This window comes from Coregonus lavaretus (assembly GCF_964263955.1).
Source record: "Coregonus lavaretus genome assembly, chromosome: 20".
Taxonomy (NCBI): domain Eukaryota; kingdom Metazoa; phylum Chordata; class Actinopteri; order Salmoniformes; family Salmonidae; genus Coregonus; species Coregonus lavaretus.
In genome coordinates this window covers 20,867,015-21,010,494 of record NC_140007.1, presented here as the reverse complement: position 1 = coordinate 21,010,494, position 143,480 = coordinate 20,867,015, and the positions used below count along the sequence as shown (strand labels likewise).

Below are 143,480 nucleotides of genomic sequence, written 5' to 3'. Positions count from 1 at the left end.
TCATGCTCCCTTGCTGTGTTACATGATCCATGAGCAAAGTACATGATCTATGAGCAAAAACAAGACCAATGTGGTCTTAATTCCTCAGATTACCAGTACAAATCACTACCTTGCACAATAGGTATCTTTCCCCAGCCCCTTCCCCTCCTCGCCAGTACAGACCCACAGGCACCTAACAAAGCTATGAGGTACAATGTATAGCAGAAAAGGAAATACAACAAGGAGAAACACATTCACTATTGACATGCATAAAATCAGATGTTGAGTGGACCTAGGCCCTGACATTAGGGGTTGTGTAGAGGTAGTTGGAAAGATTTGAGTGCTCTTTCCTTACTGATTTTCAGTGTTACTGAGAGCCAAGACTGACAAAGAGAATGAGTAAGAATGATTACTAGAGGAACACACTATGATGAGGGACGGGAGTAAAGATGGATTATGATGACCCATGTACAATGTGGGACATCTACAGTGCCTTGCAAATGTATTCATCCCCCTTGGCGTTTTTTCCTATTTTGTTGCATTACAACCTGTAATTTAAATGGATTTTTATTTGGATTTCATGTAATGGACATAAACAAAATAGTCCAAATTGGTGAAGTGAAATTAAAGAAATAACTTGTTTCAAAAAAGTCTAAAAAATAAATAATGGAAAAATGGTGCGTGCATATGTATTCACCCCCTTTGCTATGAAGACCCTAAATAAGATCTGGTGTAACTAATTACCTTCAGAAGTCACATAATTAGGTAAATAAAGTCCACCCGTGTTCAATCTAAGTGTCACATGATCTGTCACATGATCTCAGTATATATACACCTGTTCTGAAAGGCCCCAGAGTCTGAAACACCACTAAGCAAGGGGCACCACCAAGCAAGCGGCATCATGAAGACCAAGGAGCTCTCCAAACAGGTCAGGGACAAAGTTGCGGAGAAGTACAGATCAGGGTTGGGTTATAAAGAAATATCAGAAACTTTGAACATCCCACGGAGCATCAGTAAATCCATTATAAAAAAATGGAAAGAATATGGCACCACAACAAACCTGCCAAGAGAGGGCCGCCCACCAAAACTCACGGACCAGGCAAGGAGGGCATTAATCAGAGAGGCAACAAAGAGACCAAAGATAACCCTGAAGGAGCTGCAAAGCTCCACAGCGGAGATTGGAGAATCTGTCCATAGGACCACTTTAAGCCGTACATTCCACAGAGCTGGGCTTTACGGAAGAGTGCCAGAAAAAAGCCATTGCTTAAAGAAAAAAATAAGCAAACACGTTTGGTGTTCGCCAAAAGGCATGTGGGAGACTCCCCAAACATATGGAAGAAGGTACTCTGGTCAGATGACACTAAAATTGAGCTTTTTGGCCATCAAGGAAAACGCTATGTCTGGCGCAAACCCAGCACCTCTCATTACCCCGAGAACACCATCCCCACAGTGAAGCATGGTGGTGGCAGCATCATGCTGTGTGGATGTTTTTCATCGGCAGGGACTGGGAAACTGGTCAGAATTGAAGGAATGATGTATGGCGCTAAATACAGGGAAATTCTTGAGGGAAACCTGTTTCAGTCTTCCAGAGATTTGAGACTGGGACAGTCTGACCCTACGCATACTGCTAAAGCAACACTCAAGTGGTTAAAGGGGAAACATTTAAATGTCTTGGAATGGCCTAGTCAAAGCCCAGACCCTCAATCCAATTGAGAATCTGTGGTATGACTTGAAGATTGCTGTACACCAGCGGAACCCATCCAACTTGAAGGAGCAGGAGCAGTTTTGCCTTGAAGAATGGGCAAAAATCCCAGTGACTAGATGTGCCAAGCTTATAGAGACATACCCCAAGAGACTTGCAGCTGTAATTGCTTCAAAAGGTGGCTCTACAAAGTATTGACTTTGGGGGAGTGAATAGTTATGCACGCTCAAGTTTTTTGTTTTTTTGTCTTATTTGTTGTTTTTTTCACACAACAAATTTTTTTTGCATCTTCAAAGTGGTAGGCATGTTGTGTAAATCGAAATTATACAAACCCCAAAAAATTCAAATTTAATTCCAGGTTGTAAGGCAACAAAATAGGAAAAATGCCAGGGGTGGGGGTGAATACTTTCTCAAGCCACTCAGCTTCCTCTTTGCATTCTCAATTATGCTTCTCTTCTATCACTTTCCTCCCCTCTTCATACTTATAATGTCTCTCTCTCTCTCTCTCTCTCTCTCTCTCTCTCTCTCTCTCTCTCTCTCTCTCTCTCTCTCTCTCTCTCTCTCTCTCTCTCTCTCTCTCTCTCTCTCTCATCCTTAGTTTCTGTTTTGGCTATGGTCAAATGAAACGGAAGCCTCTGGCCTCTCTTTGGCTAATCCCCTTGACTAAGAGGACACATTTTGGTAAACAGAATTGGGTCACAAGACATAAAGAAGTGAATGTGCACCAATTACATCATAGCATTTCCTGTAAGAGAGTGAAAGAGAAAGAGTGGGTGGGGTGTGTGCTTGACAGTTGGGGTGCAGGGGAGAAGGAGTTGTTGTGCCCCTGCTCCCGTTTCTGTGGGGATTTCTTTGACGTTTCCATGAGAAAAAGAGGCATGTTGGAACTTCAGAATTAAGTATTTCACGTGTTTGGTTCTCTGTTCACCCCTCTCTCCCTTTCCCTTCCTCTTTCCCAATACCCCCTCCACTATCTATTCCCCTCTCCCTTTCTTCACCCTGCGTCTTCCCCCCTCCCTCTGCCTCTCTCCAGTTGACGGATTAACAGGGAAACGTGTGTCCTCGCTCTCTCCTGGATGGAGGAGATTCCACAGGAAGCCATGATGTGACCCAGCCTGGCCTGGTCTGGTTGGACCTCCTCAGGCTGCATGGCAGAACACTCTGTGAACCATTACAACCAACGGAACCAACTCATCACACAGACAGGAGATTAGTGTCCAGGCCTGAGTCTGGTCTGATCTGCTCTAAGGCAGGAGACAGCATTAGGCCAGGTCTGGGAGGATGTCAACTGACTCAAGACCCCTGTGTCTGTATCTGTCAATGTTGTTTAGCCACCAGTCCTGAAGTGTCTAACGTGACGTGGTGCTGTCTAGAGCCCTCAAACTCAACTCTGAACCCCGAAGCCAGTTCCATTGCATTTTTTCATTGTTCCCCTCTAATCAGGGACTGATGTAGACCTGGGAAACCAGGTGTGTGCAATTAATTATTAGGTAGAGTCGAAAACCAGCAGGCACTGGACCTCGTAGGATAACAGTTGAGTACCCCTGGTCTAGAGGATCTTGACACTATCCCCGTTTATACCTGGCTCTAACATGTGTCCTTTGTCCTGATCTTGTCCACATTCTGATTGTGTCACATTTTTAGACAGGTGTAGACGATTAAAAGACAGATCTGGAAAGTGAAACCATTTAAATCCTGATTATCCCGCCCTTAATTGACAGGTGACGCCATTGACTTATGGCATCAATATGTGTCTTAAAATAAATAAATACATATTTCTTTGAAGAATATCTGTCAAATAATTTGGATACAGGGAGGCACCACGATATCTGGTCACAATGCTGACACAGTGGACGGATAAGAGACATTTTCCTACCGTGTGTAGCTCCAACGGCTATAGTGTGGGTACAATCAGAATGCAGATAAGATCAGGACAATTGATGCATGTTAGTACCAGGTATAAACAAGGCTTCAAATGCACTGTCTGCCACATACACGTTTCAGTAGCAGCTGTTTTTGATAAAGTGAATAAAGTGGTTTTGGAGACAGAAATCTTAAAGATGATGTGCTAATGCAATGTCAGGCTGCTCTGATACATAAGTCATCACAGTGAGGTAAATTTGACATTCTGTTTTTCTCCTCTATCATACCAGGCTCACTCCAGTCAACAGCTGTAAAAACTAAGCACAAACTGTTCAAAAGCATTGTATGAGTTTGTTATTTTTTCTTACTGAACGCACCAGATGTCCGACTATAAATTAGAGATAAAAAATACATATGATTATCTTTCGGGACAACTGCAAAGGATGAATGTTGAACATAGCCAGTAACTATAAATTAAAATGTTTAAAAAAAAGAACAACCCAGTGCTGCATACATATTGACTATAGCTTTAACACTTGAGGGGGTAACAGACCTCCCCTATGTGCCCTATGACTCCACCAGTCTCAGTGGTCAGCTAGGGGCAGAGGGGTAGAGGGTGGGGGGGTGGGGGTGGGGGTGGGGGGCGGGATCAGAACAGATCAAAATGAGGTTGTCAAGAGAGGGAGAAACCAAGTCACTAGGCAACACCCTGACAACGGGCTGGGGCTAAAACAGGGGCTTGTTTTAGGGGGCATGACACGGCCAGAGGGTTTGGTTCCTCTCCCTCCCAGTGGGCCCCCCCAGAAGCACACCTGCATGGGGACGGGGATGGGGGCAGCAAAGACTGCATGGAAACAGCTCCACTACAGAGCCCCTAAGAGGAGAAGATACAGCAAGACAGGAAGAAAGAAAAAAGAAAGAAAGAGAAAGAGATCTGCAGATGTTCCAGCTTTGAAACCCAACCCCCCTCCATTAATATCCAGCCCTCTGTCCTGCCTGCACTATTCTACCATTCAACTATTCCCCACACACTGAAGTCACACACACACACACACACACACACACTCACACACCAGGTATAGTGCATTGTTGCCAGTGGTGTAAAGTACTTAAGCAAAAATACTTGAAAGTACTACTTAAGTCGTTTCTTGAGGTATCTATACTTTACTTTACTATTTATATTTTTGACTACTTTTACTTTTACTTCACTGCATTCCTAAAGAAAATAATGTACATTTTACTCCATACATTTTCCCTGACACCCAAAAGTATTTGTTACATTTTGAATGCTTAGCAGGACAGGAAAATGGTCCAACTCACAGACTTATCAAGAGAACATCCCTGGTTATCCCTACTGCCTCTGATCTGGCGGACTCATGCTTCATTTATAAATTATGTCTGAGTGTTGGAGCGTGCCCCTGCCGTCTGGTTTGCTTAATATAAGGAATTTGAAACTATTTATACTTTTACTTTGACTTTTGATACTTAAGTATATTTTAGCAATTACATTTACTTTTGATACTTAAGTATATTTAAAAGAAAATACTTTTAGACTTTTACTCAAGTAGTATTTTACTGGATGACTTTCACTTTTACTTGAGTCATTTTCTATTAAGGTATCTTTACTTTTACTCAAGTATGACAATTGGGTACTTTTTCCACCACTGATTGTTGCTAAGGGCCTACCTCAAGACCACAGCTAGCTAGTGTTATATGTCTATCTAGCTAAGTGTGTATGTGTATCTGTAGGTTTTTGTTCTTAAATCATGTTCCCTGGCCACAACGTTCAGGCCTGTTTGCTCTTATTTACCTCTCTGTAGTGGCTTCAGTCTCACCGCAGCACCACCGGCCCAAGGGACATGGTTTGCCTGTTGTCATGACACTGTGAACTGGTGCAGAGTGAATGCTGGGAACTGGGTTGCATCCCGGGACTCAGCAAACACAGCAGGGCAGAGACCCATGAACACCAGAGGAAGTCTCCCCCCAGACCAGTCAGATATTAACTGAAGGAACCCTCAAGGCTAATCTAACTGGCTATATAACGTGGCCTAAAAGAGGTCAACCTGACCAAAGGGTCAAAACCATTTTATTTTCATGGGCAAGTATGATAAGACATTCTAACTCATCTTCTATCAATGAGAGTATATTGTATGTCTTCAGTATCCAGTATCCTGCCTGAGGTGGGAGAAACAGGATGTGTTATAAAGTGTTTATTATATCCACATTTCCTATCTACAGGTAATATCCTAATTCCAGTTGTCCTGTCTGTCCATAGAGGTCATTGTGATTCATAAAGTACTTCCCCCCTCACAGACACCTAGGTGATGAATGTCAGATGTAGTTGTCATGTTTTAGTAGCAAACGGATGGATGTGTGAAAGAGGAGACAATAGGTATTTTCCTCAGAATCTTCATCGCTCTCTGTAGCAGTATCACCTGGCTGCCAGACTGTCTCCACTCAAGTAGCCAGTCTGCCACCAAGTTTAAAGTTGTGTTAGTCGTAGGCATAGCCACAGGGGTGCAACAGGGGTGCCACAGGGGTGCTGAGGGTGCTGCAACACCCCCTGATAAATCACAATCAAAAAATATTTATCTAATACATTATTATATTTTTACCAAATTAGTGCACTAGGCCTTTATTACTTCTGTATGAGCGGAGAAAAATACTTGTCAGCAGAGCCCCCCCCCCCCCCCCCCCACCTCGACAGCACCCCCACCCCAATCATTGCCATCATCACCCTTAGCATCAGCAGAACTAGCAGCAGTGTCACCTGTTTTTAGATGAGTCACAAAGACACATACACAACAACTTCATATTTGTTTTCTGCACATCTTAACCAATAGCAGCCCTGGGCAACATTCCTAACGTGTAAAGGATCTTCAGGATAGGGGTGTAACACATTGAAACAGAGGGATGAATCCGGGGTCTTGCTGAGACATTTCCTCCTCTGCTTCCTCCCCTGAATTCTATCTCTCCCAAACCTATCTCCTGTGTTCCCCAACAATGCTCAGTGAGATCACGGTTCAGTTAAAGTGAACTACTCCACCCCCTTGTGGCATCTTTGCAATCTACAACCACTCACACAATAGTACACCCCTTGAGACCACCTCCTCTAACACTATGCTATAGGAGGGACATCATGGTAATTTCTTTACACCTCCTCACTATCCAAGTCACCAGATACACTTATTAATACCTCTCAGCTTGTTTGTCTGTCTGCATATATCTTTATCAGTCTGCCAGTCTGTCCATCTGCCTGCTATCCCCTGAACTATGGATGGCCATGAGGATGAGTTGGAACAGGTGCTGCAGCAGTTTTACCACCCAAACAGCACTGTCATGTGGTAACAAAAAACTAATCTGTGTATAGGTCACATTCAAGTTCAGTGAAAGCACAATGTCTGAACTCTAGATTGTTACCTTGATCAAATGTGGTTTGTTTAACGTCTGATCATTCTTATAGTGTTGACGGTCTGTTCCAGTCATTCTCAGGGTAACAGGTTTGGCAGACAGACTGCAGGTAGTTCCTCTCAGCTTAGAGTGACAGTTGAGTGGCTTGTTCCCCAGCTAGTCAGCCAGTCGTCCTTCACCTCTCACTCAGCAGCTGTGTACTGTGGACGGAACAGACCTCAAAGACGCAGACAGAGCTTCAGGTGCTGGAGTTTTACAAGCAAATCCGGAACCTGTATAACTTATCATCCTAATCTCCTTCCGCTTGCTTTTTCCATCGGATGAGGTGTACTCCGCTCTGGCCCTCCTACAGCTGAGAATGCAGTACACTGGTTTGTTTCACTGATAGCCTCTACAACGTATTAGCTCCTGATTATAGTATTTATTATAATCACCAGTTAAATAACCACAAAAAGCCAGGCGTGGGTGTGTCAACATCAGTACAACTAGGTTTAAGAAATAGACCCACACATTTTTTATGCTTCTCTACAGTGATATACAGCCACATTTATTGCAAATAAAATAGATATTGGCTCCCGAACAGAGGCTCATAAACTTTGACTTGCACAAGTACATTAGGAGAAAAAAGAGAAAGATACATTTGTTTTAAATGATAGGGTTACTGAACTTCACCAGGCAGAACGTGGACATGATCTTTACCAAAACACATTTCTACAAAACCGCTCAATCTTAAAGCCCTAACATGAAAAAGCTTCTCCCCGGTCTTTCTGAACTTGAAACACACTGCTCCAAACTGCAAAAAGGCCAGAAAGAAAATACGTTATTAAAGCAAAGAAGTTACAACCTAAAGCAAGAAGAGTAATCATTTGGTCCTTTGGTCTCCTCTCTGAGGAGACATGGTTCTTTTGACACTGTCTCCACCTGCAGGTACATTTCAGTCACTGCATGGGACTTCGCTAACTACAATCCTTAATATAGTTTCCATATAACAGACTTCTCTGATATGACAGAGTATGATTCACATAAATAGTAGTGTCATAGCAAATGTCCATAAAAATTTCAAAATGTGATCGATTGCCCAAGTTCAGTTACTTCCTTAATGCTATGATCTGAATTCTGAGCTATTATTACCACTATACTGAACAGCATGTCAGGTACCATGTAATTACATGCACTACTAAATTGGCACAATTATACATTGAGACTAGTGCAGTAGTACATAGTTAGGTGTCTTTGTTGAAGCCAAAGACTTCCAGACCAGAGAACCATGGGGAAGCCAGGTGCCATTCATATGGATACCAACGGTCGAGTTCCATGTCAAAGGTGAATTTCCATGTAAAGCATGTGTATGACACAATCGTAGACTCATCTCCTGCATCCCTTACACCACCATATTATACTTCACATTATCTATGAGAAAGGCATTTTTATATAAAACCAAGAACGGACTTGGTGCAGAGATCAAACTAGACAATCATTATAAATAAATCAGGCTGGGAGAGCAAAATGTTTTCTGACAACGTACAACTTTTCAGCTTCCTGTGATATCTCATATTCCCCCCAAAACAGAACAAAAACAATAACACTTTTTCCATTTAAAATTATGGCAATTCAAATGAAATAAAATATCTCATGAGAATGCCAAAAGGCATACTGGATGAACACAAAACAAAAACATAGGCACCGGATAAGCTGTTGTACAATGTGTGTAACAAACCACTTTTGAACTACAAAATATCCCAATGTCAAAACAGCTATTTAATAAATCAGCCATTTCCACTGCACGTCACATGGGAAACATGAACACCCTCCCAGGATGTGTATAGAGGTGGGCTGATGTGTGGGGGCAGCTAGTGTTGGACGAGCTTGAGGAAACTGTCATCATTGATCTTTTTTCTCAGCCTCTGTGCTCTCTGTCGTCTCTTCTTTCACTGCAGCATCTTCCGGAGAGACTTCCTCGTACCTGTCAGAGTGGTAGACAAGAATAGAAAGGTAATGTTTTAAATGGAAAAGGAGGAGACAAAGAAAGAGAGAAAGGATGATTATCAATGTGGAGACTTCACAATGCACTGCACACAATTGTATGGTTTCTCAAAATTCTAAATAAACATGAAAGTGTTTTATGTTGATACCAATAAAACACCAATGGGAGTGATGAATCCAATGCTGGCCCGGGACTCCAACAAACACAACAAAATGATGTGGGTGAGCTGCAGCCCTGGAGAATGACTGGACATGACTAGTGGGGTATCTGAATCATACTCAGCCAAAGCAACTTATGAACAATGCTTCAGAACCAAAAAAGGTTGGGTTTAAAGGTCTGGGCCAGATATGCCCTGGTTAACTAAAATGAGTTGAACCATTACCTGGAAATGGGACACCTATCAGGAAAATACTAATATTTACATTTCTTTCAAAGGAGAGAGATTGCATCTGCCAGTGCCAGGGGTCCACAGAGCTCTGGTGTTGAGGGTCAGAGCAGTAGAGAGAAACAGAGGGAAGGACAATGAACGCCAGGCAAGCCAGGGTTAATGACAGAGTCATGTCAGGGCAGGGTGGTGGCAGGACAGGGTGGTGGAGACATGGGGCATACCTGCCCAGGTGAGAGGTGGTCTGGTCACTACATGGGTGGGTTGTTGCGTCGCCGGCGTGGCGAGGAGGAGCTCTGCATTGAGTTAGCCAGGCTGGCAGGAGAGCCTGACACAGTGGGGTAGTGTGTGAGCCGGGGTGTGTGTGGCAACACCTCCTCTGAGGACTCATAGCTGAGCAGGAAGAAGAGGAGGAGCAGGACGGCCAGTGAGTTGTTACAGCAGAGAAACACACAGTAGAGAGAGAGAGAGAGAGAAGAGAGAGAAGAGAAAAGACTAGTATGACAAACTGAATTCATAGCTCTACAAAGAAAGGTGCTAAAAATGAAGAGATGAAGAGCTTTGGAAGACTGAACACAGAGAAGTGAACAAAGAATGAGTGAATATAAAGTGTGTCTAGTCAGAAACGCCAGCAGTGTGACAGATGGGAATCAGTCAAAGTATGATGAATAGGAAGGTTAGCAGTTGGCACCAAGCCTTGGCATGGCCAGCTTTGACCCCCAGGTCTCTTACCCTCTCTCCACATATTTCGTGCCACCCCAAGGTCATGGCTTTTTTCTTACCAATGGCGAATATCAAGCGAGGCGGAGGCGACATTTCTGGCAGGAGAGTTTTGGGGAATGATTCCTCTCCCTCCCCTCCCCTGCCCAGGCCAGCCTCTGTGCAGGTGCTTGCCCCAGCTGGGTATCTAACATCTGCAGTTATTATGGCTAGCAGCAGTCAGACCCTCCACAGCCCCAGTCACAGGGCTGAGATTACAGTCTAGGGGGACCAAGGCCTGACCCTGACCCAGCAGTGTATGCATGGATGAGTAGGTGTATGACAGAGCCTTTCACACACAATACTCCAAGCAGCACTGGGTGGGAGAATGCTAAATCATTGTAATCATGTCAATGATATTTGAGTCTGGAGGAGGGGAGAGCAATAGGAGGCAAAGGTTTATATGATGAGTGAAAATAGAAAGAATATATTTTTAAAAAGTGAGATGGAGTTTCCATGCTGAATAATCTTGGAAGCACAGATATGTCAAAATAGAAAGAGACACAGGCAACCAACTACTTTTTTTTTTTTTAAGACACCAATAGCACTATCTGGTAGGGTTGAGCGGTATCCAGATTCTCATTTCGTCATACTGTCTTCTCACCCCGAGATATACAGTATTACCGGCTTAGTACACAAGGGAGAGGCCCAAAAAATAATATAAGCCACATTGGGCGTCTATTACCAGAATGCTACCAAAAATAGCGAATTTCCATGGAGACTGCTAGCTAAATGGGCTAACGAGCGCAAAAATAAATAAATGAATTGCAAAGACAGGCAATCCTGATCATAAAGTTATACATTATTGGTAGGTTGGTGAGTTTGGACATTTACAAGCGGATGTGAACGAGAGACATTGTACAAAGTTGACGCATGTTTGTCTGAAGGAAGAACGGTACTGGCTCTCCAGCAGCATGTCTACACACTGCGTCTGTGTGGAGTCTGGAGTTGCTAGGGCAACGGGCTTGCCTGCTCTGCTCGGAGAAGAGGGGGGAGGAGCAGACGGGCCCAGAACGGAGAAAAAGAACGCAAGGAAATCAAGATAGCAGTGGCAGATATAAAAAATAAAAATGCATAAGAAATATCTTGCTGCGTTTTGTAAACACAGATCTAAAATGCTTCGTATTGTTATTTCTGCTCGGCATCAGACAAGTTTTGTGCTTCAGTTGCACTTCTGAACTCCGATGACAATTCAAAAACAGGCATTCTATCAGCATACAGCGCTTGGACTGATTTTCTCCAGTACTTTTCGCTGTGTAGCCAGCCTATTCTTGGTCTTTAAGCAAAATATTAGGAAATGTAGCTGGCTACATTCTTTATGATAGGCCTAAACATTAGAAATATGATGGCCATGCATAGTTTTTGCAAAAAAGACTGATTTGATTTTTCATTGTAAGCTTATTTACTTGTGTGGCTGCCAGCCAAATAGCATTGCACTTCTGTTGTCATGTGATGAAAATGAAGCCATTTTCTGCCAAATGTGTTGCACCAATGTATTTTCTATGAAGGAAAACTATAGTTGCACGTCCCTGTTCGCTCTATTGAAGCAAAAAAACACTTGACTTTCAATATAAAACACGACCCCTGCTCCCGCATTCTCCCGTTGTACTATTTACAAACAAATTCGTGACTGGCTCAACTGTTCTGGGGAACTACATAAGCTTCATAATGTAAATAATGTGAGAGGTGAACTGAAGAATGCGATCTGCTTTATCTCCTAACTCACTGCACAATTTAACTGCAGGTATTTACTTAACAAATAGCTACAAATATTCAAATGTATTGAAAAACTTCAAATAAATAGTTTCAATGGTATGGGAAAACCATCCCGTGGCTATTTCCAAATACCCCGGTATAGGTATAATATGGTATACCACCCAAGCCTACTATCTGGTGCTGCATGGTGGAACAGGCTAAATATTCAATACCACTGGTGATGAGCTCAGCGCTGATTAAGAAATGCCATGCTGGAAACAGGGAAGGTATTATATTATTACCTGAACATCTCTGTCAGTTCTCCTTTCAACAAAGCTACAACCACTGGGAATCCAATACAGGCTGGGACCAGGTACAGCAAGGCAGGCTGGGAAGGAAGAGAGAGTGAGACAAGACAACCAGTCAGTACCAGCCAAGTCTCTACATAAAGGTGACACTTTCAACTGCATGTCATGAGTGTGACCTGGGAGTCTGTGCCTCTCTCACCTGGGCGTGTTTGAAGGTGTGCATGACCCAGATGGTCAGGCCCAGGCCAAAGATGTAGGCCAGGAAGCTGGTGTAGAAGTAGGTCCTGGTGTTCTTCTTCAGACTGGGGGGGGGGTACAGAGAGAACATTAAACAGCTAGAAACAACAAGACAGGGCAAGGAGAGCGAGGATATGGGCAATGATATAGAAGGAGAAGAGTTAGTGCTCACCTGACATCAAAGCGGAGGAGTAAAGCAATGAAGATACCTGAAAAATAAATGCAATATTCACATTAACAGTTGGGCCAGTGCTCTTAAGGCGTCAGCATGCTTCAGTTCGGCTAGGTGAAATGAACGCGTGTGCTCGCATACATACAAGATAATTCAAGAAATCTGTCATTAATTTTGACATTTTTCTGTACACGAACAACCGGGAAAAAAAAACTTGCCGAAAACGTCACAAAAGGTAAACATAATATATGCACAGACTGTTCCAAACTGTTTCGGATGGGAAGCATGCGGACGCCTTTAGAAGAAAATAAGCTTCAGCATGTGGTGTTAGAGTGGAGGCGGATCTAATGCTGGAGTATTTCTCTCAAGTTGATGTCACAAGCCAATTTGTATATAAAATTAGACGCTACTGCTGAGTGAGGGGAATGTTGACTCGCCTGGAATGACAATATCTCCAAGACCCAGCATGGCAAATTGATTGGCAGCCAGACCCTTCTCCAACAGGTCCTGGGGAAACACCACTGAGAATGGGGAGAAAGAGGAAGAAATAACTGTCACCATGTGTCATCAGACGTTAGATGTGATCTGATTACAGAGACCAAAAGCAGAGCACACACGATGACAGGAGTTGCTCCACAGTGACTGGGGTGATAGTTGCAGCTTTTCTCAGACAGTTAAGTATATGGCTAACAAAATACATTTACATAGTACCCATTAAAGTAAGGTTACACAGTACATACTGTCTATAAATATTGACTGTATTGACATTTTACAATAAAAAAGGTCCCTTCACTCACACTTTATGGGTGCCTCGAACGACTTGGCCACAGTAACCATGACATTGGTGCCAAACACCTACAGGGATAATGGTTGTGTTTATTCAAGTGAGTCAATCCTCCCAGCATAACATTCTGGCAGGGCCTAAGGGATATACTAGTTTTGAGAATGACACAAGTACTGGTCTTCAAAGTTTGCTGCTTCAGTGTTTTTAGATATTTTTGTCAGATGTTACGCTGAAGTATAATTACAAGCATTCCATAAGTGTCAAAGGCTTTTATTTACATTTACGTCATTTAGCAGACGCTCTTATCCAGAGCGACTTACAGTTAGTGAGTGCATACATTATTTTTTATTTATTTTTTCATACTGGCCCCCCGTGGGAATCGAACCCACAACCCTGGCGTTGCAAACGCCATGCTCTACCAACTGAGCTACATCCCTGCCGGCCATTCCCTCCCCTTCCCTGGACGACTCTGGGCCAATTGTGCGCCGCCCCATGGGTCTCCCGGTCGCGGCCGGTTACGACAGAGCCTTTATTGACAATTACATTAAGTTTATGCAAAGAGTCAATATTTGCAGTGTTGACCCTTCTTTTTCAAGACCTCTGCAATCCGCCCTGGCATGCTGTCAATTAACTTCTGGGCCACATCCTGACTGATGGCAGCCCATTCTTGCATAATCAATGCTTGGAGTTTGTCAGAATTTGTTGGTTTTTGTTTGTCCACCCGCCTCTTGAGGATCGACCACAAGTCCTCAATGGGATTAAGGTCTGGGGTGTTTCCTGGCCATGGACCCAAAATGTCGATGTTTTGTTCCCGAGCCACTTAGTTATCACTTTTGCCTTATGGCAAGGTGCTCCATCATGCTGGAAAAGGCATTGTTCGTCACCAAACTGTTCTTGGATGGTTGGGAGAAGTTGCTCTCAGAGGATGTGCTGGTACCATTCTTTATTCATGGCTGTGTTCTTAGGCAAAATTGTGCGTGAGCACACTCCCTTGGCTGAGAAGCAACCCCACACATGAATGGTCTCAGGATGCTTTACTGTTGGCATGACACAGGACTGATGGTAGCGCTCAACTTGTCTTCTCCGGACAAGGTGTTTTCCGGATGCCCCAAACAATCGGAAAGGGGATTCATCAGAGAAAATGACTTTACCCCAGTCCTCAGCAGTCCAATCCCTGTACCTTTTGCAGAATATCAGTCTGTCCCTGATGTTTTTCCTGGAGAGAAGTGGCTTCCTCGCTGCCCTTCTTGACACCAGGCCATCCTCCAAAAGTATTTGCCTCACTGTGCGTGCAGATGCAATCACACCTGCCTGCTGCCATTCCTGAGCAAGCTCTGCACTGGTGGTGCCCCGATCCCGCAGCTGAATCAACTTTGGGAGACAGTCCTGGCGCTTGCTGGAGTTTCTTGGGCGCCCTGAAGCCTTCTTCACAACAATTGAACCTCTCTCCTTGAAGTTCTTGATGATCCGATAAAATGGTTGATTTAGGTGCAATCTTACTAGCAGCAATATCCTTGCCTGTGAAGCCCTTTTTGTGCAAAGCAATGATGACGGCACGTGTTTCCTTGCAGGGAACCATGGTTAACAGAGGAAGAACAATGATTTCAAGCACCACCCTCCTTTTAAAGCTTCCAGTCTGTTATTCTAACTCAATCAGCATGACAGAGTGATCTCCAGCCTTGTCCTCGTCAACACTCTCACCTGTGTTAACGAGAGAATCACTGACATGATGTCTGCTGGTCCTTTTGTGGCAGTGCTGAAATGCAGTGGAAATGTTTTTTTTGGGATTAAGTTCATTTTCATGGCAAAGAGGGACTTTGCAATTAATTGCAATTCATCTGATCACTCTTCAAATTGCCATCATAAAAACTGAGGCAGCAGACTTTGTGAAAATTAATGTGTCATTCTCAAAACCTTTGACCACGACTGTACAAAGCAGCATCAATGAGTTAGCCAGCTATCTTGCCAAAATATTCAGAAATAACTATATTTTTTAGAAAGATAAGCTTGAAATGTGAATGGTCTAATTGACTCAACAACCAAAAACAGTAGTTATTTTTGGTTGTTTATCAAAGTTAGCTAGGCTACACCCAATAGTGCAGTGTTGGGGTTATTTGGCAGACTTACCCAGAAGACGTCATACACAAACAGCCCCCCCAGCAGGATGCAGCCAGTACTGACATTGTTTAGGTGCAGAAGCTCCACCCCATTCAGGGCAAACGCCAAGCCAAAGAGGTTGTTGGCAATCCAGTGCTGGAAGAACCAAAGTGCACATGATCAAACAAAAACATCCACAACTCCCAAACAGAAGACAAACACAGATGAACCCACCCATAGAGAGTATTGAAAGAAACACTGAGGGAACTTTCTGCAGCGAATTACAGCTCTGTTAGTGCGCCTGACCACTTGGTGTCTTCAACATTTTATCTTCAGTTGGTTTTATCTAGGACCAACTGTGTAACATTGGGTTTTGACTAGAGGCGGCGCCTCCTCTTGACAACACGTCGCTCCAACACTTCAAATTTGCATAAAGTACAGCTCTACTTTTTCTACCACTCCTCTAGCAGGGTTCAAATTTCTCTGCGTGCCCTCGTTGAAAATGAATGGGGGCGGAACTTCTCCTGCAGAATTCATTGTTGGTGAAAACCCACTGTAACACCATCGTCCTCTACACTCCAAACTAAATCGCCATGCCATAAAAAAACACACTATATTACCATGCTGTAGTGTAGCTTTAACTGACCTTCTTGAGGACGTACCAGACCCCAACCACAGTGCTGATGACCAGGCAGATCATGTCCTTGGTGTCAAACTCATAGTTGACAATTTCTGTGGGAGGGATGGTCAACAGTGACAAACATCCAGCTATTCATAAACCATACATGTGCTTTTACAGGGTATTTTACCATATTACTGTTTCTAGCTCTTTCAATCCATTTCATCCCTACCTTCTTTGGTCTCTCCTGAGCCCTGAGTGAAGAGCAGCTGGTACTGCTTGATGGGAATGTTAGCAGGGAAGATCCTGTTCATGAAGGGACTAATTGAGATAGAGAGGCAGAAATTATGTTGAGACAGGCTATATAATCCAAGTAATCTAAAGTGGAAGGAGATCTTAATAAAGTGATATGAAACAATCAAGCCTCTCACCTCATTGTATGAGACAATGCTAAAATCCCCAGGACAAAGAAATACATTGACAGCAGCAAGTTGATGTACTCTTGTGAGAAAATCTATGATTGAAACAAGGAAAAAAATTTTTAGTATTACTAATTACACCCCTCTCCGCCTTTGCAACACACCGTGTCCCACCACTAGTCTCTCTCTCTTGATCAGAGCTGAAAAAAGTGAATCAATAATGACAGCACGCATGATGTGAGCACAGGGTGCAAGCAATGAGTAACACAGATACAGCAGACAGTACAGTAAACAGAGGTACAGCGATATGTGGGAGATTGTTGGAGGGGAAAGCAGTAGCTTATTAAAATGTAATAATGCAGAAAATTCTTCAGTACAAAGCATAAGAAGTGTTTGCGGGGTGATAATGCTCACTTTGAAGAAGAGGTAGAGGCCGAAGAGGGTGCAGCTGGCGATTATGGGGAACCGTGCAGCATCTCTGCCTGTGATGGTCTCTGGCATGTCTGAGGAGTTCTGGGAAGAGACAGAAACAAGGGTTGAGTGGACAAGTATGCAATACACACACTTCCTAAGTACCTTAAAAACATACAAAAGCATGAACATTCTCAATGCACATTGCCAAAGTTCCTCTTCAGAGAGAAAGCACTAGAAGTACTAGCTCTAGACTGTATCAATATCAACCTGCCTCTTTTACTAAAACACAGTCATAACCTTTAGTGGATCAACGCATCGCAGACTAATTCTAGTTCTTCACAAAATAAGTAGTTAGGTCACATGTTCGTGTCCCACTAGAGATAAACCCATCTGAATCAAATGAGCTAATCTGCACAGGGAATATAATTAAAATGGGTCAATGTGGTGCAATGAGCAGCAAGTAACAAGACAGGACTGCAACGAACGAGCGATTCATTCCATCTAATTCTAAAGACCACATCTCCAGTTGATACTAGATAGAGCCCTTTAACATATCACCTTCAGTATCAATTTGGCCTGTACACGACAGGACCCACATCTTCATTGATTGTGCGCAAAGCAGGACTAAGCCGAGGCCCACACCTTGACACTTGGTGCCTAATAACCAAAATGATTTTACACACAAATGGGAGACATACACACATAGTGACACACTGTCATGAAGCATCTTCAAGATTGCCACGAACAATGAGGTGTCAGTATGAGAGAAAAATAAGTTAAAATAAAAATACTGTCGACTGACAGTGTGTGTTCTGAGTATCAGTTCTAATACTCACTCTGTACTCATAATCGCAACCATTTTCTCCAGCAACCTAAGGATGAAATAAGTGTACAGAAAGTAATAAGCTGGGTATACAGTAAACGTATAGTAGGTAATCTATAGTAAGCACCAGGAAAGATTCCAGATGAGGCAGCAACCAACCACACTTCAACACCACACAGGAAGCACTGCAGAAGAGTGCCAGTTAGTTCACAACCACCAGAAAAGTTAATTAATTTCATGCCACTCAAAAAGCCTGTTATCAGTCATGTCAACAGACAACCAAGTCATGCATCATCATCCCTTTCCCTCCACCCACTGACTAAAATACCAGAAGTGATGGCTGTATGACATGTGTAGTTATGAAAATGAAACTATGATTTGCATATTTCTATTATACATTTAGCAAGTGTCAGAAGAGCTTCAGAGAAAAGATTAGGCTAGGGCGTCGATAGAATTTAACTGAGAAGCAATGGAAATGGATTTACCTAAACGTATCCACTCACGTCAAAACAAATAAAAATCGCCTAACCCTTGCACACGTCTCTCCATCACCTGCTAAACAATTGGCAGTGGCACCCTTGTTGAAATGAATGAATAACATCATGCCAACTAGCTAAATGTCATGATTAAAAATAACATTGACCACCCTCAAGAAAAAACAAACTAATCTAACTAGCAAACTAAGCAAGCAAACGCTCATGGAAATCGGGTTAACATATGGTTAATGACAGCCCCAGTCAAGGCCTGCCAGTCATTCATTACCGCTGTTAACTAACTAGCCATGCCTAGCTAAATGGCTAGCTACATCAGACTTGTCTGGATATGGAACAGAAACACTGACTGTGTAATGTGAGTGACATCTGGCTAGTGCTGCACGAGACTTGTATGCGAGACACTGGACAGGTGAATGAGGATCGTTGCATCCTTTGTTTATGGCCCAACAACAGGAACCAACAGTTACTTAGAGCTTCCCACTGTTAGCTGCGTAAACTACATAGTTAGCTAGGTACTTGTAAATTGCAATAATGTTAACGTTACCTTGCTTTTGCCGCAGCTGACTGAACGCAGTGCACCGAAGAAGATGGGCAACAGAGCCATGAATACAAGGCTGCCATATGCTAGAGCCGTTCCCTCCGGTGTCGCCACAAACTTGGCCACAGTCGCGTTGACAGCGTCGGTACCATTTGAGTCGGTTGTATTCAGGCCGTCCAGAACGAGAGGTGAAGTTTCGCTGGGTAAGACCGATCCTTGATCAACATCCGCCATGTTTACAAGTTGTCCAACCCAAAGGACACGTGTACACTGTTTTCGGTCTATAAAGACTGCTCGTTTCTCATTTAAGAACGCTCTCTTTTTGCTAAGGCCACGTTTCCTATGTCTTTGCCAATTGAAACACCACTTCCTTGTTGGTTCACTTGCTGTCAATATATTGTTTCAAACCAGTACTTAACGCCGCCTAGTGGTATGGAAGGTTTGTTTTGGAGCGGAGACATCCTTAATTCATTTTATTTTTTATTTGTTTATGAACAAATATACAATATTTTCCAGACAACAACAAGACTTTGTTCCAGTTCACTTGTCCTAGGGCTGCATTCCAGTATATTCTAGCAGAGGGAATAGTAACATCTTGACAGAGTTATCTTCAGTGGTGGAAAAAGTACCCAATTGTCATACTTGAGTAAAAGTTAAGATACATTAATAGAAAATGACTCAAGTAAAAGTGAAAGTCACAGAGTAAAATATTACTTGAGTAAAAGTCTAAAAGTATTTGGTTTTAAATATACTTAAGTATCAAAAGTAAATGTAATTGCTAAAATATACTTAAGTATCAAAAGTAAAAGTATAAATAATTTCAAATTCCTTATATTAAGTAAACCAGGCGGCACCATTTTCTTGTTTTTTTATTTCCGGGTAGCCAGGGGCACGCTCCAACATTCAGACATCATTTGCAAACGAAGCATGTGTTTAGTGAGTACGCCAGATCAGAGCCAGTAGAGATGACCAGGGATGTACTCTTGATAAATGTGTGAATTAGACAATTTTCCTGTCCTGATAAGCATTCAAAATGTAACGAGTACTTTGGGTGTCAGGGAAAATGTATGGAGTAAAAAGTACATTATTTTATTTAGGAATGTAGTGAAGTAAAAGTAAAAGTTGTCAAAAATATAAATAGTAAAGTACAGATACCCCAAAAAACTACTTAAGTAGTACTTTCAAGTGTTTTTACTTAAGTACTTTGCACCACTGGTTGTCTTATATATATATGTAATTACATTTATAGTTTAAAATGTCAACTCCTTCTAGCTGAATTGAGGCTACAAAATCCTCAACAGTCGCACTTGGGAGTATTGTTATATTCTCCTAAAAGAAGAATAGCACATTTAGGGACAGCTCTAACAACAATTTGAAACTCCTCAGGAGTGAATGTAGAATCATGTGTTCTCATGAATTCTGGATAATCATATAGTTGTCCATCATTATTCAATAACTGTGTAACCCAGATAATGCTGTTGTCAAACCAGTTCTAGAAAAAACAGAATTGTTTTTGTATCTAATGTCTTTATTATTCCAGATTCTATATCTATGTGGGGAAAAGTTATGTTTGTTCCAAGTTAGAAGTACTTGTTTATATTAGCAAGCTTAATAGGGATCTTACCCACATCAAAGTTGCATTTGAGTAAGAACTCTAGACCACCAATCTGTTGGAATATTAAATTAGGGATTATATTCCAAATGCAATCCTTACTTCTTTAATAGTTTTGTATCCATTTGATCTTAAAGATTATATTAGAGGTTTTAAAATCCAGAGCATTCAACCCTCCCTCACTTTGGGTGCTACATATTACCGCTTTTCTTAAATAATGAGGTTTATTCCTCCATATGAAGTGAAATAATTTAGTATCAACCATTTTAGTTACTGACAGAGGAACATCCAAGGCAAGGGAGGTATAAAATAATCTGGACAGACCTTCATATTTTGACAAAAGTACACGTCCAGATAAAGAAAGATCTCTTAATAACCAGGAGTTAAATCTCTTTCCAATTTTCTCTACAATAGGAGATAAATTTAAATTGGCCCTTACTTTCTGATCTTTGCTAACCTTAATACCAAGATATGTGATAACATATTTTACAGGGATATTACATATTGAGTTTAAGTCACATCTTTTCAACACAAATAATTCACATTTCCTAATATTCAGAGATAAACCAGATACATATGAGAAGGCATTGATACACTCAATAGCTTTCCTGACTTCATTATGATCTTTTTTTTTAAATGGTGGCGTCGTCAGCCAAATGTGAATATTTTCTCTTTATCTTGTATCTGAATAGCCCTAAAACTATCCTTGTAGATATGAAGTGCCATAACTGGTGACCAATAAAAATAAGGAGAAATTGGGCATCCTTGTTTAATTCCGCATCTAATATCAAATCTCTGAGGTTCCATGGGATAATTTAACAGAGCTGTTACTATTATTAATTGTCTTAATTACACTTTGAAAATATTGACCAAAACCAAAAAATTGAAGTCTCAAAAAGAAAATAGAACTGTATCAAAAGCCTTGTAAAAGTCTACAAATAAAATAAAGCGATCTTCCATAATGTGCTCATTGTAGTCTATCAAGTCCAATTCTAGTTGGATATTATTAAATACGTCTGCCCTTCATAAAAACCAGACTGGGTATCATCAATGATTGTCAAGACCTTTAAGTCTTTCTGCAAAAATGGATGCAAGTATCTTTCCATCATTGTTCATTAATGTGATTAGTCTCCAATTTTCTATCATAGGATCTTTGTTTGGTTATCATAGAAACAGGCAGGACCCCTAAATCAATTGCCTCCTTAAAGACATTAAATATAAATTCAACAATATCCTCCTGAAAATATCTATAAAAAGGCCATCATTCTCTGGAGATCTCTTTTAACTTGCTGATACATTTTTTTATTTCATTGATAGAGATCAATTCAGAGGCATCCTAATCCCATTTCAAAAAGTGTCCTAGCTAGGTAAATTATAGTCTACAGTTTTCAATTAATATTTTATTCAAATAATATGTACAGTACAGGCATTGAACATTTTAAACACATTTAGTGACAATGTTGAAACCACATTATCATAGAATGTCTTAACCTATAAAATGTAACTTGAAATATTTACAACCATTCATTTACAAAGTATAACATTTAATGTTATTAAAAACAAAGATTATTGACAGAAGTGGGGGCTTCAGAAAGCTGTAGCCTTCCATTCAAGATATTAAGAGCCAAATACCTGAAACCAGATGTCAGAGCAAATTGGGATCAGCAACCCAACACCAGAGCAAATTCATAGATATGTTGGGAAAGAGGAGATGAGGGACATTATGCCGTCAACTAACTTGTGTAGTGATAATGTTGCTGCCTCTAAATGTCTTCAATCTTCATGCAATCTCAAGGGGACCAGCCAAAGATGGAATCATCACTGTGCATTAGAGCAGTGGTTCTCAAACCTCTTCTCGGAGACCCCCAGCAGTTCCCTATATTTGATATATTCCAGAGCTAGCACACCTGATTAAACTTGTCAGCTAATTTACATTTACATTTTAGTCATTTAGCAGACGCTCTTATCCAGAGCAACTTACAGTTAGTGAGTGCATACATTTTTCATACTCATCAAGACCTTGATTAGATTGATCAGGTTAGCTAGTTCAGGGCTAGAACAAAATTGTAAAGCATCTAGGTGTCCCCAAAGAGAGGTTTGTGAACCCCTGCATGAGAGGACCAGCTGCTCGTGGAAGTTTTAGATGTCAATACCATAGAATTAGAATGAATTCTATTTCTATGGTCCATACTCCTGAGAAGGCCCTCAGTCCTCCTCACACCACACTGGTCGAAGGTAAGATGTGCAGGACGTAGGTGATGACAGAGACGGCGATTAGGAGGAGAGGCTGAACCTGAGCTTGAAGCTGCCCTGACGATTTAGTCTTCAGCTCCACCTCCACAGGGAAGTGGTCACTCACTTCCAGAACCTGAAATGACGAACTGAGTTTATTCTGTGTCATGATATCTATGACAGAGGAAACAGACATAAAAAAGACAACTTTGGCATGTCTGGCATGTTACAGCTTCTCCTGGGGCTTTTTTGGAGATGGAAAAGGATTTGAAAGGCAAAAAAAAAAACATTAAATAATGTTTGTAAAGAGAAAAGAGTATTACCCTTTCCTTTGAGAGTTTATACTCCTTGGCGATGTTGAAGACCCGAGCTGAATAAGGTTTGATGGCCTTCAGGAAGGGCTGTCCGTGTACCACAATCCTAAGAAAAACAAAGTGTCAATTAAACAGAGCAATATGTTATTGGATCCATCAATGCAGATGGTCTATAATCAAAATTCCCTCATTCAAAGAATGTATAATTTCAGTGTAGCTCATTTTCTAATTTCCACCCACCTGTCATAGGCACAGCTGGTGAGGTCTCCAGCAGTGGTGTCCACCTTGTCCCCGATCAACCAGAAGAATCCAGGGTTTGAGAACAGTCTGATGTTTGCCTTGTCCTGCCTTGTGATGTGCCCACAACCAGCATTGAAGGCTCCAAGGAACATCACTTTCTATGGGACAGAGTGGCATTACATTGGTGAAAGTTAGATATGTGAATCATATAGCATAAAAGATAAAACAGTAACTGCATTCATCTTACTGGCACACTTTATTATGAAAAAGAACCAAACAACAAAAAACACCAACAGGTAGTTTAAATTGTTCTCCCAGTCTTGTCATGCCTCACCTCAGTATTCCACTTCATTTTGATTTCCTCAAAGACATCGTAGAGCTTGTCAATCTCCTTGATTGCGTCAGAGGCCGTAGTGTGCAGTGGGATCAGAGCAAAGTCTCCTATCACTGTTCAGAGGAAGATCATTAGTTATCAAAACAATACACATTGAATTTCAATTCTCATGAACTTAAAAATAACCAACCTGTTTCCTTGGCTTGAAATCTAACAACAAAGGGGTCTCTGGAGAAAGCATCCACACCCCCCTCCTTTTTGTCAGCGTACTGGTACCGATCTGTCAACTTTACAGTCTCATTCCTGTGGAGAAGCGGTTAGTTATAGCATCATTCACTTGGGCTTAAAGTCAAGCAGGGTGCCCGATATTTCAAGGGTTGGACAGGGGAGGCAGCATATTTAGGATGTTTTAAATGATTGCAAGCTTACGTCATGAGAATAGTATTTATAAATTTATGTGAAGTAAGAGCTCTGAAATACATACATATTTTTGTCATTTAGCAGACACTTATCCAGAGCGACTTACATTAGCAATTAGGGTTAAGGGCCTTACTCAAGGGCCCATTGAAAGATCTTTCACCTAGTCAGCTCGGGGATTAAAATATATCATGTAAAATAATGGTGTCCCTTACCGGTACAGATAGACATACTGCTCCTGGTCTTCAGGTGTTCGCCCCAGACCTCCACTGGCAACATATTTATAGTGATAGTTGTCATCATATCTAAGACGGAATGAACAAAGGGGTCTGAGTCCATAAATTAAGTGAAACAAAGTCAAGCATAAATAATGATTCTGTATAATCAAATAAGAATTTAAGTGCATTTAACAAAAGCCTCAACACTTTACAGGGGGCAAAAACAATCATAAAGATAATAAAACAACAATAATAAAATATATATATATATAGCATGCATGATTGAACGGTGCATCTGGTCTGCTAAATGATTAAAATGTAGAGTATTAGATACTTGTTACAGTATATAGATTCTACTGTACTTGGTACTGTATCTGTTGAGCCTCCCCAACAGAGCTTTGGTGGCTTTGCCCTGTAGGTCTTTTACCTCCTGAAGGAGACAGATGTCACAACGAGACACAATCTGTGGACAACAAGGTCAGAACAGGAATGTCAAACAATCACTGAAAGATACCTATATTATATAGTTGTGGATTAAAGGTTACTACAAGCTTCACTCCGTTGATCTACATGCATGCGGGTGAAGTGGGATTTTTGGAATAGTGGACACCTTTTTGGTAACATGATATCCTCATCGGTCCCATTCACAAGGGGGCGATAGCAAAGTTTTTATTTTTGTATTTTCATTTTGTGAAAGCAAGGAAGAGTCGCCTTCCCTTGCTAGTAGTAGCAGCTAGGTGGCAACCTGGCTTTAGCCTGGCTAAAAACACAGAAAGCTAGCTACAGAAATATTCATAATGAAAAAATAACCTGGCAAATATTTGGATACTTGCCGGTGTAACCTAAAACATTCCCATATCAGCTAAAAATAAAACTGCATGTTTTGGTCATGAGAAAAAAAGCACATGGCTAGCTAGTTGTCTACAGCAGGTAATACAACAGGTGACTCTAATCCTGAATGCTGATTGGTTAAAACCGTATTCCAGCTGGTGTCTATTCCACAAATTACCACCGGCTAAAGCTATGTCGTTAAAATGCCTATTTACTCTGTTCAATCTGACTGCGCAATCCACGGTCTCAGCCTAGCCAGGCAATTTATAAACTAGATCTCCACTATAAAAAGCATTTAGACTAACATTTAGTGTTCAACATCGGAGATTTGTATAAATAAATACAATTGCTGTCAGTCTCTCCGACATTTGCAATATTGTTTCAATATTCAAATTCGATCTCTAGCTGTTGCATTGTAATGAACGTGTCGGGAGTCGGGATAAGACAGCCAGTCGAAATCAGCATAATTGTAATGGATATACAGTGCATTCGGAAAGTATTCAGACCCCTTGACATTTCTCCACATTTTGTCACGTTACAACCTTAATCTAATCTTGTGTCGAGGTACAGATCTGGGGAAGGGTACAACATTTCTGCAGCATTGAAGGTCCCCCAAGAACACAGTGGCCTCCATCATTCTTAAATGGAAGAAGTTTGGAACCACCAAGACTCTTCCTAGAGTTGGCCGCCCGGCCAAACTGAGCAATCAGGGGAGAAGGGCCTTGGTCAGGGAGGTGACCAAGAACCCAATGGTCACAGACAGAGCTCTAGAGTTCCTCTGTGGAGATGGGAGAACCTTCCAGAAGGACAACCATCTCTGCGCACTCCACCAATCAGGACTTTATGGTAGAGTGGCCAGACGGAAGCCACTCCTCAGTAAAAGGCACATGACAGCCCGCCAAAAGGCACCTAAAGACTCTCAGACCATGACAAACAACATTCTCTGGACTGATGAAACCAAGATTGAACTCTTTGGCCTGAATGCCAAGCGTCACGTCTGGAGGAAACCTCGCACCATCCCTATGGTGAAGCATGCTGGTGGAAGCATCATGCTGTGGGGATGTTTTTCAGCGGCAGGGACTGGGAGACTAGTCAGGATCGAGGGAAAGATGAACAGAGCAAAGTACAGATATCCTTGATGAAAACCTGCTCCAGAGCACTCAGGACCTCAGACTGGAGCGAAGGTTCACCTTCCAACAGGACAACGATCTTAAGCACACACCCAAGACAACGCAGGAGTGGCTTCGGGACAAGTCTTTGAATGTCCTTGAATGGCCCAGCCAGAACCCAGACTTGAACCCGATCAAACATCTCTGGAGAGACCTGAAAATAGCTGTGCAGTGACGCTCCCCATCCAACCTGACAGAGCTTGAGAGGATCTGCAGAGAAGAATGGGAGAAACTCCAAATACAGGTGTGCCAAGCTTGTAGCGTCATACCCAATAAGACTCGAGGCTGTAATCGCTACCAAAGGTGCTTCAACAAAGTACTGAGTAAAGGGTCTGAATACTTATGTAAATGTGATAGTTTTATGTTTAATAAATGTGCAAACATTTCTAAAAACCTTTTTTTGCTTTGTCATTATGTGGTATTGTATGTAGATTGATGAGGAAAATAAAATTTTTTATCAATTTTAGAGACAAAGTAACAATGGCAATTTGGTGGCCTCTCCAAAGTTACACTGAATATATCCAACTTATACCAGCAAACTAATGTGAAATATATACAACATGTAACTACTTTGGAATGATACACAGGACACCACTATACTGTAAATACAAAACAAAAAGCAGACCACAACTATATAAAAAGTACTAAATACATATAGAAAGTTATACAAAATAATTTAAGTACAGATCGAAAACGGAATTCAGTCCTTCTAGAAAACAGTTCTCCACCCGAGTCATCTTGGTCAAGGTCGCTCACTAAGAATTTCCTACAAAACTGTGCACAATTTACGGGGGACCCGTTTTGGCGTGTGAGCACTACTTTCAAAGCTACTGGCTGAAATTATACAAAAGCGTAGTTCTTATTTTGAGCCACTCTTCCCTAAAAGCAACAGTTCCCTTCTTGTAAGCCAGTATGATTCTGAAAAGACAACAAGAGTCACCTTGGTCAGAGTGTGCATCACCCTGTAGTTGGCTGATTTGGTGGCATCGAAGTTCTGGATGTTGAAGGCACATATCTTAAATCCTGAACATTGCCCATAAATACCAATGAGAAGGAGGGAGAGGAGGAGAGGAGAGGGGCAACTCATGACTGAGCTGATCGCTGTTAACAGAAAAGACGTGAGATTACTGGGCATCCACATATTCATTTTTTACTATACATTGTGAGTCATTAAAATGGTAATCACTCAGATCACAGTTCATCACCAACTTTTCTGTTAAAAGAAAAACAAGGAAAAACAGATTCCTAATGTAATACCTGCTAGGTAACAGTTGTGGCACCCTGTGAAGGAATTAATGAGTCCATGATTTCATTCAGGACTGCGACACAGTTGTGTGTAAACAGCTCTGCAATATAAACCCTAAACTAGTTTTTCTTGAATGTCAGTTACTCATTTGGAGCTGTGTCCTGCATTATCAATGTGTTTGTCAACTCCAGGGTAGTGAGTGAATGTCAATCTGAATTAGTTGTTCACACAGGTAAATCATTCACAATCCTCAAATTAAGCTTCACTCAAGCAATGTATTAACTAGTCTTTGTTAGAGAAGCAAACCGTTTATTGCTGTGCTCCGCTATTGACAGTGATTCCATAATAGTGATACAATCAGTTTGAAATTGACCTGTTGGAAAGAGAAACTGTGTCCTTCCGTGTTCAGTCACATTTGACAGTGTTGTTGAACAATGGAGAGGAAGCACACCAATCCAACCAGCTGTCCTGCTTTCTGAATAAGCCCTAGCCCAGCCCTGACACAGTATACTGGTGGTAGAATTCCACTCCAGGCTGTTTCTGCAGTTGGGAAGTCATTGTTAAAGTTGAAAACAGAAGCTTGGATTCAACAACCTAGAGTCCCAATATGATCGTTGTGTTACAAGGTCAGGGGAAACCTCTAGAAATGACGAACATTCCAGAGGAAGTGTTTACCAAATCAAACATACCCAACATGGCCCTGATTAAATTTAGATATAAGTCTGATCAATTCAATAATTGTTTCTTTAAACAATCCCACCAGAGGAAAATTGACTAACCACAGCATACAGCTGAGACTCAAAAGCCTACAGTCAAATGCAGACTCAAAAAGAGCAATCGTCTCCATGATAGTGTTTGTACAATACACAAAGGCATTGAATCAGACGAACATTTAGAAGCTTCTGGTGAGCAAGGTGAAGATAAAATATTTTTTACAGAGAATAGCATTAGCCTACCTTCTTTGATGTGAATTTGGTAAATACCAGGCACACCCAGGTGTTATATTAGGCTAATCTTTACACACCTTGCCCAAACTCCCCAATGGCTGTCACTGTGTGTAGATTGGGTAATCCGTTTTCACCCATAGAGATAGATAGAGGCCTCATCTTTGTATCTGTGCTATTATAGTGTCCGTGACAACATGGACAGCGCCATTGAAGCAATCTCCATTTTGAAGTAGTCCACTTTCTTCTTCAAAATTGGCTAATCCCTCCTGATGACCCTGTTGGACATGACTCCAACCGGGTCACCAGGAGGGATCAGCCAATGAAGTTGGAAGTCCCACTCAGTTGACTACGTTAAAATGGTGGAAGCCCTCAATGGCGCTGCCCATGCTAACACCCTTTTGGCCACTAGAGGCCTCTATCATTCTCTATGGTTTTCACCACACTTTCAACACATCTTCCTGTCAGGTATGTCCCACCTCCTCTTTTTGTTTGTGTGAAGCTGGAATCTACCTGTATTTTTTTATTTTTTTAAAGGTCTCTCAGGGGTAACAGAAAGCAGAGAGTGAACAAACTACACAGATCTGAGTCAGTTATGACCACTTTTCAAATATGTTTAATCATGAACAATGGTCACAGTTCCGGTCTGCTTAACCTCTTAAGGATCGGACCCTTTTTTTTCAATTTCGGCCTAAAATGACATACCCAAATCTAACTGCCTGTAGCTCAGGACCTGAAGCAAGGATATGCATATTCTTGATACTATTTTAAAGGAAACACTTTGAAGTTTGTGGAAATGTGAAATTAATGTAGGAGAATATAACACATTAGATCTGGTAAAAGATAATACAAACAAAAAAAAAGTATTTTTTTTTGTTTTTTTTGTTCCATCATCTTTGAAACGCAAGAGAAAGGCCACAATAGACTAAAATGTAAATGTAAAATTGCAGTTTAGGCGCAATTTAGATTTTGCCCACTAGATGGCAGCCGTGGGTGTGCAAAGTTTCAGATTGATCCAGTGAACCATTGCAATACCCTGACTATTTTGTATGAAGTCTGCCCAAATGTGCCGAATTGGTCAATTGATACATTTTCTAGTACATAACTATAGAGAACATACAAAAATGATATGGTAATACAAAATGTAAGTTTACACACTCCCAGGAATGTCATACATGATGCATCATTAGCTTATACACTGCATGACAAGTAATTTTTCCAACAAATGTTTACAGACATATTATTTCACTTATAATTCACTGTATCACAATTCCAGTGGGTCAGAAGTTTACATACACTAAGTTGACTGTGCCTTTAAACAGCTTGGAAAATTCCAGAAAATGATGTCATGGCTTTAGAAGCTTCTGATAAGCTAATTGACATCCTTTGAGTCAATTGGAGGTGTACCTGTGGATGTATTTCAAGGCCTACCTTCAAACTCAGTGCCTCTTTGCTTGACATCATGGGAAAATCAAAAGAAATCAGCCAAGACCTCTGGAAAAAAAATGGTAGACCTCCACAAGTCTGGTTCATCCTTGGAGGCAATTTCCAAATGCCTGAAGGTACCACGTTCATCTGTACAAACAATAGTACGGAAGTATAAACACCATGGGACCACGCAGCCGTCATACCGCTCAGGAAGGAGACGCGTTCTGTCTCCTAGAGATTAACGTACTTTGGTGCGAAAAGTGCAAATCAATCCCAGAACAACAGCAAAGGACCTTGTGAAGATGCTGGAGGAAACAGGTACAAAAGTATCTATATCCACAGTAAAACGAGTTCTATATCGACATAACTTGAAAGGCCGCTCAGCAAGGAAGAAGCCACTGCTCCAAAACCGCCATAAAAAAGCCAGACTACGGTTTGCAACTGCACATGCGGACAAAGATCGTACTTTTTGGAGAAATGTCCTCTGGTCTGATGAAACAAAAATAGAACTGTTTGGCCATAATGACAATCGTTATGTTTGGAGGAAAAAGGGGAACGCTTGCAAGCCGAAGAACACCATCCCAACCGTGAAGCACGGGGGTGGCAGCGTCATGCTGTGGGGGTGCTTTGCTGCAGGAGGGACTGGTGCACTTCACAAAATAGATTGCATCACGAAGAAGGAAAATTATGTGGATATATTGAAGCAACATCTCAAGACATCAGTCAGGAAGTTAAAGCTTGGTCGCAAATGGGTCTTCCAAATGGACAATGACCCCAAGCATACTTCCAAAGTTGTGGCAAAATGGCTTAAGGACAACAAAGTCAAGGTATTGGAGTGGCCATCACAAATCCCTGACCTCAATCCTATAGAAAATGTGTGGGCAGAACTGAAAAAGCGTGTGCGAGCAAGGAGGCCTACAAACCTGACTCAGTTACACCAACTCTGTCTGGAGGAATGGGCCAAAATTCACCCAACTTATTGTGGGACGCTTGTGGAAGGCTACCTGAAACGTATGACCCAAGTTAAACAATTTAAAGGCAATGCTACCAAATACTAATTGAGTGTATGTAAACTTCTGACCCACTGGGAATGTGATGAAAGACATAAAAGCTGAAATAAATCATTCTCTCTACTATTATTCTGACATTTCACATTCTTAAAATATAGTGGTGATCCTAACTGACCTAAAACAGGGAATTCGTACTAGGATTAAAAGTCAGGAATTGTGAAAAACGGAGTTTAAATGTATTTGGCTAAGGTGTATGTACATTTCCGACTTCAACTGTAGGTGGCCGGGCGGGGTGGGTGTGGAGCCAGAGATAGCAGGGGTTCAAACTGTAGAACCCAGTTCCTACATTTGAATATAACAAATTATTTTATCAAACAAAACTATGCTACATTTTATCTTTGGGACCCTTAGGATGACAAATCAGAGCAAGATTACTGAATGTAAGTACATTATTTACCTTCAGAGGGGAATGTATCAAACCAGTTGCCGTGATAAGTGTTTTGTTGTTGTGCACTCTCCTCAAACAATAGCATGGTATTTTTCACTGTAATAGCTACTGTAAATTGGACAGTGCAGTTAGATTAACAAGAATTTAAGCTTTCTGCCCATATAAGACATGTCTATGTCCTGGAAAGTTTGCTGTTACTTACAACAGTCTTGCTAATCACATTAGCGCACGTTAGCTCAACCGTCCCGTATACGGGACACTGATCCCGTAGAGGTTAAATAAAAATGTTGATAATGTTCTAGGAACGTTCTCCAGCTGGTTTGACATTGGGAATGTTCTCAAATTGTTCAAATAATGTTAAGAAACAACGTTCTTCTTTGGGAATTTCAGTACTTCAGCGTAACATTTCCTACAGGTTTCCTCATGGTTCTATTTAAAGTCATGTTCTCAAATTGTTCCAAGGACGTTAAGACAGCTTTCCATAAAAATCACAGAAAAACTTTAGTAACGTTCAGAGAACGTTCTAAGAATGTTATTTAAAAACATACATTCCGTTCCCAGCATCAACAAAACTCTCTCTATCCTCTTTCTTGTTAAGTGTGTTCTGGTGTGTTGGCCGCGTCCACTAATTGGCCACACCTGATATTAATGAGTGTTTATTTCTTTTGAAACGGGGTCCGTGAATAGCTTTGTATGCATGAAAAAACATGGTACGCTAGCTCCATCCTTGTGGCCCAGTGGACTAATTCCATGGATAGAGAACAGAAGATTATAGGTTTGAATCTCACTGATGCTGTGCCACAATAAAAAATATATGTGTTACAGGAAATGAATTTTCATGTGTCCTATCTGTGCTTGGTTAAAAAAAGTTAACCCCAAATAAGCTAGCAGTGTTATTAAAAGTCTTAAGGAAGTCATTAAAAAACCTCCAAATAACCTATCATTTCTGTTCTCAAAGCGTTAATAAAACCTCCCACAAAAACTTTCAAGGAACCAGAGTAAAATGTTCTCAGAACCTCCCTGCAACCTAAAAAATGAATGTTCCCAACCAATGTGAAACCAAAAACATATGTTCCCACAACTTCCAAGGAAAGAAATGTGCTAGCTGGGTCGCCTATCATCCCAGTGTGCTGAGTTTTCCACTTGCACCTCTCTGACTTCATTTTTCAACAAACAAGACAGCAAGCATGGCGGCAGCAGTTGTTGTTTATGGTAAGAACTAAATACAAAATTGTTGATACAAAATTGATTCTGTTCATCTTCCTTTCGATTTAGAAAGTGAAAGCAGCTCTGGATATACTATTTATGGGCAAAAAAGAGCAAAACAATCACAAGCATTCTAATGACCTCCATGTTTGATGGTATTTCCCAGTTCAAAACATGAACACACCCAACTGGTATTTACGACTTCACAACTGGTAATTACCACCTTCCCACTTGGTTATGAATGCAGCATGATAGACGAGTTTCCTATTATAGTAGTAATTACCAGTTGGAGGGGGGTTCATGTGGATTTTTCCCAATTGTATGCTGGTATGTATGCTGCGTTCATAACCAAGTGGGAAGGTGGTATTTACATTTTAGTCATTTAGCAGACGCACTTATCCAGAGTGACTTACAGTTAGTGAGTGCATACATTATTTTTTATTTTTTCATACTGGCCCCCGTGGGAAATGAACCCACAACCCTGGCGTTGCAAACGCCATGCTCTACCAACTGAGCTACATTCCTGCCGGCCATTCCCTCCCCTACCCTGGACGATGCTGGGCCAATTGTGTGCCACCCCATGGGTCTCCCGGTCGCAGCCGGCTACGACAGAGCCTGGATTCGAACCAGGATCTCTAGTGGCACAGCTAGCACCGCAGTGCCTTAGACCACTGCGCCACTCGGGAGATTTACCACATATGTCTGGGAAAAATCCACTTGAACGCCACTCCTACTGGTAATTACTAGTGGAAATGTGTCTATCATCCCTGGGCTCCGACTTCTCCCACATGCTGACCTGGCATAAAATCAAATCAAATCAAATGTTATTTGTCACATGCGACAAACACAACAGGTGTAGACCTTACAGTTAAATGCTTACTTACAAGCCCTTAACCAACAATTCAGTTTTAAGAAAGAATACCAAAGAAATACAATATAAAATAATACGAAATAAAAGTAACAAATAATTAAAGAGCAGCAGTAAAAATAACACTAGCGAGGCTATATACAGGGGGTACCGGTACCGAGTCAATGTGCTGGAATCTTTGACAATTTATAGGGCCTTCCTCTGACACCTCCTGGTATAGAGGTCCTGGATGGCAGGAAGCTTGGCCCCAGTGATGTACTGGGCCGTACACACTACCCTCTGTAGTGCCTTGCGGTCGGAGGCCAAGCAGTTGCCATACCAGGCAGTGATGCAACCAGTCAGGATGCTCTCAATGGTTCAGCTGTAGAACCTTTTGAGGATCTGAGGACCCATGCCAAATCTTCTTTGGGGAAATAGGTTTTGTCGTGCCCTCTTCATGACTGTCTTGGTGTGCTTGGACCATGTTAGTTTGTTGGGGATGTGGACACTAAGGAATTTGAAGCGCTCAACATGCTCCACTACAGCCACGTCAATGAGAATGGGGGCGTGCTCGGTCCTCTTCTTTTTCCTGTAATCCACAATCATCAAACCTTTGTCTTGATCACGTTGAGGGAGAGGTTGTTGTCCTGGCACCACACGACCAGGTCTCTGACCTCCTCCCTATAGGCTGTCTTGTCGTTGTCGGTGATCGGGCCTACCACTGTTGTGTAATCGGCAAACTTAATGATGGTGTTGGAGTCGTGCCTGGCCATGCAGTCATGAGTGAACAGGGAGTACAGGAGGGGACTGAGCACGCACCCCTGAGGGGCCTCCGTGTTGAGGATCAGCGTGGCGGATGTGTTGTTACCTACCCTTACCACCTGGGGGCGGCCCGTCAGGAAGTCCAGGATCCAGTTGTAGAGGGAGGTGTTTAGTCCCAGGGTCCTTAGCTTAGTGATGAGCTTTGAGGGCACTATGGTGTTGAACGCTGAGCTGTAGTCAATTAATAGCATTCTCACATAGGTGTTCCTTTTGTCCAGGTGTGAAAGGGCAGTGTGGAGCGCAATAGAGATTGCATCATCTGTGGATCTGTTGGCGCGGTATGCAAATTGGAGTGGGTCTAGGGTTTCTGGGATAATGGTGTTGATGTGAGCCATGACCAGCCTTTCAAAGCACTTCATGGCTACAGATGTGAGTGCTACGGGTCGGTAGTCATTTAGGCAGGTTACCTTAGTGTTCTTGGGCACAGGGACTATGGTGGTCTGCTTGAAACATGTTGGTATTACAGACTCAGACAGGGAGAGGTTGAAAATGTCAGTGAAGACACTTGCCAGTTGGTCAGTGCATGCTCGGAGTACACGTCCTGGTAATCCGTCTGGCCTTGCGGCCTTGTGAATGTTACTCACATCGGCTACGGAGAGGGTGATCACACAGTCGTCCGGAACAGCTGATGCTCTCATGCATGTTTCAGTGTTACTTGCCTCGAAGTGAGCATAGAAGTAATTTATGTCAAAACGAACTGACGTGGATGTGGTGTAGGAGTCAGGCGCAGGACACAGAGGCTTCGTCCAACAGACTTTACTAGTCAAATGTGACAAAAATACAATACACGGCCTCGAAAACAAACAGAGGCGAGCGATTACGCAAACTGTGTGTAAAAACACCAAACAAACAAACAGAGCGAAAACTCGCAGCTCCTATCGACAGGCAGACAATAACACACAACACAAGACTAACCAAACGAGAAACTTATAGGAGATGTGGTGAAAAGACAAACTTTGCTGATAATGCCGTGATGATAAGAAGTCCGCCGACACTGTACTTTGTTTATAAAGGTTTATTATAACAAAGAGTTTCAGCGTCAGATTTACAGATACCTGCAGATATCTGAAGAACAGCAGGAGCCAATTCTGTAATTCGCTATTCTTTCTCCCCCTTGTTCAAGACATGGTATTTATATCCTATATGACATAGTATGGCGTGATTTTAATACCCAATCCCTGGCTTTCCTACATATCTTCCCATATCCTTTTTTTCCAGGAATTTAGTCATGCTTTCCAGATGTTTCAGCAAAGCAGAGTAAAGTTCATCTGTTACACCATTTGCAAATGTCAGCACAATCACAGAGCCAAGTTTCCTCTAACACACTTTTTGCAAAGGTCAGCACAATCACAGACTCTAAGACACTACAGAGACATAATTAACCAAACAGGAAACAGGTGTACACAATCAGACAAAACCAAACAGACATCGAAAACATCAAACGGGGATAGCTAATACTCCGGGGACGACGACCGCCGAAACCTGCCCGAACAAGGAGGAGGAGCAGCCTCGGCCGAAACCGTGACAATTTAGCTCGTCTGGTAGGCTAGTGTCACTGGGCAGCACCTACTAAGGAAATGGTAAGAGCATTTCCGGCAGTTCAATGCAACCACAAAACATTCTTTATAAAAAGCAATCTATTAATGATTTTTTAACACTAGAATTTGTTTACAAGCATGATAGCTGATAGTTTATGGTCGACACAGCTTGTTGACCATTAGTCAATCAATGTTTCCCAACAAGTTCAAAGCATGTGAATGCATCCAACTGGTATTTACGACCTCACAGCTGGTAATTACCGCCTTCGCACTTGGTTACGATTGCAGCATTAAATAACGAGATGTGATTATTAATGGTGCATTAATGGTACTTTCAAGAGAACTGGGATGTTGGGGAAAAAACAAGGTCAAATCGTGACATCAGTGATCTTCAGGTTGGAGAAGTCAGAGCTCTAGGATGATACCAGAGATTACGTCTTGTTGGAAGATTTTTCCCAGTCGGAGCTAGTTTTTTTCAGAGTTCCCAGTTGTCTTGAACACACTGAAGTCAGATGTCGGAGTTCCAAGTTTTCTTGAATTCGGCATACCACCCCGAACTATGACAGTGCATGGGCTTCGATCCACTCCAGACCCAACACCAATCTAGATTTGGTACCTGTAGACTTTCCATCACCATGAAGAAAAACAATGCACAATACAGTAATTGAAAACATTGAGACATCAAGTGGTTTGTGATTATGTAATATGATGATGTGTCTCAGTTGGTAGAGCATGGTGCTTGCAATGCTAGGGTTTTGGGTTTGATTCCCATGGGGGACCAGTACGAAAAAGTATGAAAATGTATGCACTTACTACTATAAGTTGCTCTGGATAAGAGCATCTACTAAAATGTAAAAGGAATAAATAGATCATTTCAGTTTACACATAGAAATAAGTTGCATTTGCTAAGTATTTCAAGAAACTGGAAAACAAGTATTTTTTTTTATTCCACAAGTATTATCAGATTAACTGTTTAATCAAAAGGGCTTTATTACAGACAGAAATACTCTCCCCTTCCCCACCCCGCCTCAGACGATCCTGCAGGTGAAGAAGCCAGATGTGGAGGTCCTGGGCTGGCGAGGTTACAAGTGGTCACATGTGGTCTGCGGTGGTGAGGCCGGTTGGACGTACTGCCAAATCCTCTAAAACAACATTGGAGACAGCTTATGGTAGAGAAATGAACATTACATTCTCTGGATACAGCTCTGGTAGACATTCCTGCAGTCAGAATGCCAAATGCATGCTCCCTCAAAACTTGAGACATCTGTGGCATTGTGTTGTGTGACAAAACTGCACATTTTAAAGTGGCCTTTTTTTGTCCCCAGCAGAAGGTGCACCTGTGTAATGATCATGCTGTTTATTCAGCTTCTTGATATGCCACACCTGTCAGGTGTAATGATAATCGAGGCAAAGGAGAAATGCTCACTAATAGGGATGCAACCAAATTTGTGCACACAATTTGAGAGAAACAAGCTTTTTGGGAATTTTTTATTTCAGTTCATGAAACATGGGACCAACAATTTACATGTTGCATTTATATTTTTTGTTCAGCGTACTTCCCGCAGTGGAAAAATCGCAGCACCCCCACCCCCAAACTACTTCCCGCAGCTATGCACAACAACCATTCTTACCATTGCACAATTCTCTTTTGACTCATCACATACCCTGCTGTTACTGTTTTTAATTTTTGTTTGTTTCTTTTTTTATTATTATTTAAAAAGACATAAAAAAATAAAAAACTTCCATCAATGTAATTGTCTGCATCACTTCCAATCCCCCATATGTTTTTTTTTTCTCGCAAATATATACATATACATACATATACATATCCTTTAAAAAAATATATTTCCCTTTATTACTTTCCAACCCCACCACCCCTTCCCTAATTGGAGTAAACTAGTGAACAACAATACTTAGGCCTCTACTTCCAGCTTATACATACTATATACATTTTATATATATTTTTACTGTATACACAGTCAATTTTACAATAATTATATTTTGTTTGTTTTTACTCCTGAACTTCCTCTACCCTCAACCTCTCCAATCATTTTCATGATGTCCATCTGGTCTGCTTCTATATGCAATATCTTTCTAACTGTGCCCTTTCACAAAAGCTCTCAACCTATAACCTATATACTTATTATGGACACAGTACGCTTTGCATTCGTTATCTTGTTGTTATTCGTTGTTGTTAGTTGTTATTAGTCCCATCCTTCAGCTCCATTCAACACCTTCCATCTATCTCTTAACACCATCCATATTGGATTTCTATTTGCCATATATTTTTCAACTGTACTGTGATGTTTCACAAAACCATTCTTACCATTGCACCAATCTCTTTTGACTCATCACATACCCTGCTGTTACTGTTTATTATCTACCCCGTTGCCTAGTTACTTTATCCCTACCTATATGTAGCCTACATATCTACCTCAATTACCTCACACCCTTGCACATCGACTCAGTACTGGTACCCCATGTATATAGCCAAGTTATCATTACTCATTGTGTATTTATTCCTTGTGTTATAATTTTTCAATGTATTCCTCCTGTTATTTTTCAAATATACACTACCGTTCAAAAGTTTAGGGTCACTTAGAAATGTCAATTTTTTTGTCCATTAAAATAACATCAAATTGATCAGAAATATAGTGTAGACATTGTTAATGTTGTAAATGGCTATTATAGCTGGAAACTGCTGATTTGTAATGGAATATCTACATAGGCGTACAGAGGCCCATTATCAGCAACCATCAGTCCTGTGTTCCAATGGCACGTTGTGTTTGCTAATCCAAGTTTATCATTTTAAAAGGCTAATTGATCATTAGAAAACCCTTTTGCAATTATGTTAGCACAGCTGAAAACTGTTGTGCTGATTAAAGAAGCAATAAAACTGGCCTTCTTGAGACTAGTTGAGTATCTGGAGCATCAGCAATTGTGGGTTCGATTACAGAATCAAGTTTATCATTTTAAAAGACTAATTGATCATTAGAAAACCCTATTGCAATTATGTTAGCACAGCTGAAAACTGTTGTGCTGATTAATGAAGCAATACAACTGGCCTTCTTGAGACTAGTTGAGTATCTAGAGCATCAGCAATTGTGGGTTCGATTACAGAATCAAAATGGCCAGAAACAAATAACTTTCTTCAGTCTATTCTTGTTCTGAGAAATGAACACTATTCCATGTGAGAAATTGCCAAGAAACTGAAGATCTCGTACAACACTGTGTACTACTCCCTTCACAGAACAGCGCAAACTGGCTCTAACCAGAATAGAAAGAGGAGTGGGAGGCCCCGGTGCACAACTGAGCAAGAGGACAAATACATTAGAGTGTCTAGTTTGAGAAACAGACTCCTCACAGCTCCACAACTGGCAGCTTCATTAAATAGTACCCGCAAAACACCAGTCTCAACATCAACAGTGAAGAGGCGACTCCGGGATGCTGACCTTCTAGGCAGAGTTGCAAAGAAAAAGCCATATCTCAGACTGGCCAAAAGAACACAGACACTGGACAGAGGAAGATTGGAAAAAAGTGTTATGGACAGACAAATCAAAGTTTGAGGTGTTCGGATCCCAAAGAAGAACATTTGTGAGACGCAGACCAAAAGAAAAGATGCTGGAGGAGTGCTTGATGCCATCTGTCAAGCATGGTGGAGGCAATGTGATGGTCTGGGGGTGCTTTGGTGGTGGTAAAGTGGGAGATATGTACAGGGTAAAAGGGATCTTGAAGAAGGAAGGCTATCACTCCATTTTGCAACGCCATGCCATACCCTGTGGACGGCGCTTGATTGGAGCCAATTTCCTCCTACAACAGGACAATGACCCAAAGCACAGCTCCAAACTATGCAATAACTATTTAGGGAAGAAGCAGTCAGCTGGTATTCTGTCTATAATGGAGTGGCCAGCACAGTCACCGGATCTCAACCCTATTGAGCTGTTGTGGGAGCAGCTTGACCGTATGGTACGTAAGAAGTGCCCATCTAGCCAATCCAACTTGTGGGAGGTGCTTCAGGAAGCATGGGGTGAAATCTCTTCAGATTACCTCAACAAATTTTTATTTTATTTTTTTACCTTTATTTAACCAGGTAAGCCAGTTGAGAACAAGTTCTCATTTACAACTGCGACCTGGCCAAGATAAAGCAAAGCAGTGCGATTAAAAACAACAACACAGAGTTACATATGGGGTAAAACAAAACATAAAGTCAAAAATACAACATAAAAATATATATACAGTGTGTGCAAATGTAGCAAGTTATGGAGGTAAGGCAATAAATAGGCTATAGTGCAAAATAATTACAATTAGTATTAACACTGGAATGATAGATGTGCAAGAGATGATGTGCAAATAGAGATACTGGGGTGCAAATGAGCAAAAATAAATAACAATATAGGGATGAGGTAGATGGGTGGGCTAATTTCAGGTGGGCTGTGTACAGGTGCAGTGATCGGTAAGGTGCTCTGACAACTGATGCTTAAAGTTAGTGAGGGAGATAAGAGTCTCCAGCTTCAGAGATTTTTGCAATTTGTTCCAGTCATTGGCAGCAGAGAACTGGAAGGAATGGCGGCCAAAGGAGGTGTTGGCTTTGGGGATGACCAGTGAGATATACCTGCTGGAGCGCATACTACGGGTGGGTGTTGCTATGGTGACCAATGAGCTAAGATAAGGCGGGGATTTGCCTAGCAGTGATTTATAGATGGCCTGGAGCCAGTGGGTTTGGCGACGAATATGTAGTGAGGACCAGCCAACAAGAGCATACAGGTCACAGTGGTGGGTAGTATATGGGGCTTTGGAGACAAAACGGATGGCACTGTGATAGACTACATCCAATTTGCTGAGTAGAGTGTTGGAGGCTATTTTGTAAATGACATCGCCGAAGTCAAGGATCGGTAGGATAATCAGTTTTACGAGGGCATGTTTGGCAGCATGAGTGAAGGAGGCTTTGTTGCGAAATAGGAAACCGATTCTAGATTTAACTTTGGATTGGAGATTCTTAATGTGAGTCTGGAAGGAGAGTTTACAGTCTAACCAGACACCTAGGTATTTGTAGTTGTCCACATACTCTAGGTCAGACCCGTCGAGAGTCGGGTGGGCGGGTGCCAGCAGCGTTCGATTGAAGAGCATGCATTTAGTTTTACTAGTGTTTAAGAGCAATTGGAGGCTACTGAAGGAGTGTTGTATGGCATTGAAGCTCGTTTGGAGGTTTGTTAACACAGTGTCCAATGAAGGGCCAGATGTATACAAAATGGTGTCGTCTGCATAGAGGTGGATCTGAGAGTCACCAGCAGCAAGAGCGACATCATTGATATACACAGAGAAAAGAGTCGGCCCAAGAATTTAACCCTGTGGCACCCCCATAGAGACTGCCATAGGTCCAGACAACAGGCCCTCCGATTTGACACATTGAACTCTATCTGAGAGGTAGTTGGTGAACCAGGCGAGGCAGTCATTTGAGAAACCAAGGCTATTTAGTCTGCCAATAAGAATGCGGTGGTTGACAAAGTCGAAAGCCTTGGCCAGGTCGATGAAGACGGCTGCACAGTACTGTCTATTATCAATCGCGGTTATAATATCGTTTAGGTACGGTGGGATTCAAAATGGTCGGTGATCTGTTTGTTAACTTGGCTTTCAAAAACTTTCGAAAGGCAGGGCAGGATGGATATAGGTCTGTAACAGTTTGGATCTAGAGCAGGGGTGTCAAACGTACGGCCCGCGGGCCGGATCAGGCCCGCAAACGGGTTTAATCCGGCCCGCGAGATGATTTTGAAAAAAAATAAAAAAAGTTTTTTATTTTTTTATTTTTTTGAAGTATAAAAATGGCTGCAATTTTTCAATAAAATAAACTGCTGTTCCAATTGCGTCCACTGGATGGCGCAATAGCAATTGTGTTAAGCAAGCAAACTGTTTATACCGGGGCAGAGCAAGTAGGTCAAGCACGTGCAGCCAATGAGCTACTTTGTTTTGCCCACGATATTTATTACGGCTTCTACTTTTAACATTATGTGCTTTGGCACCCTCATTGCCCCAATATGTCTCTGTCAAAAAAGAGAAAAGTGGACGCAGAGTGCAGAGTGTTCCAAGAAAAATGGTCATCCTATTTATTCACGGAATTGAATGGGAAAGCTGTATGTTTGGTGTGTTCAGAGCATGTTGCAGTGCTGAAAGAATATAACCTTCGTAGCCACTATGTGAGTCTTCATGCCGACAAATATGACAACTTTCAAGGACAGCGGAGATGAGAGAAGGTGAATGAACTGTTGGCGGGTCTGAAGAAACAGCAGTCTGTGTTTACTCACAGCCGAGACATCAGTGACGCTGCAGTGAAAGCTAGCTACCTCATTGCTAATGAAATCGCAGTGGCTTCAAAACCATTTAGTGAGGGTGAATTTGTAAAAACATGCATGATGAAGGCAGCGGAGATTGTGTGCCCTGAAAAGCGGCAGGCTTTTGCAAATATCAGCCTGACAAGAAACACAGTTGCAGACAGGATTTCCGATCTTTCAGTGGATTTGGACAGCCAGTTGAAGCAAAAAGTAAAGTCATTTATTGCGTTTTCGGTTGCAATTGATGAAAGCACGGACATTACAGATGTTGCACAACTGGCCATTTTCATCCGCGGAGTTGATGACACATTGACCGTCACCGAGGAGTTCGTGGAGTTGGTGCCGATGACAGATACAGCGACAGCAGCTGATATTTTTACCGCACTCGTCAGCGCGCTGGACAGGGTCGGAGTGGACTGGTCCCGCGCTGTCAGCCTGGCTACAGATGGTGCGCCCTCAATGATCGGGAAAAAAGCAGGCGTTGTGACAAAGTTCAGAGAGAAAGTGCAATCTGCAAATGGAGGACGTGATTTTTTGACTTTTCACTGTATTTTGCACCAGGAGGCTTTGTGTTGCAAGTCATTAAAGATGGATAACGTCATGAAGGTGGTCATCCAAACTGTTAATTTCATCCGATCCAGAAGCCTGAATCACCGTCAGTTTGACAGCCTTCTCAGAGAGAAAGACCACATCTATGGCCTGCCATACCACACTGAGGTAAGATGGTTAAGCCGAGGTGCTGTGCTGAGGCGTTTCTTTGATTTACGAGAAGAAATTGAACAGTTCATGGAAGAAAAGGGCAAACCAGTGTTAGAATTTCATTCCGCAGAATGGATGCAGGACCTTGCATTTATGGTGGATGTTACAGAGCACCTGGATAACTTGAACAAACAGCTGCAAGGGCGCAACAAAGTTGTCACGCAGTATTATGACAGCATACGTTCTTTCAAGTTGAAGCTGTCATTGTGGGAGACGCAACTTGCCGGTGGTGATGCAGCTCACTTCCCCTGTCTGAAAAATGTGTGCGCGACCCAACATGTGGCAGACATGAAGCGGTTCAAAGATAAAATAACGGGACTGTTACGGGAGTTTGAGCAACGCTTTCAGATTTATGTTTATGTTTTTATGTTGATGTGCTATTGTTTTTAATTGATTTTATTTGTATATTTAACCTATTCTTGACTCTGTGGTTCTTGCACTTGTTTGGGGAACAGGATTTCATTATTTTTATCTACATTTCTGCCTGAGAAATGACACCCTGATATAGTTCTGTGATCTGTGATATACTTCTGTGAATCACTGAGGCATTGTGTGTTTGTGTGTTCTTTGTCCTCAGAACTTTCAAATAACTTGAGGTGTTTTATGATAAATAGTGATGTTGTGCTTTTGGACACTGTCCTCAGGCTCCAGCTTTATGTTTATATGTTTTTATGTTGATGTGCTATTGTTTTTAATTGATTTTATTTTATTTGTATATTTAACCTATTCTTGACTCTGTGGTTCTTGCACTTGTTTGGGGAACAGGATTTCATTATTTTTATCTACATTTCTGCCTGAGAAATGACACCCTGATATAGTTATGTGATCTGTGAAACAGTTCTGTTAATCACTGAGGCATTGTGTGTTTGTGTGTTCTTTGTCCTCAGAACTTTCAAATAACTTGGTTTTTTATGATTAATAGTGATGTTGTGCTTTTGGACACTGTCCTCAGGCTCCAGCTTTATGTTTATATGTTTTTATGTTGATGTGCTATTATTTTTAATTGATTTTATTTTATTTGTATATTTAACCTATTCTTGACTCTGTGGTTCTTGCACTTGTTTGGGGAACAGGATTTCATTATTTTTATCTACATTTCTGCCTGAGAAATAACACCCTGATATAGTTCTGTGATCTGTGAAACAGTTCTGTTAATCACTGAGGCATTGTGTGTTTGTGTGTTCTTTTTCTTTAGAATTTTCAAATAAACTTGATGTGTTTTATGATTAATAGTGATGTTGTGCTTGTACTATTTTGGACACACTGTCCTCAGGCTCCAGCTTTATGTTGTATGTTGATCGTATTAAAACAAAGAAAACAATCTGAAGTTGTTGTTTTTAAGTTATATATACCATGATTTTTCCGGTCCGGCCCACTTGGGAATAGATTTTCCTCCATGTGGCCCCTGAGCTAAAATGAGTTTGACACCCCTGATCTAGAGTGTCACCCCCTTTGAAGAGGGGGATGACCGCGGCAGCTTTCCAACCTCAGGGGATCTCAGACGTTACGAAAGAGAGGCTGAACAGGCTAGTAATAGGGGTTGCGACAATTTCGGCGGCTAGTTTTAGAAAGAAAGGGTCCAGATTGTCTAGCCCAGATGATTTGTAGGGGTCCAGATTTTGCAGCTTTCAGAACATCAGCTGTCTGAATTTGTGTGAAGGAGAAGCGGGGGGGGGGGGGGGGGGGGGGGGGGGGGCATGGGCAAGTTGCAGCGGAGGGTGCAGAGCTGGTGGCCGGGGTAGTTGTAGCCAGGTGGAAAGCATGGCCAGCCGTAGCAAAATGATTGTTGAAATTCTCGATTATTGTAGATTTATCGGTGGTGATAGTGTTTCCTAGCCTCAGTGCAGTGGGCAGCTGGGAGGAAGTGCTCTTATTCTCCATGGACTTTACAGTGTCCCAAAACTTTTTGGAGTTAGTGCTACAGGATGCAAATTTCTGTTTGAAAAAGTTAGCCTTTGCTTTCCTAACTGCTTGTGTATATTGGTTCCTAACTTCCCTGAAAAGTTGCATATCGCGGGGGCTATTTGATGCTAACCTCCCGAGTGGCGCAGTGGTCTAAGGCACTGCATCGCAGTGCTAGCTGTGCCACTAGAGATCCTGGTTCGAATCCAGGCTCTGTCGTAGCCGGCCGCGACCGGGTGACCCATGGGGTGGTGCACAAGTCGTCCAGGGTAGGGGAGGAAATGGCCGGCAGGGATGTAGCTCAGTTAGTAGAGCATGGTGTTTGCAACGCCAGGGTTGTGGGTTCGATTCCCAAGGGGGGCCAGTATGAAAAAAATAATGTATGCATTCACTAACTGTAAGTCGCTCTGGATAAGAGCGTCTGCTAAATGACTAAAATGTAATGCAGTATGCCACAGTATGTTTTTGTGCTGGTCAAGGGCAGTCAAGTCTGAGGAGAACCAGACTTGACTGCCCTTGTTCTTAGTTCTGTATTTTTTGAATGGGGCATGTTTATTTAAGATTTAGAGGAAATTACTTTTAAAGAACAACCAGGCATCCTCTACTGACGAAATGAGATCTATATCCATCCAGGATACCTGGGCCAGGTCAATTAGGAAGGCCTGCTCGCTGAAGTGTTTTAGGGAGCGTTTGACAGTGATGAGGGGTGGTCGTTTGACCGCGGACCCGTTACGGACGCAGGCAATAAGGCAGTGATCGCTGAGGTCCTGGTTGAAGACAGCGGAGGTGTATTTAGAGGGTAAGTTAGTCAGGATGATATCTATGAGGGTACCCATGTTTACGGATTTAGGGTTGTACCTGGTAGGTTCGTTGATAATTTGTGTGAGATTGAGGGCATCTAGTTTGGATTGTAGGATGGCCGGGGTGTTAAGCATATCCCAATTTAGGTCACCAAGCAGTACGAACTCTGAGGATAAATGGGGGGCAATCAATTCACATATGGTGTCCAGGGCACAGCTGGGGGCTGAGGGGGGTCTGTAGCAAGCGGCAACAGTGAGAGACTTATTTCTGGAAAGGTGGATTTTTAGAAGTAGAAGCTCAAACTGTTTGGGCACAGACCTGGATAGTATGATATTGACTATTGACAACTAGAATGCCAAAGGTCTGCAAGGCTGTAATTGCTGCAAACTGAGGATTCTTTGACGAAAGCAAAGTTTGAAGGACACAATTATTATTTCTATTAACAATCATTATTTCTAACCTTGTGAATGACTACATTGCCTATGTATTTTGCTATATTTCCTATTCAAACTCACTTCATGTATGTTTTCATGGAAAACAAGGACATTTGAAAGTGACCCCAAACTTTTGAACGGTAGTGTGCATATATATATTGTTTTATCTCTGCATTGTTGAGAAGGGCCCATAAGTAAGCATTTCCTGATGCAGGAGTGCCCACATGCAGGAACGCCCCGAATTGCGGGACGCAATCACACTCTATTGGGACAGGCTGTCCTAAATAAGTTTGGGTCAGACTCTGAAGCTGCATAATGCTGATGAAATAGCTAAGGGAGTTTTACGGATCCATTATAACAGTGAGTAAGATTTGCGACTTTAGCTATACATCTTAGCTTTCCCGCTAGGTTTAGCTAAATCAATTCAAGTACGTTGTTATCCGTAGCTAGCTGATCAAGCTAATTTGACTAGCTAGCTAATGTAGCTAGCTCGTTAAGTTACCCTATTTTGTATTCGTAACTGGCTTGTCTGCTGATACTAGTTAGCTAGCTTGTTTTTTTTATTGTTCAAGTCGCTGACAATGCTTTTACACGCTGGAGCGCTTGTTTCTCAATATTGCATGCATGTCTGTTAAAAGGCAAAGGCAATATTCAAAGAACAGCCAGCTAGCTAGCTAACTATAAAACTAGCTATTTTCTTTATTTAGACCCCGCCCCCCTACTCAGTTTTGTCTGGCTTCAATATTTGCATTATTGATAAACTGCAATGTTTACATCCAAAATTTTTAGTTGGGGGTGTAACCGTAGTGACGTTAGCTTGTCAGAGTTGGCTGATTTGACACATTGCCATAAGAAATAATGATTATGTGATTATTGACTATTATAAGCTGACTCTTGTAGGTTGTACACTCTTGTACACTATATCTGACATCAAATGAACTGACTGAAACTATTTCCTAGTGGTCTGCTGGGATGGCTTCTAAGCTCATGGACAGACTGCGACGGACACTGTTCAAAGAAGGAGAAGTAGTCTCTAAGGAGCCAATTGTTGTAACAGAGGAAAGCTTCCCAGAGAGTTCTGAGTTAGAGGACGATACAGAGTGTCTATCAGAGCGGCTTGGGGGAACACTCTGCTTTGATGGGGAGAGTGCCCTGGAATCAGAAGACCCAGGTGAGGCCTCAGGACCAGACAGTGATTCAGACTACCTTGGAGAGTCCATAGAGGATGGATTCAGCAGCACAGGTATTGTAGACCTTATAATTCACTACAATGGTCTCCCATAGCAGGCAGATGGTGGGGTACACTTATCCAGTACTGTGATATGTATGCCTTTGTATAAATATTAATGTACTATACTATTAGTCAACTGAAACAGTCTGACCAGAATAACAATAGCATTCATTCCATGGTATTCTGCTTTCTTGAAACCGCAAGTTTCACTTCAAGTTTTTCAGTCTGTGCAAACGTGAGCTTTCTCAGTTTAGATGAGTGGTTTTAGGGCTGTCTTAGCTGAGCTGACGTGTATCTGTCTTTGTTCCTCAGACACCAGCCCAGAGGGCCCGTCTCCTGGAGGCTCATCCCTGCTCACACGTCAGCTGCAGGAGAGCTGGAGGAGCTTACGAAGCCGCAGTGTGCCTCAGAAGCTGGTGTTTGAAGTGACTGATGCCAGTGTGGTGCAAGAGAGTTCCTCCAAGTATGTGGTAAGTGTGAAACAGCAGAGACTAATGTCTAGTGCCTGGCTAAGCCTGTGTGTGTCATCTTGTTGACAGTGTACCTCTCCTCCTCCTCAGCTCTACACCATCCATGTGATTCAGTCTGGGATGTTTGATGAAACCCCCGCCGCCATCACCCGGCGATACACCGACTTTAAGCGCCTGCACAGCTGCCTCCGCCGTCGTCACAGGGACGACATGGAGCGAGTCGGTTTCCCCCGCAAGAAGCTGCGTAAAAACTTTGTGGCTGAGACCATTGCCAAGCGTAGCCGGGCGTTTGAGCAGTACCTGACCCACCTGCACTCGCTGGCTGAGCTGCGGCGCTCGCCCACCTTTCTGGAGTTCTTCTACCTGGGTGACCTGCAGGCTGGCCAGATGCTTATGCGTGTGGGCCGTTACCAGGAGGCCCTGGGCCCTCTACTCAATGGCCTGAGGCTCCAGGAGAAGCTAGGCTGTGAGCAGCAGGCAAAGCAGCAGCCCCATCACCAGCAGGGCACCCACTGGCTCTTCACCCTGTTGGCCCTGGTGACCTGCTTCCAGGAGCTGGAGCAGCTGGGGGAGGCCCAGGTGCACTGTGACCGAGCCCTGAGGGTCCTGGCTCCCTCACCGGAGGCCTTGCAGCAACACCACTTCCACCCACTGCTCATTCCTCTCCTCCAGACCAATGTCAGACTGTCATGGAAGATCTCTAAGGATAAGCGGCAGTGGGAGGTGCTGCTGCAGGAGATCCAGGACTCTGGGGCTGATGTAGGGAATCAGCCCAGCCTGAAGGAGTACCTGATGAAGGAGATCCTGGTGGAGAGCGAGGGAGACGCTAAGACCAAGATCAAAAGGGACGACACCACATAACACAAAGATAATGGTGCTCATAGTTATGAGGAAAGCACTTCATGTAACCTAGTAATGGGGGATTTGGTCTTTGGTCTCTTGACATGTATTTTCCACAGCACTCTAGAGGAGTCCGTGAACTGTTTCTGACATTCTAATGAATACACTCAACTGACCAAGTCATGCACAATAAGCAGAAAACAATCACACGTTATAGATTGTCTATAAGTATTTGCTTGGATTGTTTTACCTTGAAAATTGAAAACACTTAAGTAATTTTTATCCACATTATATTTGATAGTTGCTTTGAAAGAAATACAACTTTTTATTAAATGTGTATTTTTCCAAAACAGTTCTAACAGCAAATAATTGGTCACTATTTCAAAATGTTGCTGCTTTTTAAAACCTTTTTATTTCTTACCTTTTTATTTATGCCATTCAATCTTGAGATTTGAGTGGATTAATAACTTTAGGATGACAAAAGGATAGAACAATTAATTTTGAGGGAACAGTAATTTTACAGAAACTTTGTACAAGTCAAAGTAAGACAAATAATGAATAGTGTAAAATTATTTTCTACCTGTTAGGGGTGGATATTATTTTATTGTTTACACATTAAATAATTAAAGGACCACATGTCTGACAGCACTCCTACTTGTTAAATCTGTAAACTCAAGACTTTACAGCAAGGAATTTTAATCATCCTTAGGGAATTAATTAATAGCCCAGATTATTCCGATGTTTTTATTGATATAGTATTATGCTTCTTGAGTATGCAGCCTGTGTACCTAATTTGATTTGAGTCACTAATGTCAAAGACTTACATGAGGGAAAATAATTCAGATTATCAGGTTTGTTTCCCTTCATATGTGATACGAGGGAGTGAGAGGGCAGAAGAATGGAGCCAAATAAGAAAATGAATCCACTGCTGGAAGTGTGCATGTTTTAGACTAGAGGTATGACTTAACTGTATTTTTGCCATACTGCAGGCAGTAACTGAAATACTTCCTGTATCACTAATTACATTTCAAAGCAGATCTACAATCCTGTGATGGTGCAAAAAAGGTTTACCTCCCTGCTCTGTGAAAGAATAGTCTTCATACTTTTTTATTTGCTTGAGTGACACAATTTCAAACTAACCTAAGAAAATTATTTTGTCAATAGCCTAGATTAAATGCTAAACACTTGCAACAATGCATTTAAAAATGTTACGTCTTTCTCTGAAAGTGCCTGTCTTAAACCTTTATATTGTGAACTGTAGCCTTTTAACACTTCAATGTTTATACTTAGATAAATACATTATATACAGATTTCTAAAATGATTGCAATATGTATTTTGTTTAATAAATCTATCCCCCAAAAAAGGTTTGACTTAATTTTTCATTTGGAAGATATGGCATACTATGCTGGCATGTTGTAAAGAAGTGAAAACACTGAAACAGTTAAAATCAAATTAATTTTACTGAGGCCTGTCAGAGAAGATAATCTCTCAAGGCATCTATTTTTCAATGCAAGCACTTGCAGTGCAATGGAGACGCTTCTCTAACCAGGCCAATGGCCCTGTGACAAGTAAATGTGTTCCAAACCAAATCACATGCATGCTTCAGACACTCAAACATTGTGGTACTCATGGGCCTACTGTATTAATCAGTGTATATTAATATTACTATATAAATACATGACTAATAAAAGGATGGATACTTCGCAGGAATCAATTACCCATTATTTCCTCATCTGAGGTATGTCTGTCACAGCAACAGTGCAAATGCCATTAATAGATGGCTGTGAGGACAAACACCCATGGACCAAGAACATGGGGAAGCTCAATTGCATAATCCTCGCGTCCTCTCTCCTCCTCAATCCATTGGAGGAGAAGGTCAGAGGGGAGGGACCTCTGGCTTTCTCATCCAATGGGTTTTGAGAAGGAGATGAGGGGAGAGGATGTGAGGAGTATGCAATTGAGATCTTCCCAAAGATTGCTGATGTTCCTCTATTGCTTCAGACTACTGGAAGTACTGAAGGGGCCCTTAAAGAAGAAAAACATGGATTTACAAAGAACCCAACAGCAGTAACTCCGTCCTCTCAGCATCAGTCACAACTAGGAACATTGCCACTATGTTTAACACATGATTGATGATTCCAACACTGAAAGTATTGGATGGATGGATAGGCTTGGCGGTAAGATGGGACATCAGGGTTTGTTGTACATCTGGTGGTTTCCTCCAGCAGCACTGGGGGATATACTAGCTGCACCAGCTCCTCCTGACTCCACGAAGCCCATCCTCTGCCTCCTCTTCCTCTGCTCCGTCATCTACACAAGAAACACTATGTCAGCCAGGCCAGGGTCATCCTGCTGGAAACACTAGCCTATATCATGACTACATAGGTTCACCTAATTGTACACCAGACTTAGTTCGTTTTTTCTCCCAAATAGGTCGTCATCATCATTCATATCATTATACAGGTCATGTTTCTTGCCCTGGATAAGATATCCTGTGAATATATGTATTGTCTTTTGTGTGCTGTGTTATCTGGGCAACCAGAACCAAATATTGTGTATGCACTGGCAAGCTCTGTGTTTTGCCTTTACCTGCTCTTTGAGCTCTGTTAGCTGTCCTGTGAGTTGGCTGACCACGTTCATAGTGGACGTCAGTCTGTCCTGCAGGTTCCTCATTTCATTCTGCTCCCCGTCTCCATCCGTCACCACCAGGGACATGGCCTGCATGCGGGGGAACCAGTCCAGGTTCTTACTCTGAGGAGACGGAGAGGACATGTAGAGTCAGTGGCAGTGCTTCTCCTAGCAATAGATGACCCCAGAGACAAAGGTATCTAATGCTACTTTCAATAACCAGATGTTGTAAAATGGTTTCAGTGAGAAATAGTCTAGATGTGGGTGTGTTTCCAATGAAACTAGAATCAAACCTGCTTACTGTACCTTTATCATGAGTGCCACATAACTCTCTGGACCTGTGTAGTCAGTTTTGTTCTTCTCGCGAACAAGCACGATGAAATACAGGTAGTTCCAGATGTTGTGCTCCAACTTTATGTGCTCCTCAAAAGACACCGTTTTATTGTCAAACTTGTCTCTCTCCAGACCTGCAGGGAGAGTTTCAGGTTGAATGTTCAGAATGCATAAAATGAGCTAATAACAGTAAAATCTCTATCACTTACCACAGATGAAGCAGGTGGTCTTGAGGACCTCCTCTTTCTTCTGTTTCTCACTACGCAAGTCAGCGAAGGTGTCGATGATGACACCAAAGATCAAGTTGAGTACGATGATGATGACGATAAAGTAGAAGAGGAGATCGTAGATGACGCGGGCTGGGAACAGTGGCTCCTACAGGGTACGCAATGACGTTGTTAATGACATGTTCTCAAATGTTCGGTCATAATACAATGCAATTGTTCAATGTACAGTGAATATGTTGGTTTGTGGAACATTTGTGCTCTTTGACATGATGTGATACTGATTGTGTATGAGATGGATAGTAAGTCTAGTAAGAGTGTGTGTTGTGTCTTGGTTGTTACGTTTTTGGAGGGCTTGCGTAGCACGTCTCCCACCCCACCACCGTTCCTCAGCCCGTGGTTCAGCACAGTGACAATGCACATGAGCAGAGTGTCACAGGCCCGCTCCGAATTGTTCTCCTCTGCAAAAACTTGAATTGTTTATCTACGTACCTCCCACACCAGATTTCAAGTACATTATATTTGACAATTCATCATCTGACACCCATCCAAACTAAATATTTTTCTTCTTTAACCTTTATTTCCTATCCAAACCTGTCATATGATGGGGATGACTGTTAATAATCAAAGCAGCAATATATGATTTAATAAGTAGAGATTAACCATCAGGTTCAGCAGGGAGTCCTGCCTCGGCAGTGCAGCTGACTCCATCTCCACTGCAGGAGTTCAGGAAGTCCTGGGACGCCTTCTCATTGCCATGTCCTCCTGTAGAAGAGAACCCAATCACAACCCTATACCATATAGTACAACCCTATACCATACATCACAACCCTATACCATACATTACAACCCTATACCATACACCAGGGCTCTCCAACCTTGTTCCTGGAGAGCTACTGTCCTGTAGGTTTTTAGCTCCAACCCATTTCAAGCACATCTGATTCTAATAATTCGCTGGTTGATAAGCTGAATCAGGTTAGTTAAACCTGGGGTTGGAGTGAAAACCTACAGGAGGGTAGCTCTCCAAGAACAGGGTTGGAGAGCCCTGCCATACACCGACCATACATGTTTGATTGACCATGTCTTATTGTACCTTCCATACGCTGACTGCTAGTAGAGGCTATCTAGTCTCTGATGGTCCAGTACCTGAGTCTATCTGAGGCAGAGGGTCCACCTCCATGATGAAGTCGTTCTTGAGGCAGAGGAAGCCCACGATGGAGAACAGGTAGACCAGGATGAGGGCCAGCAGGGCAGTGAGCAGGATGGAGCGCCCATTACGGGTCACACTCTTTATCACATTGAACAGGGTCTCCTCTCGATAGATCAGATCAAACAGCTGCACACAGAACAAAGGTACCATGCTTTTAGAGTAGACATACAGTAGGGAAATCCTGCCAGTTATCTACTGTAAGGGTCTGTGTATGTGTAAGTGTATTTAGATGTGTGTGCATGCCAAGGAATTTATTGCCAGGTGATTGGTACTTAATACCAGTAATATTATTAACAACATATATTTGTGAGTCATGAGGGTTACCCACCAGGAAGCTGTAGAAGAGCTCGTGGACACAGAGCCCCAGGGTGCTGGTCAGAACATAGGCCAGGTGGTAAAGGAACTCCACATCCATCACCATCGCACGGTAGCCCATGATAAATGTCCCGTTGTTGCCCACGAAGCTCACCACAAACACTATCTTATTTATCAGCTGTGGAGTGGAACAGATGAACAGTCATTCGATCACCATGTTTTCATAGATGATATTGAGCTTATCATCAAGGTTCATATTTATCAATATGTTTAACAGTACCGGCTCTGGCCTAAAAGGCCAATCCTAACCACTACTTAATTTAAATGTTCACTTAGTCTCCTTCACTCATAAGTGAGGTTTACATTGAGGGTGCCCAGTAGGATGAGAGTGGGGCCGATGCCGAAGCAGTATATGGAGCGCAGTATGAGGGCCACAGTGAAGGGCCTGAGGCCGTAGCGTTTGGAGAACATGCCCATGACAGACAGACCCAGGAAGCCCCAGAACAGCATGGACAGCATCGAGTCATCTATCGCACCTGAAGGACAGCAATCACAACGGGAAGACATTAATATATAAAACATTTACGTGTCTCAGTTTCTCATAATTACTGTCTTCAATAAGTACACAGGATAATGACTCTGCGCACGTACGTACGCACGCACGCACATGCACACACACACACCTTGGCCTGAGTCGTAGGGGTAGAAGAAGGCGATGATGAGGTTGATGAAGACGGCCAGGTTAAAGGAGATGCTGCCCCATGTGCTCATCCTGCGAGAGAACCAAAACAGCACCGGCATACCTGAAACACAAACAACACTCTTCAGCCTTCTTCGATCATCACACAACATGAGATAGAGGAGAGAGAGAGGAGGAAACGTTGAGGCCAGTAGAAAATATCTAGACAGGAGGATCAGCTGAGCCTGGCTTACTGCGGAGCTTCTTCTGCCACTCCATCTCGTTGTGGAGGAAGGAGGCCTGCTGGAAGAAGTGTGTGACCTTGCTGCCCTGTTCGTCCTGCTCTGTGGTGTTGAACACACGGAACTTGGACTCCTCCGTCAGGAACTCACAGATGGGATGAATGGGAAACACGATCTGCTCCATGCTGCGGTCCTCACGTACAATCTGACCGGACGAGAAGGGACAAGTTAGGACAGGGGTCTTTTGGTCCTCTGTAGCTCAGTTGGTAAAGCATGGTGCTTGCAACACCAGGATAGTGGGTTTGATTCCCATGACCACCTGTACATAAAATGTATGCATACATGACTAAGTCGCTTCGGATAAAAGCATCTGCTAAATTATATTATTATTGTTATTATATTATTATTATTATTCAATACATTTTGCAGTGGGCACTTCAGTTGAAATGAACTTCAGACTATTTACAATTAGCAAGATCGACTACTGTAGTATGGGTGAGTTGAGGGAGAAGTGTAGAGACCTCTATCTGTGAAGTGTGCTGATCATAGAACTCCAGTGGGTCCTGCTCCTCACTCTCTACCGGCACGGTAGATTTCAACATTTGTGAGAGCGGCCGGTTGTTCAGGTTCAACTGCAGGAAGTCAACAGGACAAACATTAACAACAACAATACTAAAGAGCATCATCAGTGGATATAAACAACCTGGCTTTCTACCTCCACATGATATACTTAAGCAATAAGGCATGAGAACCCGGGGATTATCGTGTGATAACTCGGTTTGCCTCGGGCCGGGAACTGCCCTTAGGAGAGAGATATCACACGATAATCCCTGGTTTCGAGGGCCTTATTGCTTTTATAAAACGGTTGCCAACAGATTTATAAAAATATGAATGACATATTTTCATTAAAAACATTATTTTAACAAGTACATTCGTTTTTGCATTCTAAAGTTGCTACCCAAGCGGGCTGGTTAGTTACTATGTCATGTTTTGACCCAGTCGTTAATGCTAATAATTGTATTTATTCGACGTTGCTATGCTGAACAAATCATTGGAATGTAGCTAGCTAGCAGAGATTCAATGATAATGAGACACAAGAATTTCAATAAATTATGGTTTAATAAATATCCAATAGGCCTACATAGGCAACAACTATTATGGTTGGCGAGTCCGAGCTAACCAAGCTAGCTGGTGATGTTAATAGTGACGTTTCCGTTGATGGCACACGAGTGGAAGAACTGTCCGTGGTCCTGGCGCTGGTTGGTGACAGCCAGTGTTTGTTTGCCTCTTCTTTGGCTGAGAATGGGACGTCCCAATCACGTCGTTGCCGGCTAAAATGGCACTCCAGCGCTTTCTGTTCTCCATGTTAGGGGCTGCCAATAACTCTTGAGTGAGCTCTCACACCGATGGCCACTCACAGCCATTATTTCCCTTGCCTCCCGCATTGGATAACTTTCGCATTCTGAAGTTGCTAACCAAGCGGGCTGGTCGTTAGTTATTTTCTCATATTTTGACCCAGTTGTTAATTCTAATCATTCTATTCATTTGACGTTGCTATGCGAAAAGAAAATCATTGGCATGTAGTTAGCTAGCAGAGATTCAATGATGACGAGACAAATACTTCAATAAATAATGATTTAACAAATCCTTAAGAGTCTATTGACTCGGTAACATAATAAAATAATCCCCATCTAAATCCGTCAATTTAAATTGCATCTCAGTCCACACTGCATCAGCCTATTTCAGCCTTCCACTACAGCCCTGTTTGTCAGACCAGGAGACATCCCAAAAATCGGTCTTCTCATAAAAATGTCTGCAAGTCCGAACGGTTTGGCCTACTTACTAATATGACCATATTATGACAAACACGATGGTGTTCTCCGTTTTGCTCTATGACCCCCATACGTGTCAAGGGACTCCTCTGAAGGTAACCAGGTACCAGTTTTTAAAAAATGAATGGAAGTATGGAGGTAGTTTTGTGGCAAAAAAATAAAGGGCTTATATGTGTAAAAAAAAAATATATATATTTCCTGAGCTTTATTATGTCTCCTAGATATAGGACAGACACTTCAAAACCTTATTCCTTACGATTTGTTTTTGGACTGTCTGTTTTTCCATTCATGAATGTGTTATTCAATGCGTTTCTATGGGCTATAGTAGTAAAGGCCAAATTCAATATTTTATATATATTTTTTAACTACATATTTTTTTAAACCTACAGGGGTCCTAAAATTCTAAATCAAATCGCTAAATGATCCATGGTGTGACCATCTTAAAACAATTTCATATATTAGCTTAGTAGAACCCCCACCCCAAGGCTTAGACTTTTGGAGGTTAATAAATATCTAATAGGCCTACATAGGCTGGTTAATGTATGAATGGAATTCTCAGTTTTCTGTTTACGGATTCGATGGTGAATTATTTGTTTCACTATCATTCTTGGGCTAGCTAGCCTACTGGCACAGGAGAGATTGCTTTTGTAAAATGATATATTGTTACACAGGTCGTAGAGCCAGACATGTAGGTTTATACAACCCCCAACTGTTGCAAACCAAACAGTAGCATGGAAAAAAATAATGTGTAGATGCTTTTTTCCAGAGGGAGATATGGTTGATGAATTTCCTGCCTGGGCTGCGGAACAGTGGAATTATGACATTAACACGTCATGGTATTTTGCGCAAGTTGTTGTCCCACAATTCCCGCATATCAACCAATCAGCATCGAGGATCCAAACAACCAGTTTTATAATACAGATATGAAAATATCCCCATGTGACGCTAAAATCCGTTGTTAAACAAAGTTTGCAGTGAGTCACTGCTGCCATGAATGCGAGCAGCTGCAGCACAGAAGTACCGAGGTAATGTGAAATGAGGCTGTTCAGTGGACAACTTCCTCTTCTAATGAGAAGACCAGATATGCTGAAGCTTGCCTTGGACAAATACCCTGACTTCAAATAAACACACTTCAGAAAGGCTGCAAATAATTCTGCCCAGAAGGGAAGGGAAGGGAATAGAGAGAGAGAGAGAGAGAGTAGGAGAGAGAGAGAGTAGGAGAAAGAGAGAGAGAGAGAGTAGGAGAGAGAGAGAGTAGGAGAGAGAGAGAGAGTAGGAGAGAGAGAGAGAGAGAGACTCACCATAGAGGATATGCCCTCCTCTCCCTCCTTGGTCCTCTTTGCAGGTTTCAGCAGATTGAGTAAAATCTTATTGTGCCTCGCCAGCTGATGAAAACATGGCCCACAATCATAAGCATAACATGTGAAAGCATTATTCTCTAACATTACCTTATTACGTTATTATAGGAGTGCATAAATATCCTCCATTAATCTGAACGGGAGCTGTACCTGAAGTGCCAGGATGTAGATGTTGTGGCCGACCTCTTGAGGTGAAACCTCTCCACCTTCACATTCACTCTCCTGCTGGTAGGCTTTCTTTATCACCTTCACCTGGGGACAGAGTGTGATACTAATGTTGACTGGTGTATTCTGTAGTGTGCTGCACCTTGATATGTGTATACAATTGCCGTTTTAGAGGCTAGTTAGTATAAAAAATAATGAGGAGAAAAAAAGAGAGAGAAAAATAAAGAGATATTTGCTCTGACCAGTTCCCGAGGTCGGAGGTTGAACAGTATCCTCTCTGCATTCTCGCTGTCATGGCGACTCTCCATCAGAGCCAGCAGCAGCTTGGAGGCGTTGTCCTGGAAACAGGAGACAACACTGTCACCAACCATGTCATTTCAGAGGTACGACACAGACCAGTTTGGACACAGAGGAGTTTGGACACAGACCAGTTAGGACACAGACCAGTTAGGACACAGACCAGTTCGGACACAAAAATCTGTATTTATAAAAGAGAACAGTAAGTGAAGTGAACCTTGAGCTGCAGCACCATCTCCATGCGGTAACGACACAGAGGACTGATGTCATTCAGTATGAGGGCTGTGATGATGTCGATGCCATTCGACTCATGGGTCACTATACAAGTCTACAAAAACAAAGCACACCTAGAAAGTTATTATCATTATGACAAAACAACCCTGTGTTATTTGTCTGAAACCTCATGGAATTTTGAATAAACCTAATTCCTGGCGGTATTATCAAAGTTTCTGTCTAAAGTAATAATTTCCGTAGCACTCTGTGTGTGGCTATCTGACCTGGTTCTCCTGGCAGGGGCCCTGGCAGTACTCTGTGAGCGTCTCCAGGGTCTGGGTGATGAGGCCCACGTTGCTCTCGTTGATGTAGAGACCCAGCAGGCCCAGGCCTCCCGTGGTGCTGCCACACATGATGTCCAGGAACTGCAGTGTCTCACACACCAGGTTGTAGTTGGTCTTGTTGTTCTGGCAGCGAAGGAAGTTCTGGGAGAAGGATGGTCGGACAACAGTATTGTAGGGTCAATAGGGCAAACAGACCATAACAGCTTTATTACCCCTAGCTAGTAGCTACCTCACAGATGAGTTCTGTATAATGACATCTGTCTGTTTAGACCTCAGCAGAGAGCAGTATTAGCAGTATCAGCCATATACGTGGTGCTTGTTCTTCCTCTCACCTGCAGATCCTGGTTGTGGTTCTCACAGAGCAGCTGGAGGAAGCGCAGGATGGGTTTCATAATGATGATTGCAGGGCCCATCTCTGTCTCCACCTCCTTCTGCTCAGGCTCTGAGGCCAGGGCAGTGACAGGGACCTGGCCAATGGAGGGGGCCAAGAGAGGCAGAGTAGTCGCAGGTAGAACCAACCCACCAGAGCCTGTCAGGAACAAATACCAGGGAGGGAACCATGAATAGAGTGAAATGATAGTTCAAACACACCAACAATATCCTTACCATAGACTTATGTAGTTATTGACACATAATCATTGTTTTTCATAAAATACCATCATTATCTTTATAATCACTACAGTCTAAACCTGCATTTGACTATCTAAGATCAGATTAGTGTCCCTCTCACTGGTGTCCAGGTCTTTGTTGTCATTGGCTTTGTTACTCATCTCTCCCACGCTGACTGATACGTTGGCCTTGATGTCCATCTGGGCGTTTTTCATCCGGTCGTGGAGAACCTTGAAGAACTTCTCAGACTTGTTGTCCCCCATCATCAGCTTGTAGAAGGAGTTCTGAAGTAAATCCACGGAAAGGAAGAGGATCAGTGCATTATTATAAGGAAAGAATCACCATGCACCTCCATACAGTAGGCTATATGTGTTACATCTAACCTGGATCTCTGTGTTCCCCCCCTCCAGCAGACATATGGCCAGCTGGATGCTCTCCTGGAAGATCTTGTCGTTCTTGGTGCTCATGACGAGGTCAGTAAAGAGCTTTGTGCCACCCTCCCTGTCCAGGCGACACTGGACTGCAACTACAGCTGCCCAATCTCTCTCCTGTTCAGCACCTACACATTAACACACTGTAAATATATACACATAATCAGTAATGATCATGTTATAAGCCTAATATAAACAAACCTGTTGCTCCATGTTCAACCAGATCTCCCTTGTTGTTCTTCTTGTTGGTGAAGAGGTAGTTCTGTAGCAGCACTTTCCTCAGTGCAATGCCCTGATTGGAGAGGCATTCAGTCACACAGAGACATGGTTAGCATACGCAAACTGGATAGTTTCTTACCCAAATTGTACTTCAATAAGCACCTTCATAAAGTTCCAATGCAGCCTTTTAATCTCAATATCAAATCATTTCTGGGTAACAATTAAGTAAGTACCTTACAGAGACTATTTATTTTTTCCCATTTTAATTAAAAACAAATGGCTTATTAGCAAAGAGCAATTTCTCAAGCAAAATTTTTTATAGGACTGTCTGGGAGTGGTCTGAGTGGGGAGGGGAAAACTGAAAACTAGCTGTTATTGGCAGAGACGTTTTGAACTCTCTTTCTTATTGGTCTATTGATGTCACCAGGCAGGCCAAAACTTAATCTCACCAAAACAAGCAGACATTTCAGACAGTCTTTTCAAACAGCTCTTACACTAAAAGAGCAATTATCATAATTTTCACCATTTCACAGTATTATTCCAACCAGGTGTGGAAATATATATACTGAACAAAAATATAAACGCAACATGTAAAGTGTTGGTGTGATGTTTCATGAGTTGAAATAAAAGATCCCAGAATTTTTCTATATACACAAAAAGCGTATTTCTCTCAAATGTAGTGCACAAATTTGTTTACATCCCTGTTCGTGAACATTTCTCCTTTGCCAAGATAATCTATCCAGCTGACAGGTGTGGCATATCCTGGCTTCCACACATAGCCTACAAGCCATTTGAAAAAGTATAATAAATCCATGTAATATAGCCTACACCTTCACAATAAATCCATTATTTATTTTAGACAGGTCTAAAGAAGCATGATATGAAGAAAATGTAGTCCATTTCAGAAGAAAATAATAGCATACTCTGAGTTGTCCTTATGTTAGGTCCTGATATTGGCTATGCCAAATGGCTGTGGGCTACACTACTTCATGTAGCAGACAAGATTTGCTTAGAATTCCATGGCATAATTTTTATATTATTGTATAGTATGAAGAACACAAGTGAACAAAGCTGAATAAAATATAAATATTTTCTCCAAACGATTTGAGGGAGTGCGCACATGCGGCTATTCTGTGTTGAGCGGTTAACAAAGAAATAGGTACTCCTATATGCTTAATTTAGAGTTATTAATGTAACTTTAGTTGTTCTACAAACGTTGGGCTATATGTTTTGATTTTTAATACATTGTAAGGCTGCATGATGAGACTAATGATGCTCTGCTTTGTTTTTTTGCGCAGGCTGTACACACTCCAATAGTCTCTCATTCACAATATGACAAGTGTAACCGGTGTGAAATGGCTAGCTAGTTGGCGAGGAGAGGGACGGAAGCAACACTGTTACATTGATGCTGTTGACCCGGATCACTGGTTGCTGCGGAAAAGGAGGAGGTCAAAAGGGGGGTGAGTGTAACCGGTGTGAAATGGCTAGCTAGTTAGTGGTGCGCGCTAGTGTTTCAATCGGTGACGTCACTCGCTCTGAGACCTTGAAGTAGTTGTGGAGCGACGGGTAACGGTGCGTCGAGGGTGACTGTTGTCGATGTGTGCAGAGGCTCCCTGGTTTGAGCCCAGGTAGGGGCGAGGAGAGGGACGGAAGCAACACTGTTACACAAGCACTTGATAATGCCTCGAATTTCACGGTGGCATCCCCATTGTGGCCGTAATGCACCCTAACAAAAACAATTACATTTGCGGCCCGGAGTGCTGCGTTGTGCCCTTCTCCCTGAGTGTGCTGCGCAATCCGAAGCGCCTCCGTCACGTGATCAGGTCTTTCTCACAGGCTACAAGTGAAGACAGACACATCGGGTACACAACTGCGCGCGTCCTTATCCAATTCCGAGGTGCATATTGAAGATATTGGAAGAACTGTCCACATTTACTTTTCGTCAGCCAACAAGATGAGTAGGCCTAACGAACAGCAAAAGCAGTAGCCTATGTCAATCTACTATCCCCCATAGTACAAAAGTCGAGCTATTCTATTCTGTGCGAGAAATAAATATTCCAAACATAGTCTGGGACAGTTGTGGGATGCGATAGATCCCAAATTAATACAACCACTAGCATCAAAAAACCTTCAGAACGTTTAGCTTAAAATGTTGATAAACTATTAGGCTATTTCTTCACATTATAAGCGCAGCCATGCGCACATGGTAGTAGGCTATAAGCACAAATGTCCCATTAGCGGAAAACACCATTATCAAAAGTGACCGCAAATGCAAGTAATGCTTTTATTATAAAGGTGCATTTTTATGGTGAAAATGATCTTCCCTAAACTTGAAACTCACGCGCTGCTTATACAGTGGGGGAAAAAAGTATTTAGTCAGCCACCAATTGTGCAAGTTCTCCCACTTAAAAAGATGAGAGAGGCCTGTAATTTTCATCATAGGTTCACGTCAACTATGACAGACAAAATGAGAAAAAGAAATCCAGAAAATCACATTGTAGGATTTTTAAGGAATTTATTTGCAAATTATGGTGGAAAATAAGTATTTGGTCAATAACAAAAGTTTCTCAATACTTTGTTATATACCCTTTGTTGGTAATGACACAGGTCAAACATTTTCTGTAAGTCTTCACAAGGTTTTCACACACTGTTGCTGGTATTTTGGCCCATTCCTCCATGCAGATCTCCTCTAGAGCAGTGATGTTTTGGGGCTGTCGCTGGGCAACACAGACTTTCAACTCCCTCCAAAGATTTTCTATGGGGTTGAGATCTGGAGACTGGCTAGGCATGAAACAGCCCCAAAGCATGATGTTTCCACCCCCATGCTTCACAGTAGGTATGGTGTTCTTTGGATGCAACTCAGCATTCTTTGTCCTCCAAACACGACGAGTTGAGTTTTTACCAAAAAGTTATATTTTGGTTTCATCTGACCATATGACATTCTCCCAATCCTCTTCTGGATCATCCAAATGCACTCTAGCAAACTTCAGACGGGCCTGGACATGTACTGGTGTTACGAACCCCGTGGCTTTAAACGTCTAGGGTGGATGGAGAAGAGACCCGTAACATAATTCATGCAAATTATAAGCGTGACATGGAACAGTGAGAACAAAAACTACACAACAACCATAAACTACCATCAAACATAAAAGGTTTATTGCTGAACACACGGTAAAGGTTTGGGAAAAAGGTCTGAGCAGGACCCAAGAAATGAAACAATAGTGTAAAAAAAACCTAAACTGATCTTGCCTGCCTCAAGAACCGCTAAGCTACTGCTAATCATACAAAAGTACAGTGGGTGGTCCGCTCAGGTCAACTAGTGTTTTTAGACAGATTTCTTCCTACGGGTAATGTACGCCCAAGGGCAACTTGCTTAAACTCCCCTATTCCCAGAAACACACAAAGTTACCAAACAGAGTAATCAGCAAATGAGTGAGTACACAAAACACAGGACACCACAGTATCCATACTCACATACGGAAATAGTCTCTCAAAGTTACCAAACAGAGTAACCAGCAACTTAGTGAGTACACCAAAACACAGGACACCACAGTATCCATACTTAGATACGGAAATAGTCTCTAACAAAATTACCGAACAGAGTAACCAGCAACTTAGTGAGTACACAATACACAGGACACCACAGTATCCATACTCACATACGGAAATAGTCTAACAACAAACACAACTGACCGGCTTTTGAAACAATGGGATGTGTGATTGAAAAACCAGCAACAGGTGGTGCAATGCAGAGGAATGTTCACTGATTGGTCCACCTTAGCAATCAGCAGACACCCCAACGACCACCAATCAGGAACATACAGGACACCTGTGATTAGGGCAGAAGGAGAGGAAAAACACAAAAAGACACAGGATACCTGTATCCGTAACAACTGGCTTAAGCAGGGGGACACGTCTGGCACTGCAGGATTTGAGTCCCTGGTGGCGTAGTGTGTTACTGATGGTAGGCTTTGTTACTTTGGTCCCAGCTCTCTGCAGGTCATTCACTAGGTCCCCCCGTGTGGTTCTTGTGATCATTTTGACCCCACGGGGTGAGATCTTGCGTGGAGCCCCAGATCGAGGGAGATTATCAGTGGTCTTGTATGTCTTCCATTTCCTAATAATTGCTCCCACAGTTGATTTCTTCAAACCAAGCTGCTTACCTATTGCATATTCAGTCTTCCCAGCCTGGTGCAGGTCTACAATTTTGTTTCTGGTGTCCTTTGACAGCTCTTTGGTCTTGGCCATAGTGGAGTTTGGAGTGTGACTGTTTGAGGTTGTGGACAGGTGTCTTTTATACTGATAACAAGTTCAAACAGGTGCCATTAATACAGGTAACGAGTGGAGGACAGAGGAGCCTCTTAAAGAAGAAGTTACAGGTCTGTGAGAGCCAGAAATCTTGCTTGTTTGTAGGTGACCAAATACTTATTTTCCACCATAATTTGCAAATAAATTCATTAAAAATCCTACAATGTGATTTTCTTGATTTTTTTTTCTGAATTTGTCTGTCATAGTTGACGTGTACCTATGATGAAAATTACAGGCCTCTCTCATCTTTTTAAGTGGGAGAACTTGCACAATTGGTGGCTGACTAAATACTTTTTCCCCCCACTGTATATGCCAGTTAGGATCTACACCCCTTGTAAAGCAGATTAATGTGCTTAATTTTAAGAAGTTATTTGGCCATTTTAACACATATAGGCCTATGGGCTAGGCTAGGCTACATGAGGTGTGTGACTATGATTAGAAAAACGTTGCCAAAAAAGGCATTGTTTCTTATGCTGGGCATCATTCACAAGTGATAATACACTGCTCAAAAAAATAAAGGGAACACTTAAACAACACAATGTAACTCCAAGTCAATCACACTTCTGTGAAATCAAACTGTCCACTTAGGAAGCAACACTGATTGACAATAAATTGCACATGCTGTTGTGCAAATGGAATAGACAACAGGTGGAAATTATAGGCAATTAGCAAGACACCCCCAATAAAGGACTGGTTTTGCAGGTGGTGACCACAGACCACTTCTCAGTTCCTATGCTTCTGGCTGATGTTTTGGTCACTTTTGAATGCTGGCGGTGCTTTCACTCTAGTGGTAGCATGAGACGGAGTCTACAACCCACACAAGTGGCTCAGGTAGTGCAGCTCATCCAGGATGGCACATCAATGCGAGCTGTGGCAAGAAGGTTTGGTGTGTCTGTCAGCGTAGTGTCCAGAGCATGGAGGCGCTACCAGGAGACAGGCCAGTACATCAGGAGACGTGGAGGAGGCCGTAGGAGGGCAACAACCCAGCAGCAGGACTGCTACCTCCGCCTTTGTGCAAGGAGGAGCAGGAGGAGCACTGCCAGAGCCCTGCAAAATTACCTCCAGCAGGCCACAAATGTGTATGTGTCTGCTCAAACGGTCAGAAACAGACTCCATGAGGGTGGTATGAGGGCCCGACGTCCACAGGTGGGGGTTGTGCTTACAGCCCAACACCGTGCAGTACGTTTGGCATTTGCCAGAGAACACCAAGATTGGCAAATTTGCCACTGGCGCCCTGTGCTCTTCACAGATGAAAGCAGGTTCACACTGATCACATGTGACAGACGTGACAGAGTCTGGAGACGCCGTGGAGAACGTTCTGCTGCCTGCAACATCCTCCAGCATGACCGGTTTGGCGGTGGGTCAGTCATGGTGTGGGGTGGCATTTCTTTGGGGGGCCACACAGCCCTCCATGTGCTCGCCAGAGGTAGCCTGACTGCCATTAGGTACCGAGATGAGATCCTCAGACCCCTTGTGAGTCCATATGCTGGTGCAGTTGGCCCTGGGTTCCTCCTAATGCAAGACAACGCTAGACCTCATGTGGCTGGAGTGTGTCAGCAGTTCCTGCAAGAGGAAGGCATTGATGCTATGGACTGGCCCGCCCGTTCCCCAGACCTGAATCCAATTGAGCACATCTGGGACATCATGTCTCGCTCCATCCACCAACGCCACGTTGCACCACAGACTGTCCAGGAGTTGGCGGATGCTTTAGTCCAGGTCTGGGAGGAGATCCCTCAGGAGACCATCCGCCACCTCATCAGGAGCATGCCCAGGCGTTGTAGGGAGGTCATACAGGCACGTGGAGGCCACACACACTACTGAGCCTCATTTTGACTTGTTTTAAGGACATTACATCAAAGTTGGATCAGCCTGTAGTGTGGTTTTCCAATTTAATTTTGAGGGTGACTCCAAAACCAGACCTCCGTGGGTTGATACATTTGATTTCCATTGATCATTTTTGTGTGATTTTGTTGTCAGCACATTCAACTATGTAAAGAAAAAAGTATTTAATAAGATTATTTCATTCATTCAGATCTAGGATGTGTTACTTTAGTGTTCCCTTTATTTTTTTGAGCAGTGTATATAATTCACAAGTGATAGGCTAATATTGTCACCCATCAGACTATTCTTGATTTAATCTTGTCTTTACATATACTAAATAATACATGTGACATTTGTTTTGATTTAGAATTGACCATTATCATGCACCTGTATCGAAACAGGGGCAACGGGAAAAAATACATGTAATCTCTGCACTTAAATAGCGAATGGAGGACGCTTTTTCCCCATGGTTTATTTTCATGCCAGCCAGGTAGGCTATACTCCTGTTGTAAATATAAGCAATGTGCTTAATATTAGGAAAGTTGAGAAATAAATATAGTAGGCCTAGACTATAGAAAGCTGATGGGATCCTCGACTTTGTCCAATTTGTAAGTCGCTCTGGATAAGAGCGTCTGCTAAATGATGTAAATGTATAAGCTGCCAACACTCTGTTTTCTCCCGCAATTGCATAGCCTATAGAAATGTTGCGCAACATGAGCTAATGGGATCTCATGAAGTGTTTGATTAGATTTTCGAATACATTTGCATTGATGTCAGAGTGATTCGAGGGACAATAGAGTGCTGAGTACAAGGCAGTTAGCAAGTTTGGTAGGCTACTAATGACCAGCAGCAGCATCAGAGCTTGGAGAAGCCTAAGTACCGTGACTACATTATATTTTTTTGTCATTTAGCAGACGCTCTTATCCAGAGCGACTTACAGTTAGTGAGTGCATACATTTTCATACTGGCCCCCCATGGGAATCGAACCCACAACCCTGGCGTTGCAAACGCCATGCTCTTACCACTGAAAACACTCCTACTGCTCTCTCCTCGTCTGACCATGTGTTCTCGCATACCCCGAGAGCATCTGGTCAGTGGGGTGGTGGCACAGGAATCCTCATCTCTCCCAAGTGGACATTCTCTATTTTTCCCCTGACCCATCTGTCTATCTCCTCATTTGAATTCCATGCTGTCACAGTCACTAGCCCATTTAAGCTTAACATCCTTGTCATTTATCGCCTTCCAGGTTCCCTTGGAGAGTTCATCAATGAGCTTGACACCTTGATAAGTTCCTTTCATGAGGATGGCTCACCCCTCACAGTTCTGGGGGACTTCAACCTCCCTACGTCTACCTTTGACTCATTTCTCTCTGCCTCCTTCTTTCCACTCCTCTCCTCTTTTGACCTCACCCTCTCACCGTCCCCCCCTACTCACAAGGCAGGCAATACACTTGACCTCATCTTTACTAGATCCTGTTCTTCTATCTCACTGCAACTCCCCTCCATGTCTCCGACCACTACTTTGTATCCTTTTCTCTCTCGCACTCCTCCAACACTACTCACTCTGCCCCTACTCAGATGGTAATGCGCCGTCGCAACCTTCGCTCGCTCTCTCCCGCTACTCTCTCCTCTTCCATCCTATCATCTCTTCCCTCTGCTCAATCCTTCTCCCTCCAATCTCCTGATTCTGCCTCCTCAACCCTCCTCTCCTCCCTTTCTGCATCCTTTGACTCTCTATGTCCCCTATCCTCCCGGCCGGCTCGGTCCTCCCCTCCAGCTCCGTGGCTTGATGACTCATTGCGAGCTCACAGAACAGGGCTCCGGGCAGCCGAGCGGAAATGGAGGAAAACTAGACTCCCTGCGGACCTGGCATCTTTTCACTCCCTCCTCTCTACATTTTCTTCATCTGTTTCTGCTGCTAAAGCCACTTTCTACCACTCGAAATTCCAAGCATCTGCCTCTAACCCTAGGAAGCTCTTTGCCACCTTCTCCTCTTCAAGAGAGCGAGAGTTGCACCCCTTCTCAAAAAACCAACACTCGATCCCTCTGATGTCAACAACTACAGACCAGTATCCCTTCTTTCTTTTCTCTCCAAAACTCTTGAGCGTGCTGTCTTTAGCCAACTCTCTTGCTATCTCTCTCAGAATGACCTTCTTGATCCAAACCAGTCAGGTTTCAAGACTGGTCATTCAACTGAGACTGCTCTTCTCTGTGTCACGGAGGCTCTCCGCACTGCTAAAGCTAACTCTCTCTCCTCTGCTCTTGTCCTTCTAGACCTGTCTGCTGCCTTTGATACTGTGAACCATCAGATCCTCCTTTCCACCCTCTCCGAGCTGGGCATCTCCGGCGCGGCTCACTCTTGGATTGCGTCCTACCTGACCGGTCGCTCCTACCAAGTGGCGTGGCGAGAAGCTGTCTCCGCACCACGTGCTCTCACCACTGGTGTCTCCCAGGGCTCAGTTCTAGGCCCTCTCCTATTCTCGCTATACACCAAGTCACTTGGCTCTGTCATATCCTCACATGGCCTCTCCTATCATTGCTACGCAGACGACACACAACTAATCTTCTCCTTTCCCCCTTCTGATAACCAGGTGGCGAATCGCATCTCTGCATGTCTGGCAGACATATCAGTGTGGATGACGGATCACCACCTCAAGCTGAACCTTGGCAAGACGGAGCTGCTCTTCCTCCCGGGGAAGGACTGCCTGTTCCATGATCTCGCCATCACGGTTGACAACTCCATTGTGCCCTCCTCCCAGAGTGCGAAGAGCCTTGGCGTGACCCTGGACAACACCCTGTCATTCTCCGCTAACATCAAGGCGGTGACCCGATCCTGTAGGTTCATGCTCTACAACATTCGGAGAGTACGACCCTGCCTTACACAGGAAGCGGCACAGGTCCTAATCCAGGCACTTGTGATCTCCCGTCTGGATTACTGCAACTCGCTGTTGGCTGGGCTCCCTGCCTGTGCCATTAAACCCCTACAACTCATCCAGAATGCCGCAGCCGTCTGGTGTTCAACCTTCCCAAGTTCTCTCACGTCACCCCGCTCCTCCGCACACTCCACTGGCTTCCAGTTGAAGCTCGCATCTGCTACAAGACCATGGTGCTTGCCTTCGGAGCTGTGAGGGGAACGGCACCTCTGTACCTTCAGGCTCTGATCAGTCCCTACACCCAAACGAGGGCATTGCGTTCATCCACCTCTGGCCTGCTGGCCCCCCTACCTCTGCGGAAGCACAGTTCCCGCTCAGCCCAGTCAAAACTGTTCGCTGCTCTGGCACCCCAATGGTGGAACAAGCTCCCTCACGACGCCAGGACAGCGGAGTCACTCACCACCTTCCGGAGACACTTGAAACCCCACCTCTTTAAGGAATACCTGGGATAGGATAAAGTAATCCTTCTACCCCCCCCTTACCCTACCCCACCCTCCCATAAAAAAACATTGTAAAGTGGTTATCCCACTGGCTATAAGGTGAATGCACCAATTTGTAAGTCGCTCTGGATAAGAGCGTCTGCTAAATGACGTAAATGTAAAATGTAAATGTAACTGAGCTACACAGGACTAAACAGTCATGTGGAATTTGACTGCCTTCATGACTCGTGACCGCCGGTGTGGCGGTAATATGGTCACCGCAACAGCCCTACGTCCAACCGGCCTCACAACCGCAGACCAGCCACCCGGACAGCTGATGGGCCAAATCCATTTACTTAAATTGACTGATTTCCTTATATGAACTGTAACTCAGTAAAATCATTGAAATTGTTGCATGTTGCGTTTATATTTCTGTTCAGTATATAAAAACACAGGAAAATCACGTTTTTGACTGCACTGGGCCTTTAAATACACTCAGATATTCTATTGGTTGATCTCCGAGACCTACACTGACTGGTCATAAGTCTTTACCTTCTCGTCAAAGTCCAGTGTGCGTATGAGCATCTCCTGCAGGGTCCTCAGAACCTTGATACAGAGCTTCTCCTCTGAGCTCATCAGGGCTTTAGTGTGCTGAATCAGTCTGGGTTCACAAAAACCATGCCAAAAATGCTCTTTATTGTACTTTGCAGTGAGTTTGCATGAGTAAATATTTGTATCTGTAAATTCCAGTGACTGTGTTGGTAAATAAACACTATCATCCCAACACACACACAGCCCCCACACCATAGTGACGCATCATTGAGTTCAAAATAGCACCCTATTCCCTATATAGTGCACTACTTTTGACCAGGGTCCCCCTTATGGCTCTGGTCAAAAGTAGTGCACTACGTCGAGAATAGGGCGCCATTTCAGATGCAGTCCCTTACTTGGAGATGAAGCCTCCTGATTCGCAGCGTTGTCGTGCGTCCGTCCCTTCCAGGAAAAGGAGTTCAGGCTGCTGCAGGACGTCCACCAGAACAGACAGCTCAGCGTTCACCAGCGGCTTCAGACGCTCCTCCAGGGTGTTGATGATGTCCTGAACATCACAGCATAGATAGAGGAACAATGTTTACATCACAGCCAAAAGAGAAAGGGACAGGGAATATACCCACTGTGTCAAACACCAAACCCTCAAGAACAGGGAACAAACCAGAGAGAGACAGAGGCCAAGGAATGATGTCATTTGTAATTCAGTTGTGGCTTTGGCTGAATAAAGTGATGGACACAGGAGGGGGAGAAGGCAGCAGGGTAATTAATGGGTAGGTTTAAGGGTCGAACCTGCAGCTTCTCGATGATGTTCTTGTAATCCCAGGGGTTGTTGGGGGCGGAGGGGCGGCTGGAGCGGGTCGAGCTCTTGTAGTTGGGGTTGGAGCGGGACAGAGCGTTGGGAGCACTGCTGCTCAGCATGGTGGTGATCTGAGACTCCAGGTCCAGAGGCAGGGAAATGGAGCGACACTTTGCTGCAAACACACAAGATTGGGGAAAGTCATCATTGAGTTCAAAAGGTACTCGCACTCAAACCATGTAGAAAAATTTAAAAGTCATATTTACAAAAGAATGTGACCCTAGTTTGACCCTGTGTTTGCCCTGTGTGGCCCTAAATGTAGCCCACCACTGGGCCCTACAGTAGGCCTGTCTCACCTGTCATGGCCAGGGTGCGGATGCAGGTCTCCACCAGGCCTCTGTGTTGCTGCTGCAGCCAGGGACAGTCCAGCAGACGCATGCTAGACTGGAGCAGCTGTGTCACTATGGTGTGGTGGGTCTGGTTACAGGCACAGAGGAAGGAGAATCACACAATGAGAATTCATGACACATTAAATGACTACACAAATACTGTCAGACACAATACAAACAAAATACACACTCTACTAAACAGTGCATTACAGTACACTTTATATCATGACAAAGCCTCGGAGTAGGCAGCAGCATCACTGAGCTGACTGACCTGTAGAGAGGTGCTGTTTTCAGAGAAAGGGGAGCTGAAGAAGGCATTGATGGTATCAAACACCACGTTGATGATGTACTTCTCCAGGATAGGGTCAGTCAGACGCTTCTCTCTCTTGTTACACACCTAAAGATGGAAGAGAGAGCGGTTAGAGATGATGAGACTTGTGGGTGAGAGTGGTCCCACTGATTGGGGAGTGAGACTTACCCTGGCCATGTCCACAGTGAAGTCCTCAAACAGTTTCCAGATGTGATTGCTGGTGTAAATCTCCTTCATCTCTACCTCTGTATCTACGTAGCAGTGGTTCACAAAGTTCACATAGGCAACCTTCACCTGAGGACCACAAGGGACACATAAACACACACACATAGCTGTCTCAGGCCTCTGTACATTCTGTAATGATAAAGTTTTCATTACCTTTGCAGTTGTATGTCTGCATATCATTGCATGCTGCTGTGTGTTTTCTAACTGAGGACAATGTAGGCTACTAACTAATTGTATACTTGTTCCATTTCAGACATACCTCTGTGATGCAGTCCTCATGTGTGACCACTCTCACCACATCCTCTAGGGGCAGCAGTGAGGTACATTTGATCTCTGTGTAGACGTTCTTGCCCTCAGCGCAGGCAGATAGCAGCTCCACCAGAGAGATGTGGTAGCGCAGGGGGCTGTTCTCCTGAACCCCCTCCCTGGACTCTGCCATCAGCTCCAGCATGGTGGAAAATGACGCCTTGTCATTATAAAACACCACCACATCCTCCCCAGCATTGGTTAACTAGAGGGGAAAGCAAGCACACCGTATGGGATAAACAATTACATAATTGCTGATATGATTAATGTGGCTTGTGAGTGGCTGGAGGTGGTTCATCTGTTATTTTCAATTACTCATCAGGGTTTCACACAAACCTTTGATTGTAAGACAGACTAGATGTTCCACTGAGATGTTTATAAACATTTAAAAACTGCAGCATTATTTACAACTTTTAGAGGACTCCATACCAATGAAAATGGCAGAGTTAAAAGCAGGTTGCGTGGGAGGTTGTCTTACCTCAGTCATGATCATGTCCTGGCACTTCTTCACGTACTTGCCCTCGGCCTTGATGATGGTGTGCAGGAAGTTGAGGTACTGTACGTGGCGTCCGTGAGTGGCCAGGCAGTGGATGAAATGCTGCAGCACGTTCTCACTGATCTCTGTACACAGCTGGTAGTTATTGCTAAAGATGTGCTGCACTGTCTCTGCCTCCATGAGCTGGGGTGGGGGGGAGAAGAGAGAGAGAGAAAGGGAGGAAAGAGAAAGAGAGGGAGGGGATAGGGAGGGTGAGAGAGAGAGAGAGAGAGAGAGAGAGAGAGAGAGAGAGAGAGAGAAGGGAGGGAGGGAGGGAGGGAAAGGACATTATTATGTTTGATGAAAACAGGAAGTAGAAAACAAGGCAATAAAAGCTGTGTGTGAATTCACTCACTCCTGGGTTGAGAAAGAGGCTGAGGTTCTTATGAAGGAGCATCTGGTTCTCCAGGTTCCCCATGCAGAACTTCTGCAGGAACAGGTGAGTGCTCTTGATGATCCCCTGCATCTTGGTGTCATGCTGAGAACCAGGAAAGTGCGTGAGCGAGACAGCGAGGTAATGTTATTTTGAGTGACTTGAAATGACAACTCCGGGGTGTGTTAGTAGATACAGTATGTTAGTATTGGACTATTAAAAAAAAAACATTTTAGTCATTTTAGCAGACGCTCTTATCCAGAGCGACTTACAGGAGCAATTAGGGTTAAGTGCCTTGCTCAAGGGCACATCGACAGATTTTTCACTTAGTCGGCTCGGGGATTACAACCAGCGACCTTTCGGTTACTGGCACAACGCTCTTAACCACTAAGCTACCTGCCGCCCAAACTATGTGTGTATGGCACAGTTCCCGTACATCCCTCACCTGATCGTACGACACCTGCAGCAGGTCCAGCATCACTTTGTGGGCTCCCATGTTCTTCAGGAGTCTCTGCTGTTTCTTCCACACACCCGAGCTGCACATCTTATTCAGACGCTCCAAGATCTGGGGTAAAGAGAATGTCTTCAGAAATATGGCCAAACACTACTCAACAGTGCTGTATTATTGATTTTGTATTGTAGATATGTTATGGTAGAGTAGTGCCTAATAATGTGTTGTGTTATGTATCGTTTTATTGTATGTAATTGTGATTGGAGCAGCAGCTAATGGGGATCCGGAATAAAATACTATATACAGGTGCAGCTCAATAAATTAGAATATTGTGGAAAAGTTAAGTAATTTCAATAATTCAATTGACAAAGTGAAACTCATATATATCGTGGATTAATTACACAAAAAGTGAAATAGTTCAAGCCTGTATTTGTTTTAATCTTGATGATTATGGCTTACAGCTCATGAAAACCCCAAATTCAGTATTTTAGAAAATTAGAATATGACATAAGACCAGTGAAAAAAGGAACTTTAATACAGACATGTCAGCCTTCTGAAAAGTATGTTCTTGTACATGCAGTCAGTACTTGGTTGGGGCTCCTTTTGCATGAATCACTGCATCTATGCGGCATGGCATGGAGTCGATCAGCCTGTGGCACTGCTGAGGTGTTATGGAAGCCCAGGTTGCTTCGATAGCGACCTTCAGCTCGTCTGCATTGTTGGGCCTCGTGTCTCTCATCTTCCTCTTGACAATACCCCATAAATTCTCTATGGGGTTCAGATCAGGCGAGTTTTCTGGCCAATCAAGCACAGTAATCCAATGGTCACTGAACCAGGTATTGGTACCTTTGGCAGTGTGGGCAGGTGCCAAGTCCTGCTGGAAAATGAAATCAGCATCTCCATAAAGCTTGTCAGCAGAAGGAAGCATGAAGTGCTCTAACATTTCCTGGTAGACGGCTGAGTTGACTTTGGACTTGATGAAACACAGTGGACCAACACCAGAAGATGGCATGGCTCCCCAAATCATCACTGACTGTGGAAACTTCACACTGGACTTCAAGCAACTTGGATTCTGTGCCTCTCCACTCTTCCTCCAGACTCTGGGACCTTGATTGCCAAATGAAATGCAACATTTACTTTAATCTGAAAAGAGGACTTTGGACCACTGAGCGACAGACCAGTTATTTTTCTCCTTAGCCCAGGTAAGACGCTTCTGACGTTGCCTCTGGTTCAGGAGTGGCTTGACACGAGGAATGCGACAGTTGTAGCCCATTTCCTGGATACGTCTGTGCGTGGTGGCTCTTGATGCACTGACTCCTGCCTCAGTCCACTCCTTGTGAAGCTCCCCCACATTTTTGAATGGCCTTTGCTTGACAATCCTCTCAAGGCTCCGGTTATCCCTGTTGCTTGTGCACCTTTTCCTACAACACTTCTTCCTTCCACTCAACTTTCCATGAATATGCTTGGATACAGCACTCTGTGAACAGCCAGCTTCTTTAGCAATGATCTTTTGAGGTTTTCCCTCCTTGTGGAGGGTGTTGATGACTGTCTTCTGCACAACTGTCAAGTCAGCAGTCTTCCCCATGATTGTGAAGCCTACTGAACTGGACTGAGAGACCATTTAAAGGCTCAGGAAACCTTTGCAGGTGTTTTGAGTTAGTTAGCTGATTAGAGTGTGACACCTTGAGTCTACAATATTGAACTTTTTCACAATATTCTAATTTTCTGAGATACTTAATTTGGGGTTTTCATGAGCTGTAAGCCGTAATCATCAAGATTAAAACAAATACAGGCTTGAACTATTTCACTTTTTGTGTAATTAATCCACGATATATATGAGTTTCATTTTGTCAATTGAATTATTGAAGTTACTTAACTTTTCCACAATATTCTAATTTATTGAGCTGCACCTGTGTATATATATATATATATATATACACACAAAAACAGTGCCTATGGGACATGCTAACACACATCTTTGACTTTCTGGTAGTTCTCATTGCTCTTTTCAGACTTCTCTTTCTTGGGGGTCGCATCCTCTGAGGCCATCTAAAAGGAAATCAGAAGTACTGTTAGTAAGAAGTAGTTTGTAGCTACTACACGTTATTACACACTTTCTTATCATCGATGGAGAAGACGTATCTCACCCTCACCTCTACATTCTCTTTTTTGTCCTTCTTGTCTTTCTTCCCCTCCCCTCCTCCAGAGCTGCTCTTCTTGTCCACCCAGAGCTCAGACTTCTCCACCGTGGTGCGGAGATGGTCAAGGTCGCTCTTTATCAGCTTGTAGTTATCAACATCCTGGCCCGAGATCAGCAACTGGACCTAAAGCCAACATGAAGACAGAGAGAGTATTTCAGAGAGACGGTGAATGAGAGAGACCAGAAAACAAAGATATAAATAATATATATAGATACTGTATAAGAAAGGGAATAGCAGATACTGTACCAAGTTGGAGTGCAGGTCATTATTGGCCGTGCCTTTGTTTGCCATCAGTAATTGCAGATAGTTGTGTCTCCTTACCTGTTTGAATGTGTGCAACACCTCCTGTCTCTGGCTGAAGTGTTTGAAGAGCAGCTGTAGAGCTCCAGAGACCAGAGGAGGGTAGTCATGCATGGTGAGATGGATCAGCACCCTCAGGAACATACGACCTCCCTCATCATCCACCTCCAGAATACTGTTCCCCTTCCTGACAGGAAGACACAGTCACAGGTTATCATAACACATGGGGAAACACCATAACATGTGCTGGTGAGGGACTACAACCCTGTACTGAACCTACCCCACACCAAACATGGCCTCTGCCTGCTCTCCTATGTGCTGCAGGTTGATGGTGGCTGTTGAAAGAGAGTTAAGAATGTTATGTATTTAGATGGAGAGATGAATACTGTATAAGGCATGGTTAGTGGAGAGCAATGGGTCCCTTAAATGGGCACTGCACTACCTGTTTGCTCCATTGATGTTGTAGCATCGGCATCTGCCATGGGATAAACATCAACAAACTCCTTCTTGAAGACAGAAAGCAGGAAGGAGAGCCGATAGTCCAAGCGGACATTCAGGATAAACTGCATATCAACAAGAGATAAAGAACATGAATGGCTCTAATATTTCACAAGGATAAACTCAACAGTGCTATGTCACATCTCTGCCTCATTTCATGAGATGTACTGGGTTCTAGTAAGCTCTAACCTGCAGAATTTCCAGTATTTTCAGCTTGGTGTCCATGACAGTGACGTCCTGTTTGTCGATGCTGTCCTTGCTGCGGTTCTGGCCCTCTATGTTGGAAGCACTCCGGCCTGGACCTCCAAACATGGACTGTTTCCTGCTCAGTACCATGGTGGACATAATCTGGCCAACACCATGGATGGAACGCTTCATGTTCTTCCCTAACAGACAGAGTGGGAGTGGCATCATTGCTACAATGGTGAAAACCATGAGGAAATCTGAATCTGAACGTCTGTTGTGCTGGTTTGTTTTATAAAATGGTGCTGTGTGGTAGTTCTCTCATAATAATGTTAAATGCAGAGTAGAGGTGTTTCTCATTATCTTACCACTGCCATCGTCCTGGAACATGGGGTTGATGAGTGAAGGGTTGGGGATGCAGTCGATGATTCCCAGAAGGGTCCGTGTCAACCTTAGCAGCTCAAAGAAACTGTAGAAGCCAAAGTAGATGAGGTGTCTGGCCAAGCTCACTACCTGAGGGGACAAAACAATCTATCAGTTATCATTCTATCAGGGCTTCTCCGGCCAAGTGGTAGAGAGCCAGAGAGTTCTCGTCTCATTACCAAATATAGGCAGCAGCGTTCTTGAGGTATTCACAGTACTGTAAGTAGAAATAGGAATGAGAAAAGACAGAATTGATACCTCATAGGTCAGTTTGTTCTTTTCCTCGTCAGCGAAAGGCAAGTCATCATTGAGAACGTTGTTGAGGTACTCCTCCATGAACACCATGGTGTTGGCAAACTTGTTCTTCTTATTGTCCCGCGAGTCATCCATGTTGGAGTCATAACTGAGAAAGGGAAGAGATATAGAAATATAGAAATACAACCACAACCAGTTAGATCTCATTGTTACAATAAAATGACATTATGGGCAAAACAAAATCTGGGAAAACTGTTTGAAGTCATACTCTTTAATTGTGATGGAAGTGGGGATCTCTGTCCAGAGACGGGCGAACTTGACGGGCGTGACCAGCTCCTGGGGGTCTCGGTCGACGTGCGCATGCAGCATCAGTCTGCAGAAAGAGGCGCGCAGGTCAAAGGGTAGTGTCTCGTCCATCATGCACAGGAAGATGAGCTCCACATCCAGCTGCTTGGAGATCTCATCTATGGCCAGGTACTGGCGGTCCAGACACATCCGTGCATACAGCTTCAGCTGGTACCTACCATAATAAAAGGGGAAGGTTAGTGAATGAAGCATAGACAAAATGTCATCAAAGTAGGTCATCATGGTTTAAACATTTCAGATCAGTAGAATTTACTTTTTAAAAGATAACTTGTGCATGGGACCTTTAGTTACAGTACATTCCCATATCTAGGAAATGATAAGGATACTGATGTTACGTCATTGATGAGTATACACCTGTAGTACGTGAGCACGTTCTCGTCATGAGCGTTCCCCTGTCTGGCCTCCTGGGCTAGCTGTCTGATGCCCTTCTCTTGCTTCTCATTGGTCTTGTCAGTCCAGACCAGCCACACCTCATCATCGTCAGCATACTCCTCCATGCCCATGTATTCAGTGGCACTGGGAATCTCTTTGGGCACACGCCGTCTACATGGACAAACATAGGCACACACATTACATCATGCATACACACATACAGAGGCCATTGCATGTATAGTAATATGTATGTTTAGGTAAGTGTGTGTGCACGTGTTTAGTAAAAGGGAAGTACCACTCACTCAGTCTTTATGAGGATGTCTTGGTTCCTGGGATCCAGCACACACTTACAGATCAGCTCCTGAGTGACAGGAATGGCCATGTTGTTGGACACACACAGATCTGACAGGTAGTCCAGAAACCTGAGGAGATACAGGCCAATGTTTGAGTTACACCACAACAGTTTCGAATGTACATAGATATTATATAGTCAGGCGGTCTCTCTCCTCACCTGGGTTCCCTGTTCTTGCGGACCAGGCTAACGAAGGTCTCCACCTCCGTCTTGGTGATGTGCTTCTCCAGCAGCTTGCGGTTGTTGTGCAGCAGAGCAGTGATGGTGTCCTCAGCCAGGATGTCATAGCCAATCTGAGACTGCATCACCCCGAACTGCTTGGCTATGTGCTCCTGATGGGGCAAAAGAGTGAGACTAATGTGTCGTGGCAGTAAAGAAGGCCCAGGAATCAATAGTTCAGTTTGGATAATGGACAGGGGAACAGGAATATGGAAGGAAAAAAGTATGCGAGACAATGTGGTGTACCTGGTTCTTGCGGTAGTCTTCCTGTGAGTGTCGCAGCACCCGGTAACAGAGACGGAACATGTACTGGTAGGGGGAATTCTTCTGGTCTGACAGCTCCTCCAATCGCAGCAATGGGCCCTCTGTCCCTTTATCTTTGAAAGGGGCCTTCAGGATCCCAAAGATCTTTGGAGGGACAAAATAATAGAGAACTATTCAAGGGAACATGTGACAACATGGATATAATGACAAGAAATTATAAACCTATATGTCATCATCAGTCTAATGCAGGCGGCCCGTGGGGGGGGGCGACTCAGTCGGGGTCTCAACTTACTGTTGAGAGTTAGAATAATAGAATACACAAGGCGCAATTTTGAAAATGGTCTGTGCATCAGCAGTCACTCAATTAGCCCATGCCAGCTATTTATTTATTTATTGATACGTTAGTCTAGTGGCCAGCTATCTAAACTTGTAGTAAGCAAGGTCGAATTACTGACCGGGGTGGGGCCCATTAATCATCAGTTATCATATCAAAAACTGCATTTGCCTTCACCCTATGGCAAAATGTATAGAATTGCAGGAAATTTGCTGTAAAACAGCAAATTTTTATCTCCGCCCCATGGCAAAATGAGTAGAATTATTTTGGGCCCCATTCCCCATCAAAGTTGCTCATCCTTGGTCTAATGCAACCCAGATGTTTAGGGAGGCTTGTTTAAAGTGGATCTTCTGACCTGTTTGAGGATGTTTTGCTCCCTCATGAGTTTCTGTCTCTCGCGGTTGGCCTTGGTCATCGCCACATCCAGCACAACCTGGCCACTGTTGGGCGTGTCCACCACGAAGAACACCAGGTCCTCCAGCAGCTTAATGGCAAACCTGCAGGGTCAAACACAGGACACGGTCGGACACAGCTGTTACTGGTCTGGCCCATTGGGTCTGGCCCATTGGGTCTGGCCCATTGGGTCTGGCCCATTGGGTCTGGCCAGGGAACTACGCCATTGACTGGATTATAGTCTCAGCTGTAAAACAGCTGGCTTTAATCAAGTATAACATAGAGCTCACAGGGGAAAAGTGTGGCTTTTTAGTAGTAGTTTGATTTCATAGATTCATTTGGGGCCTTTTTTGCAGATACTTTACCTTCTGTCATTGGGACTGATAAAGCCCTCATTGAACCTGTCCACTATGGTGCTCAACATGAAACTGGCATCATTGGCAAAGTCCAGGTCCCGGATCTCCATCACTGGCACTGACACGATGGCAAAGGCCTCCTTATCCTCCTTGGTAGGGCAGGTGCCCAGCTGAAAAAAGGATATAACAGATATACTGAGTCTGACTGATCTCAGTGTCACAGTAAATCAAGTGACATGGTTCTTACCATGAGCCGGATTGGTCTCTCCTCATCGATATCTATGGGCACGTTGGTACTCTGGATCCATGTGTTGGTGCATAGGTGTCTGAGGCGCACATATGAATTCCTGAGAGGAAGAAAGTTTACAATAGAGAGCCAGTGAAACATACTGTAGGTCAAGACTTTACTGCTTTATAAATAGCTATATTCAGTTGTATATACGGTATTGTACAGTCTGTGCAGATGGGTTGAGGCTGATAGTGAGTTGAAATGCTACAGTACAGTACCTTGGCACAAAGGAGTCTGTTTTCTGCAGAGTGGTGGGGTCTAGCTCAAACAAGGAGGCAATGTCATTCCCATGAGGCACAGCCACCAGCTTGTACTTTATCCTCTCACCCAAAATCTTTAGTTTTCCTCTACTGTCCAGCTACAGAGGGCAGGAGTCAAGGGTTAGAGTTTAGCACATTGACTGTCATCAGAATGACAGCATTACACTGACATGAGTTAGACTAACTAGACAGAAGTACTGGGAGGTCAAAAAAAAGTATGCGTACCGTATCTTCACTCACCGAAGTCTGGATTTCAACGCTGTCACCTTTATAACCCGGATTTTCCTAAAGCAACCACAACAACACATGTGCTCTAAAATGACTCTGCATCAATGCAGACCGTGTAATAACCAGAGCACCGTGGTGACCAATATCCATGGTCCAATACTTTATAATGTTACCTCAGCTGCAAGATAGTTCCCTGTGGCAAGGTGTTTAAAGCGATACAGACTGTTCCAATGTCCAGCCCCTCCTCGACATGGATCATGATGCACCACCTTGGAACACATCACATCATCGAAACAAACCTCAATCATCATACCTTAGGCCATTTAGCTCCTGTACAACAGAGCATATTGAAACTATACTAGGATAAAGCCAATAATGTGTGTGTGCGTGCGTGTGTAGGTTTGCGTGCTTGTGTGTGTGTGTGTGTGTGTCTGTGCGTGTGTGTACCAACCTCCACTTCCCACAGGGCATTGGAGCTGGTGGCAGAGGTAGCAGACTGGCGCAGGGTGGTTCGGAGGAACACATGCAGCTTGACCTTGTACTCATCACAGGTCAGGAACTTCTCCTGCTCCGCATGGAACAACCGCACTACATCCCCCTGACCAGACACACCAGCAAAGAGATATCAAACCATCTAAAGCTTGAGGTTATAATGCTATTATTGTGATAGGGTTAGGGTGTGAAAGTGATGAAGAATCAATCACAATGATATAAATAGTGACAGATACAGTATTATACACATCAATGTTAAAGGAGACTTACTCCTTTCAAGACTTCATCCTTGTGGTCACTGAACATCATGAACAGGTTGATTTTCCAGCTAGTATTGCAGTTCACAGAGTTAACCTACAGAGGGACACACATACATCAGCTTCAGCACAGCACACCTGTTCCCACTAGATGGGCAAGCTGCTAAGTCAATATTCGCCATATCGTCAAAATGCATGAGGTTTAAGGTTAGGGTTAGGCATAAGGTTAGAAGTTTGGTTACGGTTAGGGTTAAAATCAAATTTTAAGAAGATAAATTGTAGAAATAGGTGGGGTTTATGAGATTAACAGTAAAGCTTTTTATCATTACTGGCAGTAACAACCGTTGGTTCTTTGCAATTGGGAAGTGACACAGTCAGAAGCCTCACTCTTCCAGACAGATTTTGTCATGGATTAATCAGACAGTGTGGTTATGATTCTCTTACCTCTTTGCATCCAGCGTGGTCGGAGAGCTCATAGTTACTGGCATGTAGAGGCTGGCCTGCATTCACTGGGTTCAGGATAACTTTATCTCCTACCACTACCTGCAGAAGAACATAGAAATAAGCACAACAACAATTCCACAAGAAGCACAAGAATTAAAGCGGAAATAAGCAGTTGAAACAATAATGCCGTCTCCCCACCCGTTTCGGTAAAAAGCTGAGGGATGGGGTTGGAGAAATGTAACCACTCTCAAATCCATAGACAGAGCTATGGATGCAAGGATTGGCCATCCATGTTATCAAACGTATTGTTTTAACCATGTTTTGAGGCTATATAGTGTTTGTTTATATTTACTTTGTTTACAAACCTTGGAGTTGATATAAGCTTATATTATGGGTTCTGATAGGATATGACAGTTGAACTAAGCTTATGAGGCATTTATAAGCTATATTCTTCAAGAATCAAATGGGTACATATCATTAATTCATTAGTCCAAAAATGGATGTAGCAATTGCAGATTGCCCCTTTAACAATAGATTGTCTGAGATTTGTGAGTTCGCATGCGTTAGTGAATGTGTGTATGTGATTGAATGCAACTGTGCATTAATGTCAGTTGAGTATGTGCTGTAATATGAGTTAGGTGAGTTACATTGTCTCCGTTGGCCCTTAGCTTCCAGAAGGGTTGGATGAACATCCAGGAGCCCTCATTCCCCGTCCCGTCCAGGGTGACCCGCATGGCATTCTTCTCCAGCAGGGCAGGCAGACGCTTATTCACAGTCAGGTATTTATTACTCTTCATATGCAGGAGCTGCCAGCCAGGGCACATCACACACACAGAAAAACAGGCCACTGTTAAACCTGCACTCGCTCACTTTCATATTGTGTCTGTGCTGTTATGGTGGTAGCTAGAATAGCTCACTATCCCATTCAACAATGGGAACGAGCCAGCCAGGAAGGGAACCACTTAAGAAAGCATGGCTGGAAGACCAAGATGAATAGTACTAAAACCATGCATCAACAGAGAGGATCCCCCTGCTGTTATCATTCAGAGATGATTATGTTCTACAGACATTTTTCTCATTTCAAAGAGAGAGAATGAATGGAAAATAGCACATCTTTCTTCACTAAAGCTTATGCTAAGAGGATATTAAGGAGAATAAAGGACTGGGGGAGACCTGAGGAAGCTATACAGTAGGACTTACTTCCTGGAAGATAAAGTGACTCACTAGGTTAGTTGTACTGTATTGTATGCTTGTCATTGGTGTGCTGTGTGCACATGCACAGCCATTAACAGATTACAGTTATTGATCTCCTGAGAGAGAGAGAGAGACACCCACTTTGTCTACAACCCTTCCCCTCCCTCTCCCAACTCAGCCTGTCTGAATCAGGAGGAACTCTACACTACACAGGTGAGTCACAAGGAACCACACCTATAATGTCTGCCCGGAAAAGGGAGGGCTCTTAACATTAACCCTTAACTTTATGTCCCATGGTTCTGTAAGTGCACAGCCCTTTCTGTTTGTGTTAAGATAAGGCTTCAGAGTCAATATTGACCAGGTACAGGTCCAGTGAGTGGGAATCCTGGCCCCTAGACCTCAGTCAATACATCCATTTCTCATGCCATATTGAACACGGTTCTGTACATTTTCCTGTGAATCGTTAAATCGAATTTTCTTCATTGCGCCTTCTGTGATGAAAACAGGGGTTAGAGATGTCTGATGATGACTATCAACTGTTGCCTATCTATGAAATTAACAAAACTCTTAAATATGTTATCATTCAAGTTCAGACAAATATTATTGTTCTTGGTTTGATACAGACTAGTACTATATATGCAGTAATTTAGGCTTTGCTACATATGATTTGACACACTCTTGCATTATGTTGTTTACGACATGGTAGTAAAAAAGGCATTTCATGTGGAATGCCCAGCGGCAGGGATCACTGGGAAACCTTTGCAGTCTTATCTCTCAACACTTAGAATCTCTTTAGAATATGAACACACCTAGAGGAAAATCTGACTTCACCTGGCTATGGTAATGACAACCTGACACACTGACTGTCTAGGTTTCCATACAGGGATGACATGCAGAAACATGCCGTTATGAACCAGCTATTAGCAGTCATGATCAGGAAGATTGGATTGTGAATCACCTGACTGACTATCACACCAATCCCTGTAACTCGGAAGTCAATAACTCCCATTAAGTGAGTGATGCTGCATACTTACTGCAAGTGATTAAAACACAGGTGTTCTGGGACCCATCCCTGACCGATACTGTGCAGGTGTGCTCAAACCTCAATCCCTTCCCAGACCCATTCTGTTTGGTGCTCTGCAGACTCTTCACACTAAGAATGTGCAGGTGTGCTCAAGCATCCCCTCAGGTACAAGACCAGCTATTCATTGATAGCGCCCTAATCCCATGACATCACAACAGATTTACAGTAATTCCATTCACCAGAGTAGTAAGAAGCGTAAGCTGTTGAACACCTGAGGGTCTGCTTACCTAAACAGTGCTGCTGGGAACTCAGACCTTACCTGAATGACAGTGCCATATTTTACTACATCTCCGTGGACTTTCTTGTTTTCTGTCTCATTCTGTTTCTGCTCCAGGTTAGAAGCATGCTGTGGAGAACAAGGAAAAGGTTGCATCAGTGTCAGTCCAGTGTACTGCATCTAACCTAGTGGTATGATCCTTGGTAGTATCTTTTACCTGTAGTTTCTGAAGTAGCACAACATCAGCGATCTTGTCCTTCTCGTGCTTGGCCTGCTTGGCTTTCCAGAACTGTTTCTGTGCAGAGTAGCGGTTCATGGGACACACTTTGAAGAGGCAGTCTGAGACAAAAGAGTGTGGTAAAGGGTCAAGATTGCTATTCAGGGGACTGGTGAGTATTCAGTGTAATAGATGTTTTGGTTCCGAACTTAAATACCTGTATTATGGGGGGGAGAGCTAGTGTTGCACTTATCGCAGATTGATTACTATACCAAGATGGCTGCAGTGCTGGGTCACTGTCTGAGCAAGTATATATCGCTTCCACATAAAAAGAAAAATGTCCTTGTTAAAAAGCGGTTAGTAATTTGCTCCACACCCACCACAGGGGAGAGTGGATCTGGGCGTCTGGTCAATATTAACTTCCTATCCTCAGAGGGATATCCTGTTTTTAAAGGAGCCTAATACTGGAGATGAAGGACTTTATCAGCTGGCTGTCGGTGTACCTTGTGAGTACATTAGTTGTTATCTGCCACACAGGCCTGGCAGGAAGCTTCTAGCGCCACCAAAACTACAAACATCTTTAAAATGTCTATGTCACTCACCCCTCGGCAAATATTGAAATTGCTTCTTTGATCAAGTCAATGTGTGGCAGGATAAATCTTTATATAGGGAAATCATGCAAACAACTGACAGAATACTATTCATATAAAATCATTACATGGGAAACAATTAGAGTGTAATTAGACTATGACACTGTTGCTGAGACTTTTGGGTCAACATACATTTATGTAGATTGTCAACTTTTCTGTTTAAACTAAGATCCAAGAGTAGGACATCAATTAACCTTTGATCAGAAATGCTCTGAATGTGAAGTGTGGGTTTCGGCCCCCTTCAGAGGCCAGCCAGCGGAAAATGTTCTGGGTGTTTGGCTGCTCTCTGACTTGGAGTCTGTTCTCTCTGGTGCCAATATCAGGCAGAGTGGGCAGAGAACAGTACATTCCCCATATGTCACAGTCATTGACACACAGAGGCAGAAGCAGACACACAATAACATGCATTGCATGGGCAATCACTCACAAACACACAGGGAAGTATACATGCATGCACACACATACATGACACTCCGACAAAGACACACACACACACACACAAGCACCTGCACACACTTTACGTTGTAGGCCTAAATAAATAATTTAATACTCATCTGACCTCTGAACTTCTTGGGGGGATAGTCCAGGTCCCCTGCAGCTGGTTCTACCACACATCGGTCATCCACCAACCTGGGGAGAAAAACAACACAAAGCAGATCATATCAACAGTTAGTCAAATAATTGCACTGCAGTGTTTGTATACAGCCCTCAAATTCTAATATGGACCTTGAAGCCAGTTCCATTGCTTTGTTTCATACTTCCCCTCTAATCAGGCACTGAATTAGACCTGGGACACCAGGTGGGTGCAATTAATTATCAGGTAGAACAGAAAACCGGACCTCGTAGGGTAAGATTTGAATACTCCTGGTATACATATGGCAACATATGCAGTGTTTCCCCTTGGATTTGTTTTCAGCAGTGGTGGCAAGGGTGGGACATTGCTACTACCATTAGCACAATGACATGCTAGCTGTTCCCATAGACTTCTAGTCATTGAGCCAATGACTATCCTTTTAAAAGCACATCTTGGCAGAAATATATACATTTGAAAAAAATGACATCATCCTTTTTGCAGCGGTGGCGACAATTTAGAAACCTTCTACATTGATTTCCACTTGGATTTGCTCCATGTCTCATTATGGTCCGACTTCAGCAGCTATTTATCATGAGCCACTGTGAGTGTTAGTGACATAGGGTTGCATTGTAATAAAGATAATCAGATCCTTAACATTTACATGAACAGAGTGCAGAGTGAATAGCATAAACACGTTGATTTAATATACGTAGAACTCAATTTTGTGATTTCTCTCAAAAGGTCTCGTTCTAATCTATGGAACATACAGTGCCTTCAGAAAGTGTTCACACCCCTTGACTTTTTCCACATTTTGTTGTGTTACAGCCTGAATAAAAAATTGATTAAATTGAAATGTTGTATCACTGGCTTACACACAATACCCCATAATGTCAAAGTGGAATTATGTTTTCAAAATATTTACAAAAAAATACAAAATGAAAAGCTGAAATGTCTTGAGTCAATAAGTATTGAACCCCTTTGTTATGGCAAGCCTAAATAAGTACAGGAGTAAAAATCTGACATAATAAATTGCATGGACTCACTCTGTGTGCAATAATAGTGTTTAACATGATCTGTGTACACCACATACACAATTATCTGTAAGGTCCCTCAGCCGAGCAGTGAATTTCAAACACAGATTCAACCACAAGTAGGTTTTCCAATGCCTTGCAAAGAAGGGCACCTATTGGTAGATAAAAAAAAACGGACATTGAATATCTCTTTAAGCATGGCAAAGTTATTAATTACACTTTGGATGGTGTATCAATACACCCAATTACTACAAAGACACAGGCGTCCTTCCTAACTTGTTGCCGGAGAGGAAGGAAACCGCTCAAGGATTTCACCATGAGTCCAATGGTGACTTAAACAGTTAAAGAGTTTAATGGCTGTGATAGGAGAAAACTGAGGATGGATCAACAACATTGTAGTTACTCCACAATATTAACCTTAATGACAGAGTGAAAAGAAGGAAGTCTGTACAGAATAAAACATATTGCAAAACATGCATCCTGTATGCAATAAGGCACTCAAGTAAAACTGGCAAAGAAATAAACATTATGTCCTGAATACAAAGCGTTATGTTTGGGGCAAATCCAACACAACACATCACTGAGTACCACTCTTCATATTTTCAAGCATGGTTCCTGAGTGGCCTAGTTACAGTTTTGACTTAGTCGCTTGAAAATCTGTGGCAAGACTTGAAAATGGCTGTCTAGCAATGATCAATGACCAACTTGACAGAGCTTGAAGAATTTTAAAAAGAATGTGCAAATATTGTACAATCCAGGTGTGCAAAGGTCTTAGAAACTTACCCAGAAAGACTTTAAATCGCTGGCAAAGGTGATTCTAACATGTATTGACTCAAGGAGTTGAATACTTATGTAATCTAGATATTAGTCTTAGTTTTCTTTTCTTTTTTTACAAATGTTAGTTTTTCTCCCACTATGACAGAGTATTTGTGTAAATCATTGAGAATAAAATTACAAACAAAATTTTTTTAATCCCACTTTGTTACACAACAAAATGTTGAACAAGTCGAGGGGTGTGAATACTTTCTGAAGGCAGTAATTTTTTCTTTGCTAAAAAATTGTTGACATGGTATTATGACCATGTAGCCTGAACACTAGAGTTGTTTATATTTTACCAATAGCCTGTCCACAAAGCATATGTCATTTCCTGATATGACATAAGGTATGTAGTAGTGCTGAACGATGAACCAACGTTTCTGTTATTATTCGGTTTTTAAACAACTAATTTACCTACCTTGGTCCAATTATTTGAATTCCATTTAGTTTTAGTTTTCTCTGTGAGCTCAATGCGCAAAATGAACAGTTTCTCTAGAGATAAATCAGATCCAGCCTGAACTGTGCGATGTAGTATGGAGTTGTAGTTTCCAACAGGCCAATATTCTACATAGTTTAGTGCATAAAACGTGGTTATTAACTATACTGAACAAAAATATAAACGCTAAATGTTGGTCCCATGTTTCATGAGCTGAAATAAAAGATCCCAGAATTTTTCCATACGCACAAAAAGCTTATTTCTCTCAAATGTTGTGCACAAATATGTTTACATCCATTAGTGAACATTCCTCGTTTGCCAAGATAATCCATTCACCTGACAGGTGTGGCATATCAAGAAGCTGATTAAACAGCATGATCATTTCACAGGTGCACTTTGTGATGGGGACAATAAAAGGCCACTATAAAATGTGCAGTTTTGTCAGACAACACAGTTTTGAGGGAGCGTGCAATTGGCATGCCTACTGCAGGAATGTCCACCAGAGCTGTTGCCAGAGAATTGAGTGTTCATTTCTCTACCATAAAGCTGCTTCCAATGTCGTTTTAGAGAATTTGGCAGTACAGTCGTGGTCAAAAGTTTTGAGAATGACACAAATACACATTTTCACATAGTCTGCTGCCTCAGTTTTGATGATGGCATTTTGCATATACTCCAGAATGTCATGAAGAGTGATCAGATGAATTGCAATTACTTGCAAAGTCCCTCTTTGCCATGAAAATGAACTTAATCCCCCAAAAAACATTTCCACTGCATTTCAGCCCTGCCACAAATGGACCAGCTGCCATCATGTCAGTGATTCTCTTGTTAACACAGGTGAGAGTGTTGACGAGGACAAGGCTGGAGATCACTCTGTCATGCTGATTGAGTTAGAATAACAGACTGGAAGTTTTAAAAGGAGGGTGGTGCTTGAAATCATTGTTCTTCCTCTGTTAACCATGGTTACCTGCAAGGAAACACGTGCTGTCATCATTGCTTTGCACAAAAAGGGCTTCACAGGCAAGAATATTGCTGCTAGTAAGATTGGACCTAAATCAACCATTTATCGGATCATCAAGAACTTCAAGGAGAGAGGTTAAATTGTTGTGAAGAAGGCGTCAGGGCGCCCAAGAAAGTCCAGCAAGCGCCAGGACCGTCTCCCAAAGTTGATTCAGCTGCGGGATCGGGACACCACCAGTGCAGAGCTTACTCAGGAATGGCAGCAGGCAGATGTGAGTGCATCTGCACGCACAGTGAGGCGAAAACTTTTGGAGGATGGCCTGGTGTCAAGAAGGGCAGCAAAGAAGCCACTTCTCTCCAGGAAAAACATCAGAGACAGACTGATATTCTGCAAAAGGTACAGGGATTGGACTGCTGAGGACTGGGGTAAAGTCATTTTCTCAGATGAATCCCCTTTCCGATTGTTTGGGGCATCCGGAAAACATCTTGTCCGGAGAAGACAAGGTGAGCGCTACCATCAGTCCTGTGTCATGCCAACAGTAAAGCATCCTGAGACCATTCATGTGTGGGGTTGCTTCTCAGCCAAGGGAGTGGGCTCACTCACAATTTTGCCTAAGAACACAGCCATGAATAAAGAATGTTACCAGCACATCCTCTGAGAGCAACTTCTCCCAACCATCCAAGAACAGTTTGGTGACGACCAATGCCTTTTCCAGCATGATGGAGCACCTTGCCATAAGGCAAAAGTGATAACTAAGTGGCTCGGGGAACAAAACATTGACATTTTGGGTCCATGGCCAGGAAACACCCCAGACCTTAATCCCATTGAGAACTTGTGGTCGATCCTCAAGAGGCGGGTGGACAAAAAAAAACCCACAAATTCGTACAAACTCCAAGCATTGATTATGCAAGAATGGGCTGCCATCAGTCAGGATGTGGCCCAGAAGTTAATTGACAGCATGCCAGGGCGAATTGCAGAGGTCTTGAAAAAGAAGGGTCAACACTGCAAATATTGATAAGCAGTAATGGGCAGTCACTACCATCATGGGACTTTTATTACTTTTTTCATTCTGTGTTGTTACAGCATTCAACCCAAATAATCTAAACCCAAATCGAAAACCGTGATTATTTCTTAATAATCGAACCAAAACCTAACCGACCTCAAAAAGCACTAATTGCTCAGCACTAGTATGTAGACAACAGTATTTCCAAAGTCATTGGACAGGCTGTTACATACAGTGGCTTGCGAAAGTATTCACCCCCCTTGGCATTTTTGGCATTTTTTGCTGTGGAGCTTTGCAGCTCCTTCAGGGTTATCTTTGGTCTCTTTGTTGCCTCTCTGATTAATGCCCTCCTTGCCTGGTCCGTGAGTTTTGGTGGGCGGCCCTCTCTTGGCAGGTTTGTTGTGGTGCCATATTCTTTCCATTTTTTAATAATGGATTTAATGGTGCTCCGTGGGATGTTCAAAGTTTCTGATATTTTTTTATAACCCAACCCTGATCTGTACTGCTCCACAACTTTGTTCCTGACCTGTTTGGAGAGTTCCTTGGTCTTCATGGTGCCGCTTGCTTGGTGGTGCCCCTTGCTTAGTGGTGTTGCAGACTCTGGGGCCATTCAGAACAGGTGTATATATACTGAGATCATGTGACAGATCATGTGACACTTAGATTGCACACTTAAAGTGACTATGCATAAATAATAAACAGAGTAGCAGCAGAGTAAAAAAGGGGGACGGGGTGGGGGTGGGGGGGCAGTGCAAATTGTCCAGGTAGCCATGATTAGCTGTTCAGGAGTCTTATGGCTTGGGGTAGAAGCTGTTGAGAAGCCTTTTGGACCTAGACTTGGCGCTCCGGTACCGCTTGCCGTGCTGTAGCAGAGAGAACAGTCTATGACTAGGGTGGCTGGAGTCTTTGACAATTTTAATCTGAATCTCAACCTGTTGCCATGCTCTGCTGGAGGTTTACTATTCCAGATGTCACTCTCTTACCATAGTTTACCATCTACGGTTCTCGGATACTACATCTTCATAATTTGCTTTAGTAAAAGCATGATAAAGTATTGAACAACATTTAGGCTGATGTAGCAAACACGTTACAGCCTCTGGGGTTGTGTTGATTGTTGACAACTCATATAGTGGCTGGCAAATCATGTTCTGCCTTCGGCCTGGACTTCCTGTTGCAGTCAATGCGTGATACAATTTGAGGCTGAGCCAAGTTGTTGTAAGAGACGTCTTGCTGCTTTCCTCACACAGAACAATATGTAAGCCTATTTAATCCAAATATAGCCTCTCTTTCATGGTTTTCTAGAGGGAAGCTCTAATCGGTTGACGTCTCATCTGGCCATTCAAAAGGTCAGTGTTTGAGAAAATGACATTTCTAACAATGTGCCAGTTAACTTACAGTGAGGGAAAAAAGTATTTGATCCCCTGCTGATTTTGTACATTTGCCAACTGACAAAGATATGATCAGTCTATAATTTTAATGGTAGGTTTATTTGAACAGTGAGAGACAGAATAACAACAAAACAATCCGGAAAAACGCATGTCAAAAATGTTATAAATTGATTTGCATTTTAATGAGGGAAATAAGTATTTGACCCCTCTGCAAAACATGACTTAGTACTTGGTGGCAAAACCCTTGTTAACAATCACAGAGGTCAGAGGTTTCTTGTAGTTGGCCACCAGGTTTACACACATCTCAGGAGGGATTTTGTCCCACTCCTCTTTGCAGATCTTCTCCAAGTCATTAAGGTTTCGAGCCTGACGTTTGGCAACTCGAACCTTCAGCTCCCTCCACAGATTTTCTATGGGATTAAGGTCTGGAGACTGGCTAGGCCACTCCAGGACCTTAATGTGCTTCTTCTTGAGCCACTCCTTTGTTGCCGTGTGTTTTGGGTCATTGTCATGCTGGAATACCCATCCATGACCCATTTTCAATGCCCTGGCAGAGGGAAGGAGGTTCTCACCCAAGATTTGACGGTACATGGCCCCGTCCATCGTCCCTTTGATGCGGTGAAGTTGTCCTGTCCCCTTAGCAGAAAAACACCCCCAAAGCATTATGCTTCCACCTCCATGTTTTATGGTGGGGATGGTGTTCTTGGGGTCATAGGCAGCATTCCTCCTCCTCCAAACACGGCGAGTTGAGTTGATGCCAAAGAGCTCGATTTTGGTCTCATCTGACCACAACACTTTCACCCAGTTCTCCTCTGAATCATTCAGATGTTCATTGGCAAACTTCAGACGGGCCTGTATATGTGCTTTCTTGAGCAGGGGGACCTTGCAGGCGCTGCATGATTTCAGTCCTTCACGGCGTAGTCTGTTACCAATTGTTTTCTTGGTGACTATGGTACCAGCTGCCTTGAGATCATTGACAAGATCCTCCCGTGTAGTTCTGGGCTGATTCCTCACCGTTCTCATGATCATTGCAACTCCACAAGATGAGATCTTGCATGGAGCCCCAGGCCGAGGGAGATTGACAGTTCTTTTGTGTTTCTTCCATTTGCGAATAATCGCACCAACTGTTGTCACCTTCTCACCAAGCTGCTTGGCGATGGTCTTGTAGCCCATTCCAGCCTTGTGTAGGTCTACAATCTTGTCCCTGACATCCTCGGAGAGCTCTTTGGTCTTGGCCATGGTGGAGAGTTTGGAATCTGATTGATTGATTGCTTCTGTGGACAGGTCTCTTTTATACAGGTAACAAGCTAAGATTAGGAGCACTCCCTTTAAGAGTGTGCTCCTAATCTCAGCTCGTTACCTGTATAAAAGACACCTGGGATCCAGAAATCTTTCTGATTGAGAGGGGGTCAAATACTTATTTCCCTCATTAAAATGCAAATCAATTTATAACATGTGTTTTTCTGGATTTTTGTTGTTGTTATTCTGTCTCTCACTGTTCAAATAAACCTACCATTAAAATTATAGACTGATCATTTCTTTGTCAGTGGGCAAACGTACAAAATCAGCAGGGGATCAAATACAGTGGGGAAAAAATGTATTTAGTCAGCCACAAATTTTGCATGTTCTCCCACTTAAAAAGATGAGAGAGGCCTGTAATTCTCATCATAGGTACACGTCAACTATGACAGACAAATTGAGAAAAAAAGAAATCCTGAAAATCACATTGTAGGATTTTTAATGAATTTATTTGCAAAATATGGTGGAAAATAAGTATTTGGTCACCTACAAACAAGCAATATTTCTGGCTCTCACAGACCTGTAACTTCTTCTTTAAGAGGCTCCTCTGTCCTCCACTCGTTACCTGTATTAATGGCACCTGTTTGAACTTGTTATCAGTATAAAAGACACCTGTCCACAACCTCAAACAGTCACACTCCAAACTCCACTATGGCCAAGACCAAAGAGCTGTCAAAGGACACCAGAAACAAAATTGTAGACCTGCACCAGGCTGGGAAGACTGAATCTGCAATAGGTAAGCAGCTTGGTTTGAAGAAATCAACTGTGGGAGCAATTATTAGGAAATGGAAGACATACAAGACCACTGATAATCTCCCTCGATCTGGGGCTCCACGCAAGATCTCACCCCGTGGGGTCAAAATGATCACAAGAACGGTGAGCAAAAATCCCAGAACCACACGGGGGGACCTAGTGAATGACCTGCAGAGAGCTGGGACCAAAGTAACAAAGCCTACCATCAGTAACACACTACGCCGCCAGGGACTCAAATCCTGCAGTGCCAGACGTGTCCCCCTGCTTAAGCCAGTACATGTCCAGGCCCGTCTGAAGTTTGCTAGAGTGCATTTGGATGATCCAGAAGAGGATTGGGAGAATGTCATATGGTCAGATGAAACCAAAATATAACTTTTTGGTAAAAACTCAACTCGTCGTGTTTGGAGGATAAAGAATGCCGAGTTGCATCCAAAGAACACCATACCTACTGTGAAGCATGGGGGTGGAAACATCATGCTTTGGGGCTGTTTTTCTGCAAAGGGACCAGGACGACTGATCCGTGTAAAGGAAAGAATTAATGGGGCCATGTATCGTGAGATTTTGAGTGAAAACCTCCTTCCATCAGCAAGGGCATTGAAGATGAAACGTGGCTGGGTCTTTCAGCATGACAATGATCCCAAACACACCGCCCGGGCAACGAAGGAGTGGCTTCGTAAGAAGCATTTCAAGGTCCTGGAGTGGCCTAGCCAGTCTCCAGATCTCAACCCCATAGAAAATCTTTGGAGGGAGTTGAAAGTCCGTGTTGCCCAGCGACAGCCCCAAAACATCACTGCTCTAGAGGAGATCTGCATGGAGGAATGGGCCAAAATACCAGCAACAGTGTGTGAAAACCTTGTGAAGACTTACAGAAAACGTTTGACCTGTGTCATTGCCAACAAAGGGTATACAACAAAGTATTGAGAAACTTTTGTTATTGACCAAATACTTATTTTCCACCATAATTTGCAAATAAAAATTCATTAAAAAGCCTACAATGTGATTTTCCTAATTTTTTTTTCTCATTTTGTCTGTCATAGTTGACGTGTACCTATGATGAAAATTACAGGCCTCTCTCATCTTTTTAAGTGGGAAAACTTGCACAATTGGTGGTTGACTAAATACTTTTTTCCCCTCACTGTATGCACGCACCACTTTTCCGTTATTTATTTTTTTGAATTTTTTAAAACAAGTTATTTTTAATTTCACTTCACCAATTTGGACTATTTTGTGTATGTCCATTATATGAAATCCAAATAAAAATCCATTTAAATTACAGGTTGTATTGCAACAAAATAGGAAAAACGCCAAGGGGGATGAATACTTTTGCAAGGTACTGTAGATGGTCACTGTGCATGTGAGATTTGGTTCTGGGTTCCAGGATTACAGCCAAAACAACCCAATTTAATAAACATTATTGAGTTACATTATTCCAGTTCTCTTGTTATCCATATATTGTTGAGTGCAGTGATGAAGCAGGATAAAGAGAACCGTGTCCCAAAATGACATCAATAAAGCAGATTGGATTGTATTACCATGCCATTTTATCAAATTACACATGGCCTCAAAAGGACAGTTTTGTCACTTGATTTGATTCAGAAAGAAACGGTGAAAGACATGTCTGACCCAGAGTGTATTAAAAGCCATGATCATGGTAGTCTGTATTTACTCGTCTTGGTTTCCTTATTATTTCCTTATTTAACCTCCCTCACTGCTATGGATTTCCACAAGCTGTCAGTAAACAAAATTAATCAATAGAAACTACCATCCACAGCAGCTCAGAATGCTATATACACATCTGAAATCAAATGAGCCTAATTACTGTCTCCCTGAAGACTCAGGGTATACCTTCATTAGGCTGTCACATCTGTCCACTTTAAAGTAAATTCTTAGCATCTTATCAGGCCAAAGAGAGTTTGAATTATACTACAGTGCCTTCAGAAAGTATTCACACCCCTTGACTTTTTCCATATTTTGTCAGACATTGAATATCCCTTTGAGCATGGTGAAGTTATAAATCACACTTTGTATGGTGTATCAATCCACCCAGTCACTATAAAGATACAGGCTTCCTTCTTAACTCGGTTGATCTGTGAACTGTACATGATAAAGACAACATCTTGGAGTATGTATAGATTCTGAAATACACATTTTCACATTCATTACGACCCTTTTTGATTTAGCTTATTTTTAGACATATGGCTTGAAACAATATAAAGTTACTCTTCAAACACGTCAAATTTCCAGAGTGGGCTCTCTGGTACTTTAATGATATGACCATTTTATACATAGAAATGTACATTATAGGTCATTAACCAATCAGAGCCCTCCTTAAGGATTTCACATTCAGCAAGTCACCAGCAGTTCCCTTAGAATTTTCCCATTCACTGTGATGCTGGTGCTCATAAAATGTATCATACCTTTAGTATGAATTATCAGAGAGCCCACACAGAATTAGCAGAAAGCCGACTCTGGAAATTTGATGTGCTTTTAGAGAATATTGTTCCAAACAATATGTCTTAAAATGAACTAAATCAAAAAGGGTATTTTTTTATGTTGAATAAATGAAGACATACTCCATATTTTAGAGCAAACTATAAGGAGTATAATGACACCAAGATGTTGTCTGTACGGTTCACAGATCATAGGGTCTTACGTGAAGCATACACTGAGTGTACAAAACATTAGGAACACCTGCTCTTTCCATGACCTAGACTGACCAGGTGAAAGCTAGCATCCCTTATTGATGTCAATCAGCATAGATGAAGAGGACGAGACAGGTTAAAGAAGGATTTTTAAGCCTTGTGACATGGATTGTGTATGTGTGCCATTCAGAGGGTGAATGAGCAAGACAAAAGATTTAAGTGCCTTTTTTAACGGGGTATGGTAATACGTGCCAGGCACACCGGTTTGAGTCTGTCAAGAACTGCAACGCTGCTGGGTTTTTCACGCTCAACAGTTTCCCATGTGTATCAAGAATGGTCCACCACCCAAAGGACATCCAGACAACTTGACACAGCTGTGGGCAGCATTGGAGTCAACATGGGCCAGCATCCCTGTGGAACGCTTTCGGCACTATGTAGAGTCCATGCCCCGACAGATTGAGACTGTTCTGAGGGCAAAAGGGGATGCAACGCAATAGGATGGTGTTCCTAATGTTTTGTACACTCAGTCTAAAATGGGCCTAAACTGGCCACTTTCATCATGATTTTCACAAAAATGGTTTGTAAAAATGTAAAAAGCATTTCAAACATCTTTCCTCGCAATGAAGTTTTTATGTGAGAATTGCCAGAACAATCGGAGAAACAAAAAATATTTCCGCTCCTGCTGGCGTGGAATCGCCCATTTGTGGTAATCTACTGTATAGCCTATTATAATTGGTACAGTGGGGAGAACAGGTATTTGATACACTGCCGATTTTGCAACCGTTCTTTGCAATTACAGAGATCATACGTTTCCTGTAGGTCTTGACCAGGTTTGCACACACTGCAGCAGGGATTTTGGCCCACTCCTCCATACAGACCTTCTCCAGATCCTTCAGGTTTCGGGGCTGTCGCTGGGCAATACGGACTTTCAGCTCCCTCCAAAGATTTTCTATTGGGTTCAGGTCTGGAGACTGGCTAGGCCACTCCAGGACCTTGAGATGCTTCTTACGGAGCCACTCCTTAGTTGCCCTGGCTGTGTGTTTCGGGTCGTTGTCATGCTGGAAGACCCAGCCACGACCCATCTTCAATGCTCTTACTGAGGGAAGGAGGTTGTTGGCCAAGATCTCGCGATACATGGCCCCATCCATCCTCCCCTCAATACGGTGCAGTCGTCTTGTCCCCTTTGCAGAAAAGCATCCCCAAAGAATGATTTTTCCACCTCCATGCTTCACGGTTGGGATGGTGTTCTTGGGGTTGTACTCACCCTTCTTCTTCCTCCAAACACGGCGAGTGGAGTTCAGACCAAAAAGCTCTATTTTTGTCTCATCAGACCACATGACCTTCTCCCATTCCTCCTCTGGATCATCCAGATGGTCATTGGCAAAACTTCAGACGGGCCTGGACATGCGTTGGCTTGAGCAAGGGGACCTTGCGTGCGCTGCAGGATTTTAATCCATGACGGCGTAGTGTGTTACTAATGGTTTTCTTTGAGACTGTGGTCCCAGCTCTCTTCAGGTCATTGACAAGGTCCTGCCGTGTAGTTCTGGGCTGATCCCTCACCTTCCTCATGATCATTGATGCCCCACGAGGTGAGCTCTTGCATGGAGCCCCAGACCGAGGGTGATTGACCGTCATCTTGAACTTCTTCCATTTTCTAATAATTGCGCCAACAGTTGTTGCCTTCTCACCAAGTTGCTTGCCTATTGTCCTGTAGCCCATCCCAGCCTTGTGCAGGTCTACAATTTTATCCCTGATGTCCTTACACAGCTCTCTGGTCTTGGCCATTGTGGATAGGTTGGAGTCTGTTTGATTTAGTGTGTGGACAGGTGTCTTTTATACAGGTAACGAGTTCAAACAGGTGCAGTTAATACAGGTAATGAGTGGAGAACAGGAGGGCTTCTTAAAGAAAAACTAACAGGTCTGTGAGAGCCGGAATTCTTACTGGTTGGTAGGTGATCAAATACTTATGTCATGCAATAAAATGCAAATGTATTACTTAAAAATCATACAATATAATTTTCTGGATTTTTGTTTTAGATTCCGTCTCTCACAGTTGAAGTGTACCTATGATAAAAATGACAGACCTCTACATGCTTTGTAAGTAGGAAAACCTGCAAAATCGGCAGTGTATCAAATACTTGTTCTCCCCACTGTAGTTCCATGACTGTAGATGACACACACAAGGCAGGCCAGGCTCACACAATGCTGTGGAAATATGCAAAAAGGGTTAATGCTTTAAAAAAAGCCTGTCTGAAAGGCCAAGCTAATCCTACATCTTTACCATCTGTCTGTATAATTATGTTAGCATGCAGAGGGTTGTCTACAGTTAATGTCCCTATATCCCCCTCCACATAATAAATGAGAGTTACCTAGCAGCCAGGTAGGGGTGTTTTCTACCTATTATTGACTCATTACTTTGGCTAGAGTCTGTAGTGTTCCACCTGGTACTGAATTTGTTTTTGTTCCCCTTGTCATTTGCATTGCACATGAATCACTCAGCCTCAGGAATGTATTTTTTTTTCGAGTCACTTTAGGGTCATTTAATTAATTTGCACAAAAGAAGACAAGTGAAAGACAAAACAGTGTAGATAAAATCAAGGTTAAAAAAAAGGTGTGCAGGTGAGGTTGGAAAACTAAGATACAACCACACCAAAAAAACACAACATTACAGTTGAAGTCGGAAGTTTACATACACTTAGGTTGGAGTCATTAAAACTAGTTTTTCAACCCCTCCACACAAATGTCTTGTTAACAAACTATAGTTTTGGCAAGTCGGTTAGGACATCTACTTTGTGCATGACACAAGTAATTTTTCCAACAATTGTTTACAGACAGATTATTTCAATTATAATTCACTGTATCACAATTCCAGTGGGTCAGAAGTTTACATACACTAAGTTGACTGTGCCTTTAAACAGCTTGGAAAATTCCAGAAAATGATGTCATGGCTTTAGAAGCTTCTGATAAGGCTAATTGACATAATTTGAGTCAATTGGAGGTGTACCTGTGGATGTATTTCAAGGCCTATCTTCAAACTCAGTGCCTCTTTGCTTGACATCATGGGAAAATCAAAAGAAATCAGCCAAGACCTCCACAAGTATAAACACCATGGGACCACGCAGCCGTCATACCGCTCAGGAAGGAGACGCGTTCTGTCTCCTAGAGATGAACGTACTTTGGTGCGAAAAGTGCAAATCAATCCCAGAACAACAGCAAAGGACCTTGTGAAGATGCTGGAGGAAACAGGTATAAAAGTGTCTACAGTGAGGGAAAAAAGTATTTGATCCCCTGCTGATTTTGTACGTTTGCCCACTGACAAAGACACGATCAGTCTATAATTGTTATGGTAGGTTTATTTTAACAGTGAGAGACAGAATAACAACAAAAAAATCCAGAAAAATGCATGTCAAAAATGTTATAAATTGATTTGCATTTTAATGAGGGAAATAAGTATTTGACCCCTCTGCAAAACATGACTTAGTACTTGGTGGCAAAACCCTTGTTGGCAATCACAGAGGTCAGACGTTTCTTGTAGTTGGCCACCAGGTTTGCACACATCTCAGGAGGGATTTTGTTCCACTCCTCTTTGCAGATCTTTTCCAAGTCATTAAGGTTTCGAGGCTGACGTTTGGCAACTCGAACCTTCAGCTCCCTCCACAGATTTTCTATGGGATTAAGATCTGGAGACTGGCTAGGCCACTCCAGGACCTTAATGTGCTTCTTTTGAGCCACTCCTTTGTTGCCTTGGCCGTGCGTTTTGGGTCATTGTCATGCTGGAATACCCTCCATGACCCATTTTCAATGCCCTGGCTGAGGGAAGGAGGTTCTCACCCAAGATTTGACGGTACATGGCCCCGTCCATCGTCCCTTTGATGCGGTGAAGTTGTCCTGTCCCCTTAGCAGAAAAACACCCCCAAAGCATAATGTTTCCACCTCCATGTTTGACGGTGGGGATGGTGTTCTTGGGGTCATAGGCAGCATTCCTCCTCCTCCAAACACGGCGAGTTGAGTTGATGCCAAAGAGCTCCATTTTGGTCTCATCTGACCACAACACTTTCACCTAGTTCTCCTCTGAATCATTCAGATATTCATTGGCAAACTTCAGACGGCCATGTATATGTGCTTTCTTGAGCAGGGGGACCTTGCGGGCGCTGCAGGATTTCAGTCCTTTACGGCGTAGTGTGTTACCAATTGTTTTCTTGGTGACTATGGTCCCAGCTTCCTTGAGATCATTGACAAGATCCTCCCGTGTAGTTCTGGGCTGATTCCTCACCATTCTCATGATCATTGCAACTCCACAAGGTGAGATCTTGCATGGAGCCCCAGGCCGAGGGAGATTGACAGTTATTTTGTGTTTCTTCCATTTGCGAATAATCGCACCAACTGTTGTCACCTTCTCACCAAGCTGCTTGGCGATGGTCTTGTAGCCCATTCCAGCCTTGTGTAGGTCTACAATCTTGTCCCTGACATCCTTGGAGAGCTCTTTGGTCTTGGCCATGGTGGAGAGTTTGGAATCTGATTGATTGATTGCTTCAGTGGACAGGTCTCTTTTATACAGGTAACAAACTGAGATTAGGAGCACTCCCTTTAAGAGTGTGCTCTAATCTCAGCTCGTTACCTGTATAAAACACACCTGGGAGCCAGAAATCTTTCTGATTGAGAGGGGGTCAAATACTTATTTCCCTCATTAAAATGCAAATCAATTTATAACATTTTTGACATGCGTTTTTCTGGATTTTTGTTGTTGTTATTCTGTCTCTCACTGTTCAAATAAACCTACCATTAAAATTATAGACTGATAATTTCATTGTCAGTGGGCAAACGTACAAAATCAGCAGGGGATCAAATACTTTTTTCCCTCACTGTATATCCACAGTAAAACGAGTCCTATATCGACATAACCTGAAAGGCCGCTCAGCAAGGAAGAAGCCACTGCTCCAAAACCGCCATAAAAAAGCCAGACTACGGTTTGCAGCTGCACATGGGGACAAAGATCATACTTTTTGGAGAAATGTCCTCTGGTCTGATGAAACAAAAATAGAACTGTTTGGCCATAATGACCATCGTTATGTTTGCAGGAAAAAGGGGGACGCTTGCAAGCCGAAGAACACCATCCCAACCGTGAAGCACGGGGGTGGCAGCGTCATGCTGTAGGGGTGCTTTGCTGCAGGAGGGACTGGTGCACTTCACAAAATAGATGGCATCATGAGGAAGGAAAATTATGTGGATATATTGAAGCAACATCTCAAGACATCAGTCAGGAAGTTAAAGCTTGGTCGCAAATGGGTCTTCCAAATGGACAATGACCCCAAGCATACTTCCAAAGTTGTGGCAAAATGGCTTAAGGACAACAAAGTCAAGGTATTGGAGTGGCCATCACAAAGCCCTGACCTCAATCCTATAGAAAACTTGTGGGCAGAACTGAAAAAGCATGTGCGAGCAAGGAGGCCTACAAACCTGACTCAATTCCACCAGCTCTGTCAGGAGGAATGGGCCAAAATTCACCCAGCTTATTGTGGGAAGCTTGTGGAAGACTACCTGAAACGTTTGACCCAAGTTAAACAATTTAAAGGCATTGCTACCAAATACTAATTGAGTGTATGTAAACTTCTGACCCACTGGGAATGTGATGAAATAAATAAAAGCTGAAATAAATCACTCTCTACTATTATTCTGACATTTCACATTCTTAAAATAAAGTGGTGATCCAATTTTTACTAGGATTAAATGTCAGGAATTGTGAAAAACTGAGTTTAAATGTATTTGGCTAAGATAATAATAATATGCCATTTAGCAGACGCTTTTATCCAAAGCGACTTACAGTCATGTGTGCATACATTTTTACGTATGGCTGGTCCCGGGGAACGAACCCACTACCCTGGCGTTACAAGCGCCAAGCTCTACCAATTGAGCTACCACTTCCGACTTCAACTGTATATATGTACACTACTGGTCAAAAGTTTTAGAACACCTACTCATTCAAGGGTTTTTCTATATTTGTACTATTTTCTACATTGTAGAATAATAGTGAAGACATTAAAACTATTAAATAACACATATGGAATCATGTAGTAACCAAAAAAGGTGTTAAACAAATCATAATATAATTTATATTTGAGATTCTTCAAATAGCCATCCTTTGCCTTGATGACAGCTTTGCACACTCTTGGCATTCTCTCAACCAGCTTCATGAGGTAGTCACCTGGAATGCATTTCAATTAACAGGTGTGCCTTCTTAAAAGTTAAGAAGGAAAGAAATTCCACAAATTAATGTGTTTGAGCCAATCAGTTGTGTTGTGACAAGGTAGGGGGGTATACAGAAGATAGCCCTATTTGGTAAAAGACCAAGTCCATATTATGGCAAGAACAGCTCAAATAAGCAAAGAGAAATGACAGTCCATCATTACTTTAAGACATGAAGGTCAGTCAGTACGGAAAATATCAAGAACTTTGAATGTTTCTTCAAGTGCAGTCGTAAACACTTTCAAGCGCTATGATGAAACTGGCTCTCATGAGGACCGCCACAGGAATGGAAGACCCAGAGTTACCTCTGCTGCAGAGGATAAGTTCATTAGAGTTACCAGCCTCAGAAAATGCAGCCTAAATAAATGCTTCACAGAGTTCAAGTCACAGACACATCTCAACATCAACTGTTCAGTGGAGACTGTGTGAATCAGGCCTTCATGGTCGAATTGCTGCAAAGAAAACCACTACTAAAGGACACCAATAAGAAGAAGAGACTTGCTTGGGCCAAGAAACACGAGCAATGGACATTAGACCAGTGGGACTATCATTTGTTTTTCAACAGGACAATGACCCAACACACCTTCAGGCTGTGTAAGGGCTATTGTACCAAGAAGGAGAGTGATGGAGTGCTGCATCAGATGACCTGGCCTCCACAATCCCCTGACCTCAACCAAATTGAGATGGTTTGGGATGAGTCGGACCACAGAGTGAAGGAAAAGCAGCCAACAAGTGCTCAGCAAATGTGGGAACTCCTTCAAGACTGTTGGAAAAGCATTCCAGGTGAAGCTGGTTGAGAGAATGCCAAGAGTGTGCAAAGCTGTCATCAAGGCAAAGGGTGGCTATTTGAAGAATCTCAAATATAAAATATATTTTGATTTGTTTAACACTTTTGGTTACTACATGATTCCATATGTGTTATTTCATAGTTTTGATGTCTTTCTACAATGTAGAAAATAGTAAAAGTAAAGAAAAACCCTTGAATGTGTAGGTGTTCTAAAACTTTTGACCGGTAGTGTACAAAACGGTTTGTTCAATCAATTAGGCCTAAACAAAGCATACTAATTACAATTGAACATGATAGACACAATGTACAAAAAAACATGTTTGCAAGATCTTTTTATATATTTAAATTGTAGTGTGAATACCATCAGTGGTGTATGATTTGACTAGGCTACCATCAGTGGGTGGCAGTGCTTTACCTGAGACTGAGAATGCAAAGCATCTCTTATGTGTGATTGAATGCAGCAGACCTCACAAGAAGAGAGCAGGCCTGAAGTAAAACACCACACAACAGAAAATCAAGGCTTTGTCAAGGCTGCACCAGTTGTATGTTTGAGGTTTTCAGGTCTGTGACACCTTAGAAACCTATGTCAGGTCCCTGATTATTTCATTCATAACACAGAGAACTGCACTGTGTTCTCACATGTGTATGTAACTCAAGAAGCATAGACGCAGAGATGGTATCAAAATAGTTACAACTCATTCATCCTTCTTTTGTCATTACAGGCATTAGTGATGGGGGGGCAGTATAAAAAAAAAAAAAAATATGTATTCATAACTGTAAGTCGCTCTGGATAAGAGCGTCTGCTAAATGACTAAAATGTAAATGTAAATGTGATGGGGTAAAAAATCGATACAGTTACATAGGGATATATTTTTGACGTATAACGCAATATTATTTTTGACAGTATAGCAATATTATTTTTGCACTAGTTGGCTTTACCTGCACATAGCTCATAGCTTGTTCTCCATCTTCTTTTTAAAAAGTGAGACAATTTCTTTTCAGAATTTTTATTTCCATGACCGATCAAAACTCTTTTCTCATGGCTCTCTTTTGTCCCTCTGCAGCAGACATTGCAATATATTTGGAACATCGAATCGCAATATCGAATCACAATACATATAGAGTCGTAAGAATCGCAATACATATCGTATCAGCACCTAAGTATCGTGGTGGCGCATAGATGGCGCGGACGGATGGCGCCTCACCTCGAGCTCCTACAAAACATTGCAGGTTTCTACTTTTTCTACTGTTTTATTCTACTGTTTTTCTCAAATTTTCTTACCCAGTTTGTTTCGTGCATTACTTCAAACACCCGGGTAGAACTTTTGGAATATGAATCGCTGGGTACCCACCGTCCACCCGAATTTCCCCAATTCCCGGAGACGGCGGAACAATGGTCAAGCTTCTTCAGTGAGGCGCCGGGTTTCCTGGGAGTCCTACCGGAGAGTAGTAAACGAAGACGCAGACGGAGAGGCAGACGTGGGGGGGCTTAGTGAGATTGAGACGCCGGGCAACCCGTCCTCCATTACCGAGCATACTACTCGTTAATGTTCAATCATTAGTGAATAAACTTGACGAACTCAGAGTGAGGATCTCCTTCCAGAGGGACATCAGATTCTTCAACATACTCTGTTTTTCTGAAACCTGGCTTTCCTCCGACATCAAAACGGATGATGTACAACCAGTTGGTTTTACAGTTCATTGAGCGGATAGGAAGAGGGCTCTCTCTTGCAAGAAAAAAGGCGGAGGGCTCTGCTTTATGACCAATAACAAGTGGTGCGACGGGGGAAACGTACAGCATCTTACGAGCTTCTGCTTGGAATACTTGGTCATCAAATGTCTCTCTTTTTACTTTATGATAGAGTTCTCAGGGATTATCACCACGGCTGTGTACATCCCACCCCAAGCCAACACCAAAAATGCTTTTAAAGATCTTTATTGGACCCTGAACAAACTGGACACCGTGTACACAGATGCAGCGCAGCGTTCATCGTCGCGGGGGACTTTAACAAAAGTAATTTGAGAACAGTGCTCCCGAATATCTATCAACACATTGACTGTCCAACCCACGGAGATTCTATGCTTGACCACTGCTACACGCCTAATCATGCTTTATTTATTAAATCAAGCTTTATTTATACAGCACATTTCAGACATGGAATGCAACGCAATGTGCTTCACAAGAAAAAGCTATGAAATACAATAAATAAAAATTGAAATATTTACTACACAACAAACATAAGAGGATAAAAAACTAAATTATAACAAAAACTGAACAACTAAAAAGCACCCTAAGGAAAAGGGTATAAGGCCATCTCCCGTCCTCCTTTCGGCAAATCTGACCATGACTCCATTTTGCTCCTCCCCGCCTACAAACCAAGACTTATCACATCATCCATGCATATTTTTTATGAATACGGTGATTGAGTAGGTGTATTCATTGATGTTACCCTCAGAGGCGACCCGGAACATATTCCAGTCCACATGATGAAAACAATCTTGGAGCATGGATTCTGATTGGTCAGACCAGCGTTGTACAGACCTGACCAATCAGAATCCATGCTCCAAGATTGTTTTCATCATGTGGACTGGAATATGTTCCGGGTCGCCTCTGAGGGTAACATCAATGAATACGCCTACTCAATCACCGTATTCATTAAAAAAATGCATGGATGATGTGATACCGATGGTGTCTTTCAAAACGTATCCGAATCAAAAACCGTGGATTGATGGCAGCCTTGTCGGGAAACTGAAGGCGAGAGATGCTACTTATAAACAAGGCAAGGTGACCGGAGACAATTGTATGGTTAAACAGTACAAATACGACCTACGCAGATCGATCAAGAATGCGAGACAAGTATAGGGAAAAAGTGGAGGAGCAATTAAGCGGGTCGGATATGAAGCGTATGTGGCAGGGGCTTCTAACTATCACGGATTACAAAAAGAAAGCCAGTCACACCGCGGACACCTTATTCTCATGCTTCGAGCAAAACGACTCTGAGCTGCCGAGGAGAGCCCCTGAGGACAACGAGGGCTAAGTGCTTACAGTCTCCACGGAAGACGTATGCAAGTCATTCAAACGTGTTAACCCTCGCAAGGCTGCCGGCCCAGACAGCATCCCTAGCCGCGCCCTCAGTGCATGTGCAGACCAGCTAGCTGTTGTGTTTTCTGAAATGCTCTCTCTCTAGCTCAAGCCGTTATCCCCACCTGCTTCAAGATGTCCACTACCATCCCCGTGCCCAACAAAGGGAAAGTAACTGAACTGGATGACTACCGACCCGTTGCACTCACTTCTGTCATCATGAAGTGCTTAGAGAGGCTAGTCAAAGACTACATCACCTCCTCGACACACTTGACCCTTTCCAATTCACCTACTGCCCCGACAGATCCACAGACGACGCAATCGCCATTGCACTGCACACTGCCCTCCCTCACCTGGACAAGAGGAATGCATATGTGAGGATGCTGTTCATCGACTACAGCTCGGCCTTCAATACCATAGTGCCCTCTATGCTCACCACAAAGCTCTCAGCCTTGGGACTGAACTCCTCCCTATGCAACTGGGACCTGGGCTTCCTGACGAGCCTCCCCCAGGTGGTGAAGGTAGGCAACATTACCTCCTCCACACTGATCATCAACACGGGGGCCCCACAAGGGTGCGTCCTCAGTCCCCTCCTGTACTCCCTGTATACCCACGACTGAGTGACCTCACACAGTCCCAACTCCATCATCAAGTTCGCAACTCTTTAACCTCAGGAGGCTGAAGAAATTCGTCCTGTCCCCGAGGGCCCTCACAGTGTTCTACAAGAGCACCATAGAGAGCATACGGTCGGGCTGCATCACAGCCTGGTATGACAACTCCACCACCGCTGTCCGCAAGACACTACAGAGGGTGGTATGCTCAGTTGAACGCACCATTGGGTGCACACTGCCTGCCCTCCAGGACACCTACAACACCAGGTGTCGCAGGAAGGCCAAGATGATCATCAAGGACCTCAGCCATCTGAGCCATGGCCGGTTCTCCCCGCTTCCATCACTCAGTACAGGAGCATCATGGCTAAAACTAACAGACTGGCCAATAGCTTCTACCCCCAGACCATCAGGCTGCTGACTAGCCACCACTAGTCAGCTAGCCCCCCCCCCCCACCCCCCCCCACCCACCCCACCTTATAGTCCCAAGCTCTCGATTTCCCAGCCCTAACAGGCATAATGTGTTATGCAGTAAACCACACTTAAAGCGGCTTTAGCCGACCTACAGATTTATAATAGGCAGCCCTATGTTGTTAGACAGTCAAATGTGTGTCCTCGACAGACAAGTAAAGGAAGTCATTACCAGTATTTAAATTCATGCAAACTAGGGCTACGATCCGATTTTACATTTTAGAGCCACACTTATAGGCTACTATCCATTTCACCATCATTCCATCAGAAGGAATCAATTGTCTCCACAGATTATAAATAAGTTAAACATTGACTCCATATTGTTACAAATATGACTCAGCCAGACACTTGTATCCTACTTTGAACAGTATGAAGTTAATTATCTAAGTGTCGCTAAGAGGTGACTTCTCAAGAAGCTGTTTGAACAGGCATCAAAGGCCGACCTGGAACTGTATCAGTTGCTGAGCCTGGCAGGACAGGTCTGGGTGCGGCGGGCACTGCCAGGTGGGCACAGAGGGCGTCAGACCACATACAATGCTGCTCCTGCTCCAGCAGCAACTGGGGAAACCACAGGAAGCACTATGAATAGAGAGCTATTAAGTCCCAAGTGACATGAGCACCACTCCGTTGGAAATCTACAAAGGACACACTGGCATCATTTCCTTTTCCTGCCATAATCCCTACTACAGTATTTTCATTTATGCAAACGATCAAGTAGAGTTGGGATGGGGGGAGGTGGGCTGCAGTGTAGCCTATATGTGAACATAAACAACAACATAGACCACTGTCAGGCAAAAATACACTGAGTGTACAAAACATTAGAAACTGCAACTCTAATGGGTTTTTCAATCTCAACAGTTTCCTGTGTGTATCAAGAATGGTCCACCACCCAAAGGACATTACATTTAACATTTACGTCATTTAGCAGACGCTCTTATCCAGAGCGACTTACAGTTATTGAGTGCAGACATTTTCATACTGGCCCCCCTTGGGAAACGAACCCACAACCCTGGCGTTGCAAGCGCCATGCTCTACCAACTGAGCTACAGAGGACCCTACCAGTCAACTTGACACATCTGTGGGAAGCATTGGAGTCAACATGGGTCAGCATCCATGTGGAATGCTTGGCACCTTGTAGAGTCCATGCCCCGACGAATTGAGGCTGTTCTGAGGGTAAAGGGGGGTGCAACTCAATTTTAGGAAGGTGTTCCTAATGTTTTGTACACTCAGTGTATATAGCTGTCTAGAGACAAAGTTGTAAATAGTGCAGCCATGTTTTCACACCTTTCACTGACAGAGAAAGATCAGTGTTAAACCAATAAGGTCTAAGATATGTTTTCACCCTTTACATGTCTCTGACTATTGAGGAAATGCAGCACTATTTGAGATATTCACAAAATCAGGTGTAACGACAGTATTCATCAACAACAACATAGTGCAACTCTGCTCATAATTGAGCTACTCAAATGCATTGCATTGTGAAATACAGCTCAACAATGAGCTCTCTGAACAAAAATTATTTTCTAGAGAACAGATGTTTGCATATGGGTATAGACTATCTAGAGATCACAGTCATCCACCATTAATACTGTGGAACTGAGACTCCACGGCCCACTTTAGCCATACTGAGGCAGGGTCTACCTTATTTTGTCATTAGCTGATTAAATAAATGAGGGTCTCCTTGAGAGACACTCTAAATCTCAGAAGTATCTAATGACTATCTGATATGGCTGAAACTGTTACAATAGCTTACTGTGCTGACTGAGTAAACATGAGCGAAGCCTAAATCAAATCTCTCTCTCTCAGCACAGAACTTGACACAGAGGCTACAAGAAGTGTCAGCGAGATTGCTTATATGACCACCTTTCAATCAGCCCCTTATTTTATTGAAGGTATACCACTTTTATACATATCAGTGGGTAACTGGCAATTGGGAGCTGTTGGGATGTCGTTAAACCGGGGTGGCTGTTTACATTTCAAATTAGGGAGGTGTTAAACTTTGGAAGTGTTAATGAATTTACCTGCAAAAAAGCAGAGAACCATTCACACAGACCCAATACCTGTATTTAATTTACTAGCTCTTTAGGTGGCTTTTAATTTACCATGTTATTTACCCCCTGCCCCTTTCAGATATACGAAAAGGCTGGTATAAAAAAGCAGGCATGGTAAATTAGTGGGATTTTGCTTGTGTATGAAGGGGATATGAGTCTCGAAGTCAGAGTAAGGACAACGGATGGAGTAGTTACCGGTATGTTGACATGAAGGTACATGTATATTATAATCTGTCAAAATGACAAGGCTGTACACTTGTTTAGGATTAACCACAGGCAAGGTAGTACAAAAGTGTTTGTAGGGACATGCAAATACTTACCCAAGTGTACTTATAAAACCATTGACAGAGCCCTCTGCGTAAAGGGAAACGATGTCCCCAATGTGCAAAAAGCTGGACATTGAATCCGACATCTTAGGTGTCTTTCCCCTTGAAAATGATAAACTGAAATACAAACTTTGTCCCCCTTCTGTCTTCTCCACTTGACTGCAACAACTTCTTGGAGTGCTACGCGTATCGAATGTTGCTCTTCCTCACCGAGGGCTAAGAACCCTCATTCGAGCTACTTTAGATTTTGTTGTAATGCATCGAGGAGGACAATGTAGTTCATTCAAATAATCGTTTTCTATGTTCTATTAAATAAAGTTTAAACCCGAAAATGAGCAATGATAACCCAATGTAAATGAAAGCAGAGAAAGTCAAAATGTGTCAGCGAAATCCTCATGTTGACACTGCACCTGAAGACAGAAAGCATTAGAACCAGGAAGTGTGTGATGATGATAACTCCTTTAGTGAGCAGCAGTAGCCTGTTCTGACAGTGTAGATTAGAAAGTACACGAGAAAGATCCACACACCCCTTCATACACTCTCTTTCCTACATACAATAATGCACTGAGAATTGGTAAAATGATGTAGGGTGCAAGGGTGTCAGAGTCAACATTCACGTTTTTATTCAGTGAACATGATTAGGCCTACGTGATCATATAGAGCCATTATCAGTCAAATTATTGAAATCCTGTCAATAAACCATAATTTAAACCATTAAACGAATAAACCATAATTATGAGATAACATTGACATTTAATTTATTGAGTTTCCTATGAACAGCAATATTTGTAGGGGGTTAAATGGATACTTCAGGATTTTGGCAATTAATTAAAGCCTTTTATCTTCTTCTTAAGAGTCAGATGAACTCATGAATACCATTTTTATGTCACTGCATCCAGTATGAAGGAATGTTAAGACGTAGTTTCGCGAGCCACCGCTAACTAGCGTTAGCGCATTACTGGAAGTATGCTAGCAGTTACCATAGACTTCCAGTCATTGTGCTAACACCATTTAGCAACAGCGCTAACGCTAGTTAAAATGGTATCCACGAGTTCATCTGACTCTGGGAAAGAAGATACGGGGCTTCATTACCAAAATCCCGAAGTATCTCTTTAAGATCACTGCTGCACTAGGCTACTGTCTATGAGAGAGTGATGTAGTGGGATTCAGACATTTGCCTTTTCTTTTCTCTTTTATACAGCCTATAGTGACTAATCCTGTTTAACTTGAATTATTTAAAAGGATCAAATCAAATCAAATCGTATTTGCCACATGCCGCCGAATACAACAGGTGTAGACATGACAGTGAAATGCTTACTTACAAGCCATTAACCAACAATGCAAAGTAAAACAAATAAAAAAAAGTGTTAAGCAAAAACAATAAAAGCAAAGAACTAAAGAGCAGCAGTAAAATAAAATAACAGTAGGGAGGCTATATACAGGGGGGTAGCGGTGCAGAGTCAATGTGCGGGGGCACCGGCTAGTCGAGGTAATTGAGGTAATATGTACATGTGGGTAGAGTTAAAGTGACTATGCATAAATAATAAACAGAGTAGCAGCAGAGTAAAAAAGGGGGACGGGGTGGGGGTGGGGGTGGGGGGGCAGTGCAAATTGTCTGGGTAGCCATGATTAGCTGTTCAGGAGTCTTATGGCTTGGGGGTAGAAGCTGTTGAGAAGCCTTTTGGACCTAGACTTGGCGCTCCGGTACCGCTTGCCGTGCTGTAGCAGAGAGAACAGTCTATGACTAGGGTGGCTGGAGTCTTTGACAATTTTAATCTGAATCTCAACCTGTTGCCATGCTCTGCTGGAGGTTTACTATTCCAGATGTCACTCTCTTACCATAGTTTACCATCTACGGTTCTCGGTTACTACATCTTCATAATTTGCTTTAGTAAAAGCATGATAAAGTATTGAACAACATTTAGGCTGATGTAGCAAACACGTTACAGCCTCTGGGGTTGTGTTGATTGTTGACAACTCATATAGTGGCTGGCAAATCATGTTCTGCCTTCGGCCTGGACTTCCTGTTGCAGTCAATGCGTGAAACAATTTGAGGCTGAGCCAAGTTGTTGTAAGAGACGTCTTGCTGCTTTCCTCACACAGCACAATATGTAAGCCTATTTCATCCAAATATAGCCTCTCTTTCATGGTTTTCTAGAGGGAAGCTCTAATCGGTTGACGTCTCATCTGGCCATTCAAAAGGTCAGTGTTTGAGAAAATGACATTTCTAACAATGTGCCAGTTAACTTATCACTTCACACAACAATAGTTTTCCAACCTTATCTGAAGTACTTTCTTGCAGTCTGCTCAAAATAAAACTCTATAAACATGCAGTTCTTTCCTTTTAGATTTTTCATGAAATATTGATTTCACAAGGCAGTTAGGCCGTCTCACAAAAATGTGCGATCCTTTTGATTTGCTTTCTCGACCAGGAACATTTTCCACGCTGTAATGCCAGCCAGAAGACCCTCTGTATTTTCTCCATGATTCCTCTGGTTAGCGCTGGCATTGAAAGGCCATTGTAACTGACTGCCTTTAACTCCCTTAACATTGATGTCCCGGGCTGGGCCATACCTGTACACCAGGCAGCGAATTTGATTATTTTTCTTGGCCCATGTGAATGTGTCCATGGTGACCATTTGCATTTCAAGGTTCCTCAGTCTTGTCTCCATAGTGATGGAGAGAAAGGCCCAATGAAGGAGTGTGAGGCCCATAGAGGTCCACTGGACCTGGGGAACATTCCCCTGTGCCTGTTATTGTTGGAGCTACCATTACCTTGTATTGCCAGGGTAGATTTTCCCCTGTGCCTGTTTCGCTTGTCGCTATCCAGTGCTATTTGTGTACGACGGAATATACTCTGCATTCGGTGATTACCCTCCTGCGCCTGACTCCTTCTATCACACTCATCACAGAATCACCCACCCGCTATGGAGTCAGCGGGAGAAGAGCGCATGCCTGGAGTCGTGGCACGGGTCCAGGAGCATTCCACGATGCTGGCCAGCTTGGGGGATCGGGTTCTTCAGGTCGTCCAACGCCTGGAGAGGAGAGGACCCGATCTGTGGAGACCAGCTGGCCAACCGGATCCAGCCACCTACACCCCAGCACCCGGAGGGATCCAGATATCCCGACCACGGGCGTTCGACGGGACGGCGGCTCTCTGCCAAGGATTCCTCCTCCAACTGGAGCTTTACTTCTCCAGCATCAGGCCGGCGCCATCGGAGCGGAAGAAGTTGTCCGTCCTCGTTTCCTGCCTCTCAGGGAAAGCCCTGGAGTGAGTGGGCCAACACGGTTTGGAACGAAGGAGGAGCTGCGTTGGAGGACTACAGGGAGTTCGCGCCTCTTTCGGGCGGTCTTCGATCACCCGCCCGAGGGTCGAGAGGCGGGCGAGCGGCTGGTCCACCTGAGGCAGGGGACGAGGACCGCGCAGGACTTCGCGTTGGAGTTTCGGACTCTGGCAGCGGGGTCCGGGTGGAACGAGCGGGCCCTGATCGACCATTTCCGGTGCCATCTGCGGGAGGACGTCCAACGGGAGCTAGCCTGCCGGAACACCATGTTGTCTTTCACGAAACTGGTGGACATGGCCATCCGTTTGGATAACCTGCTGGCAGCCAGAGGACGTTCTGGTAGGGGTCTGCCCGTTTCCACCCCGGACGACTCGGATCCCGAGCTGATGGAGCTGGGTGGAGCCGCCGTCCGAGAGAGCGGAGGACGACAGTGCCACTCTGGTGGCACGAAGGGACAGTACACCACACGTCATAGTCAATGCTCTTTTGGGCCTGGAGGCGGAAAGGCAGGGCACTCTCGCATCACCCCAGGTATCGAACATCCACACTCGTTCAGAGCTCTCTGCTGCGCACTGTACCCTACCTATCCACTTTCCCGATCACATGGTAGTTCCCCAGTGTAAGGCGCTAGTCGATTCAGACGCAGCTGGGAACTTTATGGATGGGGCATTCTCACGCCGTCAAGGCATTTCATTGGTTCCCCTATCCATTCCACTCCCCATCAGAGCACTTGATAGTCGACCATTAGGGTCCGGGTTTGTAAAGGAAGTCACTGTACCAGTCACCATGATCACCCAGGAGACTCATTGTGAGCAGGTTACTTTTTCGATTATTGAGTCTCCTGCTTTCCCTGTGGTATTAGGTATCCCCTGGCTAGCACTCCACAACCCCTCCTTCTCATGGCCGCAGAGGGTTCTCACAGGGTGGTCGCGAGAGTGTCAGGGTAGGTGTCTAGGTGTTTCCGTTGGTGCAACCACGGTGGAAATTCCAGACGGTACCTCCACCGTGCGCATTTCCCCCGAATACCTCGATTTGGTGCACGCGTTTTCAAAGACGCGAGCGACTAAATTACCACCTCATCGGGCGGGGGATTGCGCGATAAACCTTCGGGTAGACACTGTACCTCCCAGGAGTCATGTGTACTCCCTGTCACAGGCTGAAACGGAGGCTATGGAAACATACATCACAGAGTCCCTGAGCCAGGGGTATATACGTCCCTCCACTTCACCCGCCTCCTCGAGTTTCTTCTTTGTGAAGAAGAAAGACGGTGGTCTGCGCCCGTGCATTGATTATCGATCACTGAACAAGGAAACGATAAGATTTAGTTATCCTCTTCCCCTCATTCCTTCAGTGATTGAGTCAATGCATGGGGCGTGCTTCTTCACTAAACTAGATCTCAGGAGTGCATACAACCTGGTGCGTGTTTGGGAGGGGGATGAGTGGAAGACAGCATTCAGCACAACCACGGGGCATTATGAATACCTGGTGATGCCCTACGGTTTGATGAATGCTCCATCCGTCTTCCAGTCCTTTGTGAACGAGGTGTTTCGGGACATGCTTGGTCGCGGTGTGGTGGTCTACATCGATAACATCCTGGTGTATTCCGCTACGCCCACCGAGCATGTGTCCCTGGTTCGCAAAGTGCTGGCCCGACTGTTGGAAAATGACCTTTATGCCAAGGCAGAGAAGTGTATGTTTTTCCAGCAGTCCGTCTCCTTCCTCGGATACGACATTACCACGTCAGGTGTGGAGATGGAGGAGATCACATTTCAGCCGTGCGTAATTGGCCGACTCCAACCACGGTTAAGGAGGTGCAGCTCTTCCTTGGCTTTGCCAACTACTATCTGAGGTTTATCCGGGGCTTTGGCGTCCCGGCTCGTCTGGTCTGCTGAGGCTGACCTGGCCTTCAGGAGACTGCGGGGTCTGTTCACCTCAGCCCTGGTACTGGCCCACCACGATCCATCACTACCGTTCGTACTGGAGGTGGATGCGTCCGAGGTAGGGATAGGCGCTGTCCTATCCCAATGCTCGGGCACGCCACCCAAGCTCCGCCCCTGTGCCTTCCTCTCTAAGAAGCTCAGCCCGGCGGAGCAGAACTACGACGTTGGTGATCGGGAGCTGTTGGCTGTTGTCTGAGCTTTGACCATGTGGAGGCATTTGCTCGAAGGGGCGAAACACCCTTTCCTCGTCTGGACGGACCACCGTAACCTGGAGTACATCCGTGCAGCAAGGAGGCTGAATCCTCACCAGGCCAGGTGGGCCCTATTCTTCACCCGGTTTGATTTTACACTGTCATACATTCTGGGTTAGAAGAACGTGAAGGCAGACGCACTGTCCCGGCTGTATGACACAGAGGAGAGGCCCAGAGACAACACCCCCATACTCCTGGCCTCCTGCATTGTGGCGCCGGTAGTATGGGCGATGGACACAGATATAGGGCAGGCATTACACACAGATCCATCTCCACCTCAGTGTCCAGTGGACTGCGGTACGTGCCTGTTCTTATCCGTGATCATCTGATCTTCTGGACACACATGTCACCCTCCTCTGTTCACCCAGGTATCGGTCATACAGTGCGCTGCCCACGTTCACCTCCAGCGCGCCGTGTGTCGTTAGAAGGCCAACGCTGACCGTCACCGCAGTGAGGCCCCGGTCTTCGTACCGGGGGATCGGGTCTGGCTCTCGACCCGGAATCTGCCCCTCCGCCTGCCCTGCCAGAAGCTGAGCCCACGGTTTGTGGGGCCGTTCAATGTCCTGAGGAGAATCAACGAGGTCACTTATAGGTTATTACTTCCCCCTGATTACCATATTAACCCCTCGTTTCATGTGTCTCTCCTCAGGCCGGTGGTGGTTGGTCCGCTCCAGGAGTCTGAGGTGCGGGAGGTTCCTCCACCTCCTCTGGACATCGAGGGGGCCCCGGCATACTCTTCCGTTCCATCCTGGATTTGAGGCGTCGGGTGGGGGGCCTTCAGTACCTCGTGGAGTGGGAGGGGTACGGTCCGGAGGAACGGTGCTGGGTCCCGGTGAGGGATATCCTCGATCCCTCCCTGTTGCGGGATTTCCACCGTCGCCATCCGGCTCGCCCTGCTCCGCGTCCTCCTGGCCGTCCCCGAGGCTAGGGTCAGCGCGCTGCTGGAGCTGCGCGTCAAGGTGGGGGGGGGGGGGTACTGTCATGACTTCCGCTGAGGCTGCCTCCCATCCTTGTTCGGGCAGGCTTCGGCGTTCATCGTCACCGGCTTACTAGCCACTGCCGCTCCATTATTCATCATTCCTTGTGAGTGATTGTTTATTTGTGAGAGTAGTGTAGCTCGGTGGAGCTACTCGTACCATATTATTGCCGGGGTAGATATTTCCCCTGTGCCTGTTATTGTTGGAGCTACCGTTACCTTGTATTGCCAGGGTAGATTTTCCCCTGTGCCTTGTCGCTATCCAGCGGTATTTGTGTACAACGGAATAAACTCTGCATTCGGTGATTACCCTCCTGTGCCTGACTCCTTCTATCACACTCATCACAATTAGAGACACATATTTCCCTCAGATTCCACAGATCCACAAAGAATTTGAAAACAAACCCAATTTTGATAAACTCCCATATCTACTGGGTGAAATGCCACAGTGTGACATCACAGCAGCAATATTTGTGACCTGTTGCCACAAGATAAGGGCAACCAGTGAAGAACAAACACCATTGTGGTCCTCTGTAGCTCAGCTGGTAGAGCACGGCGCTTGTAACGCCAAGGTAGTGGGTTTGATCCCCGGGACCACCCATACACAAAAATGTATGCACGCATGACTGTAAGTCGCTTTGGATAAAAGCGTCTGCTAAATGGCATATTATTTTATTATATTATTGTAAATACAACCCATATTTATGTTTATTTATTTTCCCATTTGTACTTTAACTATTTGCACATTGTTACAACACTGTATATATACATAATATGACATTTAAAATGTCTTTGTTTTTTTGGAACTTCTGAGTGTAATGTTTACTGGTAATTTTTATTGTTTATTTCACTTTTGTTTACTATCTACTTCACTTGCTTTGGCAATGTTAACATATATTTCCCATGCCAATAAAGCCCTTGAATTGGAGAGAGAGAGAGAGAGAGAGAGAGAGAGAGAGAGAGAGAGAGAGAGAGAGAGAGAGAGAGAGAGAGAGAGAGAGAGAGAGAGAGAGAGAGAGAGAGAGAGAGAGAGAGAGAGAGAGAGAGAGAGAGAGAGAGAGAGAGAGAGAGAGAGAGAGAGAGAGAGAGAGAGAGAGAGAGAGAGAGAGAGAGAGAGAGAGAGAGAGAGAGAGAGAGAGAGAGAGAGAGAGAGAGAGAGAGAGAGAATGGGTGGGAGACATTCCACAGCATGTATTTCATGTGTTACAGAGGGGCAGTTGACTGTTAAAACAACCAATGCGAGAAAAGGAAGGAACTAGCTGATTGTTCACCTGGAGTCAGCGACTTTGGAATCACTGAGGTTATGTTTGGGTCACTCAAAAGTGAGACCCATTGTTTTCTACACAATGTCATTATTAGTACACCTGGGAGTTAACTTTTGCTATTGTGATTTGATGCACTGCATTCAAAACTATAGATGTATGAGGGCTTCGACTATGAAACTAAACAAAATAAACTAGATCTGTGTTTATGTATGTAACTGACTTGAGACCTTATCACCAGTGCTCCAGATTTAGAATTTTGATATGTAATGCGTTTTAAATCCTTTTAATTTTGGTAAGTTTATTTTACATAGCACAGTTAAGCGAGGCCATCTCTTTATATCCAAAGGTGAACCGTTTTTTTTAGAGATTTTTCTTGTGCATAGATGTGTCTGCCCTGCAGTGACCACGTTCTTAGTTCTCTATTGGCACAGCAACCATAAAAGGCCTCTCCTGCTGGGGAGACACGCAGACTGCCTCATTAGGGCATAGCATTACGCATTTCAGTCTGACCCCAAAACTTAGCCTCTCTGGGGTCCTTGCCACAGATGACCCATGAAAAAGCCTCGGTCTTGCCCCCGCAGCCAATGACCACCATATATAGGTACAAGAGAAACTATATTATAAAATATATCGGCCAACACAGATGTAAGAGTGAAAATACCAACATATTTTTGTCAATTTGGAACAGAAGAGACAATTATAGCCTACTAGGTAACATTTTGGGCTTGACAGTGAGTTCCATACCCCCCTTCATGAAAGGTGTTTATACTTTGTCAACTGTAAAATATGCTCTCTGCCTCAATGGACACTAGAAACATACAGTATCTGAGGCTTAGGAAGTCACGTTTACTGTGGAACCTGCTCACCCATTTATTTACAGAGAGATAAAGACTCATCCCATCACCTCCCTCTTTACAAACAAGGAATGATCATACTGCTTCAAGCATTGAGTGCAGTGGGAATGTGCAGCCTGTCCTCAAAGACGTAACATAGTACATTTAAATGTATGTCCCTCCAATTAGTAGGATGTGTTACATTTGCAATGGTTACATAATACAGAAGGTTACGGGAAGGATGGGTGGGCGTATAAAGCGAATGTCTAGCAGCCCAAAGGTTGCATGTTGCAGGTTGAATCACATCATGGACAATTTTAGCATTTTAGCTCATTAGCAACTTTGCAACTACTTACTACTTTTTAGCAATTTTGCAACTAATTAGCATGCTAGCTAACCCATCCCCTAACCGTAACAGAGAGGAAGAGGTGAAGCTAGAGGGTCTACCCCCGTCAAAATATGTCCACGCGAGAATACAAAAAATCCCCACTTGGTCTGCTTATATTGGTCTGGTTATCAAGCAGACCAAGCAGACCAAGACCAAGTGGCCAGTCTTTCCGCCTTTGGGACAACGCCTCCCATTGTTAGGACGGACACAAGACCATCTCGTCATTATATACAGTATCTCTGACCCTAACCATAACCTTAACCTCTAACCCTAACCTTAACACCTAACCTCTAACCTTAATCCCTAACCCACATTCCAACTGATTGTAGATTAAGTAAATAACTCCACCTTTCCTATGGGCATTTCCTGTTGATACTGTTGTAGGTATAGTAGGGGGAGCTGAACTGTTCATGTGCATTTTGAAACAGGACACGCATCCTATACTATCAAAATATACGGCACCTTTGGATAACACATTGGATAACACATTGTTTGCATGACATTTTATTCTCTGAGGGATTCCACCACAAAGTGATATTGAAATGAATGGGAATTTTAGGGATTGAGGATTGATGTACTTTTTAGATAGATACTGCCCCATAAAGGAAAAGCATGAAACTGCAACTGATAGGTCCAAGTATTTTTACCAGCAGAGGGCACTTTTGGGGGTCCACAGAGAAAAACAGACGGGGTTCGCCTGTTGTCTTTCCCTTTTCAAAGGGACCAGCTACCCATGTCTGAGCAGGCAGTGTACTTGTTAACAGACTCACAGACGTGCCTATGGGACTGCAGCCACAGGACGCAGAGAGAGAGTTCCCCAAGCTTCAGCATCCCACCACGGATTGGCATCTTCTTCTCCTCTCCTAAATGAACTTCTGCTGAGGGGCCTCATTTTTACCACGTCTCCTGCAGTGATCAAAGCTGGCAAGTTTTCGAATTGAAAGAAAAGCCACTTTTCAGGCTACTCATCTCACGATGATTCCCTTTATTTCATTGGTGATACTATTGACTGTGTGGGCTTCCGATGCAAAAAAAATTCCACAGACAAACAGTGCATCTGTTGAAAAGGATATGTCAAATCTCGACATTCAAGTCATTCAAAGCCATGGTTATGGCGATGAGGATGTAAAACAACTGCAATTTGACAAGCAGCACAAGAGAGCACCACGGGCCGCAGAGATCACAGACACAGACGCAGGTGAACCTCAGTCTACCTTCTCACAGTCTTATGAGAATGAGTTCTTCACCACACCCAGAGCCACCCAGTTCTCTAACTCAACCCTAGACACTGGAGCCACTGGGGCCAACACAGATGGGGACCAGGGCAATACCAGCACCACAGAGAGGGGCATCACCCACATCCACAACCCTCTGTACCCAGTGACTGACAGCTCCTACACTGCCTACGCTGTCATGTTCCTGTCTCTGGTGGTGTTCGCTGTGGGGATTATAGGGAACCTGGCTGTGATGTGCATTGTCTGGCACAACTACTACATGAGGAGTGCCTGGAACTACATCCTGGCCAGCCTGGCTTTCTGGGATTTCCTGGTGCTCTGCTTCTGTTTACCTGTGGTGGTCTTCAATGAGCTCACCAATAAGAGGCTGCTGGGGGACATCTCATGCAGAGTGGTACCATATATGGAGGTGGGTTTGATTCCCTTCCCACACCCCTCCCCTTTCGCCATGGTGGAATCAATGTAGCCTTGTATGAAAATGATTAATGAACATGGCTATGATTCTGAGTCCCCAATGACACGTTTAGTACCTGTTGTTGCCTAAAACAACCCTCCATTTATTTTCTTGTTCTTTTGACAATGTCATTATTAGATATTTACTCTGATTTATGACATTGTTGCAAATCAGCCAGTAAAATAAGCTTATGGGTTGAATAATGTTTATGGGCCACATAGTATTGTGAAATGTAAAATGTTGTAAATGTTTAAAACTTTTACCAATGTAATATTTATAGTACAATTGTATGGTTATCCAAAGTTTATTAACTGATTATTGTTTGCTAATAAACAACAAATGACATAGTTGTATGTAAGCCATGCATTTTATGTACAATTGTATCTTGTCAAACTACGATACAAACTCATAATTATATATCTCTAAAGCTAATGTAACAGGTTGGAAAGACTGCTTCCATATTGAAACTGTTCTCTAATTGAAATGTCCAATGAAATACTCTCCTCTCTTTGATCTGTTCTCTGGGATGGGTCATTTGTGAGTGATGGGTTCATAGTCTTAACGGGATATTTCTAGTTCCAGTGACATTCTGCTATAAAACCATGCTGTTAATAAATGGTGTGTGCAAGGTGTGAAAACATTTATCTCATTCCATCCACATTTGTAGGTCAAAAGATCACAACTGTCATACAAAAATAAGCATCTGTAGTAATGATTTTGCAGAAGCAACAGCACGCCATGAAAATTCTAGCATTGCTAACAAGTTTAACTTCATTTAACCCTCCAGGTGACTTCCCTAGGGGTGACTTCCTTCAGCCTGTGTGCCCTGGGTATCGACCGCTTCAATGCTACCACTAGCTCCCAGCCCAAGACCCGGCGGATAGAGCGCTGCCAGTCCGTCCTGGCCAAGCTGCTGGTCATCTGGGTGGGTTCCATGGTGCTGGCGGCCCCAGAGCTGCTGCTATGGCAGCTCAGCCAGGCCGTGTCTCCAGCCACGGGGGCCTTGATGGACTCCTGCACCATGAACCCCACCACCAACCTTCCAGAGTCCATCTACGCCCTGGTCATCAACTACCACGAGTGCCGCATGTGGTGGTACTTTGGCTGCTATTTCTGCCTGCCCGTGGTCTTCACCCTGCTGTGCCAGCTGGCCACCTGCCACGTGTCCCATGACAGTATCCCTGAGCGTCTGGAGGAGCGCTCCCCCTCCAAGAAGCAGAAGATACAACACAACCAACAGGTGGAGCGCCAGCTCAACTGCACCGTGATAGCCCTGGCCGTGGTCTACGGTGTCTGCGCCCTGCCAGAGAACGCGTGCAACATCGTTCTGGCATATACCGCCATGCCCATCTCTGAAAACACTGCCACCTTGCTGGCCCTCATCAACCAGTTCTTCTTGTTCTTCAAGTCGTCGGTGACGCCGCTGCTGCTGCTGTGCCTCTGTAAGTCCCTGGGCCAGGCCTTCATGGACTGCTGCTGCTGCTGCTGTGAGGAGTGCCAACCCGGCAGCTCCTCTTCCCCTGGCACTGAGGCCAAACTCAAGAGCACCAACGAGATGTCCTCCTCCATCTTCTTTGACAAAGCCAAGGACAGCTCCACCATCCTGTCGATCAGCTGAACTGGCTTCTCCTGCCTGCCTTTTTTCCCCCATCCTATCACCTAACCTGATTAGATGTGGTAACAAAGCAACTCACCTTTCAGCAGTGAACATTCCAACCTCAACCTCACCCCACTTTCCTCCCCAGGCACACCACACAGGGATCAGATGCTGGATCTCTCCATGGACACACCTTTTCATTGTTATTAGTCAGAGGACTGGGACCATTGTCAGTGCCACCTTCTCTGTATCCTTAAAGTCTGTAATGTCTCTCCAAATAGAGACCACACCCATCCAGTTTTAAGACTGACTAAGTGCAGATTAGGAGAAGAGCTCCATTTAATATCTTTGTAGAATTGTCACCCCAATGTTTTTATTCTAAGGATTATTAGATGAAGATAAACTGAGTATTATGTTAGATTATTATGATAGCTTTGACTAACTAACATTCCCTTGGAGCCCCAGAGTGTGGGGCACTGAGATAATTATTTTTGATGTCACAGCCTATTTACATATCTGTTAATCAATGTGTGTTTGCTCTCTAGCCAACACAGACAAGATTTTCTTCATCCCCCCCCCCCCCCCCCCCCCCAAACTCCAGATGGAGCTACTTCATCTTTAGCCATCCTGTGTCATTGTATACATTATTACTTTGAGTTTTATTAATAATGAAGAGAGATGGTTCAGCCATAGTAATTTCCATCAAATCAAAGTGCTGTGAATAATAAAAAAAAATATTTGACCAGATAATCATGAAAAGTCACTGTACAGAGGTCAAGGTTATTAGAAGGTTAAGAGGGAAGTCAGACATAATTTTGTGAATAAGAGAAAAAAAATGTTCTGAGATGTAAATCCACCGGCTGTAGTGATGTTAATTTATCCAATAAAGGTTTATAATTGATCACCGCTTGTCATTTTTCTCCTAGAGAGACTTCAAAAAAGTTAGTTTAAAAATGTGTAACTGATTGCTCAACCAGCTGAAGGGATTTTGGGGGATTAGTGGTTGACTGAGCATCCCATTGACCCTCTGAAACTCAATAATGGGGTCCTCCCTCTGAGCTGGAGCATATTTTTCCTCTCACTAATTCAGGCTTTGGACAGCAGCAGAGCTGCTCTCATAAGGGTATCATTGTTCTCCAGGGGCCGATGGAACCCTACACTCTGAATATCAATGCCCTGTGACTACAGTTGAGTTGCCAGGTTACCGTCCCAAAATTCACGTGTATTGCAGACTGGCCAAAGCCAGGCAGGCTTTCCACCGTTTTCTCACCCTGTCTGGTTCCCCTGGAAACAGGGGGTTTTAACTGTCCAAATCAAAATGGGGTGCTGCTGCATGTTCTCTAACGTTGTGGTGAAAGATAGAAAGAAAATGAATGATATAGAAATGTTTCTAATTTGTTTAATTTCACTTTTTAAAAAATGGAGATGGACAAGGGCTTGGTGACATGATAATTTTCTGATGGATGGGGTAGGTTCAATCAGAGATCACTGCCACAGCACAGACACCAGGATTCTGTAATATTTTTTTCCAACATACAATGAAACTCAAGCAAACCTGATTGGAAAGCATGTCAAACGATCACCTGTAAGCCAATAGGGCCTACCAATAACCAATGGTGATTGACTTAGAAGTCAGTGTGAATCTGCTGAGACAGTCTGGTTCCTTAAAAGATGCACTGATTGAAGGGGTTAGACAGAGGAGGGTATTTTTTCGGGGGGTTGACCTCTTTAGAGTTTCTCTCCCTGGGTCTTGGAGCCTGTTCAGAGGCTGTCAGGGCCTGGGCAGATGACTGTGTGAGAGAGAGAGAGGTGCTGGAGCCTCATTAGCAGTGAGCACAGAGCTCTTCAGCTCCCCTGGCCACTAATGACTGCACAGTTAACAGTCCACTCTCTGTTTCCTTAATGAAGCCACCAACACAAATCAACAGACAGCCCCTGTCACAACATCCAACGCCAGTCCACTAATATACAAGGACTGAGGGAGAGGGACGGTTTATGAAGCACTGCAACAGGTGAATAAATAGAATGAGTCCTTCCAGGATGAAAAGTTGACTGTACATGATGACATACCAAGCTGGCATCACAAGCAGAAATAGGATAGAAGGTATCAACATAGATCAGAACATATTATGTACTTGTACAAGCCCGAGATCTTGGCTCATTTGATTGATAAGTACATGGCTGAATACGAAACTATTTCAGTTTTCCCCTGCATTGTCAGATTACTGCAAACATGAAATGCTAAGCATGAAGTAATTGTGGAGAAATCATTGGTATTATATTTGTGAAACACAAAAGACAAGAGTGCAGTGGACCTATAAATGGACCTATTTTCTGCCACTGCCAGTGTGTGCTATTTGTGTGCAAGCTTGTAATACTGTAATACTTATTTCACATAGGATTCGCAGTATGTTGCCTGTAAAAACAATTGGGCAATGTTCATATGATCCCCTTTCAAACAGCCCCATCTTTACCTCTTTCTTGTGGGCATTCACCTTTTATATAGACATTACTTAGATGGCAATTGAGGAAGAGACATTCAACTTTTACCTTGTTGTTGTGACCTTTGCAAAAAATAGAGCAGGTAACGTTGCTATTTTGGCCAGACTGCCGTTTTGATTATACTTTTTCATAATGACAATGACAAGTTGAGGAAGGAGAAGAACAATAAAATGGTCATGGTTTAATACGTGCCAAAGCAGGTAAGATGATAGGGGACATTTATACTGAGGAGTTTTAAACATATTATCGCAATCATGACTAGGTCGGTTGGCGGAAATAAACATACAAGCTTTGTTGCCGGCAATACCTTTCAGATATAAGGAAAAGTTGGCACAAAGTTGGCGGCATGCTAAAGTTGGCAGCAAAACGTCTTGGTTTGAAAGGTGTATATGAGAGTGCTTGATTGTTTTCAGACTGTGAATGGCTCTCATGGCTGTCTCAGACACTCTCATGGTGCATGTCCTCTTTGGGTTGGCTCAGTGAACGCAGACTAATATGACCTGAATGTCCCCACTTATGAACACAGAGCTGCCTCACCTCCCCCTAATGCGGGAACAATGTTTGTTTTGTTCTGTGGGAATACTGACGATGGTGGGGGGGGGGGGGAGCTCTCAAAACTATTCACCCCTGTTGTCATGGCAGAGGCCTGACAGAGAGCCTTGGCCCTCCGAGAAACACAAACTGATCTGAATCAGAGAGGTTGGCGCGGATCCCGAGCACCAACGTCCATACACACACACACACACCGGTCCGCTCCGGACCCCAGGCTTCTATAGCCACCGGACCACCTTGTTTTCTCTGGACAGCAAGTCCTGGTCAGCCTCATTATAGTGTGCTGTGATGCCAAGGAGGGACACAAACAGAACTTGTCACAACTCGTTCGTATTCATGGCCAATGGCGGTTAAACCCAGAGAGGAAGGAGAGTAGAGAGGGAAGTAACTTCTTTTCAGCTTTAGTCTGGCCCGTTCTGAGATCACCGCTTCCATAGTACCTCTCTGGTCCCCACAATCTCTCCCCTCTTTGGGGTCTGGGTGGTTGGGAAGCCCTCCAACTTATTTACCACATTGGTGCTGAGATTTGCCATACACAAAGGCATTACCCACTTGTTGAAAATCAGTTCTGGGAAAGGGGGTGAGAAAGATTGTGTTATGGGGGGAGAAAGCGCTCCCCTTAATTGTGTAGTGTACGCACGTTAGAGCCTGCCTGCTGTTTTAGGTATAGAGTTATTGGTTTACAAATCCCTCTTCCATACCAGCGTTTGACTAAATCTAAAATGGCAATTTTTGCATAATTAAATATACAGAGAAAAAATACACAAAAACAACAGATCTCTAAAATCTATTATTTGAAACTAAAAGTGCTAGTCAGTGGTATTAGTTTTCCACAGGGCAGCATTGTGTGCAACATACATAACTAATACAATGATACAACATAGTAGCCTGCTCACCATGCTGCTAGGCTAAATAAATACTGCAGAAGTGGATCATCTCCAAGTGACAGTCCTGAGGTTATTAACCATGAATCCTGCTAAACGTCCTTCTATCATTAGCAAATTGCCCCCAGAATACTCATTATAACACTATGGCAACAACATCTGAAGTAGTTTAGACCACACACATACAAATGTAGACCATGTATGTGTTCAGAATAGTTTTAGAGGGATTGACTGCCTTAGTCTACTCTCAATCAACCAGAAAGGACCTGCAACTGGGAAGCTACTGCCCCCTGCTGTTCACAAGCTTCATGTAGGTAGGCTTGGATCTTCCCTTAAGGAAATCCTTTACACACACAAACACGAGGTAAAAGTTGGCGGAGGTCCTGCTATTTTCCTCATTGACTGAAGTGATTAGAAATGAGAGGCACTTTTCCTCAGGTTGTGAAGAGTGCCGTGGCATGGACCTTTAATGAGAGCAACAGAAACACTAACTTTCTCCCACATTGACTCTTTCATACACATGAAACAGACAGACAACACCACATGTAAAGCACCGACCATCATCCCAACAACCCAAAGCCACAGTGAGATGCTATACTGTTTGGCAACAATAACCATATGAATTCTGCAGACCATGTATAAAGTTGTTTTCACCATTGTTTTTAGTTAGTATCATACACAAGCATGTCCTATTAAAAACACAACCATCAACTTAATTGAAACAATAATGTACAAACATGTTAACACAGATACAGTATTTACTATTATTTGCCATAAAAATAACCATTTATAGTTCATTCTCAAAGGTCCCACAAATACTTATGCCCAAGCATGCAAACAAATAAGTTAAGATATTTTGTTGCTGTTGTCAATAATCAACAATTACTTAGGTAATGTTGGCCATGTAGGATGCAAAATAATTCATAGACATGTAAGTTTAGTTTATACAAAATTAGATAGAAGCCTTCATCGTTAGTTCATATGGCTGGCACCTGTAGAATCTCAATTTATCTAGTGGACTTCTTTATCAACAGCCACAGAATAACAGATTTTACATTTTATAATGGGTTATTCATGACTCGTGATGAGACAAAAACTGGCCAAGTAGTATCTGTACATTACTGGGTAGAAATTAGCTATTACATGATGATATAAATCAATGGTAAGAAAGGGGAAAGAATATACAAAAATCAATAAATATATATTTTGTTTGTAAACCATGTGTTGCAGATATTGCTTGAACATTGACATGGCTAATGAAAATGTAACTGGCCATGTTGCTAAGTTTAATGAACCTGGCTGCTGTTTCTAAAGTAACAGAAGAGTGTCAGCACAACAGATAAAGAAGATGACATATAACGCAAATGTATATATAGATATATATTGACATTAGAGATTACATCGCGGGTACTCTTTAACAACACCTACCATTAGCCTTTAAAAAATTAGAAATGGAGATACTTGTGCACACTCCAAGTATTTGAATCAAATGGTGTAATGATCCCCCTTCAAAAAAGGTACATACAGTGGGGGAAAAAAGTATTTAGTCAGCCACCAATTGTGCAAGTTCTCCCACTTAAAAAGATGAGAGAGGCCTGTAATTTTCATCATAGGTACACGTCAACTATGACAGACAAAATGAGAAAAAAAATCCAGAAAATCACATTGTAGGATTTTTTATGATTTTATTTGCAAATTATGGTGGAAAATAAGTATTTGGTCAATAACAAAAGTTTCTCAATACTTTGTTATATACCCTTTGTTGGCAATGACACAGGTCAAACGTTTTCTGTAAGTCTTCACAAGGTTTTCACACACTGTTGCTGGTATTTTGGCCCATTCCTCCATGCAGATCTCCTCTAGAGCAGTTATGTTTTGGGGCTGTCGCTGGGCAACACAGACTTTCAACTCCCTCCAAAGATTTTCTATGGGGTTGAGATCTGGAGACTGGCTAGGCCACTCCAGGACCTTGAAATGCTTCTTACGAAGCCACTCCTTCATTGCCCGGGTGGTGTGTTTGGGATCATTGTCATGCTGAAAGACCCAGCCACGTTTCATCTTCAATGCCCTTGCTGATGGAAGGAGGTTTTCACTCAAAATCTCACGATACATGGCCCCATTCATTCTTTCCTTTACACGGATCAGTCGTCCTGGTCCCTTTGCAGAAAAACAGTCCCAAAGCATGATGTTTCCACCCCCATGCTTCACAGTAGGTATGGTGTTCTTTGGATGCAACTCAGCATTCTTTGTCCTCCAAACACGACGAGTTGAGTTTTTACCAAAAAGTTATATTTTGGTTTCATCTGACCATATGACATTCTCCCAATCCTCTTCTGGATCATCCAAATGCACTCTAGCAAACTTCAGACGGGCCTGGACATGTATTGGCTTAAGCAGGGGGACACGTCTGGCACTGCAGGATTTGAGTCCCTGGTGGCGTAGTGTGTTACTGATGGTAGGCTTTGTTACTTTGGTCCCAGCTCTCTGCAGGTCATTCACTAGGTCCCCCCGTGTGGTTCTGGGATTTTTGCTCACCGTTCTTGTGATCATTTTGACCCCACGGGGTGAGATCTTGCGTGGAGCCCCAGATCGAGGGAGATTATCAGTGGTCTTGTATGTCTTCCATTTCCTAATAATTGCTCCCACAGTTGATTTCTTCAAACCAAGCTGCTTACCTTTTGCAGATTCAGTCTTCCCAGCCTGGTGCAGGTCTACAATTTTGTTTCTGGTGTCCTTTGACAGCTCTTTGGTCTTGGCCATAGTGGAGTTTGGAGTGTGACTGTTTGAGGTTGTGGACAGGTGTCTTTTATACTGATAACAAGTTCAAACAGGTGCCATTAATACAGGTAACGAGTGGAGGACAGAGGAGCCTCTTAAAGAAGAAGTTACAGGTCTGTGAGAGCCAGAAATCTTGCTTGTTTGTAGGTGACTAAATACTTATTTTCCACCATAATTTGCAAATAAATTCATTAAAAATCCTACAATGTGATTTTCTGGAAAAAAATTCTCAATTTGTCTGTCATAGTTGACGTGTACCTATGATGAAAATTCCAGGCCTCTCTCATCTTTTTAAGTGGGAGAACTTGCACAATTGGTGGCTGACTAAATACTTTTTTCCCCCACTGTACATGTACAGTACCAATTCAGTTGGGCACTGTCGTTGGGAAGTGATAAGACTTGGTCTATGGTCTGAGACTTATATTGTTTAAAATTTGATATCAGTGTGGTAAACTTGACTTTGGGGCTGTTAATTGATGTAGTGTTCAAACTCCATAGTCTTTTCTACCTATTGGAAGCAGAGGTTACGTACAGCACAGTACTCTGCCCTGTCTCCTGATCAGTTGAATATGAACCTCAATATCAACAGAGATGATGAAGCATGAGATATTAACACAATTATATTTTTCTTTTCAGGGCAGTTAAGTATCACTTTATCCATCAGAGGTCATATGTCACTAGAATAAGTATTATATTACAAAAAAAGAAAATGAACAGTGCAAGTAAAAGGTTTCCAGGCTCTCTTCAGGAGAGTGGGATCAGGCGAGGGCTCTCGGCGAGAGAGGGCCATCTAAAGAAAAGAGGGGGAGAAAGGACAAGCTGGGGAGGATAGAGGACAGGGCGCAAGGGACCTGGGACATGTGCAGGCCTGTGGGGTGGTCTCAGGGCTGTGTCGGTGAGATGAGGTTCTCATGATGTGCTCCGCTTGATTCTGGAGTGCTGGATCAGCCACTGTAGTGTTATATCTGGAGGTAAAATAACAAATAACAGAAGTTTAAATGCCATGAAATAAATAATGGAAATAACAAGTCATAAAGTCGTCAGATACCAATGTTGTCCTTTTCCTTGCAGGAGATGGAGTAACAGCAGATCTCTCTGTCCTGGATGGCCGAGAGGTTCCTGTGGACCACAGAACAGCCATGAGTATCACTCATTCTCACCCACACACCCACACACACACACACACACACACACACACACAGCTGGTGCTTACATCCTCTCAATCAGCTCTTTCTCATCGAGCGCCCCAGGAAGATCTCTCTTGTTCCCCAAGACAAGAACCTGTGAGGGGGAAACAATATGGAGAGTTGGACAAAGTAAAAGTAATATGAATATATGCCATTTAGCAGACGCTTTTATCCAAAGCGACTTTGTCATGCGTGCATACATTTTACGTACGGGTCGTACCAGGAATTGAACCCACTATCCTGCATTGCAAGCGCCATGCTCTAACAACTTAGCTAGAGGACCACAGCGAGGAAATGTAAGCAATTAGGCCTACTACTGTAGCTACTAGATCAGCAAACTCTGTATGGGGTACTCACAGGAATACCCTGGAGCTGGGGCTTGTCCAACAAGTTGTGTAGTTCATTCTTAGAGGCCTCGATCTTCTCTGGGTCTGCTGCATCAACCATGTATCTTTAAAATGATATGGTTTCAAAAGTTTGAATAAATATCCTCTTTGAAATGGACAACCAATATAACTGACCACCCCAAGCACAAGGGTATAGGGGGCCATGACTGAGTCAGTGCTGTTACTCACACAATGGCACTGACTCCTCGGCAGTATCGCTCCCACATACTCCTGAATCGAGGCTGACCGCCGATATCCCACAGCTAGAAAAGCAAGGGATCAAAGCTAATCAGTTTTGAACCTTTCACAATTAATAAAATAGCTTCAGTGAGTCACACTCAATCCCAGAGACCATCCAAGATCCCCGTAAATACTTAATTATCCTCTCTCTGGAGCAACCAAGTGATGAATCAAGTATGACCATTAAGTGGCCTGACCCCTGTCCTCTGACCTTGATGGTGACGTTTCCCTTGGTGATTTTCCTCATGTTGAAGCCCACTGTGGGAATCATGTCTTCACTGAACTGGCCTGACTGGAAGGGGTTAAGAATAGAGGTGGGTTACATATTAAGTTATATTTAATCATCTGGCAAATACTGTTTGTAATATTGCTAGGACTTCAATTGTGAAATATATATATATATTTTTTTATGATCATGTCGCTCATAAAACTGACCCTAGTCATTTCAGGAAAGGACTTAAGAAATACGATTGAATGCACTGTGCACAAGTGAACTGTCAGGACATACACAGATGTGATGGGGGCTGATGATAGGCTAGTAACGTATAGTCTGTTTCCATGGGATCACAGTGTGCTGGCACTGCTGCATGCCTCATGTGCGTGCTGTCGTTAAGCTAACAACGCTAGGGTCAGCATCACTCGTAGTACACGTTAGCTTCCTTGCTAAAGCCTATCTTTAAAATATGTCACCGAGACGTAGTTAGCTAACGTTAGCTAACTATATAAAATGGATATGACAACAGAAGCTAGCTAACGTTAGCTAACGGCTGAGCGAGCAAGCGCTTGCATCCGTGGAGTACGAGCAGACATCTCGATCAGTTCCAACAACAAGGACACAACATCAGATCAAATGACAGCAATATAAATGATTGACCGTACCGCAATCACGTTTACGAAGGTTGTCTTGCCCGAATACTGTAGTCCCACCAATGTCAACTCCATCTCCTCCTTCCAAAACAGTGCTTTAAACCAGTCAAGGAGCTTGTTGAACAATGCGATCATTTTGGGAGCGTTGTGATAGCACTGGCTGCTACTACTGGGGAACGGGAACTTGCTAGCCAGCTAGCTAACGTTAGTTACAATTTGCCTAGCTAACGATATCTAGCTTGCAGTGACAACACAGTACATACAGAACGATTCACTAACGGTCGAATACCTTGCCTATAACGAATATTCGCTAAATAATATGTTTTGTGCGCACGTGTTGGCTATATTATTTTAGGTATTTTTCAGTTATCTGCCTTGTTTACTATGCCTCTTTCCTCCCTGTCTGTATTTTCCTATAAGGGTTGTCCTTCCTCATTGGGTGGGGTTTCAGAATCACGCAGAAAGAGGAGTGCTCAATAAAGAGGGTACTCAGCGCAAATGAGGCTCAGGCTTCACGAGACTTGCCCTCTGCTGGAGAGAAGGAACATAAATAATAATAATATAATATGCCATTTAGCAGACGCTTTTATCCAAAGCGACTTACAGTCATGTGTGCATAAATGTTTTTAACGTATCATCACCGAGCGCGTATGTATTATTATTTTTTATTTTTTTACATACCAACATGTATTGATCAATAATGAAATAAACCTGGAACCTAGAAAAACATAAAATAATAATAACCTACTATATGTATTTCCTCTTCAGCAGGTCAAGTGAATTGCAGTTAGAGCTAATTAGAGTCAAGGACATTATGCATAGTACTTTTTTTATTATCATGGTAGCAAATATGGACAATATGATTATTAATGACTTTTAATAAAATTCCAACCGCATGGTATGGTGAGTACCACATCACATGCCCATAAAAATGCCACAATCAATGTCACGGTCAAGAGGATGAGATGGCCACAGTGTGTGAGCAGAGTTCCAGGAGCTTGTTCCCCCATGCGGAAAGATCAAGTTTTAGCTGGGCTTTCTCGGTCACCGCATGTCCCCTGTAGTACTGCTGGTCTGGACAGGGACAGGGCTCTCTGAGCCACTGTCTGTGTTCGCCAGCTGCCGACTGTACTGAGCAAGGGTGAGGTACAGGAACTGATACTGCTCACTGGTCTGGATCATGCCACCCCTAAAAACACAGAGAGGGAGAGCGTGAGGGAGCAGCATCCTTTAGGGCAGCATCCCCAAACTCGGGATGATGTCTAAGAGTCCCTATGACTGCACCATTTTCTTCATAACACAAGACAAATATAAAATGCTATGTTTGAACCAAGGTGCTCACTTGATAATAGTAAAGATGCTCACTTGATCAAATCAAATTGTATTTGTCACATGCGCCGAATACAACAGGTGTAGTACACCTTACAGTGAAATGCTTACTTACAAGCCCTTAACCAACAATGCAGTTTTAAGAAAGAATACCAAAAAAAAAATCACAAGAAAATACAATATAAAATAATACGAAATAAAAGTAACAAATAATTAAAGAGCAGCAGTAAAAATAACAATAGCGAGGCTATATACAGGGGGTACCGGGGTTAGTCGAGGTAATTGAGGTAATATGTACATGTAGGTAGAGTACATATAGGTAGCAGCAGCTACTATTAATTTATTAATTGTGATAGTTTACATGATAAGTAACAGAGTTTGGTTTAAACTTGCTTGTCACGTTAGTTCCAAGTTTGAATGTCACATGCACAAGTACAGTGAAATGCCTTTCTTGCAAACTCAAAGCCCAACAATGCAACAATCAATAACAGTGTATTACTAGAAAAAAAACCCACAAGAAATAAGAATAAGAAATATGAAATACACAATAAAGTAAGTAAGTAAGCATGCTATATACAGGAAATATTTTAAAAGTCAGTTTCAATACCATATTTACATGTGCAGGGATACCGGAGTGATGGAAGTAGATATGTATAGGGGTTAGGTGGCAAGGCAACAGTTTTCTACCAACAGCAGGGCGGATGGCCAAAGTGTGTGTAGTGGCTAGTACCTGTCGAGGCGTAGCTTACAGACGATTCCAAGCACATCAGCCCTACTACTGTGTTGTAGCTGCAGGCATCCAATGCTGCTGGCGATGAAACAACCTGTTCTCCCAATCCCTGCACTGCAAAACAGAGCACATGAGATCATGTCAAATAGAGCTGTAACGTTCAAACTTCTGTCATACAATGTATTTATATTTTATACAGTCTCTCTGCTACAGTATCTGCCAGCAATACACAGTCCAAATGTACAGTATACTGTATATCACAACACAAACGGAATTCCATAGCAGTCACCTTTGTCATCAGTAAGTGAATTCAAGCCAGTCTCCATAAATCATTTCTTAGCCTAATTCTGACTGACATGGAATGTGAAAGGAGCCTCCCTAAGGTGTCGTAACATATAAATGTGCTGGAAGTGAGAACCGTTCAAGTAGCCTAGGGCTATTTTCTTTTCTAGGACATTCTATCATACGTCATTGTTTGTTCTTTCACATTTATCATAGTGATAGCTAATGAGAACCAGTGTTAAGGGGTGTGCTAGTGGGACCTGCAGTGGACGATGGTGGGTCCTGGGCTGGGGATGGACTGCCTGTGTTCATTCACGTCCACCACCAGTCTGAGCAGGGGCCCAGTGCAGTCTGGGGTCTGGTGGTCTGGCCATGTGGAGTACCAGTAGTGTCTCACCTGCCTGTTCTCTGAGCCCACCTGTCAGACACATTGTTGTTAGTAAGTTCTTTGGTTCATTGGTTCATTCATTCATTCATTCATTCATTCATTCATTCAATCATTAATTCAGAAGTTCTGAGGTTCTAAAACTAGTGTAACCCAGCGCTTTGACTGGCATTACTTTACAGTTTACAGATGATAATAACCTACTATCTCACCTGTATAATCATGTCTCGAATGGTGTAGCTATCACATTCTTTCACAATGGACACTTTGACCTCAAATCTGCCATAGCTGCCATCCTTCTCTGGCCAGTAAAGCTCACACTTCTGAAAAACAGGACACACTCTTTGTAGACTTTAGACTTAAACATCAATATGTCTGTCATCGGAAACCATTGAGGAAAGCAATGGAGGTGGAATATAATTGACATTTCCCTTTCACCTCGTTCTTCTCCTTTAGCTTGGTGATCATGACAATGGTGGTGGATCCCTCCTGCCACACCATCTCCCAGAAGTCATGCACTGTGTTGAGCATGGGGCCCTGGGTGGCGATGTAGGCACTGGGTGCACCGTTGTAACCCTGCGTGGGAGACAGCAAGAGTTGGGGCTGTGTAGTTAGTTTCCACTTTGACTTCCTGTGGGTTTCATTGGTTGACATGATACACCCACGCAAACCAACCGTATCACTCTTAACATCATTAAAGGGGCAATCTACAGTTGCTACATCCATTTTTGGACTTATAAATTAATTATATGTACCGATTGATTTTTGAAGAATATAACTTATAAATGCCTCATGAGCTTAGTTCAACTGTCGTACCCTCTTAGAAAAAAGGGTCATTTTTGTTTCTAGGTAAAACCCTTTTGGGTTCCATGTAGAACCCTCTGAGGAATAGGTTGTACATGGAACCCAAAAGGGTTCTACCTGGAACCAAAAAGGGTTCTTCAAAAGGTTATCCTATGGGGAAAGCCGAAGAACCCTTTTAGGTTCTAGATAGCACTTTTTTTCTAAGAGTGTACCCCATCAGAACCCAAAATATAAGCTTGTTTCACTCCAATGTTTGTAAACAAAGTAAATGTACACAAACATTGTATAGCCTCAAAACATGATTAAAACTATAATTTTGATCTCATGGATGGTCAGTACTTGCATCCATAGCGCTGTCTATGAATTTGAGAGTGGTTACATTTCTCCAGCCTCATCCCTCAGCTGTATTGCAAAACAGTAGTGGGGAGTACGCTTTGTTATTGTTTCAACTGCTGATTGCCGCTTTAACAACACTGTGCAGTGTGTATTCTTGACTTTCTCCTCACCATTTGTATGACTCTTACTTTAAGTTCGCATGACACAGTTGTGTCAAAAATGGGCCAATAAAGACAGTGGCTGTAATAATGCATGATTCTAACCTTTATGTAGTTTGCATTGATGTATCTCTCAGTCTCACCCCCTTCCTCTGCTGCGGGGTTCTTCAGACACACACGGGTCTCAGGATCTGGTTAACATGATTATAGTGTTTACATTGGTTATTTTATATTGCCTGGGTGCCAGTGTGTTTCAGCATTCATCAACTATTTCTAATACTTGACATTTGACTTAGGTACTCACTTGGCAGTATGGTCTTATATCTGTCTTTTAAAGCACGTCCTGGGATGTCCAGCTCTGCAGGGTTGACAAAGTTTGGAGGAATCTTCTGTTGGAAAGAATGGACAGGCTAAGGGGCCAGATTCCACTTGATCCTACATGCAGTCAATCTCTGCACATACAGTACAATTAGAGTAGATATTAACCTGGTACTCTGAGTTCAGCCTGCTGGTCTCGTCAGATGCCTCCTGCAGCTGAGAGGGGGTCAGAGGGCGTGTTGAGGTCCTCAGCAGGTGGAGGATGGTCTCTCTGGGGGTGGAGATAGAGCACAAGGGCTCCACCGCACACAGGCTGAGACTGCTCACGTCCAGCACTAGGGACACATTGGAGCCCCGTCTGAGGATATATGGAACCACAGAGAGGACAAAAAGGTCAGGAACCTTGTTGAATAAATATAATGACAGTACTGTTGATTATCATGGATGTCTCTCTACCTCTCCTGGAGCTGGACTGGTTTGCGAGGAGCTGTGGCAGTAGGGCAGGGGAATGACTGTTCTTGGTCCACAGGTTGTGATGATGATGGGGATTCTACTGACTCACTCATGGTGGTGTGTGGAACGACTGGGAGGTTTAGAAGGATACCATACAACCATACTCTACTGACATCTGCACATAGAGTGAAAACAGACCTGAGAGAGAGATAGAGAGCGAGAGTAGTGAACTACATGTAGTTCAACTAGTAATTTAACTACATTTTTTAGAATCTAGGTAGTCTTTTCAGTATTTAATTACTTGTTTTTGCCATGTAGTGGTATAGCTACAGTAACTACTGGAACTACACACTACCTTTCTTGCAAAAAGAAGAGGAAATATGGGTGAAGTAGGCAATCATTTCCAGCATCAGACCTGCCTAATTGTCACTTGAAACATTGTTTTTGTGTTTAAATTACACATTATGTTAACATATGACCCCAAAGTGATCTATTCTTGCAATTTATAGTCTATGACAGGGATCATCAACTAGATTTAGCCGCAGGCCGATTTTTTCTTGAGCGGATGGTCAGGGGGCTGGAACATAATTACAAATAATTTGTAGACTGCAAATTGACTGCAAGAAGCTCAAACATACAGTACCAGTCAAACGTTTGGACACATCTGCTCATTCCAGGGTTTTTCTTTATTTTTACTATTTTCAACATTGTAGAATAATAGTGAAGACATCAAAACTATGAAATAACACATATGGAATCATGTAGTAACCCAAAAAATTGTTCAACAAATCAGATTCTTCAAAATAGCCACCCTTTGCCTTGATGACAGCTTTGCACACTCTTGGCATTCTCTCAACCAGCTTCATGAGGTAGTCACCTGGAATGCATTTCAATTAACAGGTGTGCCTTGTTAAAAGTTAATTTGTGGAATTTCTTTCCTTCTTAATACGTTTGAGCCAATAGTTGTGTTGTGACAAGGTAGGGGTGGTATACAGAAGATAGCCCTATTTGGTAAAAGACCAAGTCCATATTATGGCAAGAACAGCTCAAATAAGCAAAGAGAAACGACAGTCCATCATTACTTTAAGACATGAAGGTCAGTCAATCCGGAAAATGTCAAGAACTTTGAAGGTTTCTTCAAGTGCAGTCGCAAAAACCATCAAGCGCTATGATAAAACTGGCTCATGAGGACCGCCACAGGAAAGGAAGACCCAGCGTTACCTCTGCAGAGGATAAGTTCATTAGAGTTAACTGCACCTCATATTGCAGCCCAAATAAATGCTTCACAGAGTTCAAGTAACAGACACATCTCAACATCAACTGTTCAGAGGAGACTACGTGAGTCAGGCCTTCATGGTTGAATTGCTGCAAAGAAACCACTACTTAAGGACACCAATAAGAAGAAGACACTTGCTTGGCCCAAGAAACACGAGCAATGGACATTAGACCGGTGGAAATCTGAACTTTGGACTGAACAGTCCAAATGTGAGAGTTTTGGTTCCATCCGCCGTGTCTTTGTGAAACGCAGAGTAGGTGAACAGATGATCTCCGCATGTGTGGTTCCCACCGTGAAGCATGGAGGAGGAGGTGTGATGGTGTGGGGGTGCTTTGCTGGTGACACTGTCTGTGCTTTATTTAGAATTCAAGGCACACTTAACCAGCATGGCTACCACAGCATTCTGCAGCGATACACCATCTGGTTTGCGCTTAGTGGGACTATCGTTTGTTTTTCAACAGGACAATGACCCAAAACACACCTCCAGGCTGTGTAAGGGCTATTTGACCAAGAAGGAGAGTGATGGAGTGCTGCATCAGATGATCTGGCCTCCACAATCACCCGACCTCAACCCAATTGAGATGGTTTGGGATGAGTTGGACTGCAGAGTGAAAGAAAAGCAGCCAACAAGTGCTCAGCATATGTAGGAACTCCTTCAAGACTGTTGGAAAAGCATTCCTCATGAAGCTGGTTGAGAGAATGCCAAGAGTGTGCAAAGCTGTCATCAAGGCAAAGGGTGGCTACTTTGAAGAATCTAAGTAATTGGTAGCTTGGTAAACTATATTTTCAGAGTAGCTTTCCCAATACTAGAGAGGGATAGGGAGAGAGAGAGAATTAAAGACTGCTAGTGAATTGACCTGTTGACCTTTACTGCAAACCTCACAAATTCTGTGACAAACATACTCACGCATTGCTGTTCTCCTTCTCTCTATTTAACTAGTCTACCCAGACCTCAAAACTGGCATAAATCAAACGCAATTTTAACATCCAAAATCTCCATAGATCTTGTAATTAATTATTCTATTTAGATCACAACTGTATGATGAGTTTATTGCTATATCACATGATTCCTTATTATACCAACACACCACAATAGCAATTAAAAGATTTACCCTTCTTGTCAACTCATCTTGTCAAAAGAACAGCAGCTAATGCAATATCTCACATCCCCTAAAACTGAGAAATGACATTCCCAACACATGACACGCAATAGAAAAACACCATTGACTAACAATTTCTGTTTCAGGTCATCATTTCTTTCCCATCTCTTATTGCCAGATTGCTAAACTAGATCTATCCATACCTGAATCCTGGGCTGCTGATATGTCAGAATAATAATAATCCAAAGCCAAATGAAATATCTGCCGTTGACATAAACCAACAAGGGCAAGAAGAAACAAGTAATAGCTGGAAAGAGAGAGTGAGAAACAGAAAGAGAGAGAGAGGGGGAGAGAGAGATAGAGAAAGACAGTGAGAAATAGAGAGTGAGCAAGAACAGACACGCAATCTTTTTGACACAGTGCCTCAGTATGTTAGTAGCTAGCCTCTTCTTCAGGTGCACGTCTAAACGTGAGAGCTGAAAATCACTGAGAAGTTCCTGGAGGAAAGAGAGGCATAGAGAATATTGTAAAGCTGAGCTGGTTTGGGAATAGGTGAATCAGTAGTCATTCCTCAATGACTCCAGGCTTAAGGCTTGTGCAAATGTGCATGTCAATAGCTGTCCATGATTTATTCATCATACTAACATTCTGTTTTGCATAAATGTTTGCACATAGTGTATTGGATTTGCTGATGAAGTCCTTAAAGCTGCATTGTATGAGACAAGTAAATTGTTTAAAAAAAACAAGACATAGAAATATTCTCAGATACATAACTAGCTTTAAAATTGTATTTGATTTGAGCTCAAAAGCGTTTTTAAGGAACTAAACACTTCAGTGATTATTGGAATATTAAATGATGAGGAGGTGATGTGGTCATTGATATGATTATTACTTATAGCACAACAAATAATACAGTAAGGAAGCGCCGAACATAACCGTAAGCCATACTGCAATGATGGAAGAGCTGAAAGCATGCAACAGATCAGCTGTATGGGCTGACATACAGCATCAGACTGACCAGAGTCTTCCATGTTCTCGGCTAAAAGGTGGCGTTAACATGATGATGGGGAAAAACAATAAAACAAGTTGAAGACAATCTGTAGTCTAGCTGCAGCCATACAGTATAGTATACTTACGTCTTTACTCTTGCTTGTGATTGTTGCTATCATACTGAATGAGAATGGCCTGGAAGGTAACTCACCAGTGCAAAGGGACTGCAATCAAAGTTGGCCCTCAGAATCTCCTCTCTCCTTCTGTACTACGTGGCTGGGTGTTGACCAGGGCTTCAGTCCAGATAAGCCAGTACAGACACAGGCAGTCTTAACACTGTGCTCCTTGGCTTTAGGGACGCTGAAGAGAGCACTGTTTTTTTTTTCTTTTACTTCTTCTACCTCTCCACGCTTCCTCTCTACCCACCCACCCACTCACTCTCTCATACTCTCATTTCCACACGCACGCACACACACACACACACACACACACACACACACACACACACACACACACACACACACACACACACACACACACATTCAAGGCTGATTCAAGGCTGTCTCACCCCTGCAGACTCAGTGCCACCGGCTTCTGTGTAACCTGGAAGGAGAGCGCACTTACCTCAAATCTGAATTTAAAGTTGGCTATTATTTTCTCTACAGCTACAACATGCAAACAATGGACCAATATGCACAGTTACAACAATACAACCATTGAGTGGATAATATGTCAAATGTAAGAGCCATATTGCAAGCATTTTCTAATTTCATCACATTGTCTTGACAGTGCAAAAGTGAATAACAGTCACTGTGGGCGAAATGTCAGATGTTGTTTATGAAACTGTAGTGGAAATGAGCATTGATGTAATAGAAACTGCTGGGCAACAAACTGAATAACAGTGTTAATTTAATTATTTATTTAGTCTTTATTTAAACAGGTAAGTCATTGAGAACACATTATCTTTTCCAATAACTACCTGATATTTAACAACAATGTTGATTTAACACAGGCATCAGCCATCTTACTGTAGAAATGTATGGTACTTTCCTATTATGGTACGTTGATGTTGTTTTATCGCAGTGGATTAAGGGCATTTCAAGCAACAAGCTGGTCATAAATAACAATATAAAAGGAACATGAGAGTATTACAGTAAGTTTATGGAAGTGGAACTTTGACAAACAAAATCGAAATAAAGGAAGGTCATAGTAACACATTGGAGGTATTTATATTGGAGGTACAAGTTGATCCAAATATGTGCCCAGTTAAGCACATTAAACTTAGTGCGGGTGAATGAGCTTGCTGTGATAATGCTTAATTATAACGTACAGTGCATTCGGAATATATTCAGAGTCCTTGAATTTTTCCACATTTTGTTACATTACAGCCTTTTTCGAAAATGGATTAAATTGTTTTTTTCCCCTCATCAATCTACACACAATACCCCATAATGACAAAGCAAAAACAGGTTTTTAGAAATATGTACTAATTTATGTAAAAAATTAAAAACTGAAATATTACATTTACATAAGTATTCTGACCCTTTACTCAGTACTTTGTTGAAGCATCTTTGGCAGCGATTACAGCCTCTAGTCGTCTTGTGTATGAAGCTACAAGCTTGGCACACCTGTATTTGGGGAGTTTCTCCCATTTTTCTCTGCAAATCCTATCAAGCTCTGTCAGGTTGGATAGGGAGCGTCACTGCACAGCTATTTTCAGGTCTCTCCAGAGATGTTATATCCGGTTCAAGTCCGGGCTCTGGCTGGGCCACTCAAGGACATTCATTGACTTGACCCAAAGCCACTCCTGCATTGTCTTGGCTATGTGCTTAGGGTCGTTGTCCTGTTGGAAGGTGAACCTTTATCCCAGTCTGAGTTCCTGAGTGCTCTGGAGCAGGTTCTCATCAAGGACCTCTCTGTACTTTGCTCCGTTCATCTTTCCCTCAATCCTGACTAGTCTCCAAGTCCCTGCCGCTGAAAAACATCCCAGCAGCATGATGCTGCCACCACCATGCTTCACCATAGGGATGGTGCCAGGTTTCCTCCAAACGTGACTCTTGGCATTCAGGCCAAAGAGTTCAATCGTGGTTTCATCAGACCAGAGAATCTTGTTTCTCATGGTCTGAGAGTCTTTAGCTGCCTTTTGGCAAACTCCAAGCGGGAGTCATGTGCCTTTTACTGAGGAGTGGCTTCCATCTGGCCACGCAACCATAAAGGCCTGATTGGTGGAGTGCTGCAGAGATGGTTGCCCTTCTGGAAGGTTCTCCCATCTCCACATAGGAACCCTGGAGCTCTGTCAGAGTGACCATCTGGTTCTTGGTCACCTTCCTGACCAAGGCCCTTCTCCCCCGATTACTTAGTTTGGCGGTTAGCTCGAGGAAGAGTCTTGGTGGTTCCAAACTTCTTCCATTTAAGAATGATGGAGGCCACTGTGTTTTTGGGGACCTTCAGTGCTGCATAAATATTTTGGTACCCTTCCCCAGATCTGTGCCTCGACACAATCCTGTCTCGGAACTCTATGGACAATTCCTTCGACCTCGGCTTGTTTTTTGCTCTGACATGCACTGTCAACTGTGGGACCTTATATAGACAGGTGTGTGCCTTTCTAAATCATGTCCAATCTATTGAATTTACCACAGGTGGACTCCAATCAAGTTGTAGAAACATCTCAAGGATGATAAATGGAAACAGGATGCACCTGAGCTCAATTTCGAGTCTCATAGCAAAGGGTCTGAGTACTTCTGTAAATAAGGTATTTCTGTTTTTTATTTTTAGTACATTTGCAAAAATTCTAAAAACCTGTTTTCGCTTTGTAATTGTGGGGTATTGTGTGTAGATTGATGAGGGAAAAAATAATGTAATCCATTTTTTAATAAGGCTGTAACGTAACAAAATGTGAAAAAATCACCGTACAGATATCCCTGATGAGTCACGTGGGTGGGAGGCTGGTCAACAGGCCTGAATCCAGTAGTGAGGGTTTGAGCAAGCCACTTCCTGTCATGGCTATACATCACTTCCTGCTGTTAACAGACTGCTTTAGTCAGACTCAACAATATTAGTTTTCCATACCATCAACCATAGTGTAAAAGTACATATTTATCTCTTAAATATTTAGCTCTGTACAGTTGAATGGAGATCCATGGCCATTGCATTATTTATCAGTCAGGAAGAGGATATGTCTCCTCTCAGTACCTTCCACCCACACAGGCCAGGCAGCGACAGTCTGAATGTGATACGGATGTTTTGCTTGTCTTTTTATTTCCCAATGATGACTATGTCACACACTAAGAGCACACACACTGTTCTTACCTTTGAAACATTCTTACACACAACTCTGCAAATAGTTGTAATAGTATAACTAGAATGTGTTTGACTTAGAAACATTCATATTTTTTTAGAATTAATATTAAAGATAGAATTATATCCACATACTGTGTGTTGGATAACAGTAATATTGTAACCCACAAGGATTCATTACCAGAAAAAAAGAACTCCCTTGCTTTTCTTACTAACTCTGACTTTGCTTTATTGAAGAAAAATGTACTTATTATGGCTGTGATATGTGGTTGTCTCACCTAGCTACCTTAAGATGAATGCACTAACTGTAAGTCGCTCTGGATAAGCGCATCTGACTAAAATGTAATGTAAATGTAATCAACAGCAGGTGGCACTGCATGTCTGAATCTCTCTTTGTTTTCTCCTTGGTTTTCACAATACTATATTCATAACCTGTTCCACTCTACCGTCAATTGGACAAATCTAATAAAAATTGAGGTTATGTAAATATTAATCAAATATAGGGATTAGATTTGGCAACCAACAGACAGTACAATGTCATCAGTTGTTCTTCAGAGAGCGCTTGTGTTTTGTTTGGTTTGAATTATAGTTGTCCAGCAGATGTCAGTTGAGTCATTTTATGTTGCATTTGTCTTGCCTGGAAAACAACTAATGCTTTTGATTTGGTAATGCTTTATTTAGATTTTCAGTTGAAATACATATCATAGTGTACAGTCCGTACATGTCTCCAATCAGAGAGAAGGGTGCTGATGCTTTTAGGGGTTCTGAAGTGTTCTTCACTACACGTAATCATTGAAAAACAAACAACAAATGTCTCTTTGAGAAGTAATTTCCTGTTCAGAATTTCTGAGCACCGTGCAGTGGTTGCAGAATTTCCATCAGAAAACAAATTGTGTAATATCCCTGAGGATAAAAGTCCCTGCCTGAGATGGTCCAGAGAATAAGTCATACTCAAATTCTAGGCCTTGAAAAAGTTTATTGCATTGATTGGATTTGATTACATTTTGAACGTAAGGGTTGATAAGATTACACATGCATGAGTAATGTACTGTATGATAAGTAATAGTTTTTTTGTAGTCAAACCCTGAGAATCAAAATAAGTTATGGAACAAAATGTATATGTCTTTGTTGTCAATTCTGACCACAAGGCATAAGATGGACATTTAACCTGTCCTGGGGAACTTAGAGTTTTCATCAAATTGAACAGAAAGGGCTCCTCGCAGAACCCTGCTTCTCTACAGCACGCATCCTGGTAGATAAAGAGAGAGAGA

At 43.1% G+C, this 143,480-nt stretch overlaps 7 protein-coding genes across 10 annotated transcripts; 2 read left to right on the top strand and 5 right to left on the bottom strand.

Annotated features, from left to right (window-relative positions):
• Nucleotides 1-7,476: 7,476 nt before the first annotated feature.
• On the bottom strand, nt 7,477-19,071 carry LOC311148084 (minor histocompatibility antigen H13-like). 3 transcript variants are annotated; one of them, XM_084184992.1, is made up of 13 exons: nt 18,690-19,071; nt 17,665-17,700; nt 16,829-16,927; nt 16,427-16,509; nt 16,228-16,316; nt 16,023-16,108; nt 15,407-15,532; nt 13,293-13,350; nt 12,933-13,016; nt 12,496-12,532; nt 12,286-12,388; nt 12,081-12,166; nt 7,477-8,918 (listed from the first exon to the last, which is right to left on the bottom strand). In XM_084184992.1, the coding sequence occupies exons 1-13, from the start codon at nt 18,915-18,917 to the stop codon at nt 8,837-8,839; spliced, it is 1,197 nt and encodes a 398-aa protein (XP_084041118.1). In that variant the 5' UTR covers nt 18,918-19,071; the 3' UTR covers nt 7,477-8,836. The 3 variants fall into 3 exon arrangements, with proteins under 3 accessions (XP_084041118.1, XP_084041119.1, XP_084041120.1); XM_084184993.1 differs by lacking the exon at nt 17,665-17,700 and having other exon boundaries at nt 18,690-19,050; XM_084184994.1 differs by lacking the exons at nt 7,477-8,918; nt 17,665-17,700 and adding an exon at nt 9,561-9,717 and having other exon boundaries at nt 18,690-19,042.
• Nucleotides 19,072-21,579: 2,508 nt separating this feature from the next.
• On the bottom strand, nt 21,580-28,355 carry LOC311147423 (deoxyribonuclease gamma-like). Its single transcript, XM_084184125.1, has 9 exons — nt 28,253-28,355; nt 26,991-27,151; nt 24,413-24,513; nt 24,048-24,137; nt 23,606-23,718; nt 23,416-23,528; nt 23,082-23,239; nt 22,851-22,947; nt 21,580-22,663 (listed from the first exon to the last, which is right to left on the bottom strand). Exons 2-9 carry the CDS (start codon nt 27,135-27,137, stop codon nt 22,511-22,513), a joined length of 972 nt encoding a protein of 323 aa, XP_084040251.1. The 5' UTR covers nt 27,138-27,151; nt 28,253-28,355; the 3' UTR covers nt 21,580-22,510.
• Nucleotides 28,356-46,008: 17,653 nt separating this feature from the next.
• LOC311147276 (sorting nexin-21-like) lies at nt 46,009-50,484 on the top strand. The gene is made up of 4 exons (XM_084183953.1): nt 46,009-46,121; nt 46,722-47,004; nt 47,305-47,462; nt 47,553-50,484. The coding sequence occupies exons 2-4, from the start codon at nt 46,734-46,736 to the stop codon at nt 48,321-48,323; spliced, it is 1,200 nt and encodes a 399-aa protein (XP_084040079.1). The 5' UTR covers nt 46,009-46,121; nt 46,722-46,733; the 3' UTR covers nt 48,324-50,484.
• Nucleotides 49,748-109,602, bottom strand: LOC311147275 (inositol 1,4,5-trisphosphate-gated calcium channel ITPR3-like). The gene is made up of 58 exons (XM_084183952.1): nt 109,127-109,602; nt 85,224-85,294; nt 84,015-84,136; nt 83,840-83,926; nt 81,950-82,108; nt 81,303-81,401; nt 80,872-80,955; nt 80,561-80,707; nt 80,283-80,378; nt 80,107-80,166; nt 79,840-79,979; nt 79,580-79,679; nt 79,342-79,502; nt 78,939-79,080; nt 78,232-78,393; nt 77,926-78,098; nt 77,717-77,836; nt 77,397-77,585; nt 76,945-77,196; nt 76,680-76,824; nt 76,367-76,511; nt 76,005-76,201; nt 75,760-75,880; nt 75,598-75,652; nt 75,339-75,504; nt 74,970-75,140; nt 74,791-74,865; nt 72,811-72,930; nt 72,348-72,470; nt 71,936-72,136; nt 71,411-71,662; nt 71,095-71,220; nt 70,888-71,013; nt 70,584-70,704; nt 70,221-70,402; nt 69,830-69,978; nt 69,435-69,543; nt 59,385-59,475; nt 59,136-59,311; nt 58,874-59,036; nt 58,476-58,672; nt 58,084-58,284; nt 57,804-57,914; nt 57,532-57,627; nt 57,275-57,376; nt 57,068-57,151; nt 54,456-54,566; nt 53,947-54,139; nt 53,697-53,816; nt 53,377-53,549; nt 53,027-53,191; nt 52,635-52,824; nt 52,152-52,253; nt 51,831-51,949; nt 51,474-51,639; nt 51,238-51,398; nt 50,893-51,054; nt 49,748-50,613 (listed from the first exon to the last, which is right to left on the bottom strand). The coding sequence occupies exons 1-58, from the start codon at nt 109,216-109,218 to the stop codon at nt 50,494-50,496; spliced, it is 8,043 nt and encodes a 2,680-aa protein (XP_084040078.1). The 5' UTR covers nt 109,219-109,602; the 3' UTR covers nt 49,748-50,493.
• A 9,442-nt stretch (nt 109,603-119,044) lies between these two features.
• On the top strand, nt 119,045-122,257 carry LOC311147330 (G-protein coupled receptor 37-like 1; the record flags this gene model as incomplete). Its single annotated transcript, XM_084184019.1, has 2 exons — nt 119,045-119,713; nt 120,546-122,257. The coding sequence occupies 2 exons, from the start codon at nt 119,045-119,047 to the stop codon at nt 121,374-121,376; spliced, it is 1,500 nt and encodes a 499-aa protein (XP_084040145.1). The 3' UTR covers nt 121,377-122,257.
• Nucleotides 122,258-128,675: 6,418 nt separating this feature from the next.
• On the bottom strand, nt 128,676-131,180 carry LOC311148292 (ADP-ribosylation factor-like protein 8A). Its single transcript, XM_084185206.1, has 7 exons — nt 130,764-131,180; nt 130,096-130,176; nt 129,834-129,907; nt 129,616-129,709; nt 129,285-129,352; nt 129,120-129,190; nt 128,676-129,036 (listed from the first exon to the last, which is right to left on the bottom strand). The coding sequence occupies exons 1-7, from the start codon at nt 130,884-130,886 to the stop codon at nt 128,981-128,983; spliced, it is 567 nt and encodes a 188-aa protein (XP_084041332.1). The 5' UTR covers nt 130,887-131,180; the 3' UTR covers nt 128,676-128,980.
• Nucleotides 131,181-131,567: 387 nt separating this feature from the next.
• On the bottom strand, nt 131,568-138,353 carry LOC311147680 (tyrosine-protein phosphatase non-receptor type 7-like). 2 transcript variants are annotated; one of them, XM_084184435.1, is made up of 10 exons: nt 138,126-138,353; nt 135,550-135,721; nt 135,262-135,451; nt 135,080-135,164; nt 134,881-134,966; nt 133,916-134,053; nt 133,690-133,800; nt 133,353-133,510; nt 132,811-132,924; nt 131,568-131,940 (listed from the first exon to the last, which is right to left on the bottom strand). In XM_084184435.1, the coding sequence occupies exons 2-10, from the start codon at nt 135,657-135,659 to the stop codon at nt 131,796-131,798; spliced, it is 1,137 nt and encodes a 378-aa protein (XP_084040561.1). In that variant the 5' UTR covers nt 135,660-135,721; nt 138,126-138,353; the 3' UTR covers nt 131,568-131,795. The 2 variants fall into 2 exon arrangements, with proteins under 2 accessions (XP_084040561.1, XP_084040560.1); XM_084184434.1 differs by lacking the exon at nt 138,126-138,353 and adding an exon at nt 137,935-138,085 and having other exon boundaries at nt 135,550-135,744.
• Between the last annotated feature and the right edge of the window lie 5,127 nt (nt 138,354-143,480).

What these genes read in the sequence shown, in the direction of transcription:
- LOC311148292 (XM_084185206.1), bottom strand. Translation starts at nt 130,886, where the DNA reads ATGATCGCATTGTTCAACAAGCTCCTTGACTGGTTTAAAGCACTGTTT. An exon ending in AGGGAAACGTCACCATCAAG is followed by an intron (nt 129,908 to 130,095) that starts GTCAGAGGACAG and finishes TTGCTTTTCTAG; the next exon opens with CTGTGGGATATCGGCGGTCA. An exon ending in CCCAGCTCCAGGGTATTCCT is followed by an intron (nt 129,353 to 129,615) that starts GTGAGTACCCCA and finishes TCCCCCTCACAG; the next exon opens with GTTCTTGTCTTGGGGAACAA.
- LOC311147275 (XM_084183952.1), bottom strand. Translation starts at nt 109,218, where the DNA reads ATGTCGGATTCAATGTCCAGCTTTTTGCACATTGGGGACATCGTTTCC. An exon ending in AAAACAGCACCTCTCTACAG is followed by an intron (nt 70,705 to 70,887) that starts GTCAGTCAGCTC and finishes GCCTGTAACCAG; the next exon opens with ACCCACCACACCATAGTGAC. An exon ending in TCCTACTGGGCACCCTCAAT is followed by an intron (nt 53,192 to 53,376) that starts GTAAACCTCACT and finishes TCCACTCCACAG; the next exon opens with CTGATAAATAAGATAGTGTT.
- LOC311147423 (XM_084184125.1), bottom strand. Translation starts at nt 27,137, where the DNA reads ATGAGTTGCCCCTCTCCTCTCCTCCTCTCCCTCCTTCTCATTGGTATT. An exon ending in CTCAACAGATACAGTACCAA is followed by an intron (nt 24,138 to 24,412) that starts GTACAGTAGAAT and finishes ATTCCGTCTTAG; the next exon opens with ATATGATGACAACTATCACT. An exon ending in AAATGAAGTGGAATACTGAG is followed by an intron (nt 23,240 to 23,415) that starts GTGAGGCATGAC and finishes TCTGTCCCATAG; the next exon opens with AAAGTGATGTTCCTTGGAGC.
- LOC311147276 (XM_084183953.1), top strand. Translation starts at nt 46,734, where the DNA reads ATGGCTTCTAAGCTCATGGACAGACTGCGACGGACACTGTTCAAAGAA. An exon ending in GGATGGATTCAGCAGCACAG is followed by an intron (nt 47,005 to 47,304) that starts GTATTGTAGACC and finishes TTTGTTCCTCAG; the next exon opens with ACACCAGCCCAGAGGGCCCG. An exon ending in AGAGTTCCTCCAAGTATGTG is followed by an intron (nt 47,463 to 47,552) that starts GTAAGTGTGAAA and finishes CCTCCTCCTCAG; the next exon opens with CTCTACACCATCCATGTGAT.
- LOC311148084 (XM_084184994.1), bottom strand. Translation starts at nt 18,917, where the DNA reads ATGGCGGATGTTGATCAAGGATCGGTCTTACCCAGCGAAACTTCACCT. An exon ending in GCATTGTCTCATACAATGAG is followed by an intron (nt 16,317 to 16,426) that starts GTGAGAGGCTTG and finishes TATCTCAATTAG; the next exon opens with TCCCTTCATGAACAGGATCT. An exon ending in TTGTGTATGACGTCTTCTGG is followed by an intron (nt 13,351 to 15,406) that starts GTAAGTCTGCCA and finishes TTATCCCTGTAG; the next exon opens with GTGTTTGGCACCAATGTCAT.
- LOC311147680 (XM_084184435.1), bottom strand. Translation starts at nt 135,659, where the DNA reads ATGAGTGAGTCAGTAGAATCCCCATCATCATCACAACCTGTGGACCAA. An exon ending in GGCTGAACTCAGAGTACCAG is followed by an intron (nt 135,165 to 135,261) that starts GTTAATATCTAC and finishes TCTTTCCAACAG; the next exon opens with AAGATTCCTCCAAACTTTGT. An exon ending in TGTAAGCTACGCCTCGACAG is followed by an intron (nt 131,941 to 132,810) that starts GTACTAGCCACT and finishes CTGTGTTTTTAG; the next exon opens with GGGTGGCATGATCCAGACCA.